The sequence below is a fragment of the Panicum virgatum genome, chromosome 5K, assembly GCF_016808335.1.
Source record: "Panicum virgatum strain AP13 chromosome 5K, P.virgatum_v5, whole genome shotgun sequence".
Classification (NCBI taxonomy): domain Eukaryota; kingdom Viridiplantae; phylum Streptophyta; class Magnoliopsida; order Poales; family Poaceae; genus Panicum; species Panicum virgatum.
In genome coordinates, this window is record NC_053140.1 from 15,104,629 (window position 1) to 15,244,787 (window position 140,159).

The following is a 140,159-nucleotide window of genomic DNA, read 5'->3' on the forward strand; positions in this document are numbered from 1 at the left end:
GCGACCCCGCGGCCGGCAATCATGCCCGCAGGTCCTGTAAAATGGCCCCGCCATGTGGCACCAATCGTGAGCCGGCGGCGCACAGCACCCACTTTCCCCATTCGAGTCTAGCTCTTCTTCTTCCCCCCGAATTCCCCAATCAGGCTCTCCTCTCCTTGCCGGGGCCTTGTTTGGTTAGTAGGTGAACTAAAATTGATGTAAAGTTTTCTACATGTTTGGTTAGAAACAAACACATGCAAACTCAACAATTGATACATGCACACACCTATGTGTACCCAAAACCATGAAATTAATAATTTCACACGCACATGTCCCAAACATTCAAACACATCATACATAACTTGTTCCGACCGCAACAACAAAATTGTCCACTAACACAAATATGCCTCAATCAACTATGTTGGCACAATGTACACAATATCTCAAATTACACAGGCCAAACATAATGTCCGAAAACAAATAGTTACACTGATACAATCTTATTCTGCACACCACACATGTCCAAAACAATACAGGGATGTCAACGCCACCTTTGTGCCAAAAAACATGCATATGCAATTTCATCGTGAATCGCATTCATGTTCACATCGTCTTCAACTTCATCGGCCTCACGCGTGTTCACCTCATCCTCATCTTCATCGAGCATTGGCAACCCGCCTAATGCCGCAAACTAGACAAATTAAAGTCCACATCGTCCTCATTATTTTCCAAAATTAAATTGTGTAGCTCACAACATGCCAGAATGATTTGTGCTTGTGTACGCTCATTATATTTTGGGATCCCGTAATATAGAATTCTCCATTTCATCTTCAAGATCCCAAATGGCTGCTCTATGACCGACCTAAGTGAAGAATGCATTGTTATATACCTCTTGTGTACCCGAAGGTCCCGGTCCCTATCTCCGTGCCCGCTGATGGTACTTGACCCCCCCTATAAGGTGCTAGATATCCTGGCCTGTGATGGTATCCCGCATCAACCAGATAAAACTTTCCTGCATTGACAACGCAACAATCAACCAACATGGTTTACATATTCATTGCAACATACAACAATGCTTACTTTCAAAAAGTTTACCTGCGGGTGGATGGAGAAAATTGGGGATGGCTTCTTGCAGCACAGTCCAATTATGCGCTGATCCAAGAATCCCCGCGGCAACAAATGTGAAGCGACGATCAAAGTCACATATGGCCTGTACATTCTGAGTTTTTTCATTTCTCCTATCGATATATTGGCCAACCTTACTGAAAGGAATGATAACTTTGACTTATGTTCCATCTAGTGCCCCTACTGCATTGTTGAAGGTAGGAGCAGACCTATGCTTTGCTACCTTGTTGTGGGCAGAACTGAAAGTGGGGTCTTTGGGGCAAATTATATCTTTGGCTAGCTTCACGACACAAGATAAGACATGGTGAAATTTGCGTCAAACAGTCTCCATGGACCTCTCAAACCTATTCTCAGCTTGCCTAACAGGTTGTGGGGGTCCAACCATGTAAAGGAACAATCCTAAAGCCTCTCTAGATGACATCCTCGTAGTAGACTTCAACCCATATGTGCCAACCAACCGCTAATGTAACCTCTCCCACACATGCGGCTGCATCCTAAACATGTCGTAGCAACTATTTGCATTTCTCAATGTCCACTCGACCCCTTGAATTCCTGACTTCACTGGCACTCCATAAGGTTGTTTGCACAAGTGTCATGGTACATACCTAAAAGTATAGCCTTCTTCATAAGTTTCTGCCTCCTCCTTGTACTCTCTATGGCAATCTTAATGCCCTGCAAAACCGGATTTTCTTTGCCAAACAACTCCTCTAGATCCTTGTAGCGGTCCTCATTTGCCTCATCACTTGAGTTACCTTCACTCTCCGAACTCGAGTCGCCTTTACAATTGATGCCCTCCAAATCAGATCCTGAGGAGTCCCCGTCGAGTACCTCTTCTTGCACAGACGGACCCGTTCCAATAAGTTCTGCATTGTCCCCTCCACTGGAAGCTTGCATAGCAAAGACATAAATCTTAGTTAGTTCATGTAATATGGGAGAAGAAAATAAACATGGCATTTTGTGTAAATGAATTACAACTCAATAAAGACATAACATGCCATAAGTATTAGCAAATCATAGTATATAAATTGCTCATGCATGCCCACCTCGATACATAGTACAAATCAAATTAAACAGCCCAGTGCAGCGGTTCCATCAAATTACACACCATTACATAAATAGTTCCTAGGCCAACAAACTCACTACAGCACGACATCACATCAATAGTGCAATACAACATACTACAATGTGCACGGTAATGGGAACGACTGTAAGCATCTAGGCCCTCTAGGTATGTTTCGGTGATTAATGACAACCATTATTCTGACTAATGAGTTTGTGCAGCTTAATGAAACATTATCGCTCATTTGGTCATATGTTAAAGAGGCCCCTCAATTTCATTATTCAAAAAGGCGATCTCGGTATTCAACTCAAATGTATATCAAGACTAAGGATCTTTCTAGTCCTAAGTGTTGTAAGGTTGAGAAGGACACTTAGGTTAGTATAGGTTTTATAGTTTTCTAGAGGTCGCACTATTAAGAGGGGTTAAGGCTAAGTAACTTGAGCATGGACATGGTCAATCAAAAATGGATGCACACTATGGTCACTCAGGTTCTAAAGAAGTTCAAAATAAGTGGTTTTCAACTTATATCTCAAGAATATTTGGATTTCATTCAAGACTCAAATAAAAAAAGGCAAAATCAGAAAAAATCTATACACCGGTTTAACCGACGACTCCATTTTTCTATACGTCGGTTAAACGCAGTTATCAGAGTCTGGACAAGTATATACATCAGTTAAACCGATGATATGAAAATTAACGTCGGTGCAGTTGTCCAGAACGTTGGTTTTTCAGGGTGTTTCAAGGTTACATTCACCGGTTAAACTGACGATGTTTGAAATTAACGTCGGTGCAATTGTCCAGTGAGTTGGTTTTTCCAGGAATTTCAGAAGTTATACTCACCGGTTAAACCGACGATGGATTTGAGTTAACGTTGGTGCAGTTGTCCAGAGAATTGGTTTTTTAGTTTATCAGTGGACAACTACACTCACTGGTTAAACCGATGATACGTCGGTTAATCTGCCCAAGTTGTAACGGCTAGTTTTCCAAATGGGCAGTTTACATTCATCGGTTAAACCGACAATGAAAATTGGAGGACCGTCGGATTAACAGGCATTGCGTACTTTTCTGGCAGCTTTCCTCCAACGGCTCTATTCGTGTGAGCTGCCTATATATACCCCTCCAATGGGTCATTTTACTCTCTCTTGACACCAGGCAACATTCATACACTCATACTATTGTTGAGAGCCACCTTGAGCTTCATCTTCCACACATTTGTTCATTCAATCTTTCAAGAAGCAAGACTAAGGACTTGAGTAGAGAGAAGCTTGTGTGCATCCGTTCTTGGTGATCGGTTCTTGCTCAAGTGAAGGCCCTAACTTGTTACTCTTAGTGATTGGCAGCATCTAGGCGATCTTGGTGATTGAAGGTGTTTCTTCCGGAGCTTGCCAAGGATTGTGGGAGCCCGAAGAAGTTTGTACGTGACTTGAGCTCCACCACGCCGGGATGGTGAACGGAGACTCTTAGTGAGCGCCCACGTCTCGGTGACATGGGAGGTGACAAGACTCTTAGTGAGTGTCACAACGTGGATTAGGGGTGTGTGCCAACACATCGACACCACGGGAAAAAATCCGGTTGTCTCTTGCCCTCTCTTTACTTTCAAGCACTTACTTTCATGCAATTATTCATGTGCTTGACCTTAGAGATCATAACTTAGCTCTACCTTGCTTACTTCCATATCTTGTTGTATCTTTGATAGCTTGTGTAGTTTGCTTAGTTAGCCGGTTGGTGAATTGAGCCTTACTAGTATTGCATAGGTTAAGGTTGCTTTAATTTGTTTTAGAAATTTGAAAAAGGCCCAATTCACCCCCCCTCTTGGTCCATCGATCGTTACAATTGGTATCAGAGCCTTGTTGCTCATTTGGATCATTAGGCTTCACCGCCTAGAGCTATGGCCAAGATGGGTGGTTCGCCACCTCACTTTGAGGGCAAGAACTTCGCTTATTGGAAAGTTCGCATGGCCGCATATCTTGATGCGATTGCCCCCGAAGTGTGGTTAGCGACTAAGACCGGGTTCACCGGAAATCCCACTCCCGAACAATTGAAGTGGAATGCTAAGGCTAAAAATGCAATTTTCGAAGCTATTAGTGAGGAAGTCTTTGCTAGAGTTAATGGCATGGACTTGACAAGTGATATTTGGAAAGAGCTCATTGAAATTCATGAAGGCTCCACAAAAGTTCGTGAGCAAAAATATCACTTGTTTAGAGCTAAGTATGATTCTTTTAAAATGCTAGCTCATGAAAATTACAATGATATGTATTCTCGCTTGAATGTCATTGTCAAGGACATTAATGCTCTTGAAGTATCTAAAATTGACAGTCGCTCCATCAACCGCAAGATTCTCATGCTCCTTCCAAAGCCCAAATACAATATCATCAATGATATGCTTCAAAAGGAGAATCTTGATACGATGGAAGTGGGAGAGCTTGTGGGCGAAATTTGCGCTCATGAAATGGGTATCCTTGGTATGTCCGAAGAGCCAACTACAAGCAAAACAATCGCTCTCAAAACCAAGGCTAACAAGCACCGCAAGCTCAAGATGATCAAGCAAGAATCAAGCTCAAGCAATGATAAAGAAGATCATCATGAAAGCTCATCCGATGATGAAGAAGATGGAGAACTTGCTCTCATGATGAGAAAGTTCACACGCTTGAGCGACAAGATAAATAAGAAGGGTTACAACTTTGACCCCAAAAAAAGAATGTTCCGGCCAAGGGAAGATGTCAAGAACAAAACATGCTACAATTGTGGAGAAAAATATCACATCTCTCCCGATTGCCCCAAGCCGGACAAAAGAAGGACAACAAGAGCAAGCATCGCCATGATTCAAGCGATGATGATGAAGATGAAAAGAAGAACAAGAAGCTTGGGAAGAAGAAGAGGCATGACAAGAAAACCAAGCTCTTCCCAAAGAAGAAAGGCCACACTAAGAGAAGATTCTTGGTGGAAAAACAAGAATGGGTGACCGATGTCTCATCAAGTGAAGATTCAAGTGATGAAGAAGATATTGTCACCATTGCTCTCACTAATGAAGAACCATCGCTACCTCCACCTCCCATATGCCTCATGGCCAAAGGTAACTCTAAGGTATGTGAGAATGAAGATGATAGTGATGATGAGCTTGACCCTTATGAGTTTACTAACCTCATTAATGAGTATACATCCGTTATCAAGAGGGAAAAGGGTAAAGTCAAGATTCTTGAGAACACTCATGCCAAGTTAGAGCTTGCCCACTCCGATTTGCTTGGCAAGTACAATGACTTGCTCAAAAAGCACAATGAGTCACTTGTACTTGCTAAGCAAGTTGAAGAGAGCAACAAAAATCTTAAACAAGAGAATAGGGAGTTGGTTCACAAATATCAAGAACTTGAATTTGCCTATGAAGCAATTGACCCGAGTCTTGAGAACTCTATCAATGAAAATGTTGAAAAGGTCAATGCTTCTACTTCATGTGATGACCTACTCATTAATGAAGATGCTACTAATGTTTTGCCCAAGCTTACACCTTCTAGGGAAAAGGAATTGATGAATCAAGTGGCAAGCCTAAAGAGTATTGTGGAGAAACTCTCAAGAGGAGAATACATCCACAAGGAAATTCTCTTCAACAATGCTCGTGACTATGGCAAGAGAGGTCTTGGTTCATTTCCGGAGCCAAATCAAGGCACTACTCCTTCTCCGGAGATCAAGACTAGCTTCATCAAGGAAGTTGGTTCATATTGCCAACATTGCCAAGTCACCGGGCACCACACTAGGGAGTGCACCTTACCATCATGCCATCTTCCCACTTTACCAAAGAATTACTCATCAATGTTTCAAAATAATCATTTTCTTTTGAGTAAAGTGAAGGGCAAGGTGAAGGCCAAATTCATTGGCAAAATCACTGAGGAATCAAAGAAGAAGCTCCCCAAGCAACTTTGGGTCCCAAAAGCTCTTGTCACACATGTGCAAGGCCCAAAGCTTGTTTGGGTTCCAAAAACTCAAAAGTGAAATTCTCATGTGTGTAGGTGAACTACAAAGCCGGTGGAAAACATTGGGAACTTAATAATGGTTGCTCTCAACACATGACCGGCAATGATAGCATGTTCACCTCTCTTGAAGACCCCGGCAATCATGAACATGTCACCTATAGTGATAACTCAAGGGGGGAAGTCTTAGATTTGGGTAGAATAGCAATTTCTAAAGATTTATCTATTTCTAATGTCTTGTTTGTAGAAGCACTTAGTTTTAATCTTATTTCTATTGCTCAATTATATGATCTTGGACTAACGTGTACCTTTGACAAGAATGATGTTGTATTAACTCTTGAAGAAGACAAGTCATTGCTATTCACGGGGTTTAGGCATGGCAACATTTACTTGATGGATTTCTCTTCAAAGCAAACAAGCTCCATGACATGCCTCTTCACCAAGTCGTCTCTTGGGTGGCTTTGGCATAGAAGAATTGCTCATATTGGCATGAGCAACCTCAAGAAAGCCCACAAGAGAGGGATGACCACCGGCTTGAAGGATGTCACCTTTGACAAGAACAAATTATGTAAAGCATGTCAAGCTGGAAAGCAAGTTGCAACACATCATCCCATCAAGACGATGTTGTCTACCTCCAAGCCGCTCGAGCTACTACACATGGATCTTTTTGGTCCAACTACATACAAGAGTATTGGTGGTAACCTCTATTGCCTAGTAATAGTTGATGATTTTTCACGTTATACTTGGGTCATATTTCTAGGCGATAAGGGTGAAACTCCGGAAGTCTTCAAGACATTTGCAAGAAGAGCTCAAAGGGAGTACAACTCCCCAATTGTGAAGATCCGGAGTGACAACGGCACCGAGTTCAAGAATATGAAGATTGAAGAATGGTGCGATGAAGAAGGCATCAAGCATGAGTTCTCCGCCACCTACATGCCTCAACAAAATGGAGTGGTGGAAAGAAAGAACAAGACATTAATCACTCTAACAAGAGCAATGTTGGATGATTATGGCACGTCCGAGAAGTTTTGGGCAGAAGCAATCAATACGGCTTGCCATGCATCCAACCGAGTGTATCCCCACCGACTCCTCAAGAAAATGTCATATGAGGTCATCACCGGGAAGAAACCAAATATATCCTACTTTCGAGTCTTTGGTTGCAAATGCTTCATTTATAAGAAGAAAATGCTCGATAAGTTTGAGAGTAGATGTGATGAAGGATTCTTTCTTGGTTATGCATCAAACTCCAAAGCATATAGAGTATTCAATCAAATCTCCGGGTTAGTTGAAGAAACATGTGATGTGGAGTTTGATGAATCTAATGGCTCCCAAGAGGAGGTTGTTGGCTATGACAATGTAGGTGACGAGGAGATTGATGAAGCTTTGAAGAAGATGTCCATTGGGGATATCAACCCGGAAGAGGTGCATGAAGGCAATGATCAAGGGGGAGGACCTTCCTCGTCTACACCAAGCACCTCCATGGCACCCCAAGTGGATGAAGATCGAGAAAAAGATGATCCACAATCTCAAGAAAATGTGCCAACGCCAACACCCCAAGTCCAAGAACAAGAAGAGCAAAATATTCCACCACAAGCACAAGTCACCCATGATCCACCTCAACAAACATCCACGCATGAACCGCTAGTGAAGCATGGTCGCATCTCCAAGGATCATCCAATTGGTCAAATCATTGGTAGTCCTTTCAAGGAAGTAAGAACTCGCTCTAAGCATGCTTTATTTTGCGAACATTACTCGTTTGTTTCTTGTATTGAACCCACTAGCATAGAGGAAGCGCTTGAGGACTCGGATTGGGTGATGGCCATACAAGAAGAATTGAACAACTTCACCCGCAATGAAGTTTGGGTCCTCGAAGCTCCTCCGAAAAACAAGAACACCATCGGCACCAAGTGGGTCTTCCGAAACAAGCAAGATGAACATGGGGTGGTGATACGCAATAAAGCAAGACTTGTGGCAAAAGGGTTCTCTCAAGTCGAAGGTTTGGATTTTGGTGAAACTTTTGCTCCGGTCGCAAGACTTGAAGCTATCCGCATCCTTCTTGCTTACTCTTCACATCATAATATCAAGTTATATTAAATGGATGTGAAAAGTGCATTCTTAAATGGCGTTATTAACGAACTTGTTTATGTTGAGCAACCTCCCGGGTTTGAAAATCCGAGGAATCCTAACCATGTTTATAGGTTGCACAAGGTACTCTATGGGCTCAAACAAGCTCCAAGGGCTTGGTATCGGCTTCGTGACTTCCTAATCATGCAAGGCTTCAAGATCGGGAGGGTGGACACCACATTGTTCACAAAAGACGTCAACGGGGATCTTTTCATTTGTCAAATTTATGTTGATGATATTATCTTTGGCTCAACTAATGACTTACTAAGCCATGAGTTCGCTACCATGATGTCTAGAGAATTCGAGATGTCCATGATCGACGAATTGACCTTCTTCCTTGGTTTTCAAGTCAAACAATTGAAGGAAGGGACATTCATCCATCAAGAAAAGTATACTAAAGATATCTTGAAGAAGTTCAAGATGGATGAATGCAAGCCGATCAAGACACCCATGGCAACCAATGGGCATCTCGACTTGGATGTGGATGGTAAACCGGTTGATCAATCCCTCTGTCGTTCTATGATAGGGTCTTTTCTTTACCTTACCGCATCTAGGCCCGATATAATGTTTAGTGTGTGCTTGTGTGCCCGCTTTCAAGCAAACCCAAAGGAATCACACCTCTCGGCTGTGAATAGGATCCTTCGGTATCTCAAGCACACCCCAAGCATAGGCTTGTGGTACCCCAAAGGCGCTAGCTCCCAAAGGAATCACACCTCTCGGCTGTGAATAGGATCCTTCGGTATCTCAAGCACACCCCAAGCATAGGCTTGTGGTACCCCAAAGGTGCTAGCTTAGATCTCTTGGGATACTCGGATTCGGATTTTGCCGGAAGCCGTGTGGATCGCAAGAGTACATCCGGGGGTTGCCACTTGCTTGGGCGTTCTCTAGTTTCTTGGTCGAGTAAGAAGCAAAATTCCGTGGCTTTGTCCACCGCAGAAGCGGAATATATAGCGGCCGGTGCATGTTGTGCCCAAATCCTATATATGAAGCAAACCCTTTTGGACTTTGGTGTGAAACTAGATAGGATACCACTCTTTTGTGACAATGAAAGTGCCGTAAAAATTGCCAAAAATCCGGTTCAACACTCTCGCACAAAGCACATTGATATTCGCCATCACTTCTTGCGTGATCACGAAGCTAAAGGAGACATATCTCTTCAAGGTGTGAGATCCGAGGAGCAATTGGCGGATATATTCACAAAACCATTAGATGAGAGTACTTTTGTTAGGCTAAGAAATGAGCTTAATGTATTAGATGCGGCAAACGTCATGTAAGTTGCCATGTCATATAGAAAAATGCATACATATAGAACACTTGTCTAACCATGGTAAGATAGTGTTGAGCATGGGTTTAGCTAGAGGTGGTGGTCCACTTGTTTTCCTCTAGGCTTGTAGAAAGGCTCATCATGAAGAAGCTTCCCGTGGGTTCAAACTTGACAAGTAGAACTTAAATTCTTGTTATGCATTTTCTTGTCATATAGATGTGCACTTCATATTTACTCTTCTTTCGCATGTGGTTTTAGCTTGCACCATCATTGCATGCGTAAGGGTCACAAAGGAGATCACTTGATGAAAATGAGACTTGTTTCATATGCAAGATCTTAATTCATGAAAAGTGAAAAGAGCAAAGTGTTAGGTGCGTTATTGCCTAGTGAGTCATGTCATGATGAGTTTGAAGCTCTCTATCTTCAATATTCCTATGACAAGGCTCATACATTTTATTTGGCGCTTTGTCTCGCTTTGCGGCTTTTCCTTGTATTCGAAAAGAAAAACTTTAAGCTAGTGAGCTATCCTAAGTATTTTGAGGGGTAAAGTCGCCTATGCAAGTCCATTAACTTGAGTTTAGTTGAATTTTATAAGTTTATTGGACTTAGCATAGAAGAGTGAGCTGAGTGAAGGTTTTTCGGGTTCACCGGTTAAACCGACGCTTAATAGAACAACATCATCGGTTTAACCGGCGTTACTAAGTTTTGTCTCAGCTCAGTCAAAACCAGTTGTTCAACCGGTGTTTGCAATTGTCAGAGCATCGGATCAACCGGTGAACGTAACTCAGATCTGACCTAACAATCAACCGGTGATAGCAGCGTTCAAGCGAGTTCAAAATGCACATCATCGGTTCAACCGGCGTTCAGATGAGTTTTTGCTGGAGTCTCGGGTGAACTGAACCAATGCAATCAACTGGCGTTCTAAACCTAAGCATCGGTTTAACCGGCGTTAAGGAAAAACGCGGGGCTCACTTGTCATATATGTCTCTTGCGCGCGCCGCCGGTTTCTCTTCCTTCTCTGTTTCACCCGTCTTCTCCCGACTCGAGCCGCCGCCATCGCCGATCCACGCCGCCGCCGCACACTCCATGCGCCGCCCGCCTGAACGCTGCCGGCCCAAGCCGCCGCCACGCGCAGCCTGCGCCACCGCCACTCACACTCCGCCCGCGCGCACCCACACCGCTCACGCGCACCCACTGCCGCCCACGTGCGCCACCGCCTGCACTTGCTGCTCGCCGCCGCCGCCACTTGCCACTCCGCGCCGCCGCCACGCGCTCTGAGCCGCCGCTCACACACCTCGCGCTGCCCACGCAGCAACGCCTGCACGCCATTCACGCCGCAGCCGCTCAGTGCTCGTAGGGTGCTCGACGAATTGCCCAAGCCGCTTTTTACACTGCTTTCGCGCCGTGTTCGCGTTCCCGCACTCCCGCGCCACGATCTAGCCACCGCCAGTCGAGATGGGTCGCGAGAAGAGTAAGGGGAAGGAGGTTGTTGTCGAGAAGCCCATTCTCAAGTGGACCCGCGCAGAGAGAGAGGCCGAGAGGGCCGAGATGGTGGCCAAGGCCGCCGAGGAGCAGGCGTCAGGCTGTGCTCGTCCGTTCGCAATTCGGGAGCAGCCAGCCAGGGGCAGGGCCAGAGGCAGAGGTATGGGCAGGGCCCGTGGTGCCAGGGCCACCAGGGCCACTACACAGCAGACAGAGGGAGATTCGTCTGAGGGGGAGCCGGTAGCTATAGAGTCAGATCGCTCAGATTCAGAGGCAGCACAGTCGGAGTAGTCCCAGGGAGAGAGTGCTCAGGGGTCACCGACTCTACGACGTTCTGGCTGCACTCGGCAGATGTCCCCAGGAGCAGGTTCTTCACAAGCGACCGAGCGTCGCACTGGACCGAGGAGGCGAGGAGGTCACCAGCCACAGGAGCCTCGCAGGTCCACAGCAGCAGTAGCAGCAGCTCGCAGAGCCGAGGCCCTAGAGGCCGAGCACGCAGTGTTCCGTATGGACACTGTTGTGCGTCTAGAGCCAGGTGTGCTGCTCCAGAACTTGACCAAGGCCAATGCGGCGAAGGTCAAGAGGCTCAGGTGGAGTGTAGCAGAGGAGGACTGGTTCACCATGACCCGTGACAGCAGGGTCGACCATAGGTTCTGGACACTTCTTCAGGCCAGCTTCTACGAGACCTACCAGAGGCTAGGGCACAGGATCTTCCCACACAGAGTGCTAGACTGGGTCTCTCTGAGGACAGCCGCAGGGGGAGCAGACGTCAGAGAGCACTTTGCACACTTCAGAGGTCTGCCCAGGCTACTTCAGATGGAGCAGAACAGATATATTGAGGACTGGGTCAGAATGTTCTATGCCACAGCCTGGATAGCTCCCGAGCGCAGAGCCGTGCACTTCGTGTTTGGAGGCCAGGTCTTTGGTTTGTCGAGGGTGACCATTGCAGGGATCCTTGGAATTGACTTGGTCAATGTCTCCCTGCATGAGAGAGTATACGGAGATGCAGATCCACCACGCAGGGCGATGATTGGCGGGATTGCACCTTCTCACGAGGCGATCTCTCAGTGCTTCCGCCAGCCGTTTCCAGCCTCGTATGCCAGAGTCCCCAGCTTGCTGACCCCAGAGGCATACGCAGTTCACATGGCCCTCCAGAGGACTCTGTTACCGAGGAGTGGCTACCCAGAGGGGTTCACATGCCTGCAGCAGCTGCTACTACTTCACATCCTCACGAGCCGTTTGATATAGTGCACTTTATTCTAGCTGAGATCAAGAATGTGATCACTGATGGGATGGGTGTTGTACGTCAGTTTCCTTATGCTCACTGGATCAGTTATATCTGCTCTATGATCGTGCCAGCTGAGTCACCCGTCAGTGCAGTTTAGCGTCAGGATGAGACCCCCAGGTTCCCAGTCTACCGTCCCACAGCACCACAGGACAGGAGGAGGGGCAGACATGCAGACAGAGCTGCTATGGCACGACTGTCACCTGAGGTGCAGGCCCGAGTGGCACAGGGGGACGAGGCACTACTAGCAGCAGAGGCACAGCTGCCCGGAGGAGATGATGAGATTCACTGGTCTGAGCTTGAGTCAGACTCCTCCGAGGATGACGAGTACTTTCCTGCAGCACCAGCCAGTCATGACCACGAGGCAGGAGGGTCTAGAGAGCCAGCTCCTTCATCACCAGCAGCTGCTACTGTCTCAGAGTCCCAGGTGACTCAGCCGCCCGAGCTCACCTCTCTCCTTCAGCAGCTTGTCACTCAGCAGAGAGAGGATTGGATCGCACAGGAGGAGGCCAGGAGAGCCCATGTGGCTCAGCTTGCAGCCATTCAGAGGGAGGCTGCCCGAGAGCGTGCTGCAGCCGAGGAGCGTTTTGTCGGGCTCATTGACCGAGTATCACAGAGGACAGACGCTCAGTTCTAGCAGATGCAGCAGGGCATGATGGCAATGTTCGGGATGATCACACAGCTTTACACTCACACTGGACTCGCCCCGCATCAGCCAGAACTTCAGGGTGTTGGAGCACCTCAGCTTGCAGTCACTCCACCTCCATTCCCTACTGCAGCCCTAGCTACTTCGGCGACACCAGAGACCACGTTCTCGATGTCCGCACTCCTTGGGTCTGCCGGTCGTCCGCTCTTCTCGCCACTGCCAACGACTACGCTCTTTCAGGACTCACCGTCAGCGGTTTAGTCAGTCGCCCTCCCCATCGTACCACAGACACTACCTTCAGGGGGGAGGAGAGGAGTCTATACTTCCGCAGACGACACAGCCGGCAGCCTCGGCAGTCACGACTTCAGATATTGACACTTCTTCTGCTGACCCGGTTACCACTTCTACGGGCCCTCTCCTAGGCAGTGCTAGCACGAGAGCCTCCACGACAGCTACACCCCTAGTCAGCTCAGAACAGCAGCTCCCATCCATCACCGAGGGCTCTCCGTCTAACAACGACGACGACGATCCGGACCGCTTCCTCGCCGTACCGCGACAGCCGGACCCGTAGCTCGCCTTTTTGGTGCTTTGATGCCAAAGGGGGAGAGAGTTGGAGTCAGGGGGAGGGTAGAGCTAGAGAGAGCTCGTAGTTACAGGACTTGATGTTTTATATCTCATTTGATGTTAGTTCATGGATATGTACATTTGACTTTTGAGTATGCTGTGCTTTGAGACATATTTATGGATTCCGTTTGAGCCGTTGAGCTCTTTGCTTCTTTTTCGAGTTTGCTTGAGTTTCTCCGGTTTACCTTTCTCGCTCTCTCATTTAAGTTATTGCTTGTGTTGTCATCAATCACCAAAAAGGAGGAGATTGTAAGCATCTAGGCCCTCTAGGTATGTTTCGGTGATTAATGACAACCATTATTCTGACTAATGAGTTTGTGCAGCTTAATGAAACATTATCGCTCATTTGGTCATATGTTAAAGAGGCCCCTCAATTTCATTATTCAAAAAGGCGATCTCGGAATTCAACTCAAATGTATATCAAGACTAAGGATCTTTCTAGTCCTAAGTGTCGTAAGGTTGAGAAGGACACTTAGGTTAGTATAGGTTTTATAGTTTTGTAGAGGTCGCACTATTAAGAGGGGTTAAGGCTAAGTAACTTGAGCATGGACATGGTCAATCAAAAATGGATGCACACTATGGTCACTCAGGTTCTAAAGAAGTTCAAATAAGTGGTTTTCAACTTATATCTCAAGAATATTTGGATTTCATTCAAGACTCAAATCAGAAAAGGCAAAATCAGAAAAAGTCTATACACCGGTTTAACCGACGACTCCATTTTTCTATACATCGGTTAAACGCAGTTATCAGAGTCTGGACAAGTATATACATCGGTTAAACCGACGATATGAAAATTAACGTCGGTGCAGTTGTCCAGAACGTTGGTTTTTCAGGGTGTTTCAAGGTTACATTCACCGGTTAAACCGACGATGTTTGAAATTAACGTCAGTGCAATTGTGCAGTGAGTTGGTTTTTCCAGGGATTTCAGAAGTTATACTCACCGGTTAAACCGACGATGGTTTTGAGTTAACGTCGGTGCAGTTGTCCAGAGAATTGGTTTTTCAGTTGATCAGTGGACAACTACACTCACCGGTTAAACCGATGATACGTCGGTTAATCTGCCCAAGTTGTAACGGCTAGTTTTCCAAATGGGCAGTTTACATTCATCGGTTAAACCGACGATGAAAATTGGAGGACCGTCGGATTAACCGGTGTTGCGTACTTTTCTGGCAGCTTTCCTCCAACGGCTCTATTCGTGTGAGCTGCCTATATATACCCCTCCAATGGGTCATTTTGCTCTCTCTTGACACCAGGCAACATTCATACACTCATACTATTGTTGAGAGCCACCTTGAGCTTCATCTTCCACACATTTGTTCATTCAATCATTCAAGAAGCAAGACTAAGGACTTGAGTAGAGAGAAGCTTGTGTGCATCCGTTCTTGGTGATCGGTTCTTGCTCAAGTGAAGACCCTAATTTGTTACTCTTGGTGATTGGCAGCACCTAGGCGATCTTGGTGATTGAAGGTGTTTCTTCCGAAGCTTGCCAAGGATTGTGGGAGCCCGAAGAAGTTTGCACGTGACTTGAGCTCCACCACGCCGGGATGGTGAACGGAGACTCTTAGTGATCGCCCACGTCTCGGTGACATGGGAGGTGACAAGACTCTTAGTGAGTGTCACAATGTGAATTAGGGGTGTGTGCCAACACATCGACACCATGGGAAAAAATCCGGTTGTCTCTTGCGCGAATTTCGCCCACAAGTTCTCCCACTTCCATTGTGTCAAGATTCTCCTTTTGAAGCATAGCATTGATGATGTTATACTTGGGCTTCGGGAGGAGCATGAGAATCTTGCGATTGATGGAGGCACTGTCAATTTTGGATATTTCAAGTGCATTAATGTCCTTGACAATGACATTCAAGCGAGAATACATATCATTGCAATTTTCATGAGCTAGCATTTTAAAGGAATCATACTTAGCTCTAAACAAGTGATATTTTTGCTCACGAACTTTAGTGGAGCCTTCATGAATTTCAATGAGCTCTTTCCAAATATCACTTGCTAAGTCCATGTCATTAACTCTAGCAAAGACTTCCTCACTAATGGCTTCGAAAATTGCATTTCTAGCCTTGGCATTCCATTTTAATTGTTCGGTGGTGGGAGTTCCGGTGAACCCGGTCTTAGTTGCCAACCACACTTCGGGAGCAATCGCATCAAGGTATGCGGCCATGCGAACTTTCAGATAAGCAAAGTTCTTGCCCTCGAAGTGAGACGGCGAACCACCCATCTTGGTCATAGCTCTAGGCGGTGAAGCCTAATGATCCAAATGAGCAACGAGGCTCTGATACCAATTGAAAGGATCGATGGACCAAGAGGGGGGGTGAATTGGGCCTTTTTCAATTTCTAAAACACAATTAAGCAACCTTAACCTATGCAATGCTAGTAAGGCACCAATTCACCAACCGGATAACTAAGCTACCTACACAAGCTATGAGAGATAAAACGAGAAGTAAAGCCTAGCAAGGTAGAGCTAAGTTATGATCTCTAAGTCAAGCACATGAATAAATTGCATGAAAGAAAATGCTTGAATAAAGAGAGTGGACAAGAGACGACCGGATTTTTTCTCGTGGTATCGATGTGTTGGCACACACCCCTAATCCACGTTGTGACACTCACAAAGAGTCTTGTCACCTCCCAAGTCACCGAGACGAGGGCGCTCAGTAAGAGTCTCCGTTCACCATCCCGGCGTGGTGGAGATCAAGCCACGTACAATCTTCTTCTCTGGGCTCCCACAATCCTTGGCAAGCTCCACGAGAAACACCTCGATCACCAAGATCGCCTAGGTGATGCCAATCACCAAGAGTAACAAGCTAAGGCCTTCACTTGAGCAAGAACCGATCACCAAGAACGGATGCACACAAGTTTCTCTCTACTCAAGTCCTTAATCTTGCTTCTTGATTGATTGGATGAACAAGTATGTGAAAGATGAAGCTCAAGGTGGCTCTTGACTATAGTATGAGTGTTTGGATGTTGCCTGGTGTCAAGAGTGGCAAAATGACCCATTGGAGGGGTATATATAGGCAGCTCACACGAATAGAGCCGTTGGAGAAAAGCTGCCAGAAAACTGCATAGCGCCGGTTAATCCGACGATCCTCCAATAGCCATCGTCGGTTTACCCGATGAATGTAAACTGCCCCTTCTGAAAACTAGCCGTTACAACTTGGGCAGATTAACCGACGTATCATCGGTTTAACCGGTGAGTGTAGTTGTCCACTGATCAACTGAAAAACCAAGTCTCTGGACAACTGCACCGATGTTAACTCAAAACCATCGTCGGTTTAACCGGTGAGTACAACTTCAAAAATCCATGGAAAAACCATCTCACTGGTCAATTGCACCGACGTCACATTTCAAATAGCGTCGGTTTAACCGGTGTATAGAACTTGAATTACCCTGGAAAAACCAACTCTGGACTAATGCACCGACGTTAAATTCAAACACGTCGGTTTAACCGGTGTATTGACTTGTCCAGACTCTGCTGACTTTGTTTAACCGACGTATAGAAAATTGGAGTCGTCGGTTAAACCGGTGTATGGACTTTTTCCTGATTTTGCCTTTTCTGATTTGAGTCTTGAATGAAATCCAAATATTCTTGAGATATAAGTTGAGAACCACTTATTTGAACTTCTGAAAACCTAAGTGACCATAGTGTGCATCCATTTTTGATTGACCATGTCCATGCTCAAGTTACTTGACCTTAACCCCTCTTAATAGTGCGATCACTACAAAACTATAAAACCTATACTAACCTAAGTGTCCTTCTCAACCTTATGACACTTAGGACTAGAAAGATCCTTAGTCTTGACATATAATTGAGTTGAATACCGAGATCGCCTTTTTTGAATAATGAAATTGAGGGGCCTCTTTTGACATATGACCAAATGAGCGATAATGATCTATTAAGCTGCACAAACTCATTAGTCACAATAATGGTTGTCATTAATCACCGAAACATACCTTGAGGGCCTAGATGCTTACAACTGGGCTGTCCTCAGAATCACGCTCTTCTGTGTTTCGTTCGAACGCTGTTCCAAGCATGGAGCACCAGTTAATGGCAACGTCAGAGAACATGTCCGGAAGCATGGAAGCCCACTTTGGCTCCTCGAACTTCAAGCGCTCCACCTCCTTCAGCTTCTGTTCAAGTAATAGAGACAACAATTAGATTCCATAGCATGACATGTAGTGCCATTAGACTTGAAGCATACGGAATCAAGGTATTGTGAACCAAATGCATACTTGAGTGAAGTGATCCCAAATATGTTTGCGGGCCACGTAGCCCCCCTGCTCGGCCTCCACCTGTTTGGCTTTTCAATACGGTCAAACATGTATGGAAGATTTTTAGCTGCCGTTACCTGTGGAGCAACTGATTTTGATCTAGGTACCAGCCCATTTTTTCTTTGAAATGCTTAATCAGGTTCCTCCACCCTAAAGGAGACATTTTACCCTCTGGACAGTTTCCAAGCTTCATTTGTTCAATCCACAGTGCACACAATGTTTCCATTCGAAAATCATTCCAGTTGGCTCTACGGATCTCGTTCTACGTAAACAAATGATTGAAGAAGTGTCAAGTAATCCGGCATACGGCAAAGCATGGGAGTACAACAAATTTGCACTACATAAACATGGTACAAAAGGGTATGCCAATTTCCAGTATATAAATATAGCTGCAATAAGTTTGCAACTTGCAAGTGACACCAGACAACAATATGGCAGTCAGGAATGTGAATCTGCAATGCAATGTGCTAGGGTAAATGTAGCCACATGTCAATGCCTAACTACGATGATTATAATGCCATGCAGCATATCAATGCTAGCTTACATGCAACCATAGGCAGTTCATTGTTCAAGCATAAAACAGAAAATAGTCTACATGCACCAAGAACAAACATGATTGTTGATGTCAAATGTGCTGTATGTTTTTTTCAACTATTCAGAGAACATTCTTTGCTGTTTATGGACAGGGATAAGCAAAATATAAGTCCAATCAGTGAGTGAACCAGTAAAAGCAAAACAGAATAGAACATCTTATGCAAAGGAACAAATAAATAAGAACAGTCTGCTTATCCCTGGTGAAAATAAAGAACAAAAGCTAATGCTAAAGCCAATGCAAACAATTATTAATACAACTGAAAGAACATAAGAACAAATATTAATATATCTTAAATAGTAATTTTCTGAACAAAAGAATAAAGAAGTGACACAAACTACCAAGGCTAGAAAGAACAAAAGAATAAAGAAAAGCTAAAGCCAAACAAATATCAGTTGGTGAACATTATTCTGCAATTGGAAATAGTAATTGGAAGTAGTAATTTACTGAAGACTAACCACAAAACTTTGTTTTTCTCACTCCATTTCTGTTAGATGCTAATATCTGAAATCACAAACTAAAAAATGTATTTCTTACCGAGGACAATCCGGCGTTAGCATCCTCGAACAGATTTGACTCTTCGTTGCTTGACGGAATAGGAACGTTGGACACGTCCTCCCGGCGTGTTTGGCTTCAGGTGATCTGACGTCCGGGAGCTAATGAAGCAGAGATATCATCCTCCATAGGGACCGAAGGCCATGATTGGTGCAAAGATGGCATGTCCGCACGGGCAGACCGGCCACTGGCCTGGTGTAACCTCCTGCACGTACCAAACAAAGGACATGTTACAAAGTACTATACATATAGAATGACGGTACGAGTGATAGTCGGCCCTCACCGTATGCGCTATGAATTGGAGGCATTGGCATCGTCGAGACGGATGCAGAGGGGCCACCATGCCACGGCGCCGTGGATGAGGTGGAATGCCTTGCGGGTTCTGCAAGGGAGTGTGCGCCGGCAGGAGGTGCGCATTAGTAGTACAGATGCGCCGGCCCAGCCATGGCGCCAAGTATGGGTACCCAAAGTAAGGAAAGGCCGGCACATTGAGCCCTCCGCTACCCGGCAGTGCGCTATTGAAACCGGAGAACCCATGCGCGGCGGTGGCATGTCTCCGGCGGTCGGTGCTTGGCTCGACGACGAGCCGGAGTAGGGGTTGAAGCCGGTCGAGAACCAGGGGTCTGGCTATGGGTAGTTGCCGAAGCCGTCGTCCCCTTGGTCGGCCATGGCAACACACTGCCAAGGGGGAGGAGTTGCGGGACGAAAGCAGGAGTGGAGGGCGTGCGGCGCAAGAGGTTTAAGCCAGCATGGGGGAGCCTGCTGGGTGGCGCACAAGGACGGGAAGGGCACCGGGGGAGAGCAGGAAATGGGGTGGCATGGCGGAAGTGGGCGGACGGCCGTCGCGGCAAGGAAGGACGGCGGACGGGAAATAGGTGTGGTCGCGACCGCAATGGGGGAGTGATGCATGGCGGGATGCTGGATCTCGCAGAAGGCAGGTGCGGACCGTGCAGCGGGGGAAGGCAGGCGGCCGGGCGGCGCAACGGATCAAGGCAGGCGGTGGTGGTGGCTGAAAATGGGGGCACGAACCTTGGGCGGCGGAGGTCTTCCACGGGAGGGGGCGGTGCCGCAACCGAGAAGGACGACGATTGGAGGAGGACGGTGGCGGATCCGGCGGCCGCCAATCCGGCCCCGAACTTGAGGTGCTGCTCATGCGCCTCCTACGGCGGCGGTTCGTCCACCGACCGCAGATCCGGTGTGTTGTGGGTGCCGGCCACCGGATCTGTGGAATGGGCGGCAATACAGCGGCCAACGGCGGCGGATTGCAGCGGCGCGTCGAGGGGAAGCGGCACCGCAAGAGGGAGGAGGCGGAAGAGGCTTGCGGGGGGGGGGGAGGGGAGGCGAGCGCATCGTTGCGCTGGGGCAGGCGACGGGGGGCGCCTAACGCAAGCTGTCGTGGGCCCTACCTACGGCCCCATCCCCTGGGCCCAAATTCCCCACTGTTGCAACCAAACCCATGGATTTCAGAACTGGGAATTTTTCCCCTCCCCCAACCTAACAAGCCCTTTATTTGAAATTGGCCAAGGCCAGGGAGGAGTTGGCCTTTAAAGTTTGCGTTAAATTTGGATAAAAGTATTTTTTTTCTTTTTGACGACGATGAACTATTCTGGGAGACAAAAAAAAAGTCCATATGTTCTTCCACCGTTTCGGTTACCAATCAGCAGCCCAAGTACATCACATCGTTGCTTTCATTAAAAAAAATCAAGGCCGTACCACAAACAAGAAGTCCAGAATTGCCCCCCATAAGAGAGCAAATGAACAAAACTATGCGCATACAGCCAAAAATAAAAATAAAAATAAAAAACTGTCTAGACCTACCCGCTAATATGATATGTCTTCATGTATAGTGGAATCATGATTTGCATACACTCTGCTTGACTGAACCAGTGAACCAAGAGATTGCTGAAAAGATACTAGTGCAAAAAGCTTCACATCACATCACAAAACATGATTCCACTACCACTAAGCCTTCAAACAAACATCACAATTTCAACACAAGCATAAACCAGAAACCACACATAACCATTAACTGAACCATTCGATAATTGTTTAACATTTGCTGACGATTCTTAAGTTTTAAGTATACTGATCAAAGCAAAGAGCAGAAAATAGGACCGAAACAAAATGGTATCATCAGAACGATGATACGCAGTAGCAGTAGCAGCATCTCCAGAGAGACAAAAGAAAAGGGGAGCAGCAGAAGCAGCCGCCGCAGCAGGGAGCCTCGGCTCAGACTGACAGTAGCTTCTTGGCAGGCGAGTAGAGCGAGACAGCGCCGAGCTTGGGGTTGGAGTACTTCCTGTAGACCGCCTTCTGCTTGCTCTCCGGCGCTAGGGCGTGGAAGCTCATCAGGCGCCTCGCGCAGTCTCTGTGGTGTTTTCACAAACAGACAAGAATTAATCTCCCAGTCATGAGCCAAAATAAAGAACAGTGCACACGCCTATCATGGTAGTGGAGAACTTCTAGTAAATCACTGAAAGAAAACAACACTGTCCCACCATCCCAAACAGACAAAGAATTAAACCCCCACGGTCATGAGCCAAAAGAAAGAACATTACACTCCAATACTTTTAGAAACATTCAGTATGACTGGCAATGGAGAACTTCTAGTGAATCACTGAAAGGAACACAAACAGATTGGAAGCTGGTGAGTGGGCTGCTGGTTACTGTAACAGATGCTCTTATTCTAATGATCACCACCATCTTTTAGCGTGAACAATTCAGTAAAGAGCAATGAATTTGGACATTTGGTTAACATGTCATAATCATAGTTCAAACTTCTGAGGCTGCCCAATCAACTCAACTTACCAATCTGTGCTTCAGATGATCAGATTAGGATCAAATTTTGATGCCAAGTTTAAGTCATGAAGATGACATAAAAGCTGAAGGGGCAACAGAACCAGAAGCGTGCAAAACTGAACAATGAACTTAACGGGCTTATTTTGTACAATGTGAAATCATTACTTACTAAGTTTATGTCAGAATAGCATGTTAATCAAATTTCAGACTTCAACTGAAATGCAATCTACTCAAACTTACTAATCTTATGATTCAAACAAGAATCAGATTTCAATGGCAAGTTCAAGTCATGAGGAGGACATACAGTAGTTGTGGCTCAGTTAAGCCAGTGTGATACTCCAGAATATCAGTCCATAGTGGATTCATTACAAGAGTACTTCTAGCAGCATAGACAACAGCAGCTGCAGTCACTGATGGAGGGTAAATCAGCATCGTGTACTGAACCAATGCAAGCTCGGAGTAGAAGAAGGCCATCTTTTCAAGCTGCACCGGACATAGAAAAAAGAAATTGCTAACTACATATATCAATGTGTAAATAAATGTGGTGCTAAAAACATTATTAAGAGTGGATAATTATACCGTTTTGTCACCCCTAGCAGCTTTTAGATACCGAACAATGAACATGTACATTGTTGGAACTGTCAAGTTCCAGTGGAGCTTGTTCAGGATTGCCTTCTCCTTGGTCAGAACCTGGTCTCTGCTGAAGGCATTGTCGCATAGGCATAATAAATCCTTAACCTGTAAACATTGTTGCATCGTGTAAGTTATACAAAGAATGGAAGTTGCATGTTTGGAAGCACAAACAGACAACATCAATGTTAAGAGCCCTACCAGTGGAGCCCATATTTCCTCATACTTGCACGCTATCAGCATGGAACTTATGCCCACAAGCTGTAGCTCCTTTCTTGGCACATTCTCCATGGATAAGTACTGATCGATGATGTACACAGTCAAGTAAAGTGTCTCTGGCATTAGTGTAAGCCTGTGTTGTACTTCAATGATCCAATCAACAAGGATAGCTCTCATCCTTTCATTGATCTCGGCCTGCGAGCTCATGTAGGTACTGAGGGGCAGGCAGGTACCCTGAAGATGCAATAATGCCGCAAAAGAATAATGATCAGAAGTGGTCATATCAATGATCCAGTAATGAAGCAAGAAAATCATTGTTGCTTCAGTTTTCTTATAAGGCAAAAACAAGATCACCTCAGTACTCTTGTAGAATCTGTAGATGTCCTCAACATATTCAACCACAGCAAGCTCATTGGTAGCATCAGGGGCATCAATGTCAAATGCCTGTACATTCTTCGAGCTGGAGATTACCCCATCAGAAACCTGTGTTCAGATAAAAAGTTAGATATTCGTGTTGGAAAAGAAATGAAGAAAGAAGATCTTAAGCTTAGAATTCAGCTCGTGTTCATACCCTGCTGCAAGTTGTCAGGATATGAGTAAGGGTTGGTACCCTCCTTGCAATTCTCTGGCCTCCTGAGACTTTGGTTTTCTTCTCCTTCTCGGAATCTGAACTTAACACAATGACTTCGGGCTTCACTTTACTCCGCTCCTTCAGCTTGACTGCTTTTCCATTCCTGTCAGATGCAGCAACCAGTGGCTTCTGACGATTTGCAGGAGCCGGACATCGATTGATAAGATTGCCGACATCAGCAAGCCGGCTTCTTGCTGCTACCTGAGGGATTGCTTTCCTACAGTTCTTAACTGGTACAACGACTTGCTTCTGATGGTTTGCAAGAGCAGGTTGGCCATTCATAAGGTTGCCGACGTCGGCAAGCACCTTTCGGCTTCTTGCCACAGCTTGTTGTGGAACGGCCGCCATTGGCCTCCTCCTCACGAGCCTGGCCGCATCTGATCAAACAAGAAGTGAATTAGCAGAGAGGATCATAGCACCAAAAATATACGAGGGACAAAGCAACGCAAGACTACACCATTGTTATAGTGCTATGAAGTGACAATCTGAAGGAAAAGTATATAAAATCTAGCAAAAAGAAAATCCTCCCTTTTCCTATTTACAACTATTCAGTATTCACCAATCACCATCACCACAGAATTATAGATAGAATTGACTGCTAAGATCCTCGCCCACTATGCATGTTCAGATCAAGATCACATTATAAAGTCTTCCAATACAGTACTAGTTAAGATTGAAATCAACAAAGGGAAATTTGGAATAGACGTGTATATATGAACTAAATGGTTGAAAAGAAGAAATCTTTATTGCGCAAACAGGACAAGAATCCTAACGTGTCAATTCCAGAACAATCCACACGAACAATTTAAGAAATCCTACAGCGAAAACCCAAATCCGGACCTTCTAATTGCGGATCAAGGAGTTCAATCCGTCAGGTAAAAGCGAAAACATCTTTCCCCAAAAAGGGCGCTCCCTTTACGGCGAAATAAGAACAGGATCCCCAAACAGAACAGAACCATACAAAAAGAACTAGATAACAGAGCAGCGCCGTGACAGCATAATCGCCCAAGAACATCCACTCATCTCCTATGCCACGGAGACAAAGAAAGAACCGATGATTATCGCCATGCGCCAATCGAACCCACACGAGAGATTCAAGAAACGTACAGGTTCATCAGCATCCAAGAACCCCATCCTGCTCCTGCTACGGTGCAACCCCTATCCCTATCCCCCAACCATGGCCGTTGAATCACCGAACCAACCAGCGAAAGAATCACCCAAACAAGACGGCGGAACCCGCCGAGGGATCGCGTCGTCGGGAAACTCACCGATCTTCTGTTCCTGAGCGGGAACAGGGGGCCCCCGCCCCACCTGCCTCTTGGACGCCATGGCCGTCGTCCTCGAGGAGCAATCCAGCAACCCGCTTGCGCCACCGCCTCCTCCCCCCTTCGAATCCTCCTCTCTCTCTCTCTCTCTCTCTCTCTCTCTCTCTCTCTCTCTCTCTCTCTCTCTCTCTCTCTCTCTCTCTCTCCCCTCCCTCCCTCTCTGATCTCACGTTCTTGAGGGTTTCGTCGAACACGAGGTGTGGCATAGAAGGAAGCAGGAGGCAATGAGGCGCCGTAACTTCGTATGCGTTGGGTTTGGGCGGCGGGGGGGGGGATTTCTCCCCAACGGTCGAATTTTTATTAATGGAAATCGGCCCCGCGATGGCGCTCGGATCGGTGATGGACGGCCGGGATTGGCTGCTCCGAATTTTTTAGCCGTTTGGATGGAAAGATGAGGGGTCGAACACGTAAAAGATATTTTGTGTGTCTGCCTTCGATTTCTCCCGGTCTTTTTTTTTAGATCAGATTTCTCCTAGTCGAACACAATGCTTTTAGTAGAAATGAAATAGGGACATGTAATATTGAAATATGCAAGGAAATTACTTTATTTTGCATTGTACACAACTACAGAAGAAAGAATTCATGTTACAAATCGTTCGAGAATCTCCGTGTAACCAGCCATTTTATCGTACCATAATAGAAATACCTTTTTATTAAATGCTCCGTGGAAACATTTTCCCCCATACGGTTGCTTTGAAATTCCTCATCATTTTATATTTCATTCTAAAATCTTTCTAATAAATACTTTTTCTCACGATATGCTCTTTGATGCCCACATTCCACATAGGTATAACTTTAGACACTTTACGACACTGTCGAGGCGCATCCACTAGTACCATCATATTGTGGAGGCATTAGCTAGCATAATAAGGGAATCATCATGGGTTACGCACACATGACACCCGGTGATACGACTGTATGAATGTGTGAGTTTTTGTGTGATACATCACTAGTTCACTTCAAAAAGGTCGACAAAACCGTGTCCAAGTTGATGCTCCAAACATACATGGTGGCTTTTGCAAATATTGTGAAAACTTAATTGTTTCATGTTACGTTACTTCTTAGCAGGTAAATTGACTTCTTCACACAAAAAAAAGATGGCAAATTGACTAATCTTTTGGTGCTCGACATATATTAATAAGTAAAACTAAGCCAGGTATTAGGTATAGAGCATCAATCAAAAAGTTAAAAATTCGTAAAAATATAGATTCCTCACATGACCACAATGGATCCAAATTGCTTCATACCATAATTTCACAACATGCTGATCGACTCGTTGCACTTCCCCCAAAGTTGTTGCCAACTCTACGAAATGTAGAGCATCACATCGAACTTAAACCACCCAACTACTTTTTTTTCTTTTTTTTGGTTTTGCAGGAGCTCTGCAGAGGTTTTTCGTAGTCCTATGGTGGGGGGAGAGATTCACCAGCCTCCATACCATCAGACCACTGTGAACATGTTCCCAAACCATACCACATACCACCACACGGAAAGTGTAGTAGAACGGAAGCGCGACGCAGCAGGCTCTCACACGCCGTATCCGAGGCAGACCAGGAGACCCGGGCGGTAAGACACGCCGTCCTTCCGACGCGGCCACAGGGCCTTGGGCGCCATGGCGGCGCCGGTCATGACCACCGCCCGGCACAGCAGGTGCCTGACGCCCCGCCTCGCCCGCCTCGCCGCGACGGCCGCGGCCGCCTTCTTCAGCGCCGCCGCGGCGGGTGCCGGGCGCGAGCAGCTGCAGCTCTTCGTGCGCGCGGAGGAGGGCGCGCCGGCGGCCGCCGCGCGGAGCGGCGAGAGCGACCTCGCGCGCCTGGGCTCGGCGCCGTCCCGGCGCACCTTCTCGAGCGCCGCGGCGAAGGGGTCGAAGCCCCGGTGCTTCCTGCCGCCGGCGTGGTGCGTGGGCGACGTCGCGGCCGAGGCGCCCGCGGAGTAGCAGGCCGGGCGCTGCAGGCGCGGGGGCAGGCTCAGCGGGAGCAGCGCGCCGGCGCGGAGCAGCTCGTCCGCGAAGGCCGCCGCCGACACGTCGCTGGCGCACGCCCGCAGCGCCGCCGCGCCGCCGGCGTCGCTCCTGGCCATCGTGGCGAACTCGAAGCCGTCGTCGTGGAGTGGGACCGGCGGCGGCGCCAGCCCGTGCTTGCCGGGGAAGACGGCGGAGAGGTCGTAGAGCAGGTAGAGCGGCGCGCTGTGCGAGTGCGGTATCAGCGAGGCGGCGAGGTCTTCCATGTCCGCAGCCGCGATGGATGGATGCAACAATGGCGCCGCGCCCCGGATGTGCCGGAATTGGAATGATTGGATGGATGGCTGATGCCTCCTCTCTTGCGAGCGCGCCGTATATATAGGACCAGCGGCAGGAAATGATGGGGAGCCGCCTCGTTTCCGGGGCAAAGAAACTGGGATTTTTGACCACGAACCCTTTGCAATCGCAAGGCTAAATTCATGCACCCAATGATTGATTGCTACTCCCTCCGTCTCAAAATACTAGTCATTCTAGCACTCAAATTTTGTCTCAAAAAACATGTCATTCTACCATATTTAGAAAGTGCATGTGCATGCAAGAATCAATTAGTATCAAATATGGATAATAAATAAGAGTAAACATGGTCATTTTATCTTCTTATTAATTTGTCCTAGAATTCCTAGGATTATTTGTATTTTGGGATGGAGGGAGTAGTTAGTAGCAGCAGCAAGCTCCGGGGCTCTGACCAGTGAACGCAGCGGCAGTGAGGTTCTTGCGAGCTACTCGACTTGCTGCTCGGGCAAGCTCCGCCATCGGGGCCGTGTACGTGTATGAATCTCGACGGGGCGCCGCCGGAACACGATGGCCAGGTTCGTGTAGCGTTATCCGGATGAGGAAGATGGTCTTTTTTGTTGCATATATAATATATATAATATGTGTGTGTGTCGTGAGTGCTGGCGGTCGCGCGCGCATGTTTGCCGGGCAGTGAAGCGAGGAGGGGGGTGGCAGGGGATTGAAGCGTTTGTCTGCGGGCCAAGAAATGGGGCTCGAATTCTGGGAAGGGGTGAGGTTTTCTATTGCGGCAGCCGCATTTCTTTCCGGTTTGAATAATCCCGGCTGCCTCTTCCACCCCCATCTTGTTTTTGGCGGGCGAGCAGCGTGTCGCCTGCTTTCTTTGAACGAACGCACGCGGTGACAGAGAGAGACGTCACCGAGCAATCATGTGACGCTCACTACCCAGCCACGAAATACTAATCTACAAGCATAGCTACATTCGTGCCGAAAAATGGTTTATTTGCACATACTCCGCCTCCTATAAATACTATTCGTTTAAAAAAATTTAGATATATTACTAATATTGAAAAATAATTATTTTACCTCTAATTAATGTGATGGAAAGCCGCAATGTTTATTTGGTTCCCTAGATCCTCAATATTGCAATCGAAAAATAACATCTACTTAAGTATTTGATTTGCTCCATATGTCCCTCTCTATGCAATTATTTCTTGCTATTTGACATTGGTGAACTTTACTACAATCTAAATAAAAAATCTTTGTGAGATAAAATCTAAGGCTAGATGAACAATTTTTTGTGTGACAGAGAGTATGCATTATACTATTAATAAGAAAAATATGAGTCCAAGGTGTACATGCCCGAAACAACACTCTTTCTTTGGTGGACTGATGGGGACTACATACAAAGGTGCATTAAGAGATCAAAATCAGGACCATAGAGATCAATGCCACCATACCAGGAGCAGGAAACGAGGAGTAAAACATGAGCAAGGAACTAATGTCATTGATCACAAAGCAACCTCAAAACAACACAATTGCTGATGCAGGCCAATTCATATGAAAAAAAAAACAAGAGCTCAAATTCATCTCTATAAAAAAATAAGGTGACAGTACCGCCTCCGAGCTTAGTCTCAAGACCACAAAAATAAAACAACGCAAAGTATATAACAATATAGAAACAAGAGGGATTCATAATAATACAAGATCACAATTGATCTACCTGTCGAGAAATCAACAGAAACTTCACAGCTACTTCTACGTCGTCATTTTATCAGGATAGGATGTCGGAACAGCTTCGTTACTACAACCAACATGGATCTTCAAGGGTCTAGTGTCTTAGACCGAGAACTTCAGGCCCCGCGATCCAACACCATGACTTCCTCGTAACTGTCCTCTTATCTCTTTCTTTGATCCTTTTGTACAAAAACACCTTTACTCAGTTCAATGCCACAGCGCCTGTGTCTCTTAGGCACGTGGATTTCCTAAAAAAAGATGATACAACTGTGACACGCTGGACAGTTAACTGCCTCCCTTCTGCTTGAGGGTGATCTTGTCCCCTAAGCTGAGCGCAATTCCCTGGGTCTTGCTCCTTATTCTGATGTAACCACTGAGCTTGCCATCTAGCTGCTTCTCAATGCTGATGTTCACCAAAGCATCCTCCCCAAACACACTCTTTGCATAAAGATTAGCAGCGAGGAAACCACATTCTCCATCAAGCGCAGACCTGATGTTCAAGTTATCAATTATAAAGGTGGGTCACTCCAGTAGTAATGGGTTAGCAAATTCAGTGAATGAACAGAAATATGCAGTCTCTCAAAACTGAAACACATGACTTATACAATATTCAGCTAACCAAATTAATTCATACCTAATTGTACTGTGCAAAGTCAATATGTTGCTAATTTGGATAACGGAAGCATATCCCTTTCTGGGAAGTATAGTTGAACGGTTGAGTACAAACTATGAAAAAAGATGGCATATCTCCTACTGAAGTTAAGATACTTCTCCAAGGTTTATAGATTAGCCTCCTTTAGGCACAGTGATTGAAGAAACTAAGCTATGAAAAGTTTCTTATGCATTATCTGCCATGCCTGCAGTAACACCATCATATTTTATGGCTAAGAGTTTATAAATCAAATGTCCTATGTATGTAGAATTGCAGACATATATTGAAGAAAAAATTATTCTTGTCTGCAGGTCAACATGAGAAGTCAATTTCCTCAAATACTTACGGTGGTGTCAAACATTTCATGTTCGTTGACTTGATTATGTGATTCAAGAACTCCTTCTCATCCTGAATAACAGTGTTCACTGCCACCTGATATAGACAAGAACAATAGTCTTAGCAAAAGAAGTGAAACTAATCAGGAAGAACGTGTTCCTGGACTCAACGGAAAGGAGCATGGCATACAAAGTTTAATGGGTCCAAGATAAAAAAAAAAGGGGCAGGCCTCCAACCCCCCCCCCCCCCCCCCCACCCAAAAAAAAAAGATAAATCAAATCAATTATTACCAATGTACAAAAGGATATAAGCACCCACAATAGGTACCTGCTCAATATCTGTCTAATACAGTTTCTTATGCAAAAATAGATAAAAAGAAAAGAGAAAATTAATAATATTGTTTCCTTCACACCCACTGAATAAAATAACCTCATGATGTATCTATCGCCATGAAAAAAGGGGTAGATGATTCTGAAGCTGAAAGACTGTAGTATGATATTGCCGCAATAAACTCTGCAAGTTATTATAGGTAGCAATAGACTAGTATTGAAATACTATAGAACAAGTTTAAGCTGACTTCTGTATTGATCTATGGCCCCATGGGGATAGTGCAATAATTTTAGAAACTTAGGAATTGGGTTCACGTTCAAGAATAGAGAACATCTTGCAGAAACAAATGATTCACAATTTCAATGTACAGGGAAGCATGTTACCTTATTTTCCCATTCAAATTCTGCCCACATGTTCCGGAAAGTAACATCAGCACATGTAGCAGGTGAGATGTAATCCATGATGTCAATGTGAATATCATTTAGGACAACCACTGATCGTTCCATCACATTAGAAGTCTCATATACTATGTTGCCAAATATGACTCCAGTTTCTGTGGAAGAAACCTTGATATTTGCACGGATCTGTTTGCTAGTCTCAGGAGCCAAGGTGTAGTTCTGAGGGCGGTCAACAAGTTTGAGGTCTCCCATTGTAGCCAACTCCAAGCACAAGTTCTGAAGTGTCTCCTTTGTGCGGTTAATGACTGTAACATCAAGCACAATGTCATAATGGTGAACCGTCACAAATGCTTCAGCATACACAGGATCACTGAACCCGGTCAATTGCAGAATGCGGTTGAGCTTGTTTGCATCATCTGCATCCTTGGTAAATCCACCAGTTGCAGCTTTCAAATCATCATGGACCTCATCTTCCAACTCAAGCTGGCTCATGCCCTAAGATAAAAAATGGCATGCTTCAGTAACTGAAGGACAAATTTGAAAGGCAACATCAATAGTGGCAAGCTTACCATCCAAACCAATACACCACCAAACTTACTGCATGCCCTAGCATATTGACTACCAAAAACAGACCTTGATCACACATCAACATTTGTGATCAGCTCATACTCCTACCCTTCAAATGCATTTTCTATTATACATACATCTGTGTGCATCAATCTTGACATGCTTGCAGTATTGTTTAAATAATTATTTGCCTTTACCTCTAACAAAGCAGGAAGTGATTTTCCTTATCCTTAACAAAGTTTACTAGCTTATTAGCTCCTTAAGGATGAAGATGGCTTCAAGTGTGGACCAAAAGCTCAAATCAAATTTATTATATTTTATAACTATACAATACATTGTCAGGCTCTAACAAGACCATGAATTAAATGGAACTACAGCTGAAAGTTCAAACATACATCAGATATAAACACGCACACCATTGCACTACAAAATCACAGAAGCATGAGAAAGATTGCAGAAGATTGTTTACAAACCAAATTATTGCATGAGATGCTAGTGGAAGTAAAGAGACAGAACTTGCTTGCCACCCATGAGAAAGCAGTTCAAGGCGAGGAGAAAATTCAGACAAGTCATTGTTAAGTTGAGGTATTTTTAAGGACCAGGAAGTATTAACAGCTTGTGTAAGACAATGGAGATCACATACTGCAAATGTTGGATGTTGAATAAAAAATTGTTTGTGAAGCGAATGAAAAAAGCAGTTCATCAGCTCTCGATGCAACATAGAGTATCAATGTATATCTTTGATCTATGCAGCACGGATACGGATACGTGTATCGGTATCGGAAGGATACGGATACGCGGATACGGCAATTTTCTAAAAAACCCGATACACGGATACGTTTTACTATTTTCTTTAAATAAATAAATAATGGTACATATTAAATTTGTGAAAGTAGTAAAATAGTAAATTACCTTGCAATAGCAATTACTAGCCAAAGCAAAGACCAGAAGCAAAATCGACCGAAAATAGAAATAGAAGATCGCCTCAGTTAATAGACCGAGCCCAAATAAACCTATATGAGCCCTACTCAGAACAACTATATAAAAAGAAAACTCTACTCTCTCTTTCTCCACACCGTCCACCGCCCCTTCCCTCCTCATCCTCCTGCTCCCACCCCCGCCGCCCCTCCCCTCCTGCTCCGGCCCTCCTGCCCCTCCCGCTCCCGCTCCCGCCCCCGCCCCGACCGAAAATAGAAATAGAAGATCGCCTCAGTTAATAGACCGAGCCCAAATAAACCTATATGAGCCCTACTCAGAACAACTATATAAAAAGAAAACTCTACTCTCTCTTTCTCCACACCGTCCACCGCCCCTTCCCTCCTCATCCTCCTGCTCCCACCCCCGCCGCCCCTCCCCTCCTGCTCCGGCCCTCCTGCCCCTCCCGCTCCCGCTCCCGCCCCCGCCCCTCCCCTCCTGCTCCGGCCGCCGCGCGGGGCCAGTCCGCTCCGGATCCGGCGGCGGCGCGGCTCCTCTCCCTCTCCCTCGAGTGATGGCGGCAGCTCCTCCCTCTCCTCTCCCTCGAGCTCGGGCGGATCCGGCGGCGCGCGGCTCCTCTCCCTCTCCCTCGAGTGACGGCAGCGGCGGCTCCTCTCCCTTGAGCTCGAGCTCGGCCGGCGCTCGGGGAGGCTGGATCCAGCCCCGGCGCGGGCGGATCCGGCGGCGGAGCGGGGCCGCAGCGGAGCGGGGCCGCAGCGGTGCGGGGACGCGGTGGCAACGGCGGAGCGAGGCCGCAGCGGTGCGGGGACGCGGCAGAGCGGCGGAGTGATGGTGCTCGCGTGCTGGTGACAGGTCGCATCTTCTTGGTGAGCATCGGCACGCAGCAATCCGTCCCTCCCCGTGGCTCTCTCTGCCGGCCAGCGCGGCGCCCTCCTCGCCGGCCCGCCCACCCCTCCTCGCATCCGGCCGCCGCCACCCTTCTGCCCCGTCCACCTCGGGTTCGACCACCGCCGCCCGTCTACCCCCCCCCCCCTCTCTCCGGTGGGCCGCGGCGCCCTCCTCTCTCGCAGGCCGTATCCAATAATAGGCTGAGACGTTTCCAATCGTGAGTTTCAGGCCCAATCAAACTGGGATACGCGGACACGGCGTGGATACGTATCCTGGCCGTATCCCGCGCGTATCCGTATCGGATACGTATCCAATACGGGATACGCATGCCCCCTGACGTATCCGTGTTTTAGAGTCTTTGATAACAGCATTTACTTCTGACTACATCAACAAATTGCCAAAATGACTAAATCAATCATCATTTTTTCGTTGGCATTTTAACAAGTGAAAATGCAATGAGGTAAGTAGTGTTTTTCTTACCCTCCTGCTCTTCAGGTGGTAGAAATCAATAAGATCGTCTGGCTGGGCATGAGAGATCTGTGACTTTGCCTTCATCTCCTCTGTCTCCCTGAACTGCTTCTCAGCGAGCATTTTAGCAAAGCTCTGTCTGCATGACTGCAACCAGATCTTCCTGACATCATCACCAGTATTGCAAAGCAACCTCACACATAGAACAATCCTATCATATGAATCATTATCAATCGGGTGGGGAAGGTAGGAGGACTGGCCCAGCTGCAGAATGGACGTCATGATCAGCAATGCTCCAGTGCAAGCTTTGTTTGATTCAACCTTCGATGGCTGCACTTCCTCGAGCCTCAGTACAAGCTTTGTCAGGGTACATGCAACAACAGCAGCCAGGAAGAAATCGCCTGACAGAATGAGTGATCTGAGGTTCAGGGTTGAAGCTAAGGACCCAGGAGCAACTGATGGAGTTGAAATGATCTCAGTAGCAGCACTCTGTGTGGCATAAGTGCCATCTGCAAGAACAACGGGTCGCCTGGAAGATACAGTAACAGAGTTCACCACCGGCTGGGCTGGCTTGGCAGAATCATTTGCCTCCCCCTCATCAGAGACAGTGTAGAATGGTAGGTCCCCAAGGCATTGCTTAATGGTGGCAATGGCGCTTTCAACCTCTGATTGAGAGAGGGAGTACTCTCCAAGGATCCAGAGAGCGCATGAGCAGACACGGGAAGCACGGATCTGATAGAATGTATCAATCAGCCTCTGGATCATGGAAACACGCAGCTTCGGATTTGTCTCAATGATCTCACGCACAAACAGCACAACATCAACCGCCGCAGCAACATTGGTGTCGCCAAGAAAATCCATGAGGAGGTGCACCACAGATCCAGCCACCTCTGGGTACTCAACAGCGCAGGCATGGATGGCCTGCACCAACATCTGGCGGTACTCACCACCCTTCTCGAGGTCTCCGGCCTGTGTCTTGACAACCTCCTTCTTGAGGTAAAGAACGACCTCTTCGACATTACGCGGGGTGAGCAGATCAAGCACCAAATCGAGCACCTTCCTCTTGACATCCAAGTTGGGGCTGGCCAGCGCGCGAAGCACATCCATCACCACCCCGACCATGACATCCCGGTGCGTGGTGCGAAGCTCATTGAGTCGATCCAGGAGAATGAGCTTCACATTGTTGTCACTCTGCGACGAGAGCAGCTGGCAGTAGGTGTTGGCGGCAGCTCGCACGGCCGTGGGTGCCGACGAGAGTGACACCAGCGCGCCAGCACATTCATAAACAACTGCCGTGCTGGGCGCAGAGAGCAGCGAGGTAATGATGGTGATATACCTGCCCTTGTTGGCGCGGTTCTGGGATCGGCAGACCTTGCGAATGAGATCCAGGACGGCCATCTGCAGCAGATCAGGCCACTCGGCTACGCGGTCCGCATTGGAGAGCAGGTAGGCAACGGCGCGCTCCTGCGCGCAGGCACAGAGCATGAGGAATGCGTTCCTCCGCGCGGATGCATCCTGCTCAGAGGCGAGCAACCGCTCGACGAGCTCCGGCGCGTCGGGGATGAGCTGGTCCCCGTGCGGGAGGCGGTAGATCGCGGACACGGCGGAGACGGCGTGCCTCCGGATGAAGTGGTGCCTGTGCTCGAGGTTGGCAAGCACGGACGGGACGAGCGGCTCGAGCACCTCGGGCTCGGAGAGCCTGCAGAGGAAGCGCAGGGTGACGCCGCGGATGTACTCGTTGGGGCTCTGGAGGTTGTTGCGGAGGTTCTGGCAGATGAGGATCATCTCCGGCAGCGCGCGGCCGGCGGGGTCGCGGCGGTCGATGATCTCGAGGTAGAGGAGGAGGAGCTTCTGCACGGTGTGGTCCTCGGAGGGGAGCACGTAGCGGACGATGGTGATGAAGAGCTGCGGGAGCGTCTCGCCGTTGAGGAGGAGGGAGATGGCGCGGCGCATGGCGTCGGCCTTGGCGGGGCCGTCGCCGCCCTCCAGATCCGCCTTGATCTCGTTGGCCATCGCGGCCGAGCCCTTGTCGAAGTGGACCAGGAGGGAGCATGGCTTCTCCATGGCGGCGGAGGCGGCGCGGCGGCCGGTGCGGGGGTGGCGGTGGTGGCTGGATCTGGCCGGGGGCCGTAGGAGGCGGCGGCGGATCGGGATCTGGGGATGGGTGGGAGCGGAGGGGGAGGAGGGGTGGAAGAGAGTGATGAGCGATCAGATGTCGGTCGTCTCTTTCCGTCGGTTTTAAGGTTTGGTGCGCTTTGCGGCTCGTTGGCCAAGTGGGTGGTGTTGGGCCGCCAAATGGGTTTGAGCCTCGGCCCAAGTACAATGTTCGGCCGCTCAACAATTGGACTGTTTAATCACGATGATGTCATCCATGTGTATGTAAATTTGAAACTTAAAAAGCTACAAGTATTAAACCGAACATCTAAATTAAATTCAGATTGCATCATTGTTTTTATTATGATAAAATCTTTAAAATAAGATCATACTTACCCATATTTTCATAATATTTTTTAAAAAATATTTTCTTTTAAACTGAATAATTATTTTCAAATTCTGGGAACAAATAATTTAACAGAACGAACAAATAATTAAATTGATGAACAAAAAATTAAACATAACGAACAAATAATATTGTGCAACGAACAAAATACTAAACATCGCGAACAAATGGATAAACATCACGGAACAATTTTATTCTACCGAACAAATAGATTAACGTCATGGGACATTTGATTGTATTTGAGCTTTAGAATAAAAAAGAGAGAAAGAGGAAAATAATAAATAATAAATACAAAATTGGAAAAAGAAATGAAAAACAAAATTAATTAATGTGAGATGAGAGACGAATGGGAGATGAGAGACGAAGCTACCGTTGGTTGCCCAATGAGCTCCACTGGCGGACTCAGCGCTCGTGCTATGCTGGTTGTGCAGCAAATTAATTAATGGGCCGAGCAAATTACTTAATGGGCCGAATTATTCGCACCATTAGCCCACAAGTATTCCTTCAGGCGATAGCATCGCACACGCGATATATAGCTATCGCGCTTCTCTTTCCTTATAAAACGGTTAGATGTTGGTTCAGCCCACTATAAAACCTGTCATCATATGAGAGTTCTTCATCCATCGCGCACCAAAAGGAACATGGCCCACCGTTTGCTTTGCAGCCCAACATTGGCCCTGTAGCCACACGAACGTTGGCTCATTTGGAGTTTAGCAAGTTAAACTTAAGAATTCTATAAATTTTCCAGAAGATTTTTTTCTTCCTAACTTTTCAATGTTTAAGATTTGTGCGAACAACTGCAGCTTTTGAATCCATTCCAAACCCTAGTTTTTTCTTTCTCCCCACATTCTCTCTTCCGGTCGCCGCCTACTCCACCGCCTGCTTCGCACCACCTTCGCCGCCGCGGCCGCCGCGCCATTGCTTGTGCGCTGCGCCGTCGCGGCGTTGCCCGCGCCCCGCACCACCTCCAGCTGTGCTAGCCCCCGCATCACCGCCGCTGCCGTCAGTGTCAGATAAGAACTACCAAATGGGTCTTAGTGGACCAGAAGTTTCAACTTCTACCTATCTTCCACAAGATAGATAGGAGCCACAGTCCACTGTCCGTACAAGTGAAGCTGTGATCACACTCACACCACAGTGTATTCGTTAATTCAAAAGAAATTAATGCAATTTAAACATGATTGAATCATAAGTAAAGAAAAACTGATGAACACTAGCTTGAATACAATATTCGACCAATTTGAGTGTCAATCGCAAAAAAAGAAAAGACAAGTATCAATCTATTCCTTCATCACAACAGTATAAATGGATTCCAATGTCTGCAAATATTTACGGTTTTTTCTTAGTTGACCTCTACTGAGGTAACCTCACTTAATTAAAGGCCTTCGATCTGATTTATATTTTGTAATTCTCTTAACCTTTTCCATACATTGTTTGTAAAAGTAGATCACGCCGTGACTTATACGACTGAACAGAACCAAAAGAAACTAGGGGTGCAAATTGATAATGCTTAGATGCACTTACAACTCTTGTTAGTTCAAATATTTGTGCTACTTCTTCAAAATTGGATTTTATTTTTTTTCAAAAAAAAATAGCACAAATGGACGAACACTTATACTCTATTAATACACGTACGCAACCCTACTCTTATGAATACATCCGAGAGACTGAGCCGGCAAATCTTCGAAATTGAGTAAGTCGCCACTAGTGCCTCGCTATCGACAGGCACGTCGCCTACCATTGAAAGAATAGTGCCAGTTAAACCCTAAAATAGTTGCAAGAAAATGTGAGCATAAGTGGCGACTCGAGGGCTCGATTCTTGGTGGGTATGTTTCGCCACAAGAACGGGGTCCTAGATAAATGCAGATACATGTTTACATTTTCATTCGACTCTTTTGTTGCGACATCAGAAGAAATCACCCCGTCTCTTTGGCACCCATTTCTTGCTGCAGTAGCAGAACTCTACGAAAAGACGACTTGCTCGATCCAAAGAATGGAATTATTATTATTATCATTATCAAACCCCGTACAAATCAAAGAAATGGCACAATATACAAGTGAAAGCGTTTCACTAATAACTAAAACATGTCACCTGTAGAAACCCCCTTCTACTTTGACTATATAGTAAACACTAAACAAATCACAACAACAAATCTCATACCTCAGGCGTCGTCACTAACACGAGAAACTAACCTACTAGTACACTGCAAAGAGCACGGTGGCGACCAGCGTTGTCAGGGCCAGACCGGAGCCGATCCCGGCCAGAGTCCGGCCGGCGCCCGAGGTGTCATCATCGCCGCCGCTCAGGTCGCGGTCGTCGTCCGACGCGCTGGGCGTGGTGACGTTCTTGGGGTGGCTGAAGTCGAGCGCGGCGGCGCCGTCGGCGGGCCCGGCGGAGGGCGCGGGAGCGTCGGCGGCGGGCGGCCTGAGGTCCGGTGGCAGGCCCTGGCCGTGCGCGACGTCGATGGCGAAGCGCTGGCCGCTCTCGCACTGCTCGCCGTCGTAGTTGCCCGAGAAGAAGTAGGTGCGGCCTTCCTTGAGGAGCGGCACGGCGACGGTGACGGCGTCCTTGCTGAACTCCGGCGCGGCGGCGGACCACTCGAGGGTGTCGTCGGGGCCCGAGTCGTTGTAGTCGCAGCTCTTGTACAGCGTCCCGTTCCGCGTCTGCACCACCGAGTGGTTCTTGTCCGTGTTGAAGACTGATTAAAGGAACAACAAAGAAATCGTAGCATTAGTTAAGTTGCTTCATCAATCTATGCAGCTGGACAACTAAGCAGATTTGTGACTGATAATTGCAGTGACGTGGTGAGTTCAACAACCAGGCCAGTTAGTCAGTCAGTCGGGTACTCAGGTAGATGAGAGTTCAATGGCTGCTGTTGCGACGTTCTTGTCGCTGGCCCGTGAAGTCCATCATCAGGACACACAATGCAAACAGATTTGGGATCCCAGTGAGTTGACTGGCAGTAACGTTGGTCACGTTATCCAGCCGAACAGAGTGGGCACTGGCAGGGCATTCAGATAATCAGATTCCAGCACCAGCAGAGACCATGCCGGTACCGTACCTTCAGGCCATGTTCTTGTAACGTGAAACGACAGCATGTAAAGCAGCAGTACCATGCGCTAGCAACCGGAACCACATGCATGGGAGCTGGAACGGTGATTGACAGTAAGGTGGTGATTAGCAGTTCAAAACCTTGGTCAGACAACTAATCGGGATCGGACATTTTCTTTTTCTGTTCCTGATGGCAACTGATGAGCGGCGACCTGAGAATGGAGTGGCGTCAGGGAGGGGCGTGTTGCGCCTTTCCCCCACAGGCCATGTGCAATCAGGGAAAGAGGCTCATGGGTTCCCAGGCTGATTCATCGGCCGTGGCAAAGCTGAACTGGGCATGAAAGAGGCTCATGGGTCGCCTCGCTGCCGTGCTACTACCTACTCATGTGTTTAAGTTCAAAAAAAAAAACTACTCATGTGCGGGCCGAGTAGCACATGCAAATCAGACAGTACAGTAAAAAGAAAAAAAGGCATCTGACTGAGGTCGGTAGCCCAAAGAGGCAAAGACAGTAACTACCAATGATTAACCACTTGATGGCTTGTCTGCAGATCGATCAAGACCATCAGCAAAAGCAGAGAGCAGGCGCAAGCTGATCAGCAGGTTACTCACTGAGGAAGTCCCCGAGGCTGAAGTTCTTGACGCCGTCGGCCCACTCCTGGTAGTCGACCCCGGGCAGGGTGAGGCCGTCGTACCAGCCCTTGTCGCCGCCGACGGTGTAGTTCCGGTACGCCTCCGCCCCCCGCGGGGCGGCGGCCAGCGCGGCCACCGCCGCCGCCACGGCGAGCCACGGTCGCAGGGCCATGCTCCGGCGGCCGCCGCCGGAGAGCAGCATCTCCGCAGCTAGCTTGGTAGTAGGTTGCCTCTCGAGGAAGGGACGAACAGATTCTGCTCCTCCTCTGAGCTAGCTAGTGATGGATGACGATGGTGTCCTCTGGCCTCTGGGGGAGTTGGGGAGCTTGGGCTTAAAAGGGAGAGAGCGGCGAGGTAGCAATGTAGCATATCCTCTCGCGGCGGCGTCGCGCAAGCCGCCACGGAGTTCTGCCGTATTGCAGGAGTGCCACTGCTTGTTCACCCAAGAAGACGTCGTGCTGGCATGGCATTGGCATGGCACGGCGGTGAAGTGTGTCGGCAGGCGAGCGATAGGGTTTTTATCTGCACGAGGTCAGCAGGCCGGTGGCCGTGACTGTGAGCAGGCGACGGCGTGGCTCCGTTTCGGTTGCCGCGTCCCGTCATCGGATCTGCCGCGCCGCGCCCCTTATCCCGGCCCCTCCCTTTTAACTGGTCACAGCTGCATGTATTGGTAGTACGTAGTAGTACAAACAGATGCGATGCAATCAGCACGTATTCAGAGGAGGAATCTGCTGGTATATCTTCAGAGTAGTACACAACAATCCGTCTGGATGTTGTGATAGATGACAATAAAATGTGTGTCGAATTCGAATCCTCCATCCCCAAATCCAAATTTATATGTATCACGAACCAAGCTGCCGTGCCATGGCATTTGTGCTGTCAGAAGGACTATACAAAATTATTAAGGTAATCAAAGCTCAGGGTTTTTTACTTTACGTTCAAAAAAAGTTCAGGGTAGTATTTGGTTAAAATAAGGATGGATGCTGGTGTATAAGCGGCCGTACATCACCACTTGTCTCACTGAATCCAGGACCGACCAAATTAAAGGGCGTCCGGCCACATGGTAGGGATAACAGATAACGGAATATAAAAGGCATTGAAGATATTATGCAGCAGCCATGGCGGCACATATGTGACCTGTCCCTGGTGTACTTCGTCAGTACCCGCTGAATGCTGCGGCAGCTGCGAACTCCACCTTGCTTGCCTGCTCTAAACAAACTAGCTGGGGGCTTGTTCGCTTGTTCTTATTTTACGAGCACCAAATCATTGCAGGTTGTTGCAGGTGTTCTATGCCGATTATTCCACTGCACAGGCTGCCACCACTATGCTCATGCTTTTTCTTGTGAAGAAGAAGAAAAGAAAGGGGGACGACAAAGACGGCTTACCTTGAACCTGAACTTTGACCTGTGGTTCTCTGCGTTTGTCGAGCATCAGCTGCTTCTGTCGATGCAGCACTGACAGGCAGGCCGATGCTGATAGGCAGACCGATGCTCGTTGGCCTGATAAAAAAAAATGAGTTTAAGAAAAGTGAAATGGTCATCAGCAGCTCAGTTTGCAGTGAACCCATGGCTTCTTCTAATAAAGTTCTAGCACAGTTTCACCTTGATCAACCAAAAATGATTCCTCAAAAAAAAACCGATGATGACTCAGAAGAGGATGAAGATGATAATACCAGAGACACTGAGCTGGAGTGGGAGAAGATGAAAAGACAGTTTGAAGCCAAGGAAAAAAGCTCTCACCTGGAAAAACAGTCTGGGGGCAGCAGCTACAAAGGCAAAACCCAACAATTGGCCGAAACCCAGCTAGGCAACAAACTGAATGGGGACACTCCAAGCTTAGAAATCATACAAATCAACATCCCAGAACATAGAGCTCTAACTTCTTTGCCAAGTACTGGGGGGAGGAATTGGACTCTCAAGACTCAATGCTGCTGATGGGAGACCACCTCTCATAGCTAAGTCAGACAGAGTCCCTTGAAGATGCTCCTACCACACAACTGAATGAGATGCTAGACCCTACCAAAATCATGGTTCACACTGTTGAAGGGGTGACTCTCATGGACAAAGACAAATGGCCTAAGCTGGTTTTTGACCCAAGCACTATGGAGGTTCAGGCTACACAAGAGGACCTACCTGTTGGGGAGGTAGTAAACACTCAAGACAGTGTGGCGCTGTCTAAATCTGAGGGGAGAGAGGAGGAAGAGGACTGGATAACCTGCACAAGCTCAAGGAGGAAAGCTGCGAGGAAGCGCTACCCAGCTGTGGCAGTCAGGAAGAGCTCCAGGGTGAAGCACAATGAGAAGAAAGGGGTCACACCTGCCAAATTCCGACGTGCGCATGCTGATGTTCTCAATTCCTTTTCTGTTCTAAATGTAATGTCAAATGATGATCTGCTTGAAATTGCGAGGGAAAGTGATGTCATTTTGGGGGGAGACATAATTGAATCCACTAACACCATTAGTGCCATAAGGGCAGAAGAGGAAGCTAGAGCGGCTTTGGCTGAAGCCAATTACAAAGCTCATCTAGCTGAAAGACAAACTGACCTCCACTCCCTTGAGCATGAAAACTTAGAACTAGGCTGTATTTCAAACTCACATCGGGGGTATGCTATGAAAAAAACAGGGGTGAAAATTTAGAAAAGGGGGAGCAGTAAGCTGAGTCGGGAACTCAAACGAATCAGTACCCAATGAAGATTCTTTTTTCGAATATTCGGGGGATGGGTAATGTTTCTAGGGTAGGGATCCTTAAAGATGTCCTCGCCAAAGAAAATTTAGACAGAGTGGGGATCCAGGAGACTATAAAACAGTCTTTCACTGACTGGGAACTCATGGCCCTCATTCCGGGGCATTCTTATTAATGGAATTGGCTTCCTGCTAAGGGCCATTCCGGAAGGATTCTAGTAGGCGTGAAGAACTACTTCACTGAAGTTGAGGGTTGGAATTTGGGTGAACATTTCTTGGGAGTGGACATTATGCAAAGGAACAACAATTTCAGGTGGAGACTCCTGGTGGTCTATGGTCTAGCAAACCATGAGCTTTCTAGGGGGTTCTTGACAGAGTTGGATAGCACCATCAAAGCCTCCCCACTTCCTTGCCTAGTTGGAGGTGACTTAATCTTATTAGATACCTGTCCGACAACAGCAACAATAGGGGTGATAGAAACCTTATAGGGGCTTTCAATCACTTTATTAATGACAATGACCTGTGAGAGCTTTACAAGGGGGGACAAATATACCTAGACTAACAAACAGGCCAACCCTATTAGGAGCAATATTGACGGTCCTTATGTCTACTAATTGGGAGCAGAAATTTCCTCTAGTTCATCTTACTAGCCTCACGAGGCTGGGCTCTGATCACTGTCCTCTACTTTTGGACACCGGAGAACAATATAAGAAAAAGACCAGACAGTTCTATTTCGAAAAGCTGTGTCTAAAGGAAGAGAATTTTCTAGAAAAAATAGCTGAGAAATGGAGCCACGGCAAAGATAAATGCCATGATTCAGCATACTCCCTCGACAAGTGGCACAGCCTACTAGTCGGCTTGAGGAAGTTCCTGAAAGGGTGGGGAAATAACCTGAGGGGTGATTTCAGATGGAGGAAAGATGAGCTTATTAATAAAATTAAGGATATAGATGCTTTAGAGAGGGCAAGTGCAGAGCAGACCTTGAGTCTGAGCTAGAAACTTTAATAGAAAAGGAAAAACTATATTGGCAACAAAGGGGGGCTGAGAAATAGATCCTCGAGGGGGATGCCAATACTGCCTTCTTTCATCTCTCAGCCAATAGTTGAAGAAGGAAGAAATCTATCCTGTCTCTAGAAGAAGAGGGCACCCTACTCACTAACCAGCAACAAATAAGAATGGTGATTGAGAAGTTCTACAAAAAATTGTTTGGCAAGCAAAATCCTAATTCTGTCTCCCTAGATAATGATGCTTGGGCTACTAAGGGAAGACTGTCAGCTGAAGAAGACGAGCTCCTTAATAGTCCTTTTAGCAAGGAAGAGGTCAGGAAAGTCATCTTTGACATGAAAGAAAACTCAGCTCCTGGCCCAGATGGTTTTTGGGTGAGTTTTTACAAGAGCTGTTGGGAGATAATCAAAAACGAGTTCATGGAACTTGTCAACGACTTCCACAAAGGGGACTTGGACCTGACTAGACTAAATTATGGGGTCATCACCCTTGTCCCAAAAGTGAAAGAGGCAAACAACGTGAAGCAATTTAGGCCCATATGCCTCCTAAACGTCAATTTCAAAATCTTCACTAAACTCTTGATGGGGAGACTTACCATGGTTGCGGACAAATTAATTGGACAAGCTCAGACGGCCTTCATAAAGGGGAGGTATATCCACGATGGAGCAGTTCTATTCCACGAAATCATGCATGAGCTCCGTGTATCAAAAAAGCAAGGGGTGGTGTTTAAGATTGACTTTGAAAAAGCTTATGATAGTGTAAATTGGAACTTTGTCGAGGAAGTTCTAACTAAGAAAGGCTTTGGGGAGAAAAGCCGTCATTGGATTATGAGCACGATCCGCGAAGGGAAAGTTTGTGTGAACATCAACGGGGAAAATGGGAATTACTTCAAGACTCATAGGGGACTGAGGCAGGGAGACCCGCTATCCCCCCTCCTGTTCAACCTAGCCGCAGATGCATTGGATCACATTCTGACCAAGGCCAGAATAAAAGGGCGAATAAGGGGAGTAGCATTAAACCTGGTGGAAGGAGGCATTACACACCTACAGTATGCTGACGACACTATGATCCTGATGGACAATGACAGCCAGACCCTGTCCAATATGAAATTCTTATTGTATTGTTTTGAATGGCTGACAGGACTGAGAATAAATTATTTAATAGTGAAGTTGTTACCTTTGGAATAGACCCTGGACAACAACAACAGCAAATTGCCAACTTCATGAACTGTAAGGTGGGAAAATTGCCAATGATCTACCTAGGCCTACCCATTAGTGACAAACATTTAGGTGCCAAAGCTTTTATAGCTATGGAAACTAAAATGCGGAGCAAGCTCTCAAACTGGAAAGGGAAAATGCTTTCAGCTGGGGGAAAATGATTCTTACCAATTCCACTCTGAGTAGCATCCCTACCTACACCATGGGGGTGTACAAACTGGGAGAGGAGGTCCACCAAAAAATGGATTCCATCAGATCTCAGTTCTTTTGGAGAGGGGCTGGGGATAAGTTCAGGTATCATATGGTCAAATGGGAACAAATGTGCCTTCCAAAAGACTTTGGTGGCTTGGGAATAATTAACACTAGGATCTTCAACGATACTCTCCTCTTGAAGTGGGTGTGGAGACTTTGAGAGACTGTCAGTGTTTTACCGTCGGGTTCTCCGAGGGGTATCCCGAGGAGAGTGGTTATGAGTAGGGACTCGCCGAGATCAGAACGCGATGGTGCAAGGAACACAAAGATTTAGACAGGTTCAGGCCGCCGAAGCGTAATACCCTACGTCCTGTGTGGTGGTTTGTACTCCCTCTAGTATTGTTCGATGTTTTTGGAGGGGTCCCTGTCCGCCCTTATATGATCCGGGGGAACAGGGTTACATGGAAAGTCCTAGTTGAGTTCTGCTAGGATCCTAGTCCGAGGAGTTCGGCTAGTTCACGAGTGTGTCGACTAGTTCTACTCCTATTCGGGTAGATACAAAAGAGGTAGGGCATATTCATGTGCTACTCCCTACTCTAGAATATTTCGTGCCCGTGGGTAGTCCCGTTGTCGCGGGTCTGACAAGCCCCCGAGCTCTTCGTAGTCAAGTCCTGCAGGCGTAGAGTGCTTCTGAAGATATCCATTGGGTAGTTCGAGAACTTAAGGACTTCTGCCTGTGTAATCGAGTGCTTTGGGTGCTTCTGGAGCAGGTTGTCCATCCTCGGAGTCCGTTGAGTGCTTTGAGTAGTCTTTCGAGTGCTTCTCCAACTGCGTCGAGGCTATGAGGTGCTCAAGCCTCGAATCTGTCTTGATATATAGTGCTGTAGCGAAAATGGCCTCTCATGCCATATTTCAATATAATGTTTTGGCGATTGATGACACACGCAACACTTGAACTAATGTGTTTGCTTAGATGATATACTCAGGCTTTTAGGTTCAAGTGATGACAAAGAGAAGAGAGGCGAAGCTAGGCCCGAAGGGCCGCCCCTACGGGGGTTCCGCCAAGCAAATTACACACGTCGGTGCATTGACTTGAGCACGTCTGGGAGTTTTAGTATCACCGGTTAAACCGACGTAAGGCAAAATGTACTCATCGGTGCAATGACAGAGATGGCCTGCGGGCTAGGGTTTGGCACCGGATGAACCGACGATAGGAAGTTTGAATACGTCGGTGCAATGGCAGAAGCAGACCAAGAAAAATGCATACATCGGATGAACCGATGATGCACCGGTTAATGGCGTCGGTGCAGTTGTCCAGAGAGTTTGTTTTTCAAGGATCAGAGGACAGTTGCACTCACCGGTTAAACCGACGCTAATATTACATACACCGGTCGATTGCGTCGGTTGATTGCCCGTACACGTAACGGCTAGTTTTCAGTGGGCAGTTCAGTATCACCGGTTAAACCGACGATGGCGATTTGGGGAGCATCGGATTAACCGGTGTTAAGCACATTTCTGGCAGCTTTTCTCCAACGGCTATATTTGCTTGTGCTGCCTATATATACCCCCAAGGCCGCACCATTTGAGTGTGCTGGAGTTCAAGGAAGTATACAAGAGCTAAAGATCATCTCCAACCACCATAGAGCTTCATTGTACATCATATAGGCTTAAGCACACTTGTGAGAGTGCTTAGTGCTTGTTTAGGCTTAGTTCTTGAGAGAACTAGCTTGAGAGAAAGTCTTGCTGCGGCAAGCAACTTGTGTACTCGTCGTGTGACCCTCCGACTTGGTGTGGAGTGGCAACGACACTTTGTGCGGGGAAGGAGGCCCCTACTTGGTGTTAAAGCTCCAAGATAGTGAAGACGGTGCCGTGGTGACGCTTCGAGATAGACGGTGGCGGTGACCTCGTCTTTGTGACTTGGCGTCACTTAGCCTTTGCTTGTCGGGAGCCTTGGAGGCGTGGCAAGACGGTGATCAAGCGAAGAGACTCGGCATCCCACTTGTTCTTTGTGAGCAAGTGGCCGTGGACGTAGGGAGGGACTTTGGTGTCCTAACCGAACCACGTTAAATCGTGTGTCTTGGTGTCTTCACGGGAGTTTGCATATCCTCTCCCTTACCGCTTTACTTACCGCATTACGTTTCCGCATTTACTCTTTCTTGCTTACCTTTACTTTCCTAGTTAGTTTGATTAGGATTGGCTAGGTTGCAAGTCTTTTGGGGTAAGTAGAGGGTAGCATAGATAAACCTTAGTCATAACTAGCATGTGTAGGACATGTTAGGTTTATCTTATGCAATTAGATTGAGCCCTAGGATAGAAAAGCGATTAGCGACCCTATTCACCCCCTCCCCCTCTAGGGTCGGACACCCCGGTGATCCTTACAAGTGCGCGATGTACTCGCGCTCCATATGGAGTAGCCCCCGAGCCTTAGATTGATTTGATGAATCAGGCTGAGGATCAACTCAGTCTTCTGGGTCCTTCGATCTTCCGTTTGAAGTTTGGTACTTGTTCAAAAAAAGTTGCCATTTATGACGCGTATCACGCAGCCCTTGAGCCTTGAATTCAAAACTTCAATTTGGGGTTAAGGGTCTAGGAGATCGTGTTACGTCCTCTTGTGATCTTTCTGAAACCATCAATACTGCAACGAACCTTCTAAAAAGGTGTCAATGCGGTGTATTGCTTGCCCGTGGGTTCACGTGGTGAGTACTGCTGCAGAATCTTTCTGTCTTGCCCGTGAGCTTCCCTATCCTTGGATGTCACGAGCTGAGCTGCAGCTATGCTGCTTCTTCTATTTAAGCAGGGTCTACTATGCTTGAATCTTCATTCTTGCAGTTGTAGTCATGGGTTCCAAGTGGAGTTCTTTACTGGAGAGTACTCAACCTCCTGATGGGAGTACTCGATTCATCTTTTTAGGTGCTAGAAGAGTGTTTGCGAGCAGCACAAACACTTTCTATCTCTCAGGCCGCCACCTTTGCTTCTCACATCGCAGCCATCCTGGTCGTCTTGTACCTGGTGGGTTGATGGTGGAAGCCGTGTCAGAAGCCTTTGCGGTCTGTTAGAGCCATTCTCTGGGTTTTAGTGGCTTCTGGAGAGATGGCATTATTTTTGCTGCAAAACCTATCAGGGAGAAGAGCAGATGCAATAAGAGGATTTGCGATGTTCCTGATCATGCATATCTTCTTACAATAAGCTTTTTCCTCCCTGGATGTATCTGGATTACTCCCTTCTGGGAGTATCAAGATTTGTATCTCTGTATCAGCCCATTGGGATGTCCTCTTTGTAGTTGAGATCGAGTGGTTTCGAGTGGTGAAACCGTTGAGATCTGTGTATTTTCTTCTATTGGGATGTAATCCTTGTAGTCAGATTTCCTTTTCTGAGTTGATTTCATTTCCTTTGGAGTGAAACCTGGAGTTTTTGGCTGAAATAACTCTAAGAACTTGATTCGGGACCTTTGGACTTCTTGTTATTTACCGTACTGCCATTGGCTCTGTTTATTTAACTGTTGTTTAGCGCGCTTCCTTTTCCTTCTCCGCTGCCGCAAACTCATCTGCTCTCGCCTCCGAGTGCCGCGAGAAACTAGCCACCGCTAGCTCCCGAGCGTGAAGTAAGAGAGAATCATTTTTCCTTGTTTCCATGGCTCCCAAGAGGTCTGCCGGGAGGGGGAAGGCGGGCGAAGCTGCCGGGGATGATGCGGAAGTCTATGGGTGGAGGTCGAGTAAGTGTACCGATTCTCATCTTTTGAATCTGGTAGAGAGTCATCTTCTTCAATCTCGGAGCGTGATTCATTGGCGTAGATCCGAGGGGGAGTCTTTTCCTCATGAGGAGGAAAATGAATCTGTTGTTTTCCTGCCTTATGTTCTTCGGAGCCTCGGTTTTCCCGTTTCCGATTTCTTCAGGGGCCTCCTTTTCCATTGGGGGGTTCAAGTGCATCACTTGACCCCTAACTCCACTCTCCACATCTCTATTTTTATCCATCTCTGCGAGGCTTTCTTGGAGATTGAGCCCCACTTCGATTTGTTTCAGTATTTCTTCCATCTGAAACCCCATCCCAAAGAATCTAAGGTAGATGTAGTCGGGGGAGCTGGGTTGCAATTTCGTCAGGGGAAGAAGACCAAGTACATCCCTTACGAGTTGAGTGACAAGGTCATCGACTGGAAGGAGATGTGGTTCTATGTTAGGAATCATTCTTCTTTCCTTCCTCTTCGTACTTCTGGTCCCCCTGTGAAGAGACCGAGTTGGAATTCTAAGGGAGGCAGGGCGGACCAGGTGAACTTTCTCCTTGGGGAGATTGAAGTTTTGAAGATGGAGCACCAGATTACTGATGCCTCCATGGTAGCGCACTGGACCATCCGTAGGGTTCAGCCTCTTCAGCGGCGGGTTCACCTTGCCTTCGAGTATACGAGTGAGGAAGATCCCACTCGATATGCTCGGGAGAAGATTTCCGAGGACGATCTGGAGAATCGAGTGGCAGCGCTCTTGAAGAACATAAACTAAAGGCCTAGTCTTTCTGGGGCCTTCAGAGCTGACAGGCGTCCTCTGGAGGTACTGCTTCGAGTAGTCGATAGTTGTGTAATTCGAGTACTTTTGTCTAGTAGTCGAGTTGATTTGGTATCTTTCGTGCAGATTAATCCCGAAAATTATCAGAGTAGGCCTCCGCTACCTGAAGATGTGCCTCTGGCGCATACTGACTCAAGTGTGAACCTGACTATCTTTTCCTTGCTCTTTGGTTTGATTGAGCTTGTTGGATTTTTGACTGATGATGGTTGTGTTTTGTGTAGGTCCGTCAGTCAGTCGAACGGCGTCGGATGTCCAGGACCGGGTAGCGGACGAGCCGGCCGTTGATTCTACAAGGACTCGAAAGTGGGGGGGGGGCGCTTCTGCTGGTAGCAGTGATAGGTGAGTGCGAGCTGGTACTTTTCTAAAGTCTTGCGTTTATTTTTGATGGGTTTTCTTCTTCCTAGGCCTCCTTCTCCTTCCAAGAGGCGGGCGGTGAGCTCTGTTGTGAGCTCAGCCGTCACCACTCCCGCTGCGCCAACCGAGTCCGGTTGGAGTGGTTCCGCTAGGGGGCAAAGTGCTTCGGGGCTTAGCGGAGTCCCGAAGTTTACCAAGCCGAAGAAGTTCGTGCTAAAGCAATCTTCTCAGTAAGTGTAGCTGTTGATTGGTTGCTTGTTTTTGCTTTCTTTGTTTTCGTACTAAGGTATCGAGTACTTCCTCTATTTTCTAGCAACCCTAATGCTCTTGGGGTTGATGAGTCAGAGAAGGGGATCTTCTTTTCTCTTAAGAGCATTGCTCAATTGCCCTCCAGTCCGCCGAGGAATGAGGATCGGTTGGGCGATTCTGCTGCTGGTGCGGTGGAAAGTCATGCGGCTGATGAGGTGGGTAAGGAGTCTTCTGTCGCTGGCACTGGTGAGTGTCTTGATGTGGTCGATTGGTTTTTTCCATCGAGCTTTTGCTAATGTCTTTGTATTTTTCAGATAAGCAGACCAGGGGTCAATCGAAGAGTCCTCCGTCTACCGCCAATGTTGATCTGATTCCGCTGGAGACGCCGTGGCAGGAGGCGGAGAAGCCGGTCGGGGAGTCGACTGCTGTCGTCCGAGGAATTCTGGACTGCCATTCTGCTCTTGTTGTGAGTGACTTCTTGTGCTCGAGTTGAGTTGTCGAGTACTTTGTCTTGACTGTGCTTTGTTGACAGGGTCTGGCCAAACAAGTCGTTGAGCAGGCCGAGTTCCTTCGGCGGACTGGGGAGGATCTCCAATTGACTGCCGATCGGGCGCTGCAGCTTGAGAAGATGGCTGCTCTTGAGAAGTCGTTAAGCAGGCCGAGTTCCTTCGGCGGACTGGGGAGGATCTCTAGTTGACGGCCGATCGGGCGCTGCAGCTTGAGAAAATGGCTGCTTTTGAGAAGTCTTCTCGAGAGCAGTCAGAAAAGGTCAGGCTTCTGGAGGCCCGAGTTGAAACTTTGGAGTAGGACAACTCCGCTCTGAAAGATAAGGCCTCCAAGCTGCAAGAGAAGGCCAAGGCTGCTGCCAAGGAGAAGAAAGGTATTCTTTTCCTTCTTTTGCGTCCTTCGAGTAGTTTTCTTTTTTGTTCATATTTTGCTTACTTTGGCAGAGCTTAAAAGCTTGTTGTTGAAACGAGATGAACTGGTGTCTGATCTTAAAAATATTATGTATCATCACGCAGATGCTGTGGAGAAGCTGACCAAGATCAAGACCGATGCTGACAAGCAAATGATCAGTGATATGAAGTAGATCAAGGAGTTGGCGGCTGATCATGATCAGAAGGCCCAGCAGCTGGCTGATCTTGAGGCGGCGGCTCAAGTAGTCATCGGGACGGTCGAGGAGGAAGACGCTGGTGACAAGAGTTTGTTGTAGCGTCTTTGTGAAGCCCCCCAGCGGCTTGGTAGTTTCTTCTCCGAGACGTCTAGAGAGTACTTAGCTCATACCTTAGGGTTAGTCAAATCCTTTCTCCCTACTGCGAACTTGTCCCTTATTGGTGATGGGGTGGCCGTTGGCTGCTCGGAGGAGAGATTCTCTGAATACGTCGCAGAAATAAAGCCCATCGCTGATAAGGTTATCAGTGGCTTGGAGCCGGCGCCGGAAGCTTGAACAACTGCTGTAAAGTTCTTTTGTGTGGATGTGTGTCCACTGCAGTACTTTTGAACATTGAGATGTATAGTACTTTTTTTCAGTTGATGGCCGATCGGCTGGTTGCTTTTTTGTGAAGCTGTCTTGAGTTGTTTCTTCGAGTGTCGCGGTAATCGAATTGTCTTTCGTCTCGTGGACGAAAAGTTCCTTGTTTGGACGTGAGGAGATTGTTCGAGTACCGGAGTACTCGATTAGTCTCTGTCTTTGTGAATGATAATTCCGTCTTGGAAAATAGAGATCTTATCTCTTCATAGGTCGAGTACTGTGGTAGTCGACGGGTTGTCATTTTGTGGACGAGGAATTCCTTTTAGGAATTAGAAATCTTGTATCTTCTCAAAGTCGAGTGCGTAGCAGTCGATGAATTGTCACCTCATGGATGATTAAGTCTTTCTTGGAGATAGGGGACCTTGTCCCTCCAAAGGTCGAGTACCGAAGTAGTTGAATTAATCATTGTCTCATGGACGAGAAAATCTTTTTAGGAGATAGGGAATTTGTCCCTCCAAAGGTCGAGTACCGAAGTAGTCGGATTAATCGTCGTCTCATGGATGAGAAAATCTTCTTAGGAGAAAGGGAACTTGTCCCTCCAAAAGGTCGAGTACCGAAGTAGTCGAATTAATCGTCGTCTCATGGACGAAAAAATCTTCTAAAGAGATAGGGAACTTGTCCCTCCAAAGGTCGAGTACCGAAGTAGTCGAATAAGTCGTCGTCTCATGGACGAGAAAATCCTCTTGGGAGATAGGGAGCTTGTCCCTCCGAAGATCGAGTACCAAAGTAGTCGAATAAGTCGTCGTCTCATGGACGAGAAAGTCCTATTGGGAGATAAGGAGCTTGTCCCATCCAAAGGTCGAGTACCGAAGTAGTCGAATAAGTTGTCGTCTCATGGACGAGAAAGTCCTCTTGGGAGATAGGGAGCTTGTCCCATCCGAAGGTTGAGTACCGAAGTAGTCGAATAATTCGTCGTCTCATGGACGAGAATGTAGAGAGCTTGTCTCTAGGGCCGCGAAGCTTATGTCCCTTAGCCCCGACTACTCGATTAGCCGTGCCTTTGACTTTGAGTAAGCAAAGAAAGATTGGTATTCGAGGTAGCCGATGGAGTTATGACTCCTGAAGAAAGTAGAGAACTTGTCTCTAGGGCTGCAAGGCTTATGTCCCTTAGCCCCAGTTACTCGATTCGCCGTGCCTTTTACCTTGAGTAAACAAAGAAAGGTTGGTATTCGAAGTAACTGATGGAGTGACGACTCCTGAAGAAAGTAGAGAGTTTGTCTCTAGGGTCTTTGTCGACAAAGTTTTCTCCTTCATCCAATTTTGAAGCACTTGATTTCTTCTTTGTATTGGAATCTTGCTCGGGCGGACCCATTCTAGCCTTTATTGGGTGTAAGACCGGGGGTTGGCCCTGAGGGATTCGACTTGAGTATTTGTCTTCTGCCAACACGAGTAGTTTGGGAACTGAGTCAGAGCTCGGGCGAACCCATCCTAGTCTTTATTGGGTGTAAGACCGGGGGTAAGCCCAATAGATGACTCGAGTCAGAGCTCGGGCGAACCCATCCTAGTCTTTATTGGGTGTAAGACCAGTGGTAATTCCTATAGATGACTCATTTTAGTATTTGCCTTATGTCAACACGAGTAGTGAACTGAGTCAGAGCTCGGGCGAACCCATCCTAGTCTTTATTGGGTATAAGACCAAGGGTAAGCCCTATAGATGACTCGATTGCCAGTGCGAGTAATTTTGGGGTTGAGTCAGAGCTCGGGCGAACCCATCCTAGTCTTTATTGGGTGTAAGACCGGGGATAAGCCCAATAGATGACTCGAGTCAGAGCTCGGGCAAACCCATCCTAGCCTTTATTAGGTGTAAGACCGGGGGTAAGCCCTATAGATGACTCAATGGAGTAACTGGCACACTTAACTCCTTCTCATTTGGTTGTTAGAGAGGGTTTTGCTCGTGTTGGCTACCTTTTTTGTTGTCCTTGTTGGCAGAAAGTGGAGGTGCTCCGAGTGCTTTGCGAAGGATGATGCATTGGAAACTCGAATGCTTTCCTTTGGGGTGCAGGAAGCATTTTGAATGAATTTTCTGGTGAGTAGAATCAATCGTCGACTGCTTTGGTTGAGAAGGGGGTGTTGCTTTGTTGCGGCGCCGTTTTCGCGAGTTGTACCCGTAGTTATCAGGTATCCGGTAATTAGACGTCGGACTGTAAGCTTCAACCTCCTCATGATCTTCCCCTTTGTTGATGATGACTGTTTTCGCATTGCGACCAATGTTGATAACATTGTGTAAGTCGCTGTTGGAGTAGTCGAACGAGTCGCCAAGTTGTTGATGGTGCTCAGTTTTGAGAATCATCTTCGGGTTGTTGTTTAGGTGGACGGTGACTATGATTCCTGGTGGAGGATTTTCGTAGCTAGCTGCTGCTGCTTCACTTATCTTCGGTTCAGAAAGGAATTCATCATAGTCCAAGTCTTCCAGTGCTGTAGAATTAGCTTTTTGGTTTGTAGCATCTGACAGGAAAGCCATAAAAATTTCACGATTGTGGCCGCGAATTTTTGAATTGATGTTGTCTTCTTTGAGAGGAAGGCCCTGTTGGAACGGTAGTTCTTCATCTTCTGAGAATTGCTGCCTCTTCCTTGATTTGAGGACTGCGGTTCTCCTTTTGTAGTGTCTGTTGAAGTCGACTCCTTGTCGGATTCAATCTTCTTGTCCGAATCGGGTTGTATCACGGATTGGTTAGTGGCTCGATCCGAATCATTTATGAATTGGTTGTACTTGTCCAAATTGTCACGTTCTTCTGAAGAAAATAGCTGCGCTGTGTGGTGATTTTCTTGCGGAGTAGGTGAGTTTGGAGTTTGAACGATGTTGCACCAGCGACTCATGTAATCTTCAATTGAAATAGAGTCTTCTGTAGGTTGAGTGTTGGTTAGGTACTGATCCAATTGAGTCAATGACTTGTTTTGTGAATCGTCCCACAGTTTTTTCACTTAGGATTGCTCCCAGAGAGGTTCAAGGTTGTCGGGGTTGGTTAATCCTTCCATAAACAAGTCGATGTCGTGTGACCATTCGGCTAGTTCATCTTCAGAGATTGGTTCATCCAATTCTTCGAGATATCTAATGAAAGCTTGATTTTGTTCCAGCTCTGCAGAGTTGAGAGCCCACTGGTTGGAGAATTCTTCGCGAGAAGAGTTGGTGTTGAACGTGTCTTCGGCTAACTGGAGACAGTGCTCGATCTTTTCATTGATATTATTGATGTTTGAAAAAGTGTCCTTTGCCGGCTTCTTATTGCGAGTAGTTTTCTTGAAGCTAGTCTTTGACTTTTTCTTCCGAAGACTTGGTTCAGTGGCATGGATGTAATTGGGAAGTAGAGCCTTTCCGTCCATGGAAGTTTCTTGCTTGGAATCTTTCGGTAGTTTTTCCAAATCCTCTTCCAACTCGGAGAGTATTTTGGTTCTGATTGCGTCGAATTCGGGTTGAATCCGGATTTCATTGTTGAGGTCCGAAAATCCGATTTCTTCGAGTTGATCAATGAATTCGTCGAATTCGTGGCATTTTGCAACTTCTGAAGCTTTTGGAGGATCTTGGTCAATTGAGCAGCTTTCAAAGCCGCCTGGTCCGTTGGCGACGAAGATACAGGAGCCGACGCGGAATGAGGTGCCTTTTTCGAGCACTGGATTATCATCGAGAGAAGCCATCGGGTTCTTCTGACGATCATTGGCGAGAGGCCCCACGGTGGGCGCCAGCTGTCAGTGTTTTACCATCGGTTTCTCCGAGGGGTATCCCGAGGAGAGTGGTTATGAGTAGGGACTCGCCGATATCAGAACACGATGGTGCAAGGAACACAAGGATTTAGACAGGTTCAGGCCGCCGGAGCGTAATGCCTTACATCCTGTGTGGTGGTTTGTATTCCCTCTGGTATTGTTCGATGTTTTTGGAGGGGTTCCTGTCCGCCCTTATATGATCCGGGGGAACAGTGTTACATGGAAAGTCCTAGTCGAGTTCTGTTAGGATCCTAGTCCGAGGAGTTCGGCTAGTTCCTGAGTGTGTCGACTAGTTCTACTCTTATTCGGGTAGATACAGAAGAGGTAGGGCATATCCATGTGCTACTCCCTACTCTAGAATATTCCGTGCCCGTGGGCAGTCCCGCTGTCCCGGGTCTGACAGAGACAAAGAGGGAGATTTGTGATGTCAGCTTCTCAAAGCAAAATACTACAAAAACAAACCATTTGCAAAATGTAGAGATGAGATTGGATCATAGTTCTGGAAAGGGATCCAAAAAATCAGACACAAGATCAATTTTGGCATCAAGAAAGTAGTGCTTAATGGAGAATCCACTCTATTCTGGGAGGACGTATGGCTGGGAGAAATTCCCCTACGATTGGAGTTCCCCAAGCTCTTCCAATTCTGCTCCAAACAAGGAGCTGCGATCTCTGAGTTCTAGGAGAATGGAGAGTGGAACATCACCTTTCGACGCTTATCCGGGGCTGCAGAGATAGCTGACTGGGAGTCTTTGATGGGGAAACTCCAAGAAGTCAGCCTACAAAGGGGCAAAGATATACCAATCTGGGTGCTCGAAAACTCTGGTCAGTATACGTCGAGATCGATGTATCGCTTTCTCTCTTACGGGGTAGTGGTGAATAAAAGGATGGAGAAACTCTGGCACACGAAACTACCTCTTAAACTCAAAATCTTCATGTGGCTGGCTATACAGGGGAGAATACAGACTGGGGCTGTTCTAAAACAAAAGAAATGGAAGGGCGACGAAAACTAGAGCTTGTGTAACTCCTTAGAATCTGTTGATCACGTCCTTTTCCAGTGTGTTATGGCCCGTTTTGTTTGGGCAAGTTTCAAAGAAGCCTTGGGGTGGGACAGGGCCCCAAATAGCCTTACTGACCTTTTTGATCACTGGATCACCCTAGGGTGCAAAGATTATGAACCGCATCTTTTCCACTTCGTCATTGTTGCTTGGGGGATTTGGGTGACTAGGAACAAAATTAGAATACAAAACTGGTTCCCTCGATCACCAATCACTGTCCTTTATAAGGTACAATTCTTTTCGCAGAAATGGTCAATGCTGCTGCGGGGATCTGAACGGGAGGAGCTGGCGCCGCTATACTCAACCATGAAGCGGTGGCTGAAAGATTATGAAGAGTCAAGGACTCCCTACACTAAAGACTGGTGGCTCTAGTGCCTTTTTATTGTCCCTCTTTTGCACCTGGCCGGAGGCGTTGTGTAAAAGCTTTCTGTTATCATGTTTTTCAAATTGGGAGAGCTTTGGACTCTAGGCTAGCAGTTATATTTCTGTGCGTCTCGTGAACGTTGGTATCCCCAACAAAGTCTGTATTCAAACTTTATTCGCTTTCTATAAAAGCAGATAATCTCTTAAAAAAAACAGTTTCACCTTGATTCTTTTTAGATGTACCATAATTTTTTTTTTCAAAATATTTGGAGTTGATTGCACTCCGTGTAGTTAACGGGCCTCTAGTTGAATTGGTTAGGTGGCTCTAATAGCACTCCTCAACTCCCCATGCGAGCAAATTTCAGGTTGGAGTCAAAAAATCCCCCTCACTAGCGTGTCCAGGGTTCGGAAGGTTTTCTGAAAGCCGGTTGCTTTCTTTTAATGAAATATGGTGAGACTATTGTACCCCTCCAATCGTACATATACATATAATATATTTTTTAATCAATACTGCAGCATGTTTCTCTCTTATTTTCAGGGATGGTGGTTAGAATTAGACGACGTCCCCGTGCCGCTGTCCGTCCCTGTTATCAACAGTGTGGTAGCATAGCAGTGCAATGACCTCCTGCTCTTGCTGCACGCAGAGGATCCAGATCGGGAGATATTCTCGCAGTCCCGGTCGCCATGAGAGACCCATGCGTAGGACTACAGATAACAGAACATGTACTGCAATCTTTCCTGGTGGGTGGTCCGTGGTCCGTTTACATCATTGCCATTGGTGCCAGCTTCTGCACGGGACAACAGGCTGTTCGACCAGCATGCATCAGGCAAGCTCAAACTGAACATCCATGCTGCACGTCGGCGCGTGGGTTCAATCCCTGCGGTTAAACCTGTGAGACGTTGGCCAAATATTTGTGGCCCTTTTTTATTGCATGCATTATTGTACTCCGTATTTTGATAATTTTGATCTCATTTTCATTTTTGTTCTTGTCATTTCTGAGGAAGAAAATGAGGTTCGTTTTTAGGAATTTTTTTATCATGCATGATCGTTTTCACGCCCTAATAGGTGCAAAAGGTGAGTGGTGGAGGTCACCGTCTGTCCATATAGCATATATTGTCAGTATTATAGTGGCACACACATGCAGATATTATACAGGATAAATACACAGGTGACCAATCTTTCTCTGCTGTATTTTTTCAATATTTTGCATTTGAGGAAGAGGAAGCTGCAAATTTAGAATTATCAGGGCAAGCAAGTGGATAGAACGAAGATATGTCGTCGGAGAATGAAATTTTAGCGAAAATTTAAATAGTCTTCTCTCTTCGATTCAAATGAACATTATTGCAGCTCAACAATGCTGGTCATGTCCGTTTGATCCCTGTTATCCCCAAAGATGTTATTGGCTTATTGGAGCAAGAAACTGGATCCATAGGTAATTCTTGATCATTACCAATTAAATCTTTTTTTTTGAAATGAACCAGGCAGGAGAGCTGCCGATTATATTGAAAAGAATTAAATCCTTTGAAAACCTAAATATTTCTTGAGGAGAGTATAAAATGTAGCTTTATTTGTGTTGCTCATATCCTATATCTATATGCATGTCGTGTTGCAGTACGATAAGGGCCGCGTCCACGGTCCATCCTGCATTCCTGCGTAACCATGACCCAATAACGATGCCGGCAAGAAGCACGCTCTGGGGCAACGCTGTGCTGTGCAAGAATATATGGGCCGAGGATGATACGGAGAGTATACTGCACGTACTATCTCATATCTTCTAGGAAAAAGTCTACTTTACCTCCCCTAACTTTCACGAAAGTCTAATTTTCCTCCTCCAACTACAAAACCACACATCTCGCCTCGTACAAGTTATCAAAACCGGACAACTTTCCTCCCTGCGTGGTTTGAGGTTGACATGGCAGCAGTTTTGACAAAAAATTTTAATAGTTTTCATAGGTGCAACTTTAGATGTACTAGAATTCTAAAAATCATGACATGTCATAGAATTCTAGTACATAGAGCATGGATCACAATACAATTGGATGCAAGATTTTATTGAATGGATTTTGCATTATTTAATTTCAAAAGGAGCCAAAATCAATTTTTTCATAAATTTTTAGGGTACCTAAATGCCTGCTAAAAATTTGGTAACATTATATTTGTTTGTCCTTTTGAACATTGTATGTGTGGTTTTACACATGTTATATGTAATATATTTGAGTTTCTTCACAAATGTGAAGTTTAAGCAAGATTTCAATAATCACAATGAATTTTCTACCATAGCTAACCTACTTCAAAGTTTACCAAACATTCACTGCGATAATTCGAAATCTTGCTTAGACTTCACATTTGCGAAGCAACTAAAATATCCATGCTCTAAAGTTGCACATATGAAAATTTAAAAAAATTCAAAATAGTTGCCACCTCAGTCTCAAACCACTCAGCGAAGAAAGTTGACTGGTTTTGATGAGCAGGAGGAGGCCTTATGTCTGGTTTTAAAGTTGGAGGAGGAAAATTAGACTCCCGTGAAAGTTGGGGGAGGCGAAGTAGATGTTTTCCTACATTCTATAACATGAAGCCATATTTTTGTCCTTTGGCATATAGGGTAGCTGCTTGATGAAAAGTATCTATAAACAATATGGCAAAGATTACGCAAGTTCTGAGTTTACTGATGGCATTTTTTTTGCGAGGATACTGATGGCATATTTAATTACCAATAAAAACTTTGGCCGCATCTTACTACCGTGCAGAGATGCCCTTGGTTGCCTCGTTGAAGGATGTAATCACGTAAGCCATGAGGGTGCTTTTTCTGGCGTTGTAAATGCACCAAACATTTGCAAATGGTACAAATGCACTACAGAAGCCATCTAGAAGTTGTCAGACATTTTTAAACTTTGTAAGCCTGTAGATAATGATATGTTTTCTGCATTCGCAAAAAAACTTAGATCTGAATTCGATTTGGTTTCAAAGATACAAAAATGACAGATGGACTGCTAAATTTTTTTATTCTTTCCATTTTTTTAGAATATTCTTTCCATCTTTTAAACTAGAGCTAATTGTTGGTGCACGCAGGCGGGCTCTACTGGGCCGAAGTGAACTACGGAACCTAGAAAGACTGAATGAAAACGGATCCTCTGCAAATTTGCTTCGTGGCCCGCTCACTCGCCGACACCCACTAAAATAAATTGCCCGCCGGCCTCCACCTCGAGGCCATCGATCAAGCCGGCAGCCCCGCCCAGACCTGCCCCTGCAATGGCGAGCTCCTTGCTGCTACCCTCCGCCTGCCTCGCGCTGCTGCTGCTGCCGCTGCCGCTATCGTCGTCCACCCGCGGCCGACTCTCGGAGGAGGCAGTGCTGACGCTGGACGCCGGCAACTTCTTGGAGGCGGTCGCGGCGCACCAGTTCATCGTCGTCAATTTCTACGCGCCCTGGTAAATTTGTACCACGCCTATGCTATTCCCGTATGAGTTCTCAATCTGAAAAGAAAAATCGTGCGGACCACTATGCCTTCCACACTGACCACATTTGATCTCTGTAATCCACAGGTGTTACTGGAGCAAGAAACTAGCCCCCGAGGTAACTCTTGGCCATAAAATCCTCTGAAATTAAGTCTGAATCCTTCCTGGGGAGAACCAAGAATGCTGTGCCAGTGTTCCTCATGGTCCTGTGTCATCCTGTGCTTATCATATTTGCAGTACGAGAAGGCCGCGTCCATCCTGCGCAGTCATGACCCACCGATCGTTCTCGCCAAGATTGACGCCAGTGACAGGAAAAATCAGGATTTCACACAGAAGTACGGCGTTGTTGGGTACCCAACTATCAAGCTCCTGGGAAACAAAGGGAGCACTGTGCAAGAATATTTAGGTGCGAGGGATGCAGAGAGCATAGTGGAGTATCTGAAGAAACAAGTCGGTACTGCATCTACTGAAATCAAGTCGGGAGAGTATTCTCCAAGTTCCTTAGCTGATAACAATGACGGGGGCAAGGCTACAGTAAGTTCTGCGGCTGTTGACCACTCCTCGGCATCCCAAGCCCTCCTAGGCGGTTTCTAGACCTCCATTTTGGCTCATATAGATATAGTACTGCCCTCAAATTTGAGCTGAGTCATGAACTGATGTTAGAATCTTGTTGGGCAGGCAATTCTTTTCCTGAGGTCCGGTGATGATAGATTTCGAGACTTCAAGGATCAATTTTTAAAAGCTTTAAAGCAATATAGTCAAAAGAACATAGGTTTTACAATGGTGGATGTTTCCGGCCCACAAGTTGCTCTCCAGGTTTTCAAAAAAAAACTTGAACTATCTATTCTTGTCTTCCTACAGTTACTCATCTAGCTACTTTCTTAATTCAAAAAATGATCCAATTAATGTATGGTGCAAATATTGTAGTATTTTAAGCTTAAGGAAAGTGAAGTGCCCCTCATTTTCATGGAAGCATCTACCGCAACATACATGAAACCAAATGTTGAGCCTGATCAAATCTTACCCTGGTTCAAACAGTATATGGTAAGACCTAGTCCTTAAATGATTGTGTGCCCACTATCTGTTATTTATCATCGTTTCTGTAGAGGATCAAAAGTAATTACTCCATGTTGAAATTTTACTGACCTTGACATGTGCCCCCTTTTTTTATGTAGGATGGTACCTTAGAACCTTATCATAAGTCAGCTCCAGTTCCAGAAGTTAGCGACCAACCTGTTGAGAAAGTGGCTGCCAGCAATCTTAATGACGTTATTTTCAATTCTGCTAAGAAAGGTTCGCTCCTTATACTACATTTTTTTGTTTAAAGAAATTTTAGTCTCACACAAGCTAGTCTTCTAATATATGCATGATGCTTGTTTTGTTGCTTTCTCAATTCTGAGGATAAGTTCATGAACACATAGTATTCTATTGCAGTTCTGCTTGAGTTAAGGGAAACGATGGAATGGGCATGCCAGACCCTGGTAGCAACGATTGTGGAGATCTTTACCAAGCATGGGTGAAATCTACTAACAGGCCTTGTGTTGTATCTATTTTCCCATCGTGTTTGCTTTCACTTATTTGAGCCATCTGTTGGCACCTTTTTCTACAGTCTATTGCTGAATGTTGTAGTAATGAATGATTGACTGCATGCTTCATGAAAAGGCCTGAAGAAAAAAACTTTATTTATGTTAAAAAAGTTCTGCTTGAGTCCTATATACACAATCGTCTTGTGTCTATTGCTCACTCCAATCTTAGACAAAGCTGCAACTTCGTTGCAAAATGATGAATGTGTGATCACAGCAAATATGGTATAGTTTTACTTTATGAAGGCAATTCACAAATTACAGTAAGCATGCAGTGAATTGTGCTCTGCCGTTCATATTCTACAACCAGCCTGAAAGGCTTCAGTCGATATCAAATAAGCTTGGTGTGCAATCATAAGGGTCAATAGTATACAAATGTGTTTCTTTATGTGCAAGATTTTGACAAACATGCACTAGATAAGTTTTTCAGAGCCTGTGGACGCCCTTGGACACTTGTGCCACGAATAAGTATCTCATACTGCAAGAATGCAGCTATCAAAGTAACATTCAGATATTCACATAATTACATATCGCATTTATATAACCATTTCTATCATATTAAAGGAATTGAAATTCCTCTAATTTTTACTCTGTACGAATGTTTGATTATTCTTTAACATATGAGTGTTTTTTTCTGTTATTTTTTTTCAGAGCTCAGAAATGTGTGTACTTCTGTTATCTGTAAGGGATCATTCTTTTACGAATCTGACTACTTTAACTATGTTGGCGTGGGTGCTTTCCAGGGTTAAAAAAACGTTAACTATCTTGTCTTATAGCTTCCTAGATTATTGAACTAATCTTTTTCTGTTGCAATTGTAAGGAAAATGAAAAAAAAATGAAGGCAAAACAATAACGACTCCGCTGGGGATCGAACCCAGAATCTCTGGTTCCGTAGACCAGCGCCTTATCCATTGGGCCACGGAGTCAGCTGTTTGTTCCATTTACCAGGGCATGCTATTTGAAATCAGGTCCATAACCAGGATAGGAGACCCTTGGGCATGTGGCAGTACTTTTGCCATGTCGCGCTCACTATCTGACGGAACCTTTGGGCGCGGACATCAACGAATGCAGGTAACAATGTGTGTCTTTTCTTTCATTATAACAAAGCAAATTACATGCTAAGTTTTTGCTACAGTGTTTGCACCGTTGTAGTTGAAACTGTTTGGGTTTTCCAACTATTGTCATTTTGTAGTGGAGATTTTTGCTTTTACATCTTACTAGCAAAGATGCTCCAATTAACACTACATCCCAGAATTAGCTATCACAATGTCAAATTGAACTTCAAGGTCATCACTCCAGTAACAGATAACATCGCATCCCAAAATTAGCTATCGCAATGCCAAATACTTGAATTGAGCTTCATGGTCATTGCTCGAGTAAACTAACAAACTGATACACAATGACAAATAAACGACATTGACCTTAGTTGTTGTATGTAAATAATTGTGACGTTGTATAAGTGTAACAATAGACCCGGTTCTTGTATACTCTCTCCGTTTCAAATTATAATTCGTTTGACTTTTTTGACTCCAAGTTTTATGGTTCATCTTATTTAAAAATTTGCGCAAAATATAATTTCTTTTGTTGTGACTTGTTTTATTAATAAATTTTTTTAATAATAATTAAAATTTGACTATGTTTGCATCCCAAAATTAGGATATTATTATGCTCCTTCAGACTTGGTATCAATTTAATTAGGATAAAAATAGGCCAAGACCAATTAAATGTACAGAAAGTGAACGATTGAAGCAATATGTGTCTTGATAATTACATGAGACTGATTGGAGCATCTTTTAAGATTTGTTTGATTCTACCTCAAAGAGATTACTTATTAGAATCCACTGCTTTTCATTTATTTCTGAGAAGTTTTTTTTCGGTATTTTGATAATTCAGATTTGATATCCTGCCGTTCTCACAATAGAAATGGGATTTTGAAAATAGAATTTGGAACTCGGAATCACTAATACGCTTGCTCAGGCTCACACGAAACACAGACATACCGGAATACGCCTCACCGACGTGACGGAACCGCCGCGCATTCGCGTTCCCCGCCGTCACCGTCTTGAACGCAGGAGTGGAGTTCGACCCGGATTTGAATCCGAGCGAGAGCGAGGCCCCGATATAGTTGTATCCCCCCAACCCCAACCTTCCCTTGTCTCCCACAGCCCCACTCTCCCGCCATCCCGGTAAACCCTCGCGCCGCGTCGCGTCCACTGCACTCGTGATCCCCCTCCGACCTTGATCCCGCCGCCGAGCCGACGGATGGCCGCCGACGGGACCCCGCTCCTGCCCGCGAGCGCCTTCGCCTTCACAATCGACGGCGCCTTCGCCGTCTTGGCGGCGTACGACGGCCCCGCGGAGGAGCTGGCGGGCCGGCGCGGCGGGGGCCTGGCCGTGGCCGGGCCGGAGGAGGCCGACGCGGCGCGCGGGTGGTCGTCCGCGGTCGTGGAGCGCGGCCTCGCCCTGCGCCGCCGGCGAGGCCCCGCGTCCTGCTCCCTCCGCCCCCGCGGCGGCTTGGTCGTGGGCGAAGAGGCCGCCGCGCCTGGTGCGGCGCTCGGAGCCGGAGGAGCGAAAGCCGCTGTGGCGGCCGCGACGCCGCTGGTTGATCCGGGGGTCGCGTTCTTCTGCCTGGCCGTGCTCTAGTCAGGCTGAGTGTCACTCGGTTGCAGAGATTCTAAGTTCTGACTCTTTGACTTTTAGAAGATTTATTGAGTCAGATTATGGGCGAGTGATTCATACTTGTGTATTTGTAGGTTCGCCTTTGTCTACTTGAAATTGAGTTGTTGTAAACTTGTAATCGGTTCGTGCGACAGATAAATCAAAGCAACTGAGCTAAGTTTATAGTATATTTCAGATGTGATCTTGTCTAATGTTACTGCAATGTCGGAATTTAGTTTTGCAAACCATGAATTTGTAGATGGAACATGCATGAGAAATCACCTATTGCAACATCTGCAAATTACTACCGATATGATGCATGTTTGTCCATAATTCTGATCAGAACCGCACGTACCTTTATTTACTGACTAATGTCAAAAGTTCTTCAAAATCTATAAAGTCAAGATGCTGTATGTTTTGAAATAAAAAAAATGGTGTTTTATACCGTATGCACTATGCAGTATCAGGGAAGCAACTTAGTAACAAAGCTGCGTAATGATGCTGTTTCGATGCATGTATCTATGCATCAAAACCAGATCGCTGGAAATCTGTAGTGACTATGTAGTCCAGGAATGCAGGTACAAGATTCGTAGTGAAAGAGAAAGAACAGGTTTTAGTTCTTGAGTCAGGGTATCACTCCACTCTCAAGGCGCGCATAGATTTGTAGCAAGGCAATGTGCAATCGAGAGCTGTCCATAAGGCGCAACGGCGGCCTGCCATTACTGTGACCATTGTTTATGCAGCCAGGAGATAATCAAGATCTGGCAGGTGCCAACGATGGGATTGGTCCGGCCGGTACTGTCCGGGCACAAGCTCCATACCTGTTCTTGATTATCGATGCCGACAGGTGCTCATGGATTTCTAATTGAGAGTGCGTTCTCAAGACAATTCCGCAAGGAATGGGAAGACCCATCACACAAACAAGTAGATACAATAATAATCCAATACTCCACCCATATAAGCGATGGCATATCAAGCAGTGCAGGCGAACATGTCTTTCTGGTGGCGAAAGAGGACAAGCGGGTAGCATGCAGCATGCTACCACTTAAGTACTTACTACATACTCAACATAACATACGCGAATGACAATAACCAAACATAGGCAAGCTCCAGCTTAAAGCAAACCAGGATCTGGGGGTACAACATGGGACTGTCCAGACCACCTTACTCGTCCTGGATTGCCTCCTCCTCATCCTCATAGTCATCCTCCTCGTCGGCAGTGGCATCCTGGTACTGCTGGTACTCGGACACCAGGTCGTTCATGTTGCTCTCAGCCTCAGTGAACTCCATCTCGTCCATGCCCTCACCAGTGTACCAATGCAGGAAAGCCTTCCTCCTGAACATAGCAGTGAACTGCTCACTCACACGGCGGAACATCTCCTGGATGGAGGTGGAGTTGCCGATGAAAGTGGAAGCCATGGAGAGGCCGCGTGGCGGGATGTCACAAACACTGGACTTGACATTGTTGGGGATCCACTCCACGAAGTAGGATGAGTTCTTGTTCTGGACGTTGATCATTTGCTCGTCCACCTCCTTGGTGCTCATCTTGCCACGGAACATGGCAGAGGCTGTGAGGTAGCGGCCATGGCGCGGGTCAGCAGCGCACATCATGTTCTTGGCATCCCACATCTGCTGGGTCAGCTCAGGGACAGTGAGGGCACGGTACTGCTGCGAGCCACGCGAGGTGAGTGGCGCAAAGCCAACCATGAAAAAGTGGAGACGAGGGAAGGGAATCAAGTTGACTGCAAGCTTGCGAAGGTCAGAGTTCAGCTGTCCTGGGAACCGGAGGCAGCAAGTGACACCACTCATTGTTGCGCTGATCAAGTGATTCAGGTCTCCAACTGTTCAGAAACAAAGCAAGTCAGTAAAGGAAAAAACAACAAAACAGCTAATATATGTTCCAAAAAGACCAGAATGACTCTTGACAGGCACAATTATAGTGGCAAGTATCTAAACAAAGACATATTATCTGATAAGCACCATTAACTATATACTTAAGATCATTTTCTATTAGTATAGAAACACTGTTAGATTAAATTGTATTGTTGCCATGCGTACTACCTATAATTAGAACAAGTACATGATTTCTTTGTACATTGGCAACATTAGACTTAACCAGCTCAGTAGCAAAGAAATCAAGATGAAGTAATGAGTTGGCTTGGTTGATGCACATAGGACAAGTGCAAGACACATTAACTGAACATCAACTTTTCTTTGCATGGGCAGCCATATTTATCAATCTGCTAATCAGGCACATACCACAGTAACATCAACAGATTTACCATTACAAAATAAAGAACTAATTTGAGTTACCGAGTACAGCTACATCAAAAGCATAAATCTATCTGACAAGGCTCGCGCATTTCAGATCAGGATAATTAAGCTTGAGTATAAATCAACTTACAGCTAGGAGTGGTTAGCTTCAGAGTGCGGAAGCAAATGTCATAAAGAGCCTCATTATCAAGAACCATGCACTCATCCGCATTCTCCACCAACTGATGCACGGACAGTGTTGCATTGTATGGCTCAACAACAGTATCTGACACCTTAGGCGAAGGGAAGACAGAAAATGTGAGCATCATCCGATCAGGGTACTCCTCCCTGATCTTCGAGATAAGAAGAGTGCCCATTCCAGATCCAGTGCCTCCTCCAAGGGAATGGCAAACCTGGAAGCCTGATCACAGCAAATCAAAGAAATCCATGAGTTGCTTCCTTCGCAGTCTAGATGCAAACAAACTACATAATCAAGATGCAAACAAACTACATAATCAAGATGCAAACAAACTAAAACTCTAGATGCAAATATAGTTATACTGAATATAGTTATACTGAAGGCTACAGACTATCTTGAAAGATATCATTGCATGGTAAGAACTTTGTGCACAAACCAGATGCAGGCAATCAAATTTTAGCTTTTTTTATCTCAAAGAAGAGGAATGTGTGGTACAATATCAATCAAGAGAATTATATACTGCAGACACCAATCACCCATATCTAAACCATTAGACAGTCTTTAAAATATGAAAGAAAGCAAACCACAAAACATCAGTAAAACCACACCAAGTAATATGTATATAAAAACACTAGGCAGACACCATGCTACTTCTTGTAACTTCACTTAATTTTGCAGTTAAAGCCCAAAATTATTGTTAAGGAAGAGGCTCGTGTGATTGCACTTAACAGTACTAGACTATATCAATTATGGGTAACAGTAAAAATAGATCCGGCAACACATAAGGTGAATCCTAGATGTTCCATACTTTACAATACAGAGACAAGAGGCATGTAAACAATTAGAAAACATTATAGAATACTAAAGCTCATCAGATGCAAACAGGCACTAGGCAATAAAAAAGAATCTACATTAATAGAAAGCAAGAATACTTAAAAGCTAAATGATCACATAATCACGCCTTCCAAAAGGTGCTCCCATCAGATCCAACAAGCATCAATGCAATAAAACAGGCATCATTAACAGTGAGCTTTCAGGTCAAACGGTTGGTAAGCACTCCACTATGCTGAAAAGAGATCAACCTTGGAGACAGTCGCAGTTCTCAGCCTCCTTTCTCACGACGTCAAGCACAGAGTCGATGAGCTCGGCACCCTCAGTGTAGTGGCCCTTGGCCCAGTTGTTCCCAGCGCCTGACTGGCCGAAGACGAAGTTGTCGGGGCGGAAGATCTGGCCGTAGGGCCCGGTGCGGACGCTGTCCATGGTACCGGGCTCGAGGTCCATGAGCACGGCGCGCGGCACGAAGCGGCCGCATGACGCCTCATTGTAGTAGACGTTGACGCGCTCGAGCTGGAGGTCGGAGGTGCCGACGTAGCGGCCGGTGGGGTCGATGCCGTGCTCGTCGCACACCACCTCCCAGAACTTGGAGCCGATCTGGTTGCCGCACTGGCCGCCCTGGATGTGGAGGATCTCCCTCATGGTTGGATCTCAAGTTTGGTAGCTGCAGGTGGGAGGGGAGCAGAGGGATATGTGGTTAGTGGCGAGAAAACGATGGAGATTACTTCGAAATGAGACTTGAGGACCAGATCTTAAGACCAATCACTAGCTCGAGCACCAAATCAAACAGATCCGGCGACGAAATTGCAAAAAAAAAATAGAAGAAAAAACCTTGGGACGCAGAAACTCCAAATCCTTGGCGATAGCATCTCAGAGCAAGTGAAGAGCAGACTTAGATCTATCAGAAATTTCAAGGGAATATCTCGGCGAAGTACCTCCCTATGAGCAAAGCCGCAACCCCGCTCCCCTCCCTTAAAAAAAATCCCAAGTACGAACCGAGAACTGAAATCCCCATTCGAGAGATATATGATTTGAAAATCAAACGTCAGAACAAATCTGGTGCGCTGCAGATCTATGCGAAAGTAGCCGCTCCAGCAGTGAAGCCAACCGCAAAATCCACCAAAATCCAGCCCCCAAATTCAAACCCGCACCATAATGGAAACTACAGAAATCCCCAAATCTGCTACCACCAGCCAGAAAACCCCACGGGAACACTGACAACAACCCGATATCTCACAAAAAACAGGCGGTCGGATGAAAAAATGGGACAAAGATTTCCCAGCATTTACCTCACAGAAGCGAGGGGCCGTCCGGATGAGGGAGAGCGGGAGAGGGGCGAGGAGGTGTGGTAAATGAAATGGATGGGCTGGTGCCCTAGAAAGGGTGCGGTTTTATAGTGGGCGCGGGGGCTAGGGCGGCGGATCGGACGGCTCAGCCGCGTTCCCTCCAAAGCCGCGCCTCGGGCGCGCGGGGCCGTCCGATCGCTTCCATCAACGGCCGGCCGCGTCGGGTTCGAAAACGACCCGTTGGGCGCTTGGAGTTTGAAAATTTTCGAGTGTCCGCTTGCGGGCCGGTGAAAATGACGCGGTTGCCCCCGGGGACGGAACGGAGGTTGCCCCCGGGCGTATCGGCGTTTGTTTGTTTTTTGAGCCCCTGTTTGCCCTACGAGAGAAATTTCAATGCATAAAAGTACTAAACGAAATTCATTTGTAAAATTTTTTACGGATGGGTGTAACTTTTCGCGATGAATCTAATAATGATAATTAATTGATGATTAGCTACAGTAACTATCCTCTAATCGTGTGGTCAAAGGCCTCATTAGATTCGTCTCGGGAAATAGCGCAGGAGTTGTGAAGTTAATTTTGTAAAATACCTTCATTTAGTACCTCTAATTATTGATCAAAGTTTGCTACAATAACTTACGCTACACAAACCAAACCGGTTTGAATTTTCGGCGTCCATCCAGGATTGCACCAAACCGGTTTGAATTTTCGGCGTCCATCTAGGATTGCACCGCTTCGAATGGTAGAGTTTTGCTACGGGCACAAAGAATGGTAGACTGTGTGTTTCTGATTTGAAATGGCTTGTATCAATCATTTCAAATTATGTCAAGTTTGATATTGAAAATAATATGAATTGAGGAGTCTTGAAATAAAGTTAAGTAAAAATATGCTTTGTTTTGTTTAAAAAATAATAAAAAATACTAGTGCTTATATTTTGGATACCATACCAATGTTTATGAGTATATTTTATCTTATTGACATTTGGTAATCTGACTACATTTTTATCACCACTGCACTGATGCCAATTTCCTAATAATGTACCGAGTTCCATATCTTAGCTTACTTTTTAGCTAAAAATCAACCATATTAAGGGAAAACTTTAATTAGAAATTTATTGCATGCTAATATACATATAAATTTTAGAGTGTTAACTCCATAAACAACTAGACCTAAAAGAAAGTCCAAAAAACAACTATTTGAACTACAATATAATACATATTGTCTCGTACATTGAGACACAAACACTTTCACTTATTTACATAAATGAACAGTAAGTATATTCTAATGGATATAAATGAACGATAGTTTTGGGTAGTTAAGTAGTGGCCAAATATGAAGGGCCTTGATGGAACAACTGGAGGAGATGGCCATAACTACGTAGTAGAGGCAAAAACATAATTGGGGGGGGGGGGGGGGGGTAGGTAGGAATAAGAGGGGACGTGAAAAGAAAACCCAATCCTCATGCAAATTTGTGTATTAGGTTGTATAAAAAAATAGGAAGGAAAAAATGGCACATTCATTTTAGCACAAAAAGGGTTTTCATAAGATGTTTTGTTGTAGTTGTATCAAGACCTCAACATGCATTGTACATACTGTTCATAAAAAAGATGCATTGTACATACATAGAGTATATGCAGTGGGTAGTGATGTCAACTAAGCAAGGAGGCAAAAAGCATAGAAACACATGATCCTCGTTGTTGAGAGGGGTGTTCGATGGTGCCACGTCCATGTTGCCTAGCACAAAGGTTGTTTCTAATCAATCAAGCATTAGTGCGAAAAGGAGTTGGTTGGATTGTATATAGGTAGAGCGCATGAGGTTGTTAGAACTCGTTTCTCTTCCTCTCATGTGTACCAGCATAATAGGCATGAACATTGTAAGGAAAAAAACATAATAGGTATATCTCCAATTTTTTTGGGGTGTAATAAACAAAAACTTTGACTTAGTATTTTTAAAAAAAAACTAGACTCGATATTTTTTTTAGCAGACAAAGGTTGCTAGGAGCATTCCGTGCGGCCAAGAGCAAGCGAAAGGTGGCGCAGGGGGTAGATTGGTCATCCCGCAGCGAAGTGACAAGCGTGGCGATGGATACGGAGCAGCAGGCGGGGAGCGTCCATTTGGCATAATCATTGTAGTCAAGCAGCGGGTTTGACCTTTGGCGCGGGGCAGATGAGCTTCCTCCCCGAGGGGTTTTTAATTTATTACCGCAGTATTTATATTTATTTATCCGCCGGCCGGCGACGCACTAGCACTGCCGGGTGCCGAGACTGATGACACGGTCACTCCCCTCCCGTAGCCCGCACCCCACCGCGCCCGCACATGGCAACGGGCGCGCTCTGTCCTACCACGTACCAGTAGTCCAGTACTAACCAACATGTGCAGGAAAGGCCAGGCAGGAACAGGATCCCGATCGCATCGTCCTTCCAGCCGCTAGTCCCTCGACACGAAAAGGGAGGAAAAAAAACTTTTTGTGCTGGAGCTGGAGTGGCATGAGACAAAACACTGTTGGCTGGTTGGTGGCTGGAAACTGTTGTTGGAGTGGTGTGAGAGGAAAATACTGTTGACTAGTACTGGAGCAAAACAGCAACAGGATAATTGTATGGTAATTCCTCGCCTCTCGCTCAATCATTGCAGGTTCACCGTCCTGGTCGCAAAAATAGAGGATTGCTGTGAGCGTGAGATGGGACGCCGCCGGATTATTCCTCCACCGGCTGATCCAGATCAGAAACGTGAGGTTATTCCCACCCCCACCGTAATAATGCAATACTAGTGTTTAGATCAGTGCTGAGCTCGCTCACAGTCTCTCACTCCACACGGTCGGTCGCACTCCCAGTCGCAGGCATCACAGGCCATCCCTGCTGGCGCTGTCGTGCCAGCGAGCATCGCTGGCCCACGGGTGACGGCCGCCCGGTCCCGGTCTCGGTCCGCCCCCCACGAGCCGTGGATCGGTGCGCCCGCCGCGCTGCGCCTTTGCGTGCTGCCCAGTCCACCGCGCACCTCCTCTCCTGTGACCCAGAATGCCCAGCCGGGTAGGGGGGCCTGCACGCTCTTGTTTATCCGCGCCGCAGCATGCACCATGCAGCCTTTCGGCCGGAGAGATATTTGCCACCACCAAAAGGGCCTACGAGAGCCTCTCCCGTGACCGTGAGGCGGTGAGGGGGAGAACGAAATGGTTCCCCGTGACGGGCGGCGGCGGCGGCAGGCCACGAGCGGGTCACATGGCGCGGACCGGCAGCGGCCGCAGCTACTGTTTGGTTGCCGCGGTCTCGCTACTGTGCCCCGCTCGCGCCGTGAATGCTCGCCATCGCCTCTGCTTGTCGCCGCCGCACGGCCGGTACGGGGACGCAGCGTGCGGCGCTGCGCCGGGCGGTAGATACGTATCGTGTGGCAGTACTGGCGCGTGTGATCCTGTACGACGCGCCGTGTCGCCTCTACAGTACATGTACATGCACCGATCGGGACGCGCCGTGCTCTACGCCTCTACCCAGCCGTAGCCCGGGTGCCTGCCTGCCGCCGCCACGGCGCCTGCACGGGAAAAGGCGCCCCACGCCGTCCCGTCCGCCCGGAGCGTCCTGCCACGCATGTGGCTCGGGTCATCATGGCACTGCGCACGTACGGCCAGGGTCCGGCCGCGCGCTGCCACTGCTCCGGTCGCGCTCACGGCCACGGCTCTCTCGGGCAGCAAACAAACCCGCCGGATGGCGACGCGCCCGTCCGCCGGCGGAACTGCCCCTGGAGTCGGGAGGGCATGCACCGTGGTGTGGTTGGCTAGAAAAAAAATGCGGCCGGGGGGGGGCCTCAACGGACCATCTCCCGACCGCGGAAAAACTCTCGAATCCTGGTCTATGTCGAAGAGAGCTAAATCTTGTGGCGAGCACAGCGAGAAATTTTCTTTTATCCCACAAATCGGAAATTCGCTCCAGAGAATCGAACACCGGCCGCGGGGGTGCCACTAGACACCCTCGACCAACCGAGCTAGCGACCTTAGGCGTGGTTGGCTAGAAAGATCGAAGCGGCACCCAAATGCGTTGCGCGATGTGGATCGAGTTGACAGGGGCGAGCCACCAACCGGCGTCGCGTGGGGCATGCATCCCTGAAGAATAAACTGCAGCCGGAAATTAAGCCCGGCGTAAAGGCGTTGCCTGCCGACAACCCCTTTCGTGGCCGACTCCTTTGCATGCCAAACTAGATTAGCCCAAATCAATCTGTTTTGCTGAGTGTTTTTTCAGCCAGTCAACAGTATTTTTTCTCGCACCAACTGCCAATGTAATTTTTTCTACAACAAACCAGCACAGTGCGGGCGACCCCAGCGCCAATTTTCGCTAGTGGCAGTGTTTAGATCCACCAAAACCCCCCCAAAAAACACCACTTTCCATCACATCTCCATCACATCAAAACATTAAATGTAGCAAATAACCCATGCATGGAGTACTAAATGTAGGTAAATAAAAAAAACTAATTGCATAGTTTTGATGTACATTGCGAGACGAATCTTTTGAGCCTAGTTAGGTCATGGTAGGACAATATCTACCACAAACAAACGAAAAGTGTTACAATGTACTACAATATTTTTTCCTGACAGTAAAATTCAAGGGAACTAAACACAGTGTTGATCCCAGGCTACCTGGCGCCAGCGGCGAGCTAGAGATCGGTCGTCGGATGCATGATGAGCATTTTCACCATGGCCCTGTTTAGTTTCCTCAAAAACCCCCACAAAAACATCACATCTCCATCACATCTATATTACATCAAAACATTAAATATAGCAAATGACCCATACATGGAGTACTAAATGTAGATAAATAAAAAAAACTAATTTCATAATTTTGATGTATATTGCGAAACGAATTTTTTGAGCCTAGTTAGATCATGGTAGAATAATATCTACTACACTACAATATTTTTTTCACGCTGCTACAGTAGATTTCGGGGAACTAAACACAGCCCATGTCGCGAGCACATGGGCGCCCGGCTGAACACCTGCACCCGGTGCTGTGTCCGTGTGGTGTTCCCATCATCCAAAGGACAGGACAAGCGCCCCCCTCCTGCCCCCAAGCGCCCAGCGTCTCGATGTTAGGGTGTGTTTACTTCCAACCCGTAAACGCAAAAAAATCATAAACGCATTAAAGTGAAAATGAATCTTACTAATTTGAAGTACTAAATGAAGTCTATTTATAAAAATTTTTACATGGATGGGCTGTAAATCACGAGACGAATCTAATGAGTCTACCTAATCCATGATTTGCAACAGTAATGCTACAGTAACCATTTGCTAATTATTGATTAATCATGGATTAATTAGCATCATTAGATTCGTCTCGCGATTTACAACCCATCTGTGCAAAAAGTTTTGTAAATAGACTTCATTTAGTGCTTCAAATTGGGAAGATTCGAAACGCAAGATTTTTTTGCGTTTACACCCTACCGAACTAAACACGGCCCTAATCTAATCTAAACAATATGGAGCGGTGGGGGCGATTAAGAATAAGAACTCGCTGATGGGGATTTTTCTCGCTCCCTGATGGCACCGTTCGGTAGACCTAATTAGTTGCCTTGTCCTTTTTCCCTGAAGAAGATGAGACCGACAGATCCTTTTTCTTGCTGGCGGAAAAACAACCCCTCACCGGCCGTCGCAAAAGGGACCTGCGTTCAACAATTTGCATCACCAGGGAGAACCCCAAACCGAGTGCGTGATGCCGGCGTTGCATACTTGCATGGGGTACTTCAGCATTTATAATAAGGTGATCAAAGAGGCTTCAGCATTTATAATAGGGTGATCAAAGAGGCATCGGAAAGCATCGCTGGTTGGTTTCCGATGGTCCTGACTCATATGTTGTTAGACAGTCGAGAGAGGGGGCCCCTATATATACTACATCTCGGCGATGCTCCGATGGAAATCCGGGATCCGGATGCACCGGGGTGGACGGAAGCACATGTCCCCGGTGCCTGCTTGCTTTTGCTTATACCCTGCGTGTGTGGGTTGGGACTTGAGATGCCACCTAACCTAACACGAGCTGATGCAAAGAAGCGGGCAAGCAGGCCAAGGATTGGCCGGCCACCTGAATGCTGATTGCTGAACATGCAAGATTGAACTGCAAACTGTTGCTCCATCCCTTCAGAGTTCATGCCAACTTGGAGCCAGGCACCACACCACACTCAGGATGCCGGCATCCCGACCTGAAAGGATACTATTTTACGCCGCCGCATGCCCTGCCATGCCATGCCATGCGAAGGTGCGGCGGCGCATCCAGGGCAATCCGCGCGTCATTTTCCTGGGGGGGGGGGGGGGGGGTTCCGTTCTGTCGCAGCTGCATCCTTTGCTTGCGCTCAAAGTTGGATCCCCACCGCACCCTGTTCAAGTGGGAGGAAGAGGAAATCGTGCGGCGTCAAGCTCTGGTTGGGAAACCTCCTCCTCAGCGCGCACCTGCAGACCTGCTATTGCATAGTAATCGTCTCTGGTTCTTCTACGATCAATCTGCCAGAATCGCTCAGCCACTTTCCATCTGGGTTTTCTTTCTTTCTTTGCGCTGCGGATGTTGCTTCTACCAGTGAAAATGTGCGCGCACCAAAGCCACCAACCGCATCTGCCGCGGTTTCTTCAGACACGCACTTTCTACATCTCTGTCCCGTAGAAAAGACGCACCAAGGATCCAGTCAGTGGCTCAGGGCAGGGCACATAACTAGACACTTCTTCAAGTCCACTCGTGTTGTTTTCGATGAGGCATAAGGCATTGACGCGGTGTGGAGCATCTGATGAACGGCAGTGCAAACCATGCTGTGCTGGCTGAAGAAAATTGATCATGCAGGCCATGGCCTGGTTTTGTTGGGTGCTGCTCAATCTTACATTCTAGTGACCAACTGCGTTCTGCAGCTGTTTTCGATCTAGTATAGAAGAACATGACAATCTGCTCTGGTTCTATACTCCGATCCTCATAGTCTAGGAACAGGGCAACGCAACGCTGTAACAACCACGAAGGCACCAACACATTTCTAAACAAGTAAGCCTGCATTTGCCGACAGGCGACACTGCACAAGGGGGAGAACGACACGGAGGCTTTGGTAAGAGGCATGATGCTCATGACAAGACTTGTGCACAGCTGATTAGAACTACATACCGTAGATATAAATGAAAAAAAAAAGAAAATGCAATCCCTGGGTGCAGGAGTTGCATACCACGATATTCATTACTAATCAATAATGTTACGGTAGTCAAAATAAAGGCCAGCAACTGTCTGCCTAGACAATACGGTTAATAAAAACCCATAACTCTTCATTTCTTCAAGGTTACTCTCCATCCAGACGAGCATACATAAACCACAACTTGTTTGAACCATCAGAATCACAATTCACAAGACAACCTCTTCCACGGCAGAACCCTCAATGCTCAGCTTGATTCAGCGGCTTGGCTGCTTCATTTGTAGGCATGCACTAATTCTTTGTAGATTACAGAGATAGAGTACTTAATGACCTTATTCTTATATTTATTTGAATCTAACTTCATCTTTGAAAACTCATCCGATGAAAACATCTGGAAGGAACACAGATACAAAACTTTCAGTCCTGACAAGTGAAGATAATAAAGCAGTAAGTCAAAACACACTGGCAAAATAGTATCATGTTTAACCTGAGGTAGGATCTCAAGATATCTTCTTCAGGGCAGTTGCTAGCTTCATAGGACTCCATCCTGAACTGTTGAAGCCAGATAACTCCATAAGACGGCCCGACATAGCAAGAAAAGAAAAACAGAAAACATTGCACGACAAGTACAGGATAGGATGTGAATAGAACTCACCATCTCTGGCTTGACATCAAATTTATGACGGTGCAGGACCATTTCCATTCCTTTACTCATTGGAAGGCACTCCTCCTTGGTCAGCACCTTTAGTTCTTGAGGCACTAAACTGTGCATGGGATTCTTTATGCCCCACATCATTTCCATCACAGCACCATCACACTGAAAAGACCATAGTGAAAAAGTTGATCAATACACATGAAATTGACGAGGGAGTGAATACTATTCAAGTATACATGAATTTGACGAGGGAGACTGCACAAATTAACTACCAGCTCCTGATCTGCTTCGATTATTACTTTATATTCACGGCTACCAAGCGCTGGCTTCTCCGACGGCGGCAGACTTGTCCTCAAACAGTCAAACTCTTCAAACTGTTTCAACCAGACGACCTGATAAAAAATGCACAAAGAACGAGACAGTTGAACCGTCAATGTATCTCAATTGTGGCCTCTATAAGCAAGAGACACAGATGAAACTAAGAGATAGCTCAACCATCATGCAGTGCATCTCAGCTGTGACAAGAGAGAACAAATCAGTAAGTGTCTTTTAAGTTTTTTAAAATTCTTGCAGCAGACCTCCAAATTGATTCATATGTCATGGTAATGCTCTGTATTTTGGTAACAAACCATTGTAGTGCCATGTTAGGCCTCCCCCATCCCTCTAGCATCAGATGTCGACCCATGGTCAATTGCTAGCATATCTCAGGTTTTTAAAAAAATGAATACTGTAGCAGAATCAAAATTAATAGTGGTGGTCGCGTCTCCCTATAGCTAAGTTATCACAATTATTAAGTTTAACAATCCCAACTAGTGTCATTTCGACAAATCTCCCCTTACGAAGTTGCGATCGTAAAAAAGATCAATAAGAAAACAAGGTGGCATTACTTGGCACAATCAACTCCTAGCCAGGCTTCCCAGAGCCAACAAACGCGTGTTTGGTTACCTGTTTAAGTCCTTTAGCCTGGCTTCATCTGTGCAAGGAGAGGTCTTGGCTTGGGAACGTGGGGGAGGACCGTCTCCACAGAGCCAGGCTCCGTGTGCACAAATGCTGGAGTAACCGGCTATTCGCAACATGTGATCGTAGGAGGTCCGGCTAGAGGCAAGGAGCAACAAGAAGGCATGGCAAGTTTGGGGAAGACAAGATGGTACAACCGCATGGCGGAGGGATGATTGAATGCGAAACATGATGCCTACTCATCAAATTGATGCAACCATAGGAGGCAAAACATCAGATCGACGGAATCATTGGAAGGCAACAACACAAGCTGCTCCTTAGTCATTTTTCCCATTGGCCAAGCCAGTTTACCGGCCCAGTAGCTAGTTAGCAAGTTAATCCAGCTCAGAATTAAATATAGGGCTAATTTCAGCCCAAAATACACATTAACAGCACATATTGAGTACTGATAATATAGATGGTTCTTAACAAATTCTTCAACATATAGATAATAGATGTACTAAATGATCAGCATTTCAAAGTGGGAACATCTGAAATAAATAGAGGATAAAATTTTAAAACAACAAATGGCATTGATAAGGTCATAAGGATGCTCACAAATCCATAACTACATAAGTAATCACAAATTGCAAATTGCAAAGACATATTCACCAACTATAGCAAAATTCGTGAATCCTCACCTTGGTTCACTTCACAGGGCCCTGGCTGGCTTCATGCTCTGCGCGAGTGCGCGTGCGCGGCGGCCCTGGCGCCCTGCGCAGCAGTAGAGTATGACGGCGGCGCCCCTCGGCCATTGCCCCCGGTCCCTGCGCGGGCTGCGCCCTGCGCCTGCACAGCTGCGTGGCGCGGCGGCAGGGGCGGCCAGAGACGGGCGCACGGCTGCACGGCAGCGGCTAGGCGGGAGGCGGCGCCTCTGCTCGGCTGCGCGGTGCGGCAGGCGGCCGAAGCAGGGCGGCAGGGCCCTGCGCGAGACCTGCGGCCGGGGCGGCGGGCGGCGGGGGCGCGGTGCGACAGCAGCGGGCAGCAGTCAGCAGTCAGCAGGCCGGTAGGACGGGCGGCGGCTAGGGCGTCGGGCGAGACGGCGGCGCGGGGGGAATCGGGAGAGCAGACGGGTGGCCGGGAGGGTGGGGAACGTCCGGTGGATCAATGAATTTGGGCCGTCTGTGGGCCGGCGGCGGGGGAGGGGAGGTGGGCTGCTCAAGTTTGTTAGCCTAAAAGAGAGATTGTGTCTTCCTCAAAGAAAGAAAGAAGAGAGATTGTGTAGGGATGAAAACGGGAATCAGAAAATCCCGTACCGTCCGAAACCGTATTCTGAATATACCGCCCATATCCTGAATTGGCGGAAAAACAAGAACAGGAAGTGGTTGAGGTGTTTTCCCGCCCGTATTTTCAGTTTCCCGTATAAAGCTGGGAAAATTCCCGCGGGAATTCCCGTACCCCTACCACATTTTGGCCCATTTCTTCCAATCTCAGTAGCCCAGCCCAATTTGGCGCCCCGCGCACAGCGCACACCAAAATTTGGCAGCGCGCCCCGCTCTCCCGCTCCCCAAACCCTAAAGGCGCCTAATTTTTCCCCTTTCCCTCCCCATATCAGCCGCCGCCGCCGCACACTCTCTCTGAGTCTCAGTTTCTCTCTCTCCCACAGACCGCAGTCTCGCACTCTCGCTCGGCGCTCGCCCCGCTCGCCCGCTCCACCCTCCGACAGACCTCCCGCCGTCCCCTCGGCCCCTCCGACCGGCGACCGGTGCCGCGCCGCCCGCTCACCCTGCTCGCCCGCTCCGCCCTCCAGCAGTCCCTCCCGCCGTCCCCCTCCGACCGGCACTGCGCCGCCCGCCGACCGGCGAGCGACGGCGAGGGCCGCACCCCGGCAGCCCCCAGGACGCGGCGCCCGTGCTCTCTTCCGTCCTCCGGTTCTCAGGCCCGCCGCCGCCACCAAGGATGTCGCGTCAAGGAGGTCCTGGTACTGCCTCATCGGCATCCAAGCGCCGGCTCATCCTCGAGCCACCACGGCCGCCGGTGGTGGTGCACAGCACCACTCTTCCTCCAACGTCAACCACAGGTAATTTTCAAAATCAATGTGTATGTAGTTCACTAGTTCATGCTGCTACTATAGTTCTCGATAGATCTGTCATCTGTACATGAGTAGAGAGTAGAGTAGATCCTCCTGCTGCATTTTATTAGTTTAGTATAGAGTAGTAAATTGATTTGTAGTTGCGTAGTTCCTAGTTTTCGTACTGATTCAATGAAGCTTATTATCTAAAAATGGGTGTATGTCTTTGATTTTTTTTCTCTTGGTAGGATCTAAGAGGTCAAGCTCATCAAATGGAAGCTCAAGTCCTGTTCCAACTCAAGATCTTGGTCTCTGTCTATCCAGTGAAACTCCTACATCAAGATCTAGCCCAGGAAGTGGTGCAGCTGGTGGAGGTTCAACTGATGCAGCTGTTGGACTGTCAAGTGGGGGTGTTAGTGATGTAGCTGGTGGAGGTTCTGGTGATTCTTTGCCAAGTGGTGCTGTCACTCCTCTCAGTGGTGCTGTTGGTGATGCTTCTGGTGGTACTGCTGCTGTAAATCTTGGTGGTGCTACTGGTGGACAGGGAGGAGAAGGAACAGATGCTAGAAATGACATCATTGTTGAAGGTGATGATCCTGCTGTCCAAGATGGAGATGGAAATGGACAAAGTGGAAAGAGGCAGAAGAGGTGCACGTCTCGTGTGTGGGACCACTTCACCAAGAAGGACCTGGTCATTGAGGATAACGGGAAGATATATACATAGAAGTGGGCTTACTTGTCGGGGACCACGATTAGGGGCACCCTAATCGGAGTACTAAAATCACCCTAAAAACGTAAACACATATTAGGCAACTGAGCCCACGAAGGCCTACGGCCTCCTTCCAAATGTAAGCAAGCCTACCCTCGGGGAGGCGAATCGTCTCCGCCTCTCTCGAGGGTAGCGAACCTACCCTCGAGCGGGGCGAATCGTCTCCGTCTCGCTCGAGGCCACCCCTCGACGAGAAGGACAAACGGCCCTTCCGCTCACTCGCCCGTCGTACAGAGGCATTAAATGCCAACCACTCCTCCACAGCGCCCAGGTCAGACGGCGTCAGGCCGCCATTCCCCATAGTTGCTGTGACCGGAGTCCCGTCCGCCAACTCCGGTCACTGCTCCGCCATCCCGGACGCCGTGGCAACACTGTGGGAACCTGCGACGCGGTACGAGACGTGCTCGGCATAGCTCCCGTTACTATTCTACCAACTCCTGCTGTCCGGACTCCACCTCACCAGACCAACGGCCCCGGACCGTCCCCTGCTCGGGAAGGGATCCGGCGTCGCCACGTGTCCCCCAAGGAGGGATGCTCAGCACTAGCAACCGGAGGCCCGGACCTCCCCCCTCGAGGGGTCCGGGACCTCCACGTGACTCCCGGACCCCCTTAGCGCACGCGCTAGCACTCCACCCAGGGGGGGCCCGGGACCGCCACGTGCCCCACTACCGCTGGCGCACATATATATGCAAGACCCTGGCCTGCAGGGCCCACGGAACGCCGCCACGCCACACCTGGAAGACGGTACACCCTATAGCGACGACCACGCCGCCTGCTGGGGCTGTCAGGATGCCGGCGCGATCTCCGCAAGGCCGAGGATGATGCCCAGGACGACTACCACGCCCGACGCCATGCCCCACAGTATACTTCCCACAGTGCTCGACCACTGCACCCCCGCGATTCGGGGAAAAGACGACGACTTCCACGATCCCCTGCGCATGTACACCGTCCCTCCTTGTGTCTATAAAAGGAGGAGGCGGGCTTCCTTTAAGGGGGTCACGGTCGGACCCATTCGATAGAACGCAACACTCAGCACCACCGAGCCTCCGATATTGTCACACGCCTCAATCAACTCCTCCTCTAGTAGAGACCTGGGAGCTTCCCTCCCTCTCTCGCCTCGCTTGTACCCCCTACTACAGGCACGCCCGGTGCAAAGATAATACAGTGCCCTCGCACACCCCTTGCTGGACGTACGGCCCCGCGGCCGGAACCAGGATAAACCCGTGCGTTACTGTGTTGCCTCTTGCATCAACATCTGGGACGAGGAAACACGCAGCAGCATTACTAGTTGGGTCCGGACCGCCGGGTCAGGACACCGACATTACTGCAATCACCCAAAATGCAGATTCAAGGGTAGATGTGAGACCAATTATGGAACAATAGGGTTCTGGACTCATATGAAGGTAGCACATTGTGTAGTGAAGAATCAGCCGCAGCTAACAGTTGCAAAAGATGTTAAAGCTGTGATACCATACAGGTATGATGAAGAGGCAAGCTTGAGAAAGTTTTACTTGGCAATAGTCATGCATGAGTATCAGTTAGTTATTTACTGATTTATGCCTTGCTTGCTGATTTATGGCTTGCTTGCTGATTTATGGCTTGTTTGATTTTCAGAGAAGAAGGTTGGTTCCATTGTTGGTGACCTTGAAGTGATTGAGGCCCTTGTTTCGAAGCTTCATCTTGAGGTATAAGAATTATAACCTGCTGTACATAATTTTGTGCTTCTCAAAAATTAATTTTCAAATCTGCTGTACATAATCTGTTAACCGTCCTCTTGTATTGTAGGATGACGATGTTGCAGACAGTGATGGAGAAATGAATGGGCAAGCCGATGATTTCTAGAGTTTGGAAGTTGCGAAATTAGACTTGTTTGGTGAATGGTTAATTGGTCATGATACTGCTGCCCATTGTGGCATTTATCTTTAAATTTGGACTTGTGAACTGCTGCCCGTCGTGGCATTTATCTTTAAATTTGGACTTGTGAACTGCTGCCCATGGTGTTGTGGCATTCATTTTTAAACTTGGACTAGTTGCGAGTTGCATGTTGTTGGTTGCCTGCTGTACTCCTGTGCTGTGCTCGCTACTCGGTGCTCCTGTTGCCTGATGTACGCCTTACTGCCTATACTTATGTTGATGGTAGTTGGTAGCCGCCAGCGGCCAGCCGTATGCTAGATTGCTGTGTGCATACTGCATAGTTGCTAGTTGGAAGTTGGAACTATCTTCTCGAGCTTAATATTTTAAGGGGTTACATATATATTCCTGTCTTGAGTTCCCGGTTCCCGACCGTAACCGGCATATTCCCGATCGAACTCTTCCGTTCCCGATGTCCCGTATTACCGATTTCATTTTTCCGCCCGACGTTCCTGTTCCCGATCCCGGTCAAAAAATATGGTGACAGGAATGGTTTGAGGGTTTTCCCGCTCGTTCCCGACCGTTTTCATCCCTAAGATTGTGTTTCTCAAAACAAAACAAAAAAAGAGATTATGATTTTAAAGACCCGTTTTGTTAAGTTATTTTTATTTTTTTGACTCATATACATAGTACAGGCTACATTTACAATTTTTTTGTCAAAAATAATGGGTACCTTGAATTCAATGAGACCGGTCCCTGCTGAGAGCTCCCACTGGCTCCACCACTAAGAGAAGAGGGGATCTACTAACAAATTGTACTATATAGTCCTTGAAGCTGCATGAGTACAAACAAGAACCCACTAACAAGTAAGTAAAATCAAAGGCTCGATCATGATCTTGATTGATGGGGCTGGAATTGAGTAGGGTGCGATGAAAACCGGTCCGCAGCGAAACCCGCGGGGCTAGAAAAAACCCACCCGCGACAAATCCGCGGGTTTGAAATATTATATTTTTATTTATCTTGTTTGGAATATTTTTATTTTGTCTGAAATATATTATTACTAGTATAGTGCCCGTGCGTTGCTACGGGTAATATAGTAGACCTATGTAATACCATCAACTTCACTTAATGCACTCAGGCCGTGCCATGGTTGAGCGAGATAATAATTGTTCGTGTTCCGATTGTGATTCCGATTGATTTGTCTGGACTCTGATTAGAATTCTGATTGACGGACAAAAAAAATATTGCTTGGTTTAGCAATAGTAGAGAAGAGATATAGGTACAGGTATAGATATGGGCAATAAGAAACATATAGTCCAATTTTATAAAAAAATATTAATGCAAAGGTAAACACCAAGATTCTATATTGATATGTATTTTTTTAAGATAAGAAAAATATTAATACAAAGGTAAACACCAAGACAATACTGTCATAACTTTGGAAGCAAACATACATGAATGGCAATATGAATTCCTCAAATGCAAAGGTAAACATAGAAAAATATTAATACAAAGGTAAACACCAAGACAGTACTGTCATAACTTTGGAAGCAAACATGAATGGCAATATGAATTCCTCAAATTACCTTCCTCAAACATAGAAAGCAAAATGCATGTTACTGGGAGTAAGACCAAAGCAGCTATAGATCAGAAAGATCTAAAGCAGCAAATGTCCAATTCTCATAAGAGGCAAAACTTGCAACAGAGAGATCTAAATTAATTTAGATATTTTATTTAAGTTAGCGAATCTATAAACTTCTCAATCTCGATCTCTCCCTTCTCTCTCAAATCTCTTCACAGCATCTTCCCTACAAATAAAGCTCGCCCACGTCCAAGGGCTCGCGTACCGGGAAGTCCGTGGTGGCCGCGACCGAACCTCGCATCAGGCAGTCTGCATGGCAGCTGCGTCCAGACCTCATAGCAGCGGATGAGGCACGCAACCTCGCAGCCGCGTTGCTGACAATAATCTTGTCGCCACTGTTATGACGCGGGGCTGCCGGCTACCGGCCTCTGTCAAGAGGTCCACCACTTCTAGTTCCAGCTCGTTCGATACTTTTTTGCAAGAAAAACTCCTCAATAATATGCGCAGGCCTCGAAGTCCAGAACGGAACCGAGTCCTCTCCTCCGTATTTCATGCCCATATATATCTACCTCGTCTCTCGCCGCCTCGATCGCACGCAACGCAACTCCCGTCGTCCGTCGTCCACCGATCGCGCGACATGGCGCCGCTCGCTCCCCGTCTCGCAAGCAACCGCCGACCACACGGCATGGCTCTGCCGGCGTTGCTGAGGGATCTCGTGGAAGAGATCCTCCTCCGCATCCCGCCGGACGAGCCGGCGCACCTCATCCGCGCCGCCCTCGTCTGCAAGGACTGGTGTCGCATCATCTCCGACGGCGTGTTTCGCCGCCGCTACCGCCGGTTCCACCGAACGCCTCCCCTGCTGGGCTACCTCAACAAGGATTACCAGACAGCCCCCAAATTCGTCGCAACCACTAGTTTCTCGCCGCCGCCGCTGCCTGCCGGCAAATGCTCCGATCAGGTCCTTGACTGCCGCCACGGCCGCGTGCTGATCGACACTGGCGGCGACCCGCCAGGCTTGACCGTCTGGGACCTCATCGCCGGCACCGGGCAGCGCCTGAGCGTCCCCGCTTATCACCCGCACCTGCGCCTGTGCAGTTTCACTGGGGCTGTGCTATGCGCCCGCCATGGCTGCGACCACCTCGACTGCCACGACGGTCCGTTCCTCGTGGTCTTTGTGGGGGGGTACGACGACGATATAGACGACGGCACGGACAATGAAACGCACACATCGGGCGTGTACTCGTCAGAGACGGGAGCATGGAGCGCCCAAACCCCCAGTATTTACGACGATCTTGGGGCGTGCGGACCCTGCCTTCTCATAGGAGACGCGCTCTACGTCACCCTTGAGTATTGTTATGAAAAGATCCTCAAGTATGACTTGGGGGAGCATGGGCTGTCTGTGGTCGACACACCGCGAATGTTTGGCGCGGCTGTTCCCATGGATATCGATGGAGGGTTAGGGTTCGTCGGACACCATCACGGCTGGATTTATACGTGGTCACGGCAAGCGGATGTTGCGAATGGGGTTGGAGGATGGGTGCGACACGATGTTGCGGAGCTCGAGATGGATCGATGGTTCTCCCTACGGTGCCTTCACCCTAGCCAACGTGACATGATTTGCTTCGCAGAGGGAACAAATACTATTTTGTTCAATTTAAATAATTATATAGAACAGGGAGTCTTCACACTCGACCTCACGTCAAGGCAGGTGAGGAAGGTCGGCGAAACATGTGGCTATTGCATCGACATCTTACCTTATACGAGCTTCTACACTCCAGGTACCACTTGTGCTTTTCTGTATGCAACTTCTGCACCTTGCACATGCATTTACATAATTACAACAACAATACAAGTAACACTTCATTTAGTAGCTAGTAGCATAAATGTATGAGCGATGGCACCCATCTGCTCGATCTTGAGCCAACACCCAATGGGATTGGGCAACTAAAACCTTGCAGTTTCATATATATGCACCAAGTTATTACTCACACAAATCTTTAATCCTAGAGGCCTACACTGTACCGCACCACTTCTATATGTTTTGATTAGCTAGCCATGATCCATGAATGTTCAATCAGATGAGCAAACAAAATGTGATAATCATGCATGATTTTTTAAGCAAGAGGATTAATATATGTAATGGAAAGCTTGTGATATCATATAAGAGAGCCAATTAAGATAACTATATCATCGAAAGCTCTTGGATATATATATATATATATATGGCATAACCCAATTGATGTTTGCATATGTTTGAGATATGTACTTCTGGCTGACTTTAAGAACTAGCTTGGTGTAATTTTCTGCCACGGCTGTAATTTTCTGCATTTTGTCTTTGCAGATCTTGCTAAGGGCAAACTGTCACCGCAATGAAGATGCAACAATCTATCCCTTAGTGTGCTATTGTTGGCTTCTTAATGATTAGAGTGTTTTGCCTCAGATATGTTAAAAGAGTAGGTCATCATGGTCAATATGTTTTGTTTTAAGTTTTCCTGTTTAAATAAGAAAAGAGTTGGCCATGTGTGTGATCATACTCATCTTAGTGTTTAACCAGGCAGTTTTTAAGTATCAATCTGGCAGGTATCAAGATCAATTAGTATGTTTCTTCTTTCAATCTTTTCACGGCCATGTCTGAGAACTATGTGTCCGTTTTACATATTTGTGTGAAGGCTCATTTCATGTTTGTGAAGACTACGGGCCCACATGGAATTGATAGGCTGAATCTTCTGTTATCTTGAACGACAAATCTTTAGTCCAATCCCTATTTGCAATAATGAATCTTCTCTTGTGGGAATTGATAATCATTCAAAATCAGAACCCGCCCTATTTGCACCAAATTCAATCTTTCAACATTATCCCATTTTCTCAAAAAATGGTGCAAATCCTTGAACCAGTCACTTTCTTAATAGTAGTTTCAGCTTGTTCTGGCACGTTGCATGATTGGAACTGAATACATTTGAATTTTAGTTCAGTTGTTGTGAACCTTTTAGTAAACACGCTTCTCCCTATGATGTATAAACTTAAACTGACTAGTAAGGTGCCCGTGCTAACGCCACGGATAAATATAGATTTAGTAGACTAATTTTTTTAAACCAAAACCATACAGGTCAAAGTATTTAGCACTGCTAATTTCCTAGATAATGGAGCTAGAGCAAGTAGATCAACTTTAGAGCCATTTCTATCCCAGCGGCTACCATGTAAGGGAGCAAAAGCAATGCTCCAATGCAACCTTCTCCATGTAAAGCAGCGGCACCAATTTTCTACGGGGTCGGACGAGGCGGGGCCCTCCCACTGGTGTCAGGCGACGCGGAGCCCCCGTGGGGGTTGAGCGAGGCGGAAACCCCTCCCGCGGGGGTCGGGGGTCGGGCGAGGCAGAAATCCCTCCCGCGGGGTCAGGTGCCCGTGCTAATGCTACGAATACATTTCGAAAGTAAAGAAAACAACATACTGAGTCTCATGCATCCTTATGCCTCAAATATACAGTTACAAAATGTTGTACTATCGCCAAGTGTCTAGAAACATCAATTCTTTTTCATGTTTTTAGGCTTTAAAAACATATTTGTAAAAATGAATTTATAAAAGAAGGCATTGTTTTCATAAATATTATAGCTCTATATGTGCATTTCAGTTAGTGGAGCAATCTTGAAGAGTAATTTCAGTTAATGAAACAATCAGTTATCGATGTGGGGTCCCCCGCGGGGGGAACGTAATCGGCGTTGGTCCCGATCCCTTGTTCCGGGTAAGTGGACCGCGGGGGTCGGGCGAGGCGGAGCGGCGATCGAGGTGGGGTCCCCGCAGGGGTCGGGCGAGGTGTTGGTGACGATCCCATGCTCCTGCTCGCTCCAGGTAGGTGGACCGCGGGGGTCGGACGAGGCGGAGCTCTCCGCAGGGGTCGGGAGAGGTGGGGCCCTCCCACGAGGGTCGGGCGAGCGAGGTGGGGTCCCCCGCGGGGGGAACACAATCGACGTTGGTCCCGATCCCCCGCTCCTGCTCGCTTTGGGTAGGTGGACCGCGGAGGTCGGGTGAGGCGGAGCCCTCTAGCGGGGGTCGGGCGAGGCGTTGGTGATGATCCCCCGCTCCTGCTCGCTCCGGGGAGGTGGACCGTCAGGAATTTGTTAACTTTCTTGGATAAGGGCTGTCATTGCCGTCAGGAAAACATTCCTGTAGGCCACCGTCAGGAATTTGATGTTTTTTGGTAGTGGTGACTTGTATGATTGGACGCTAGATTGAGTTACCGTCCTGGGTCTCAGTCGTTCTTGCTTGTTGCCTGCAGTGGCGGATGTAGGATGGGGGACAAGGGGGGCTAAAACAATAGAGATATTGATTTGCATGAAGATCTAATGGTGATTTTAGGATCTTGCTACAGTAATTTAGTGTTTATTAGCTGCTCTAGGGGGGCTGGAGCCCCCCGCCCGGCCGTTGGATCCGCCACTGGTTGCTTGAGGCTGCTGTTGGAGTCACGGCCATAAAATTGCAGGGCCGATTGCCAGGTATCCAATCTAATATGAAATTGCTTCTTCATCCCATAAGTTTTGGTTTCTACAATCGAGAAAATTGGTTGCATTGCATCATAGTTGTACTTGTCGGTGTACATTTCTGTGCCCAAGGTTGGTAGTAGCAAAAGTACGCAACAAAGACAATTCTATTTATTCTTGCTTAACCCCCTATGTTTGAAGTAGATGGAAAAAGGCTAAGCTATTCACTTGTGCGATGCAAATAGATTAATGTGGCTATAAGGTGCTTGGAATTATTTCTTGATCGACTTCTTTCACACAGTTTCTCTTCATTCTGCAAGAACCTCATTTTTGTTTCGGGGATTGCTACTGACCGCCAATCGGTGTATTGCTTTTGTGTTGTGTTAACTAATATGTTTGGATATTCTAGAAAGTATATTGGTTTTGAGATCAATATGGGCATCCTATATGTAAGATTTGCTTTGTGCTAACATCAAGAAAGTTATAGTGGTTCCTCGCAAAAAAGAAAAAGAAAGTTATAGTGGTTCCACTACATCGGTTCAGTGATGTGCATGCATACGAGGCAACAGACATTAATAAAAAGTACAATTAGATCTCAAGAATACACTACGACAACACGAACTCACGAAGACTCTGAGTGGGAAATCGTCCCAACTATATGTTTGCTAACTTTCACCTTTTGCATTTGCACATATGCTGCTTGGTATTTCAGTGCTTGGTTTTATATGCTCATACAAAACAAGCAAAACATCATGTACATCAGAGACAATGAACCGTATTCAATTTTAGCTACCACAATGTCGAGGAGTATCACTTGTCAGCTGTACGACGTAGCACCGATCGAGAGAACATTCTAAACCTAGAAACTTCCTCCTCTGGTGAGTCCTCATCAGGCTCACGAGGCGTACCTGCAGAGAGAGGGGGATAGAAACTCATGATGGGCAGCACATCTCCGTTGGCTTTCGGCAGCTTGTCCCACTTGAAAGTCTCCATGTTCATGCAGATGGTTCCCTCATCCTTCGTGCCCAAAATCAAACAAGGAGGTTCCTCCACGAAACCTGCTATTTGGATGCATGGCACTGGAAGAACGAACTGCTCCAGTCGGATCCACTGCGGGGCTCCATCTGAATCAATAAGCAGCTCCCGCAATCGGACCCTCTCGTCGTTGCGTTTTCGGAGTGCTGCAAATTGGAGCCTGCCACCTGCCGGAACAAGCACCGCGCCTCTAGCGTCGTAGTTGGGGAGCTCGATGAATGATAGGCGCTCGGCCGCCGACCCGTCGAACTGGTATCGGATGATGCTTGTTCCTCTTGTTCTGAAGTAGATGCAGCCACCCACCACAGTGCTAGGCCTGATGGAGATGACGTCACCGCGGTGGCAGCGCTCCTGGGCACTCGCGTCAAGGACTGCTGTGGCGGTCCAGGCGAGGGTGACAGAGCTGTAGACGAACCCGTAAGTGTACTTGACGTCGTATGTCGTGCCGACCAGCACGATGTTGTAGGGGCCGCCGCCGCAGTCGATGTGGTCGCAGTCCGGAGCGTTGCAGAGGATGCAGGCGCTCCAGTCGTGGACGGAGAACTTCTCGGGTGCAGAGAACATCTCGGGTAGGCGCACCTCTTGCTTCTTGCCGGCGACGGCGTCCCATACCAGCAGGGAGCACTTGTTCTCCCAGGGCGACTTGTTCTCCCAGGGCCTCTTCTTCCGGAACAGAACTCGCCCGTGACGGCTGTCGAGGGCGCAGAGGTTGCGGCCTCCACCGGGCAGGCGTCGCACGCTCGGGGTGATCGATGCGGGAGTGACCGGCGTGAAGGCGGCGGCGTCGGCGAAGTTGAACACATAGCCAAACATGGGGCGCGCGTCGCCGTGGAGCTTGCGGAAGCGGCGGCAGAAATTGGCGTCGGTGATCAGTCGGCGCCATCCCTGGCAGACCGCAGTGCATCGGAACAACAGCTCCGGCTGGTCCGCGGGAAGACGCAGCAGCACCTCCTCTTGGATGTCGTCGTTGAGGACACCCTGCCGAGCACGGGTGGCGCGCGGCAAAATCTGTAGAGTCCGATCTGCGTGCAAAACAGCAGTAATAATTAAAGGTGGTGCTAGTCTTATCAAATCGAACACTCCTATGTTACCGAACCGGGTCAGCAATTGCAAATGGTAGTAAGATCAGAGACATGAATTTCCCTCAAAAACAAAAATCAGAGGCATGAGTCAGAATCTGGGCAAGAGGGTAACAGTAGTAACAGAATTTTGACCAACATCAAGTGCAAAAGTTCAGAGTAGTTCTAATCTGCACAAGCAAGCAGGATTGAATTAAACTGCACAGTAGTAAATGGTAACAGTACTACAGTACTAGTAGCTGTTGAGTACGTGTGGACTAGTACCATCTTCAGTTTAATTCAATCCTAAGCACACTGCGCAGTTACAATTTCGACTGCAAATAACAGAGTAGTAATATCTTGGAATGGTGATCTGTATATGCAATCTTCAGACAAAATCCAGAACTTACAGAAAAGAATATTAATCAATGTAACTTCAGTTCTCATAATCTACACGAGGCACCCTTTTGTAATGGTTAATTGGGTTTGGGTCAGACTGTGAGCACATATATTTTCAGAGAAGTCAGCACACACTGAAAATGATCTAGCAGACTCTGAGCAATCCAGCGTGTATACGTACGTACCAGGTTCGGGCGGCACCCAGGCCTCGACGAAGCGGGAGGACAGGAATCCCTCCATCTCAGCAGGATCGCCAATGACGCATTCGTCGCAGGCCACGACCCGCCTCGCGCGCACATCCAAGCCGAAGAGCCGCATGCCCTCGAAGAAGTAGACGACGCCGTAGTTGTCGGGGTCGACGAGGGCGAGGTTGGGCACCTTGTCCCGCGGCAGGCGGGCGGCGACGTAGCTTTCGTGGGCCCAGATCTCGGCGAAGGGCGCCTCGTACTCGAACTCCCAGTTCCAGGTGTTGCGGTCGCGGACGAGCGTCCACATCGTGACGGTGGGGTTGATCGGGGGCTCGGCGGCGGCGGCGGCCGTGTGGTAGTCGAAGCCGCGGATCTCGACGTATCGAAGCTTGCCCTCGCTGGGCCTGATGAAGCGGCGCTGGTCGAGGAACTCGCGGGTTTGTCGCGAGCCATTGGACTTTCGCTCCATCTCCACGCCCTGCAGTGCGCAGCCATCCGGCAGCGGGACGAGGCGCAGGTGTGGGGCGTCGTCGAAGGGGTTGCAGACGACCATCCCGTAGGCGACGTCGACCCACCAGAGGAGCCCGTCGTGGGCGAGGACGCCGTGGCCGCTCCAGCGCTTGTGCTCCGGGGCGGAGGCTAGCTGCTTGGTCGCCCAGCGGCGCGTGGCGGTGGAGTAGAAGAGGATGGAGTCGTGGCGGGTGGTGTCGATGGGGTGAAGCTGGGCGATCATGAAGTGGCCGGTGTGGTCCGGGTCGGCGATGAGGCCGATGCGGCGCCGCGGGTAGAGGTCGAGGCCGCCGAGCTCGGAGGAGGGCACATCGGGGAGGCGCTCGGCGGTACGGGCGCGGGAGTCGCAGAGGAAGTACTCGGGGCGGTTGGTGCGGTCGCTGACCCCCTTGACGAGGAGGCGGGCGGAGGAGGAGTCGGCGGCGAAGATGGCGGGGTAGGATTCCGTGAGGTTGGCGCGCAGCACCAGGGTGGAGGCGCGCGGCGGGTCGTCGAGGTAGAGCAGGAGGTCGCGGCCGCTGAGGATGCAGCGGTGCCGCTCGTCCCCGACGCGGTGCGGCCCGCCTGGGAGGGTGCCGAGGGCCACCCACCGGCAGCGCTGGGGCGCGTCGTCGGACGTCTCCTCCGGCTGCTGGCGGGCGCGCGAGGACTCCGCGGCGTCGGGCGGCGCCGACATGGCTGGCCTTGGGAGGGTGGTGGCGAGTGGGTTGGTTCGGTTCGAATTGAAATTTTGAATTGATCCGCGTGTTGCTGGCCGCTAGAGGAAGGGGATGGATTTATATAGAAAGGAAGGCAGGCGTGAGGAGAAAATTGGTGTGGCGTGCGTGCGTCGTCGACGTGCAGCCGGGCTGGCGACGGGGGGCTCCGCTCCGCTCCGCCGCTTCCCGCTTGGCTTGCCAGCTGTGATTCGGTGGGGTCCAGTGATGCCACCCAAACAAGACACGCAACGCAACGGAATGCGAGCAAGCGAGAGGGGAGTGCATGCCTCATGTCATGGGCCCAATAGACCAATAGTCCGGCAGGTCGTTCGAGAAACCTGGCCCGTGCAGAGGGCAGCCTGCCTAGTGCCTACGATGCCTCCAGGTTCAGAAGTTAATTTGTGCCCAATTCCTCGTGCTATCACACGGAACCGTTGTAACAATTTTGGGTCCCTTTGGTTGGCTACCAAAATGTACCTTGCTAAAATATGAGCACGATTAAACTTTGGCACTTATCCAAAAAGTAGATAACCTTTTAGCACTTTCTAAAGTTGCCAAGATTTTGGTAAAAAGAATTGGCACGCCTACATTTTAACATATCCACATTCTAGCCTGTCAAATTTCATATTTGCTCCTCTTCAATCGATTGAGATTTTGTCTTTCTCTCAATCGACGATGTGATACGTTGGATCTGATATCCACGGTCGTGAGTGATTCATGTATAAATGTGGAATCGGGTCCGCCTCTCTCTATTTGGTGTACCCGTTTGACTAATATCATGCTACCCGGACTACATTGTTTCGTGTTTCCGTCCCCTTCACTTCTCTCCCTTTCTTCTCCATCCAGCAAGTTCAGCGCAGCGGCGGGGATCTCCCATGGCGCGGCTGCGCCGGCGTCGCCACATCAGGTTGTGCGGGCTGCATCTAGGTCCTTCCTCTTTTCTCCCTGGGCTGTGATGAGGTCAGCTTGCACCGTGCTGGATGAACCAACTAGGAGGTCGCACGGGCTTCGCTCTTCACCAAATGCTCACAGCATTGAGCCGGCTCATGACCCATGCTCCTCGAGCTCGTCGCTGTGAGGGGTGTTCTCCGCTAGTACTATTTTCTCCATTTCCCGTTGGTTTGTGTGTGAGATGGGTTTTACTAGGTTTGATATTTGTATTTGGTTGTCTGTTGATTTGCAGCTATAGGCCTCCAGCTCCTGGCCGGCAGCCCACTCACCGCCTCTTTAGATCCAGGCTGGGTGCTGTGTCCTTTGCAGGTGAGCATTTCTAGTTCCCTCCTCTCTGTATCTGGTTCACCCCATATGGATTCCATGATTGCATTGCATTATATTCCCCCTCCATTTCATGGAGTAAGCATTGCCAACTATGCTCCTGGATCTCGATTTCTGTTGGTCTGGAGCTTCTGTACTTGTTTTCCCCGATAGATGTGTAGTGTGTCTCGATTTGTGCTATTCTAGGATTTCCTCTTGTGTTTATCTGTGATTTGCACCTGCGCTATATATATAATTAGGCTTCTGAATAGGTAATAATGGCATCCGATGATATTGCAATAGAATCCTCACTTCAAATTTCGTTTAAGTGTAATTTGTGCATAGGACAACTATAAGAATCTTAATCTCTATATTTCACAATATTTTATAGTGTCATTTTTCTTCATGTATGTAATTCTAAAGATAATGCATGTGCCCCTTTATCACTGTGTGTCCTTTATATGGCCCCTTTGCCTTGTGTTTCTACTTTCCTGATTCTTTTTGTGTTGGGGCCAGAAGGGTGTTAGTTTATTCCTGCCAATTCTAAATATAATAATTACATATGAGTCCAAATGGAGCAAAAAAAATTACTCTACCTCCACTGCAAGGGGTCAGGATCCTTCTTTTGCAAGCAAGGTATTTTTCAAGTTTCTTTCCCTATTATAGTTTAAATATGTTATAGTTACAGAGAACGATTTTGTTGTATCTTATGTTCTTGCTGGATGTAATTTTTTAGTTTGAGGGGTATAATCAGTCCTCTTTTATTCAATATTTAGTAGCATCTGTTCATATATGCATCTTTGTGGATTTTATTTTTGGTGTATCAACTCGTGCCTATTCTGTTAAGATGTGCTGCTACTTTCTTGGAACATTTATCATTTTTTTTGTGTGACACTACATTCTGGTAGTTGAACTTCCTCTTTTATTTCAACTAGAGTTGCCTAATACTATACTTACACCCCCAAATTTTGGTGCATCTTGTGTGTATGGCCACTATAATTTAAAAAATATGTGTGCAACTTACATTAATCATTTATTTTATTCATTCTGCAGCAACCATGTCTTGCTACTATCCATTTCTATTGCCACTTCTATGTGGTTTTTCTTTTATGTCTGTTTTCAGATGCCACATTGTGCCAACTCTGGATATTTTTAAAATACTCTGGATATGATGTAAATTGATTTAATTCTGAATTTCTATTTTCTCCATGTGTTGAATTGATTAACTTGAACTCTTGTTTTTGCTAGAACAACAATAGTCTGGTACTTAACTTTGTATGGCAAATGATGGTCATTTATAAAGCTATTTACTATATAAAGCTCATATTACCCAGCTAGGAATATTTTTGAACTACTAATGTCAGTTTCAGTTAATAAAGCTATTAGAACAATTTTTTTTACTTCTCTAGTTTCTGGCATATCTAACAGTCTAGACCAGTAACTGAGCTGTCTCTAAAACCTTTGTATGAACTTTTATGCATCAGGTTTCCACCGGTTTCCACCCTACGTTGATTGGCACCAGAAAGAGTAGCTTTCTGATAGTCAGTACTTTGTCAAGCAGTGGGTCTCATGATGGCACTTAAAAGGCTCCATATACACGGATCTCGCTTTTTACAGGAGGTATGATCTCGGATTCTTTGGCGATGGCATATGTTGTTCAGTGTTTAACAGTATAAACGCGAGCATATGCCAATCTCCTGGTGCAGCTTTCTTCTTATGTTGTTTAGTGTTACATCTATCAGGTTACAGGGTTGTTGATTGATGGTTGTATCTTGCATGGCCCATTTAGAAAACAATATTATGTAATTTCATTGACCTTTGGCATTATCAATTTATTATTAAATCATTTTTCATAGTCGACTTAGCTGTTTTGATTAGGTATGTTATACCTATCGTCCATGGGGCTACTTTAAGGAATTGCTTTCCCCCCACTTTGTTCAACCTAGAATGACCACTATGTTTCATACAGATAGCCAATTTAGTGGCTGGAATATCATTTCATTTACTGTTCTCCCTTTCCCTTGTGCATTCCTCATGAATGCCTATTTTTTACTTTCATATTCTAACATTCCTCGATTTACTAATTTCACATGATCCTAATGTCTTTTCATTTTGTTACAACTGTTTTGGCAACCAATATTATTATTATTATTACCCTTGGAGGTTGTTAAGTTCTATCTTACAAGGTGCATACTTAATCCTCTCATTGTACATTGTCTTAACAAAACTAAGATTCAAACCTTCTACTTCTAGCAACTAATGTCTTTTCTTGCATTCTGTTGGAAGAAAATATTTATACATAGGTGTTCTTCACACATCCCTTGTTTAACCTTATTTTGTTTGTGTTGTTTTTTAAGATAAACATGGACTTGTCTTGTGACGACTATGGATGTCTAGGCTTTGCTGATATATATCTATCATTTTTAAGTAGTTAAGTTATTAAATTTTGGAATACAAGAACTATAATTATTAACATGGACCTGTCTTGTTTTTTCAGGCCAAAATTTTCTGATTTTCGTTATTCATATGTGTTTTTTTTTCTTGTTATCAGCCCAAAAATTGTACCTCTAAACCTCTATTTTTAAGCTGTTTTTTTCTTGTCATCATCCAAAAATTTGCACTGTAAATGTGTGTTTTTTCAGATGTATTTTTTTCTTGTTATCAGACTAGAAATTGTACCAGTAAGTGTGTATTTTCTTCTTTAGATCTGTGGGTTTTTGCTTGTTATATCAGCTTAGAAATTGTACCTATAAATGTCTGAGTAAATATAACTTTATTATCAGCTAAAAATTGTACATAGGAAATGAAAGCTTGGAGTCTGAGCAGCAGGATCACCGGTCACATATAATCTGAGCTGAGGGGTGTGTGTGTTACAGAGCTTCTTTCCTCGAAGCTCTATAAGTGGCCACTTTTGCTTAATTTTTAACTCATTTTGCTGCGTTTTTTGGATTGCGACACTGATGATGAATGTCTTCTGATTTTATTTCATTTTGTATCTTACTGAGCATGTGGAGCGAGATGTTTTTCTCCTTTGCTTGAGACATTAAGCCGAGATTTTCTGAAAGTGACTCCAAGCCTGAGGTATGGTTACACAGAGGCTTGTGTTTTACTAGCATGTGCAATTTATTTATTCTGTTCAGAATTTAAAATATATCTATTGTTCGTAGGATCGAGTATCAATATTAGTCATTTGACAAGATCAAGGTGCCATGACCTCTTCATCTAAGAAATCTGCTTTGCTGTGGCTCATGAGGAACTAATAGTCTTCATTATCCTAATCAATATATATTGGGAAATGGAGAATAAAATAACTCAACACGCTTGAATATATATTTTTATAGCTGTAAATTTCTGTTGTGTAGAAACACAGGCATGCAGCAAGAGGAACAGATGGAGGACCTTTAGTATATAGTAGTAGATGTTAGCTGCATGTGATTGTGTGATATGAGTCTTATTATATGCAAATTACATGGATTTTGGTAATTGTGATTTTTTTAGCAAAATTATAATTGTAACTTTGTTGTTGCTGAAATTTTTTGCCTGTAACTTTTTATTTTCTTGTTATATTTTTGGGTCTTTATGTTGTACTTGAGCTGCCAATAGAAAATAGAAGCCTCAAACAAACATGTAGCTTAGTTCTGTTATGGCTGTGTGGCCACTACAGATTAGACACTTTTTTATAACATGCTTTTACTTGCTAGTATTCTTATGGGCGATATTTTCTTCTATGTATATGTTGTGTACACTCATGTCGAACAACAATGAGTTGGGCTTTTAACAATTAAAAGCTTAAATCTTTAACCAATGACTAGTTAATAACAAAGACCCGTTAGAAGCAACTGGCAACTGTGCTTTGACAGAACAAGAAAGCAGGAGCAGCTCTGCCTATATCAACGCTAACGGGTTGAAACGAAAAATAGGTGAACCCGACAACACACTTAGTGCAGGAAAGCTGACGGACAGCAGGCAGCCCGCTGGATGATGATGCAACAGTTAAAACCGGTGATTGATGGATACCGCAAATATCAATCGATTGACATCTAGACAGATCCGTCAAATTTTAGTAGCAAACCAAACAGGTCCTTAGTGTAAAAAAAATTGGCATGATCTAAAATTGTACAAGTCAAATAAATGTAATCCCCTCCTAAAATTGAAATACTTTTTATTCATCTTACCGCATACAAAAGGGAGGCCAAGGAACACAGTAGAAATACTCCTCAAGAAGAAAAACGAATCAAAATTACCATCACCACCCAACTCAACGGGTAAACATACTTGCATGCGCATGGCGCACCAACGCATATCGTTAGCGTCTAGTTTAATTGGCCGGAGATGCATGGAAGGGAAAGGTGATACTCTATCTATCTGGTCCAAGTTGAATGGATGCGGGTACTAGTAGTTGTTAAAACCAAATAACTGGTACCGAATCCAAACAAAATTCAGTCCACCGGAAATGATCGTCTTGGATAAGCGGAGCCGTATCCGGCCTGTAGTACCTTCATCTCGACATCAATCGATGGTGCTGGACTACATGCCATGTCCACTCGCCGTGTGACACTACGTTTCACTGTTTCAAAGAAAATTCCCTAGCTATTTGACACCACTAAAATGAACGTTTCCTTCCTTAACTCTCGTTTTCCCGAAATTCGTTATTTTTGTCAGCAAAATTTACTTTCATCCCTAAAATAACACTTCCATCAGTTTTAAGCATGCAGTACTGTACATGTTGTGCACTATTTTCGCACTTGCATTTCAGTTGACACATACATCAATACATCATGGAGACTGAGAACCAAGGAGCTGAACAAGCGTGACGCACGCGGGGGTGCCGAAGAGGTGGGCACCTCGGCGCGTGCGCGGCCAGGGGAGGGGACCCCACGGGCGCGGCGCCGGCCGAAATCATTCGACGGTTTCTCGCTCGGCCGCAGGCTCTGCGTCCGCGAGAGGAGCGCGCAAAAGACCACGACATGACGATGCTGCTGCAACCTCCGGGAAGCACACGATTGTTGCATCGCCAGACAAATCCTCTCCCTCCCTGGTAGGTCAGGTCCCGATCGAAAGGAATTCTGCTCGCGCCGGCTGGTGCAGGGGATGGGAACCAACATGTGTTTCACCTTTAAGAAATCCCCAGAAAAAGAAATCGTTATCCAAAAAAAAGAAATCCCCGGGAGGATAGGTAGTACTGCCACCACCATGAACTCGTCGGTAGCAAATACTAGCTGCTTCGGACGACAGGTGGCTCAGACGACATGGCTCTCTCGCTGCAGCTCGCGGCCGCCGCCCTTCTCCTCCTCCTCGCCGTCTTCATCCTGCTGCCGCTCTCCTACCTCCTCCATGCCGTCAAAAAGCCTGCCTCTGCAGCCTCTCCGCAGCGTCACGGTGGACGACCACGGAGGCCGCCGTCGCCGCCAGGCCTCCCGCTGCTCGGCCACCTCCACCTCCTCGGCTCGCTGCCGCACCGCGCCCAGGAGCGCCATGGCGCGGGCGCACGGGCCCGTCATGCTGCTCCGGCTCGGCCGCGTGCCCGCCGCCGTCGTGTCCTCCGCCGCGAGCGCCGAGGAGGTGATGCGGGCGCGCGACCTGGCCTTCGCAAGCCGCCCCAGGAGTGCCATGGCCGACCGCATCATGTACGGCCGCCGCGACGTCGCCTTCGCGCCCTACGGCGACTACTGGCGCCAGGTGCGGCGCATCTGCGTCGTGCACCTCCTCAGCGCGAGCCGCACCCGGCCGGTCCTTCCGCCGCGTCTGGGAGCAGGAAGCCGCTGCGCTGGTCGAGCGCGTCCGAGCCAAGGCCGGAGCTGGCGCGGCCACCGTCGGCCTGAGCGAGTTCTTCGCCGAGTACGCCAACACCGTCGTGTGTCGCGCCGCTTTCGGCGACGAGAGCGCTCGCGGCCTGTTCGATCCTGGTAGGCACCGAAATCAAGGAGGACGAACTTGATCTGAGGGCCAGTAGCTGATGATCAATCAATCTCTGTCGTCTTCGTGTACCGTTCGTGCACGGTCGCTGGCAGGACATGTACGCTGCAGGCACGGACACCACCGGCAAGGTGATGCAATGGGCCATGGCGGAGCTCGTGACCCACCCGGTCGCTACGCGCAAGCTCCAGGACGAGATCCGCGCGGCGGTCGGCTCCGCGTCCACCGGCGGCTGCGTCGTCGACGAGGGCCATGTCGCGCAGCTGCACTCCCTCAAGGCCGTGGTGAAGGTGACGCTCCGGCTGCACGCGCCGATCCCGCTGCTGGTGCCCCGGGAGCCGCCGGCGGACGCCGAGATCCTGGGCTACCACGTGCCGGCGCGCACGCGCGTGGTGGTGAACGCCTGGGCCGTCGGCCGGGACCCCGCGGCGTGGGAGGACGCCGAGGAGTTCGTGCCGGAGAGGTTCTCGGGCAGCGCCATAGACTTGAAGGGGCAGCACGGTGCCGTTCGGCGCCGGCAGGAGGGGGTGCCCCGGGGTCGGGTTCGCCGAGGCAAGTATCGGGATGGCGCTGGCGAGCTTGCTGTATCACTTCGATTGGGAGGCTGCCGAGGGGAAAGGATGCCGGACATGGGCATCGTCGCTGGACCTGGACATGAGCGAGATGAACGGGCTGTCTGTGCACATCAAGTCCGGCCTGCCGCTCGTTGCAAAGCCGTGGATCATCCCTTGATACATGAGTTTTATTTATTCAGGTTGTGTTGGCGTTGTAGTATTGTACATAGTACTACGCTGGGGGGCGCAGGGACGTACCGAACCTTGGTGCTCGCCGAGTCCGCCATGTCGCACAGGAGGAAGCCGCTCTCGAACATGACCCAGTAAAGGAACCGGTCGCCGAGAGGGATGATGGTGTCGGTGCCGCACCGCTGCCGGAGCCCGGAGCTGCTCGACGCCGCCTTTGTTATTGCCACCGTCCCTACTGGGGCGAGCCGCGGCGGAGCAGACAGAACTCAGCCGTGTCCCGCCGCGCGTCGAGGTCGAGCTCGACCAGCAGGACGTCGCCGTCGCCTCGCCGGAGAAGGGCTGTGGTCCCGCTGTGCACGATGGGGCGGATCGGGCGCGACACGTAGGGTGCGTAGACTTGCTCGGCCTTGGTGAGGAAGTCTCGATCGGCAGACTTGGTGAGGCAAGGCGGGGTGGAGGTGGAGGCGGGGACTGGCGGCGCGGCGTGTGTGCGTGTGTGTGGCCACCAGATCGAGCTCCCCTCTTCCCGTCTTAACTTTCTTCTTCCACTCCGGGGAACTCCACCGCCGACGACCTCGCCATCCGGCAAGCTTCTCCGCGTCACGGTGTGCGCGGTCGAATGCTGGGTCCCCCAGTGCCCTCCGTTTCCCCTCGCGTGGAGTGCTGCCTCCGGAAAATATGTTCATCAGAGCTCCAGCCGTCCAGCGAGATACTTCGGCAGTGAAATTCGCCGCCGTTGGTGACATTGGGCGGCCACGCCTTCTTTCAATCTCTTCCCTGGCGGCCTGGCCTGTTTGGATGCGACCCTGGACTAGGCAGCTGCTGCCAGCCAGCGATCCTAGTCCCAGCCTCCCAGGCCGACGAAATCGATCGACCGCCTGGATGCACTGCCTGGCATAGGCAGGTTTCCCAGGGCGCCATCCAAACATGCCCGACTCCGATCCGCCGCCCGAGTCCAAGTGCGAGCACCGCCTCACCATCCGGGCCGCCGCCTGCTGTTCATCCCCGACCGCCTCCCCGAGGACCAACCCCGCTCCGCCGGCGACATAATGGAGCTGCTCGAGTCCGTGCGCACAGCCGGCGCCGGGCGTACCAAGCCGTTTGCCACCGTGACGTGTGTCGTGGCCGATGGCCGATGGCATCATGCCGTTCGTCGTCGGCGTCGCCGAGAAGATGGGCGCGCGTCCCGGCGTTCCGCACGGACAAGGAGAGCACGGGAGCGCGGCCTCCTGGTGTACCTTCCGTGCCCAGGCTCCTGGAGCTCGGAGAGACCCCCGTCCCTTCCGACGAGCAGGTGCGCGGCGTCCCGGGGATGGAGGGGATCCTACGGCGGCGAGACCTCCCACACGTGTAGTGCCACAAGAGCGAAGTCCCCGACCCCGACCTCGTTCTGCTGTCAGACTATGGCATTGCCATTCAGTTTCGTCAGAACACGTTGATGGGTGGGAAGCAGCGGGTGGAAGTCGGCAGGAGAATGGGCGAGTTGGCTTCGACCCGGAATCGCCGCGTCCATGGAATGCCCGGCGGTGGCGCGCATGCCGCCGCGGATGCGCGGCCACGTCTTCGCTGTGAGCCCGCTCCACGCGATGCCCGCCGTGGCACAACGCGCGGGTCGGCGGCGCGAGGACGACGACGACGGCTGCGCGGCGTGGCTGGACGGACACGAGGACCTGTCCGTGTGTACATGAACCTAGGGAGAGGGAGGGAGAGCCTCACGGCCACGCCGCCGCTGGGTACGCTTTCCTGTGCGTGCTCCGCCCGGAAATGGTTCGCCAGACGTCCGAGGTCCTCGAGGAGGCGGGCGACGCGGTAGCCGGAGCCGGCGAGCGCCGAGCGGGCGGTGGGCGTTGGAGTGTGCGGTGCACCGGGACGTCCACTGCGTGCTTCGGCACCGCGCGGTGACCGGGGTGCTTCCTGGCGCGCCGGGTGAAACTAACTCGATGGTGGAGGGGTCGCCGTGGAGGGCGTGCCGGTGGCGTGGCAGACGGTGAGCCGCTTCGTGGGGGCTCCACTGATCACTGAGTACTAGCAAGTAGTGCCTGAGATTTTTCTGATCTTTAATTTTTTTGCGGGATTTTTTATCTTTAATTTCGATCGTGTCATGTTAGGCATGCATGCTTGTATTAATCTATGAAGATAATAGATTAATTCCACGGCCTCCAGCGTGGACAGCCATATCCTCACCTTCCCCATCGGCCGGGAGCGCAGCGCCCGCCGCGGCGGCGGAGTCCTTCCTGCCACGTGCCACCGTCTGACGGCTGCGCCAGCGGTGGGTCCTCGAACACGCCAACGCCCCACGGAGAGCACGGTGCGGGATCGTCCACCCGGCCACGTGTTCCAGCCTTCCAGGCCGGGTCGAAGCCGTCGGCGATGGACTTGGGGCAGTACTACATGGCGACGGTGTACGCGTCCGTGCAGCCCTTGCCGTCGGCGGCGCGCATGGGCAGGAGGCCCTTGCAGCCGACGATGCCCAGCTCAACCCAACGCCAAAGGGGCGGTGGCCGGAGCGGCCGTGCCAGCGGCCGCAAGTCGCTCCACGTCGCCACGGCTCGTCGGCGACGTACGTTGTAGGCTTGTAGCTGCCGTCGAGGCACACGACACTGGCGTCATGCGCGTCTTGCTTGAGCGCCAGGAAGCTAAGCCCAGCCCTCGAGCTTGAACCGCTGAGGCCTGTCCGTGTCCGGCGCGTCGGGTGGTGTGGGTGTCGACGCAGAGGCCGGCTTCCGAGGAAATGGCGATTGCCGATCAGCGGCGGACACGTCGGCGTCGGGCGCGAGCGGTTGCGATGCACCCGCGATGGCTCCGCGGCTCCGCGATTGGTGCTAACGACACGGGCTACTCTAACGTGGCCACTGGAGGTGTGGTTACTAGCGGGAGTCAGAGATGACATAGAAAAGTCAACAAGATGCTCCCCAGTGATCTCACTTCACTTCACACGTGCGGCTTGTGCAGGAGCGCAATTGACAACACGAATCTGCGACGCATCGGCCAAGATTCCCACGAATTCGACCGACTCGACGCGGCGACACGTTCCCAAGACGAACCCAACTATGGGCGCGTTCGTCGCGCTGCCGCCGCCGCCGCCGCCGCCCTCGGCGTGACGCTAACCCCTCGGTCTCGGTGTGGGGCGCGCTGCACCCGAGCTCGCGGAGCACGTCGACGTGGCCCGGCGCGGCCCCCGCGCGGAGAAGCGCGTGGTGCGCCGGCGCACCACGCGCGTGAGGTGCCCGGAGAACAGGTCGGAGGGAGCCGGCGGCTCCTTTAACCATTTATGTTTAAGCCCTCGTATATACTATAAATAGAGCCGCATTTCTATTATGGAATTGATGGTCATTCGAAATCAGAACCCTATTTGCAACAATTTTTCAATCTTTCAACGTCATCCCATTTTCTCCATATACTTCCTGAAAAAAAATGGTGGACATCCTTGAACCAGTCGGTTTCTTATTAGTAGTTGCAGCTTGTTCTGGCATATATTATATTGAAAAGGGCGCACTATTATTCCAAATTTGATAGAATTTAATTTGGTCGACCACATTTACGAGCTATTTCTTTTAGGCCCCACCGACACCCTAAGCTGTTACCGTCATGTATGTATGTCCCCTTATAATAATTACTAGACAATGCAATTATGCCCGGGCGTTGGTACGGATAAAATTGGTATACATATCAGATATGTATTGATGCCTATATACGTTAATTTGTAAGGATTACATGATCGAATATTGGATGGAGGGAGTTGGTCTCACTCCCATACATGATGAATTAAGGCTCACCTGTCAATAAAATGAAATTGATTAAATCAAAAATTTAGATAGAAATCTTACTCGTTTTAGAAATATAATATATATATATATAATATATATATTGTTATGGTATAATACACCTGTAATTGTTCTAGTTGCAATTGGATGAGTCCGAGTTGCAACCAAATCTGTCCGAGTTGCAACCAAATGTGTCCGAGTTGCAACCGGTTTGTGTCCAGTTGCAATTAGTTCCGTCTAGTTGCAGTTGGTCTATTCTTCTTGTTTCAATTGATGTAGTCTCTCAGTTGCAATTGCAGGGTATAAGTGCATTTTATACACAGAATGCACTTTGTTGCAACGTTCACTAACTAGACTTGCAACTAGATTGTAACTAGTTGAAACCAGTAGCAAATTGTGCAAAAACAAGGTTCTAAGTGGTCGTAACTAGTGCTAACTACGCTACACCCAAGTTGCAATTGTAATGTAGCTATGATAGCAACTCATAGTATCGTGATGTTGTAATTACATACTTGAAAAAAAAGGTTCATCAAATATAGTCTTCATATATCTCGTTTTGTTAAGCACATTTTTTCCAACAACCTGATGCAAATAAATCTGAAATCGGAGCTACGGTTTAAGAGATATTGTATTTTTTAATTCAAATCAATAAAAGATTCTCTGCATGCAGCTTTCTGGTGGGTGGCGGGATTAAGCTGTGGTTGGTTGGCGAGTGGGTGCACCTTATTGTATTTTAGTCTTGTCGTGTGTATATATATATATATTAGGTCCATTGGATACACGTATATGGAATAAGGTACCCGAGCCGACCCTACCCTCGGGCGCGCACGCGCAGTCCGGTCGTCCCCTACCGCGACGGTTTTCTGCGGCTCTCTCCTCTCCAAACAGTTCAGCTCCTTCCTCCCAATCGGTTTCACTTCCAGATGCCGACGCCGCACCTACGCCGCTCCCTCCTCTGCCGCACCCTCCCCTCGACGCCGCTCCCCCCTTCCGGCGCACCCTCCCCCGACGCCGCTCCCTCCTCCCGATGGTGCTCCCCTCCTGCGACGCAGCTCCCTCATCCCGACGGCCCCTCCATCCTCCCGACGCCGCTCCCATCCTCCCAATGCCGCTCCCCTCCTGTGACGCCGCTCTCCCATCCCTGCGCCGCCGTTCCCCGATCCCTCCTTCGCTCCACCATCCCGACAACCCTTGATCCTCCCGACGGTGCCCCAAAATTGTCCCCCCCCCCCAGCTCGCAATCCGTTTTCCGAACCCGCTTCGCCGTTCCTCACGTCGCCGATTCAGGGACTGGGACGCCCTGGTGCCGCCCGCCGCAAGCTACTGGCCAGCCCCTCCGTCGATCCCACGATTCAAGATTGTGGCCTCCTAGGTCATTAACCTCCGTCCAGATCTGCTTCGCCCGTTCCTAGCTCCCTCCGGGCTCCGGCCACCGCCCGTCCTTCTGTCGCCGCCGCCCCTCGCTTTTCTCCGTGCAAGTCAACGCCCAGCCAGATGCCGCAACAGCCCGCCGGCGCAAGGGGGCCGTCCGATTCGCCGTGCCCCGAAACAGCTTACGATGTTCTCCACTGTGGTTTGTCTTCCATTCACTGTTCCGTCTCCATCCGGCGTTACTGCCGCTGCACACACAAGTTGAGGTTAAGGATGGATATGGCAGGTGGGTCGCAAACAGAGGTGCCTGCGGCGTGATGACTAGGAATGCGGCCATAATGCGTCATGTTGAGGATTTTGGCAGAGGATGCCGGCTGGACCTCTCGCCTCTTTCTGGGCCAAGCCAGCATCGCTGTGAAGTCACTGTGACCTAAGGCAGCTGGGGTGATCCCCTGGAACTCACATCCCATGGAGAAGCAGTGATGAATGGACATGGCTAGTTATTGATGGAATTGCAGGTATTAGTAGGGAAATTCCCCTAATTAAATTGATTTTGCAATTGATTATAATGTTCTTGTGGATGATTAGTTGATTCCACCCCGTGTAGATCGGGTGTCTGGAGGTTGACTGGATCGACCCTAGTGCTGATGCCAATTTCCAATCAACGAGTTGTGGCAATGAGCATACTTGCAGCAACGTGCCATGGTGCCCCCAATCTCTGCTGCCTTCAACTCGAACAGGCCCTGCAGAGCATCTTCTGTCCAGGTGCTTGCCGCCAGGAGCCCATGACCATCATCTTGCGAAACATCAGGTGCTGGTTCATTTTCTTTTCCAACTATCGTCGGTTTGTTCTTCTGCTCTTGATTATTTTGTTTTCGCTATTGCATTAGATGGTTACTGCAAACTGCATTCTTCTTGATATTTATATGTTTTTAATTACTAGCTCAAGTTATGCAGTAAAGGCTAGATCAGAGCATCGATTCCATGATTTTTTTTACTGAACTACCTTGATTAGTTTTCTAAAATCTTTTCAGTATCTCTTATTAGATTGCACCTATTAGACTTTAGGCATAATGTAGTAGTAATATATCTATTGAACTATCTGTGGTTAGTTTTATGAAATCCTGCCAATATCTCTTCTTAGATTGCACCTATTAGACTTTAGGCATATTGTGGTACCACTTTATCTATATGTAGGTGTTGATATTTGAGATTTGAGGTTTCTGATTGTTACAGTATATGGTTGTCTTAGTACAAATTCTTGTGGAACAAATTGGTGCTCATATGTTCATAAATCCCACATCTGGTTGACTTTTTTTTTTTTGAGAACCACATCTGGTTGACTTTGGTGTCCATATGCATGCTTATGTATTCTGAAATTTCAGTATCTGATTATGCATGTCACTTTGGACCGGTTCAGTCTTTCTTTGAGCTATGAAGCTAGCTATCTTGTTAGCTGACTATTTACTGACAATAAGAGAACAAGCATGCTATCTTAGTTCAGTTCAGGCCCTCCTAGTAAAAAACAAAAATAGTTCGTGTAACTTTTTTATTCGTTGCCCATTTTACCTTTTGAACGATATTATTTTGAAGCTTTAGTCTTATGGCACTAGACTTCCTAGTAAGAAATAAAATAGTCCGCACCTTCTGTTTTGCAGGCATCACCCAGCTTGGGATTAGGTCGGTTTAGCTCCTCCCATTGCCGGTGCTCCTCCGGCGCTCCGTGATGCCGCTCCATCCTCCCATCGCTCCTAGGAGAGTACCTTCTGATGGTGCAGGATCATGCGATTAGATCCTAGAGAAGCAAGCGCAGCACCCTTATAACGAGTTTAAAATTATGTTTGATTCAAATTTCTTTTAGGGGTTCATGTCGCTGCGGGATTTCGATTCTTTTGTTCCATTGGTCAAGGGGTGTCGTGGCTGACTCCTGGTTCCTACTTCAAGGAGGTTCTGTTAGGGCTGCTACTGTGGTGGATGGATTGCTCGATTCATACGCCTCTCATATGAATTCAGGTGATAGTTTGCCTATTTTTTATCTTGTATATGTCTGAGTCTGGGTCATGCTTGCTATCGCCATGGAGTTTTATTAAGGAAACTTTTTTCGTTCTCTATTTTTCATATGGACGGATAGGTGCTGCTGCAATTGAGACCGAGTACATGTTGTATGGACGATTGAGCAACCACATTGCAATCCATTTCGGTCGATGGTGTCCCAATCCATGGGGATCCTGTCCATCCTGCATCAACAGACACAAGGTATTCAGGATCCCTCCAATCGTCATCAATTTTTTTATGAGTCATCTCATAGCCTGGACACCTCTGAAAACAACCATGGGCGTGGAATTGTAAGCTCGATGTGAGCAAAACTTCTGCAAGCTCCTCCTTAGTCACAAATAGTTTATGCTGATTAAAAAAATAAATCAGTAACTTAATTTATCCTGTGCAGCACACAATCAACTGAACAACCATGTGCAAGTGTTTTCTAGCATATGAATATGAACGAAGTTCATTTTTTCTTTTTTTTGCACTAGGTATTAATAATTCTGATTCCTGATGTATGATCAGGTCATACTGTTGGTTGTTGAAGGTGACATTGCGGTGAACTCTGTTCTGTCCACTGTGCCAGCTTGCTAGCTATGCTCTTTCAACCTGCGTCCACACTTTAGTCTAGTGATCATATTAGTTCTAATAGTTAAACTTGGTTTATTTGCTTTCTTTAAATTTTCAAGGACATTAAAATTGGATTCCTATTTGGTTCAAGAAGGTTCTCCGAAATAAATTCTACATTTTTTTGCTAGATAAAATAGTGGTGTTTACAATCGTGGCAGTCAATAAATGATACTATTCCAACCGTGCACGGTATTATTGAACAGCTATCCATATGCATGCTTATGTATTCTGAAATTTCAGTATCCAATTATGCATGCCACTTTGCTTGCTACAAGAACATTTATATATTGCTCAGATGCTTATCTTTGAATACGAACATCATTGTATCTTTTGTCAATTTGATGCACGCCTCATTATTGCAATTTTCTGCCATATCTTGTCAATTTGATAACTCACTGTCCAACATTTTGACCATGCACTAATGTCCAGCCCACTGCCTTATCTATGTTCGTGTAAACCCTAGCATGCAAGGTATGCATGAAGCCTCATCAGCCATGACACTATTTTTGGTTGGTAATCTGACATGTTCTGTATCTTTGGGTTGCTGTGAGATGGATTCCCCCCCCCCCCCCCCTTCAAAATGCACTCCTGTATCCATGAAAGCAAAGAATTCGAACCTAAAGCTGCTTGTTTCTTCCAATTCCAATTCGGGATGCTTGCTTCTTCACATCTTTAGTCTCATTTCAGGATGATTGCTGGTGGGGTCTCTATATCTTAATTGATATATATATGGAAAGAACAAGTTCTTTATTAATTAATTAGCTTAACCATGCGTATCAAGTGTGAACGACATTTTTTTCTTACACTTCTCCTGCTGATTTGGACTGAATAATTTGTTGACAAATTCCTAATCTGCAGCCAGTTCGTGCACCTGAGTGTATCCTGTCTATGAGGTTTGTTGCAACACAATTCGAATCTACTCCTTAATATTTGTTTTGCTCTTATATAATGTGTATAGGCTCTCTTTAACCTGCATATACTAATAATTCTTAGCTCTTATGCAGATTGCAATATGCATGCTGGTTACCTGCACGTGAGATGGTTAATTGGCATTTTCATATTTGTTTTGTGATAAGAGAACTAATTTGGGGCTAGTTTGCATAGAATTGAAATTTTTATGATCCCACATGGTTCAGCGACAAGTCTTTGATTGATAGAAAATGGTTACGGTCTTACTCAATGACCTGAACAATCATCCCAACTGGAATTAATATATTTTCCTTCTCTAGAATGAGAATATCAGTTTTGACAAAAAATATCGTGCCAACAAAAATTTGTACACCAGTTATTCAACCTAAACACAAACAGTGAATAATTCCTCAGAAAGTATTGGAATCGTCGTGTCCCTGCACTTGCACTGGCGTACAGATCTTAGCAGGCGATTCTTTTTCTCACGCACGAGAAGCAACGAGATGGACATGGACATGTGCATGTACCTGCGGGGGAAAACCGGACGCTAGCCTCTCGGCACGCGGACGTAATGGTTGGCTCGGGTAAGGGTATGGAATAGCTCTGTTCTTTCTATATATATATATATATATATATATATATATATATATATATATATATATATATATATATATATATATATATATATATATATATATATATATATATATATATATATATAGAAAAAAACTAATAATTGAACAATGCAACATGTGCTAGCTTCCAAATATATGCTCTAGGATAGAACTTTTCATACACATTGCCGGCGAGGCCTTCCTTTCCGTGGGTGCCCCAAAGTCCGGAACCGAACCGACTCCAACAATCCTATCCAGCCTATTTTACGCCCAGCAACGCACGGTCCGATCCAGCAGTGCATATCTTGTCCCAGTACCCATGCAACCCGACAGATCGTGCGACATGGCGGCGGCTCTGCCGGCGTTGACGGAGGAGCTCGTGGAAGAGATCCTCCTCCGCATCCCGCCGGACGAGCCGTCGCTCCTCATCCGTGCCGCCCTCGTCTGCAAGGATTGGCGCCGCATCCTCTCCGACGGCGGATTCCGCCGCCGCTACTGCCGGTTCCACCGATCGCCTCCCCTGCTGGGCTACATCAACAACCAATACTTCCGCACGGCCTTTGTCCCGACCACCAGCTTCTCCCCGACGCAGCTGCCTGCCGGCATCTACTCCTACCTGGCCGCCCTTGACTGCCGCCACGGCCGCGTGCTGATCCGCGCCACTAAATCTTGTTCCCCATCCGCAGGCTTGCTCATCGTCTGGGACCCCATCACCGGCGACCAGCAGCACCTGAGCTTGCCCGCTCACCCGCACCTTAACAACAGTAACCAGCTGCTGTGTTCTTTCACCGGGGCTGTGCTATGCGCCGTGGACGGCTGCGACCACCTCGACTGCCATGGCGGCCCGTTCCTCGTGGTCTTCGTGGGGACGCCGCCGCACCCTGCTGATGGCGCGGCTGGTGTTGTCACGCACGCGCGGGCGGCCGTGTACTCGTCGGAGACCGGAGCGTGGAGCGACGACCGGACCTCTAGCAGCGATGACAGTTACCACTACGTTAAAGCCACGAAACCTCTTCTTCTCGGCGACGCGCTCTACTTCACCCTTGTGTCGTCTAATGGTGTGATCAGGATCCTCAAGTACGACTTGGGTGGTCATGGGCTGTCCGTAGTCGATACACCGCCGCAAGTGTGTCGCAAGGTTGTTCCGACGGATGTGGATGGAGGGTTAGGGCTCGTCGAGTTTACCTACAAAAATTTCATCTACATGTGGTCACGGTCGTCACTGCAAGCTGATGATGCCGATGGTGGCATTGAAAGATGGGTGCGACACAATGTTGGGCACCTTGAGACGTTGATCCCGTGGCCCCCACATCATCGCTCAGTGTACCGACATCACCGATATGACTCGATTCACTTTGCAGAGGGAACAGATTTTATTTTCCTCAGCTTTGATAATTACATAGACACAGGAGTCTTCACACTCGATCTCAAGTCAAGGCAGCTGACAAGGGTTGCCGAAAGACCGGGCTGTGGCATCTTACCTTATATGAGCTTCTACACTCCAGGTCTTATTACTTGTGCCTTTCTTTAACTTCCACGCCTTATTACAGAGACAGCATATTTCGTGATCTGTTGTGATCTACATAAATTTATTCAAACATATGACATCATGTAATACTTGAGTTAATTAGTAGCTAGCATAAAATTGGAAGCTTGCAACATCTCATAAGAACCAATATAACTATATATATGTTTTTTTTCTAGGCTCAAATTGTCAACAACAATTCTTGATTTTTTTATTGGTAAAAAATATCTTGAAATGCGCTAGATCTATAGTAATTTAATGATATATTATCCTTTTACTCACTCCTTGTGCACAAATACCAAGCTTTTTCTTATAATCATCCATACGTACCCTCTTTAGTTCAAAGTTTTGTGACCCTTAGATACACCTCCAACCCTTTTTAGTTCAAAGTTTTGTTCTACTTTTTTAAAATTTGATTCCACTTTGAAGTAGTACAAAATTTTGAACTAAATAGGGTCGGAGGTGCACCTAATAAAGGACACCAATTTGCACCCCTACTATCTCGCGTATGTGCAAACATCTATTGATTGTAATTTTCTGTGTACGTTGCATCGTATCATCTTTGCAGATCTTGCTAAGGGCAAACTGTGTCACCGCGACAAAGATGCAATGGTCCATCATTCCATCAATCATAGTGGGAGTGCAGAAGGGAGACCACCAAGTCGGGAGTTCGACTCCCAATTCGCACAGAAAAAACTCTCGCTCGTCGCACGCTAAAGCACAGGACATGGTACGACCCATCTCACAGGGTCTTAGGGTTTAGCGCCGCTGTGTGTGTGTGGGGGGTGGGGGGGGGGGGGGGGGGGGGGGGTGGGGTTCAGGAGTTTTCTTGCACGGGTCCGGCAGGTCGAATTTTTGTGTGTGCTGATGTTGGTTTAGCTTCTTGATGATTAGAGTGTTTTATCTTGAGATATTTGGAGAGTTAAAGGAGTAGTTCATCATATGGTTAATTAATATATCTAGTTTTAAAGTCCTTTTTAAGTAAGAAAAGAATCGGTAATTGTGATAGTATTCTCTCTATTATTTTAATTAACCAGGCAGATTAAATATCGAACTGGCAGATATCATGATCAATTAGTATATTTCTTTCTTGCAATATTTTCATGATCCATATTAATTATATTTGTGCTTACGAATGCTCATTTGTGTGCATCAAGGCGTTCCATGTGTTCGCAACGAAACGATGGTGTGGGCTGGACTCAAATTGAGCATCCCAGTACTCGTGTTCCTTGTCACCGCGTCAGTAGCGCTGCTTCGCTGCCCAGTTCACCCTGGATCCTAATATAAATTAGGGAAAATTCGATTCATGCCACCACAACTCCGTGAAATTGGGTTTCACGTTGAAAATCATGCCACTCAATGGCATCGATTTCAACATGAAATCCAACTTCGTGAAATTGTAGTGGCATGGATCCAACTGACCCTATAAATTAAAGTGGTTGACGGCTGTGCGCATCGACAGGGCTGGAGACGTTCATCATGTTGCTGCACTACGCGGCGGCGGCGTATCCTCTATTTCCTCCTAGAGGTGCATAGCACGGCTCACTGATTCTTCGCAAGCTGAAGCATGGCAGTGGTAGGCAGCCACGTATATATAGCTACCATGGTTCCAACCATGGAGACAAGATGTTCCACTACTAGAGAAACCCCATCAGCGCCGGTTCGCAACGGGAACCAGCGCTGAGAATCATTTTCACCGCGGCTCGACTCACAAGTCGCCGGTGATAATATTTTCAAAATTATCACATTTTAAAAATCACAATAAAAAATTATTGCCCAAGTGGCTCCCTCTTCGAACTTTTACTATTTTTTTGCACTTGTTTGCAATATACTAGCAGAGTGCATGTGCGACACACATGTGTTTTTAATAAATGTAGCAAACAAGAATTTATACTAATAAAAGTTTAGTAAATATAAAAAATTATATATATTTATAGAAAAGATGTATATGGGGTAAGGATATATTTTTGATAACCTAACAAATAAGAGTTTAAGATTCAGTAACCAACAATTTAACTTCACACCATAAAAAATATTCACTCTACCACAATTATTTTATCAGCATCTAGCTTCCGGAAAACAAATTAAATAAGACCCCAAATTGAACTAAATTCTTACTACCCATCCACAACACCCTTCTTTTCTCGATCCGCATCAAAGGTCGACCGTGTTGTCGACAGAAATGACTATTATAGAATGAGGCAGAAATAACTTTTATGGAACATAATTCAACAAATACATATTAGCATGAACAACAAACTCTTTTTTATGCCTATAAGCCCTTGGGCAGTCATGTTCTACCGGCAAGAAGCCACCAACGCTCAGTCCTCCAAATCGTCGCCTATGACCTCCATGACATCCATGAGTGTCCCTGCAGCCGTCTCCACCCAACCCCTATCGCTCCTCCCTCTCCCTCTGTTACGGGAACTACCATGCCTATCACCACTGAAGCCAGCATCTCTCCATTATTATCAGGTTTCTTCTTGGGTCCATCGATGACGAAGTTGTAGCCACCAAGGATAGCTCCATTCAGTTTATATGCTTTGAGTCAAGAAATTTGGGCCCTTGAAATCCATGTGTCCTGCAATACCAAGCGAAACCTCGGTAATCCATATGGGCCAAGATATGTATCCTAGGCTGGTCCGCTCCATGGATGGTAATATATCCTTTATTCCTAAAAACTAATATTGCTCCTACTATTAATATTAGCAAACATACCATTTTTTTAGATTTATCAATGATTTGTAATATGCAAGTTTGAGAGGCAATACCTTTTATTTGGAAATGGCAACAATGCCTCCTAAATCCACGCATCGAACACACTACATGCGACATAGGGGGAGCTGCCTCTCTCGTCTCGTCGTCACTTGTGGTGACCACTGACCACTGCGCGCTTTGTTAAAGCTGCTCTGCTAGCCTGTGCAGCGTCGCGTCGGACGGAGCCACCCGTCCCTCCTCGACAGCGTTCCTGCATGCAGCCTTCATCTCCTTGGCCTTCTCCCTCGCCTTCCTCCCCTCCTCGCCGCCGCCCATCAGCTCCTTCACCGCTCGCTCCAGCTCCGTGGCCTCGACGAAGTTATCCCGATTCCTGTAAACCTTCATCGCCACGGCGACGCCCATGGCGGCCACCGGGGTGAATGCGTCCATGTGCTGCTCTCGGGGGTGGAGTTCCACCGGCCGTGAGTGACGAAACTCCGCACGGTGGCGTGGGCGAGGATGTCCCTCTATGGCGCCCACGTCGGCCACACCAGGCTTCTGTCCTTGGTCCTCTCGACGAATCCGTCGGGGAGCAGCTCAGCGAGGTTCGCGTCCGTTGGGTGCGGCGCGCCGGGCGCCGGCGTGCCGCGCAGGACCCAGAGGAAGCGGTGGCCGCTGCGCTCCAGGCCGCGGGCAATCTCGTACGCCTGCGGAGCAGAGAAGAAGCCTTGGCTGCCAAAGCAGAGGAGCGCCACAGAGGCTGGGTCCGTGCGTCGAGCCACCGCACGCACTCGTGCGGCTGCTTAGGAGGCGGCTCGAACGAGATCATGGGGCCAATCAGATACACCATCGGGGGATCGATGAACTCCGAGCGTGCACCGTCCGTAGGCGATGACAGTAATCACCCTCCGCTCGAGTAGCAATCACCGTCCTCGATTAAATTTTATAGTATGAACGCGAAGTTTTAATTCCAGGGTCTGGCTTTTGACATGGGGTCCACGTATAGGTCTAGCCACACTACTTTGCACAGAGCAGCTGCCAGTCATACTAAGTCATCTCCAACAAATTTCGGTCATTTTCGATAAAATTTTTATAGTGTGAACGCGAGATTTTAATTCCAGGGTCCGGTTGTTGACATAAGACTTACATGCAGGTCTAGCCACACTGCTTTGCACAGAGTAGCTGCCAGTCATACTGAGTCATTTCCAATGAATTTCGGTCAATTTCAATAAAACTTAATAGTGTGAACATGAGGTTTTAATTTCAGAGTTCAGCTCTACACAAAGAATCATTTCAACCCAACCCAACCCAACCCAACCCAACCCAACCCAATCCAACCCCTATTTACATAGAACCTGCTCTATCCCACCTCATTAACTAATATAACACATTTCAACACATCCAAATACACTCCACATCAAAATCCAATCCATTAAACCCATTTAAACCCACACCGTTTGCAGGGTGAGGCACCCACCGCCTGTGCCCTCCTCCACAGACCTGCCGCAGCAGTTAATGGGCCAAAATGGATTTTAAAAAGGAAAAAGTCCGTTTGAGCCCCTAAAGTTACGTGCGAATTTGAAAACCCCCCTCAACTTCAAAACCAGAAATGGATGGTCCCCAAACTTCTAAAACCGGGCAAATAACCCCCCCGAACTTCCGAAACCGGGCAAGTAACCCCCTTGGATGGTTTTCACGGTGATTTTCACTGACGTGGCAGGTGGGCCCCACATGTCAGCCTCTCTCTCTCCCCTTCCCCCCTCCCGGCAGCGCCGCCGGCTTCATCTCTGCTCCGGCCGGCCACCCCCACCTCTGCCGCTACCACCCGCCGCCGCCGACCACCGCCCGCTGCCGCCCATCGCTGCCGCTGCAACCCTCGCCGCCAGCCGCCACCCATCCCCACCAGGCGCTGGGCCGCCAAGCCACACCGCCTCGCATGCCGCCCTCGAGCTCCGGCCATGGTGGCGGTGGAACAGAGGTGAGCGCGCACAGCGGCAGGACAAGGGAGGGAGGCGCGGTCCCGCGGCTCGCGGCGGAGAGGGCAGGGTAGGGCGGCGCGGTCCCGTGGCACGCGCAGCGGAGGGGGCAGCGGAGGGCGGTGCCGTCCACGGCGGAGGAAGCAGGGACGGCGGCGCAGCCCTGCGGCTCGCGGCGGAGGGGGCAGGGGAGTGCGGCGCCCGTGACAAAGGGAGCAGAGGAGGACGGCGCGGCCCCGCAGCGCGCGCGGCGGAGGGAGCAGGGGAGGGCGGCGCCGCCCCGCGGCGCACGCGGTGGAGGGAGGCTTCGGCGGCTCACCAGAGCAGGAGAGAGGAGATGAGAGAGGAAGGACTGACTTGTAGGGCCTACCGCCATGTCAGCGAAACCACTGCGAAAACCATCTAGGGGGTTATTTGCCCGGTTTTGAAAGTTCGGGGACCATCCATTTTTTATTTTGGAGTTGAGGGGTTTTTTTCAAACTCGCACATAACTTCAGGAGGGTCAAACTGATTTTTTCCTTTTAAAAATAGATGATTTATTTATCTTCCAAGGGACACGTAGAAACCCCAACCTCGACCCCTTTGGCGTCGTTGCCCTTCTAGAGCTCGATGACCCTGCGCAGCACAGCAGCCACACCCGGCGGTGCCGACCCCGCAGGAGGTCTTCCACTCCGGCGAATTCCAGAGCCCACCATCATCTCCCTACCGCTGTCATCATCATTTCATCATGACAATGCCGCCACACGCCAGGCACTACAGGCCCGTCTACTTGACTGTTCTGAACCTGAGCTCTCAGAGGATGGAGTTCAAGTGTACAACACATAGTCAGAAAGTTCGTTCCCGGCGGATCGATGAGTTAACAAGGAACCCGATCTAGAAACATGGCACAGCACACCTTGCGAGAGGTGCTCTGCAAGAGTTGAGGGCTTACGTGGGCCATCTCGATCAAACGTATAAACATTAGCTCTGGCAGGCAGGATGAGCACGCAGTAGTTCACATTCAGCAGAATCCAGTTAGCAAAAAGAAGTAGGGCCAATTGAAAATGTACTCATCTACTTATATGATGAATCATCACCGTTCATTCCTTTATGCCTCCACGAAGAATCTTCATTGAAGATCCAAGTTGTGATGTGCGAATTTGTTTTCATATGCAGCAATTGGCTTGGCGTGACCCGCCAACCTTGCCAAACCAAGCAAACCGTTCTTTCCGGCTCCAAAACAGTACAATCTTTACTGGACACTCTTAGCACCTAGGCTTATTCAGACATTCTAAGCTTAGCATCCTTAGACCACGAAGCAGAGAAATGGCATACTTGGGACAAGAACAGCACTGTCTTCAAGCATCACGTCGATAGTGACCCATGAACTTGTTCCCCTGGCCCTCTCGTATCTTTGGAGACCCATCTGAAAAGACAAAATTGGACCTGAATTATACTCAAACAATACTGAGTACAAATGATAATAAATATAGTGAAGACAATAGCAAATCAAGCAAAGAGATCTCTTGTTCGAAACACAGTTCATAATTCACCAAGCAAATTCAGTGTAACAGAGTTTTTCAAAAGAAAGGGCATATCGTCAGTTCATAGTTGACCAGTAGCACATCAATCAGTCATGATAAAAAACAATTGAGTCTGATGTGCACTAAACCATATAGAGCTGTGAACTGGCAAATCACTACTTGATCAATGCAGCATGAAAATCTCTGCTTCAAAACGCAGTTCATAGTTCATCAAGCAAATTCAATGTAGTGGAGTTTTTTTTTTCAAAAGAACAGGGCATATCGTTAGTTCATAGTTGATGAGTAGCACGCCAATCAGTCACGACCACAAACCAATTTGGTCAGACATTTCAGTTGGAGATCTCATTCAATAGTTAACTAAAACCTGACAAACAATTCATCCTGAAATGCAATACTGTGAACCTGACAGAGCACCTGAAGACCCGGTCTCCACTCACGCACTACTAACTCCTGAAGACCCGGTCTCCACTCGTACATGGGCCACACACTCATACGCACGAAGCGGCCGTCCTCCAAGCTGATCGCAAGCCGCCAGTTGCTCCACTATCTACGCATGCAACTAACACAACCTGAACACCGTGACGCACACACTTACACGGGCTGGACCTACAAGCCATGGACACACCACAGCACAACACAAGCTAACGGGCAGCCGGAACGTGAACACATCAACGATCTGGACACCCACACACCAATGCACACGCCACGGAACACACCATGTCGTGTTAACTCTAACAATCTCCCCCTAAACACGACATGCTGTTGCCGGAGTTGCTGCAGTTGTCGTCGTCTTCATCACCACCGGCCGCCGCTACGTCCTCCCGACCTGACGCGCCCACCTCTGCATGCCCCATCTCCATGTGAACACCGCGTGCTTGCCATCGCAGGTGTTGATGCCGCTGCTCCCATCGTCGTCGCCGCTACGGCCTCCACGCTCGACGCGAACCACGCAGCCCATGCATCTCGGCGTGAACGCCACGGTCTTCTTCTTCCTTTGGCGCCACACGCCATTGATGCCGTCGTGCCCGAACACGAACTGGGTTGACGCCTCCCCATCACTGCAAGAATCGCCACACGATCCCTTGCGGTGGAGCCACGCCACCACTGCCGGCACACTTGCGAACTTCGGGCGCCGAACGCCCTCCGGCGACACACGCCGCTGAGGCACCACGCCGAACATGGAGCCTTCATGACGCCTCCGCCTCACCAAGGCAGGATCGTCACACGATCCACTGCCACAGCGCCGCCACTGGCGACCACGCAAAGGCCGACACACGGCCCGACAACCTCGCCTCACCATGGCAATCTCAGCGCTGTGCACCTCCACGAGCCGACACACGGCATGGAGCTTCATCATGACGCAGCCGCCGGTGAACACCGGCACACCTCCGGCGAGCGGGACGACGCCCAAGATGACCAAGCTCTTGATACCAAATGTTGGAACCGAGGATCGACGAACAATCACAGGAACACGAGACATGGCGACGAACGCCCCGGCCACCGAACGGTCTGTATGTTGGTTTCTCTTATTCCACTCGGCTCAAACCGAACAGATAAGATTACATCACGCTTTATAGCTGCAGCGCCTAGCTAGCAACTGCCCCTGTGGTACTGGCGCACACACGCACTACTAGCTCCTCAAGACCCGGTCTCCACTCGTGCATGGGCCACACACTCATACGCAAGAAGCGGCCGTCCTCCGAGCTGATCGCAAGCCGCCAGTTGCTCCACTACCTACGCATGCAACTAACACAACCTGAACACCGTGACGCACACACTTACACGGATTGGACCTATAAGCCATGGACACACCACAGCACAACACAAGCTAACGAGCAGCCGGAATGTGAACACATCAACGATCTGGACACCCACACACCAATGCACACGCCACGGAACACACCATGTCGTGTTTAACTCTAACATCCGTGAGGATCGCCCGCCATCTGCTGCAGACGGCCGTGAAGCGGACAAGCAGCTTCCGCTCGTCAGCGGGGAGGCGGAGCACCTCGACATAGATGTCGTTGTGGAGCGGCTCCGGCAGCGGCGAGTTTGGCTGCGCCATGGTGGGCAAGCCGGAGAAGAGAGCGCGTTGCAAATGGCAAATGCCAGGGGGGCGGGGGATTTGGAGTGGGATTTGACCTTTGTAGAGGCTGCTGCGCCCGGCGCCGGCAGCATTTGGAGGGACCCACCCTTGCCGCAGTTCAAATTTCGTAAACGAATGTAATGATTACTACAGATTCTTATAATAAATGCAAGCAAAGCAATCGATTCACCGGTGGTTCTCGCGAAACTTCTGTGTCCTGGAATTATGCTCTGATTCGGTGAGTCGGTGGTGTGGGCCCCCACTTGGTACAGATGTAAAAAAAAAATACTGTATATACTCCAGTTACAATCAAAAGAATTACTCTAGTTATAGAAGAGGGCAAAATGAAAATTATTGTTGTGCGTGCTGTGTGCACTCGCCGGTGCCGCGGTGGCACCGGTGGGCCCCTTTGGTGGCCTTGTCTTGTGAGAAAAAAAAAATCAATGCAAGCTAGAGAGGTAAATAGATTGGAGTCTTTTTTTCCGAAGGGATATGGATTCATTTAAGAGTGATACCACATCCCCATATTACAACCAAAACCTAGAAAGAAAAGAAAATTACAACAAGGTGCCAGAAGGACTTGAATGTAAAAATCCTTTCTTCCAGGCTCTTCTCCCATCTTCCCGGCGATGCGCCGCATCTGCCGCTCACCGCCCACCGCCGCGCTTTCCAGCTGACCCCGACGATGAAGACCAACAAATGTAAAGCCGCAAGAGACAACGACCCACCATGAAGCCGTATGTAAACCACTGAAAGGACCTCGGCATCTTCGTCGCCAAGAATTCGCCGGAAGCGTCCGCCACCGCCGGAGCGAACCCCGACAGCCGGAATCCACATCCCACCATAGGGGATGACTGGAAGCTCACATCCCTTTACAGAGACGAAGCAGAACGACCCCATAGAGCCAACTCCGGCGACCACACCGACGCCGGATATTATTTGGGGGAAAGGTAAGCCTAACCTCGCTTCCTGTGCTCTGAAAGAGACAGCATCGACAATGTCTTCATCGGAGAGCACGAGGAGGAGCAAAAGACCCCAACAACCCTCACCGGAAATGGCATCGAAGCCGCCACCGCCGCCGGAGAAGCGCTGGAGAGATCAAACCCTAGACGGTGACCCGACTGCCACCGCCGGTAAAACAAGCTAGCAGACCTAATCTACAGCTATACAAGAACCATCCGCCAAGGAGTCGGGCTCCCCTTCCGCCGCCGTCGCCCAAGGAGGCGCCGGAGGGGAGGGGGCTGGCGGATCGACGGAGGGAGTGTCTTCTGGTCACGATTGTCTTAATAGCACCTCAGGTCATACTCCTTCTGACCCCGAATATTCTAGAAGTTAACGGTGATGTTGTGTTTCGTCATAGCATTCACGGTGATTTTGTCTATCTCGAGAATTTGCCACCTCAGTATTCGAAGATGCTCATAGAGATAAGTTTATGTGCGTGTGTTCATAAGGTACAGTGAGTGAGCGTGCGTTATGAGTGCTAAGTTGTACGATATAATCTAGAAAAATGCAAGCAAGGAGTTATACTAGCAAAATTGCCGGTGCGGCGAGTAGCATGTGATATATATAATAAATAACTTTCTACCAAAGTAATCATTACATCTCTATCCTTTTTTGAATTTTAGCAAGAGATCGAGTTATCGGAGACAACTGTAGTCACAACCATTAATTCTGCTAATCTCTGATCAGAGTCGGCGAAGACTTAGTTTTTCACACACATGGCCAAACCTGGCAAAGCATCACTACCGCCTGAGCTTAGCATTCAGATTTCAGACTCATGAGTCCCATTGGTCAGTCCACAAGTAGCACGTAGTGCATGGCGAGCTGGAGCTGACCCGTCTTGATGCTACTGCTGATTTACTCAGATGCAGAGTGCGGGAACCATACGCATCGAGGCCCCGCGTGCAAGGCGCGAGGATTATTAGGCATGGATGGATAACACTGACGGTAATACATTGCGACAACTAAAAGTCTAAAAACCTAAACGATCGCAGGTGGCTGGACATGGCGTCAAGCCCCGTCGCGTGCCATCGGCTCTGATCCCGCGCGTGCTGGCGTCAAGGCACGAGGATTAGGCATGGAAGCTGCTGGCACACGACCAACCATACTTGCCTCCAATGCTGCCATGTGTACCCGTATCCATTGAACCATATTTTAGGCATAGGGCAGTCATCGACGGAGTTGCCTACTTCTTGCTGCGTGTGTCCAGGAGCCCTGGTGAAATGGAGCCAGACAGCGTGGTCTTGTTCGACCTAGAGACAGAGGAGTGGAAGAATCCGGGATCCACTGAGCAGCCTCCTCACCTTGGCATCATCAAGTGACAAGGTTGTGTACAAGAGATTGGAGTTCCAGTTAACTGAGTTTAGTGGCAGCTTGGTCATGGTGTTAGATATCTAGGCAATTTTTGGTATATTTTAATTCCAAATATTAATATCAATTTCATGATATAGATGAATGATAATGTGTGTACAAGATATGTGCATGTGTTCATGTTATTCTCACTAATAAGTATGAACAAAAAATTAAACCAGAGTAGGTTTAGTAAGTATCCCAAGGCGGGAACAGTGCCGGAGGCACCGGTTGCGCCGTTACCAGCTGGAATAGACATGCTATTCGACTAGTCTTGCTCGAAGTAGCCGAACTATGTCGATACAGGAAGATGTTCGCAGTGCAGTCCCACGAACGGTTACGCCGGGAAGTAGACGAAGTAGTCGTTCGCACGAGCGGTTACGCCGGGAAGTAGACGAAGGAGTCGTTCAGGGAGCGAGCAGTCGCGTCAAGACGCTCCCCAAAAACCTAATTGCCCGCGTCCCGTGCAGGACCTTCAGCGAGCAGAGGTTCCGGAGGCCCTGCTCTCGCTAGACCTGTGCGCGCAGTGCTAGCGGTGGGGAAGGCAGAAAGCAGCTGAGGGAGAAGGGAGAGGTCTCCTGAAGAGGAGTACCTGGATGAGTGCTCGAGATGAGTGAGGATGAGAGGAGAGGGTGCTGGTTTATATAGGCACGATATGCCTCAGGTTCAACGAACCTGGACGTCATGAATGGCTTTGATGAGCGGCAGTTAATGTGCCTCAGGTTCAACAAACCTGGACGTCGTAAAGAGCCTTCAATGTCCGGTCATTAGTGACGACATTAACCCTCTGTTTTAATACTCTTTACTGCAAAACATCCTTCTCATCTCAGCACATCACGTCGCACCGCACCGGCACCTGCACGTCACGTCCGCACGCGCACGCGCACGCGCACGCGCACCGCCCGTCCGGCCGGCCGGCCGCGCCGCGCCTCGTCTCGGCCACGGCCCGGCCCGGCCCGGCCCGGCCCGGCGAGGCGAGCGAGCGCGCGCGCGTGTGGTTCACCGTCCTCCTCTTACCGGCTTCACAAGTAGTGTACACGAAGTCCACCTTTTAAGTCGGTTGAGATCCTCCTCAATTCCCGATACGGAATTAAGCATTGATTCCCTAGCATTAATAGTGGGCTTTAAATTCTTTTAATGCTTTAGAAGTAATGGGCCAAGCCCATTACTCCAACAATCCCCACCAAGAAATTCAAGCCACACTAGAAATACCCTCATTCCCTCATTGATATACCAGTATTCGACAGAGACTGTTAAGTTGAACTTCCATCTAGGACAAAGGCTACACTTATTCACAAATGTGCAATGGACTATGCCTTGAATTGCCAGTTTTGTGCAAACAAGTTTGACCAGAGCCCTACACTGGTACTAGGCTGCAAAAGCATCCCCGCGGTTTGGAGCTTATAAGTCATACTCCAGGCCCTTCATGAGTTTCTAGAGAATACCCAATTCTCATAGACCATGACCAGTGGTCAAACTCATATAGGTGTGTTCCTTTCAGATGTTCTGTAGGACAACATCTTTGTTTCAAGAAGACAACTCATTTGTTTAAAAGAAACCACCTGGCACACATTAAGGTATAGACCAACCTGCCATACAGATTAGAAGAGAAATGCACCTTATACATGGAATGAGCCCTTTTCACAAAGGTTCTCTTCTCATAGTCAGCCTTTAGTTTGTTTCACCATCCTAATTCACGGGATCTCCGATCACATAGGACAGGTTTCCACTATAGAATGACTCACGTGGGTCTCAAGCCCAATTCCATAGATGCATTGTCTATCACATTTCGTGGAAGACCCTTTGTAAACTGATCTGCCAGATTTTTAGCCGTCTGAACATAGTCCAGGGCTATAACTCCGGAGTTTCTCAATTTTCTGACAGATTTCAACCGCCTTTTCACATGTCTAGATGACTTCATGTTATCCTTTGAACTATTCACCTTGACAATTACCGTTTGATTGTCACAGTTCATTAGGATTGCCGGTAACGGTTTTTCAACTATCGACAAGTCCATAAGGAGCTCACGAAGCCACTCAGCCTCAACAGTGGCGGTATCTAATGCTGTGAGTTCTGCTTCCATAGTTGACCTCGTTAAGATGGTCTGCTTGCAAGACTTCCAGGAAACAGCTCCACCACCAAGTGTAAACACATATCCACTTGTGGCCTTTATCTCATCAGCATCAGAAATCCAATTTGAATCACTATACCCTTCTAGTACCCTTGGGTACCCGGTGTAGTGAATTCCATAGTTCATTGTCCCCTTCAGATAGCGCATTACTCTTTCAAGAGCCTTCCAATGATCATCTCCCGGGTTTGAAACAAACCGGCTCAGTTTGCTTACAGCAAACGAGATGTCAGGTCTTGTAGCGCTCGCTAAATACATTAATGAACCAATGATCTGAGAATATCTCAGCTGATCTCGCATTATCCTTTTGTTCTTTCTAAGAATTAAACTGGCATCATATGGTGTTGAGACAGGTTTATAGTCGCTATAACCAAAGCGACTTAACACCTTCTCCACATAGTGAGACTGTGTAAGAATCACCCCACCATTGATCTCTTTTACCAGTTTTATATTAAGGATAACATCAGCTTCTCCCAGATCCTTCATCTCAAAATTTTGAGATAAAAACTCATTGACTTCCTTAATCACATTAAGGCTAGTGCCAAAGATCAGTATGTCATCCACATACAAGCACAAAATCACTCCTTCAGCCCCCACCATAGCGATAGTACACACATCTGTCAGCTTCGTTCACAACAAAGCCGGCAGAGGTCAAAGTTCTATCAAACTTTTCATGCCACTGCTTAGGCGCTTGCTTGAGACCATATAAAGATTTTAACAACTTACAAACCATTCCTTCTTGACCCTTTGATACAAACCCATCCGGCTGATCTATATAGATCTCCTCTTCTATCTCTCCATTGAGGAAAGCTGTCTTAACGTCCATCTGATGAATGAGAAGACCATAAGAAGCTGCCAGGGAAAGTAATACTCGAATTGTGGTCAATCGGGCAACTGGTGAATAAGTGTCAAAGAAATCTTCTCCTTCTTTTTGGGTATAACCCTTGGCCACAAGCCTAGCCTTGTACTTTTCAATAGTACCATCTGGCCTAAGCTTTTTCTTGAACACCCACTTGCATCCAACCGGTTTACATCCATAAGGACGTTCAACGACCTCCCAGGTTCCATTAGACATAATAGAATCCATCTCACTCCTTACTGCTTCCTTCCAATAGTCAGCATCAGGAGATGAATATGCCTCTTCAATGGTTCTTGGTGTATCATCTATGAGATATACAATGAAATCATCACCAAAAGACTTTACAGTTCTTTGTCTCTTGCTCTTTCTCGGAGCATCATTGTTATCCTCCTCAGGATTTTCTACAAGTGTATGTTCATTGTGTTCTATCGGTTCAGCAGAGCCATCATCCTCGATGAACTCTTGCCTAGATGAACTTGTTTCATCTCTCATGGGAAAAATGTTTTCAAAAAATGTAGCATCTCTGGACTCCATTATAGTACCAACATGCATGTCAGGTACTCCAGATTTCACTATTAAAAATCTATATCCAACACTGTGAAAAGCATAACCTAGAAAGATACAATCCACAGTTTTAGGTCCAACCTTACGTTTCTTGGTTATTGGCACACTCACTTTTGCCAAACAACCCCATGTACGTAAATATGACAGTGTTCGCCTTTTCTTCTCCCATTCCTCGAATGGAGTTATCTCTTTATTCTTTGTAGGAACACGATTTAGGACATGACATGCAGTCAATATAGCCTCACCCCACCATTCCTTGGAAAGTCCCGTTGTATCTAACATGGCGTTAACCAAATCCGTTAGAGTGCGGTTCTTTCTTTCGGCAACCCCATTTGACTGAGGTGAATAGGGAGGCGTCCTTTCATGAATAATACCATGTTCCTCGCAGAATAAAGTAAATAAATTTGAGAAATACTCACCACCACGATCTGACCTAACTCTTTTGATCTTTCTCTCAAGTTGGTTTTCTACTTCAGCTTTATAGATTTTAAAGTAGTGTAAAGTTTTATCTTTTGACTTCAACAAATAGATGTAACAAAATCTAGTACTATCATCAATCAAAGTCATGAAATATTTTTTACCACCTTTTGTCAACACTCCATTCATTTCGCACAAATCGGAATGAATTAATTCTAAGGGTGCCAAGCTCCTTGCTTCCGCGGTCTTATGAGACTTACGAGTTTGTTTTGATTCAACACATATATGACACTTAGAATTTTTGACAAAAGTGAACTTTGGAATTAAGCTCAAATTAGCTAAGCGCATCATACAACCAAAATTAACGTGACAAAGCCTCGAATGCCAAACATTTGTTTCATCAACGTTAATAACATTGTATGCAATTTTATTACAAACATCTGACAAATAAAGACGGAACAAGCCTCCGCTTTCATAATCTTTTCCAACAAAAGTACCAAACTTAGACAAGATACATTTATTGGACTCAAAGACTAATTTGAAACCATCTCTACACAGTAGAGAGCCGCTGACTAAATTCTTCTTGATAGTGGGGACATGCTGCACGTTCTTCAGCTGCACGGTCTTCCCCGAAGTAAACTTCAGATTTACCGTACCAACACCAAGAACACGCGCATGTGATCCGTTCCCCATCAGCAAGGAGGAAGTCCCGCCGGTCTAGTAAGAAGAGAACAAAGAAGCATCAGCACAAATATGAATATTAGCACCAGTGTCAACCCACCACTCGGGTGAACCAAAGACTGAAAGAACAGTAGGTAATAAATTACTGTACCCCGAAGTTCCTCCAGGCTCGCTAATAACCATGTTGGCGGAGTCGTTGCCTTTGCGGTTCGGACACTTTGCAGCAAAGTGATCCGTACTAGCGCACACATAGCAAGTTCCCGTCTTCTTCTTCTTCTTAAAAGTGGTTGTCTTCTTAGTCTTTGGTTGGTTCTGCGGTGGCTTTTTCTTGTTCTTGTGGGAGTTGTTCTTCTGAACAAGATTGGCACTTGAAGCACCAACAACTCCTTTCCCACGTATGTCCTTTGCTCTCGCCTTCTCCTCAACATCAAGAGTCCCTATGAGTCCATCTATTGTGAACTCCTGTCTCTTGTGTTTTAGAGAAGTAGCAAAGTCCCTCCAAGAAGGTGGCAGCTTAGAGATTATACCTCCGGCCACAAACTTATTGGGTAACACACATGGGGACTCTTTGCTGCAATTTTTGAGATCTTTTGCCAGAGTATGTATTTCATGAGTCTGTTCCACTACAGAACGGTCTTCGACCATCCTGTACTCAAGGAACTGCTCCATGATATACAACTCACTCCCGGCGTTAGATACTCCATATTGAGCCTCAAGAGCATCCCACAATGCTTTGCCAGTTGGCAGCCGGATATAAGAATCCACCAGGTTATCACCGAGAACACTAATGATCAAGCCTCGAAAGAGGATATCAGCCTCATCGAACGCACTCCCTTCCTCTGGAGAGAATTGTTCAGGCTTACCCTCTTTTATATGGATCACTCTCGATAGTGTTAACCACAGTATAAGCCGCTCTTGCCAACGTTTGTAATTTGAACCGTCAAAAGGTGGTGGTTTGATTGATACAGCAAAGCTAGATACCGAAAGCCTATTAACACAGTTAGGTTTTTGGATTGTTAGATATCTAGGCAATTTTCGGTATATTTTAATTCCAAATATTAATATCAATTTCATGATATAGATGAGTGATAATGTGTGTACAAGATATGTGCATGTGTTCATGTTATTCTCACTAATAAGCATGAACAAAAAATTAAACCAGAGTAGGTTTAGTAAGTACCCCAAGGCGGGACCAGTGCCGGAGGCACCGGTTGCGCCGTTACCAGCTGGAATAGACATGTTATTCGACTGGTCTTGCTCGAAGTAGCCGAACTATGTCGATACAGAAAGATATTCGCAGTGCAGTCCCACGAACGGTTACGCCGGGAAGTAGACGAAGTAGTCGTTCGCACGAGCAGTTACGCCGGGAAGTAGACGAAGGAGTCGTTCAGGGAGCGAGCAGTCGCGTCAAGACGCTCCCCAAAAACCTAATTGCCCGCGTCCCGTGCAGGACCTTCAGCGAGCAGATGTTCCGGAGGCCCTGCTCTCGCTAGACCTGTGCGCGCAGTGCTAGCGGTGGGGAAGGCAGAAAGCAGCTGAGGGAGTTGAACCTGGACGTCGTAAAGAGCCTTCAATGTCCGGTCATTAGTGACGACATTAACCCTCTGTTTTAATACTCTTTACTGCAAAACATCCTTCTCATCTCAGCACATCACGTCGCACCGCACCGCACCGCACGCACGCACGTCCGACCGCGCCTCGGCCCGGCCCGGCCCGGCGAGCGAGCGCGCGCGTGTGGTTCACCGTCCTCCTCTTACCGGCTTCACAAGTGGTGTACACGAAGTCCACCTTTTAATTCGGTTGAGATCCTCCTCAATTCCCGATACGGAATTAAGCATTGATTCCCTAGCATTAATAGTGGGCTTTAAATTCTTTTAATGCTTTAGAAGTAATCGGCCAAGCCCATTACTCCAACACATGGTACATACCAAGTATAAAGAATAATGGTTAGTCAACTGAGTTGAGTTGTGTACAAGAGATTGCATATGGCTTTGGTGGGATGTTGTATTGTGTTTAGAGAAAATTTCTTATTGACACTGGAAAAAAACTACTGGTTTCTTTTTTGGCCCTCAATAAATTTCCGTCCCTATTTGACACCGACCTCAACCCGAGCTCAACTTTGGTTCTTTATATAACACTTTGTTGGATTTTTCATCCAACAACTATTAAATGCCATGTGAAAAGATGATTTTATCTTTATGGACCCCACCACCTTTCTCCCTCATCTCCTCCCCTTCACTTTTAAATTCCACAAATAAAGGGATACTCCCTCCGTATAGTTTTTAGCAGTCATTCTAGCGCCCACCGCGAGTTGAGAAAAGGAAGTTCACGAGAACTCAATCCGGCACCTTCTAGCCTCGGAACTAGCAGCGCAAACCAATTAAGCTGCGTACGTTTTGGTGGCTACAATGCACCCGCCACCCTATTTAATATGAGCAGACATGCACTCTGTTCGCTGTGCTGTGGCTGGTGGCTGGTGTTGATTTGTTGGGAGAGAAAAGTACTGCTGGTTGGCTGATGACTAGTGCTGGTTTGGTGTGAGAGGAAAATACTGTTGGCTAGTTGCAGCGAACAGAGTGATGAAAAACTAACACTTAGTTAATCACTCCTTGCTACGCATAACGGTGTCCTAAATGACCTCTAAATCCTATAAGAAGGGAAGGGAGTATAGTATTACTAGGAGACAACAAATACGACAACATATTACATAGGTTATATGATTATTAGTCATCTTAAGATGACATGTCATTGTAGGAGACCGGCTATTAGATCAGTCTCATTGGGTTTCATGATATTAAATATCATTAATTTTGCTGACGTGACAAGGAGATAAAATAATGGGATTTTATGAGATGTAAGAAGAGTTTCATCACCATAAAATCTATCTGACACAAACTGTACTCATAAAACTTCCATTGAGATGACAGCTCCAATGTATTCATCCTCAACCATTGTTAATTGTTGCTGGACCTTCCGAAAATTTCATCGGCCGGCTAGACTTTGACACAAATATAAACCGCAGCCAAAAGCCCACGTGAGCACATAGACGGTCGTAGTATTTTTTTTTAAAAAAATTACGACTAGTTTGGTGGATTATTTGAAAATAGTTAAAAAATCACGACTAAGACAGTCTTGACCAACCACGCAACTCGCTGCCGGCGCCGCCGCCTCTCTCCTCCTCTCCGGTCTCCCTCCGCCGCACCTTTTTCGCGGATTGCCCACCTCCTCCTGCTACGCCCCGCCGGCCGCTGCTTTCCGGCTACTAGGAAGCCGCGCTCCATACCTCAAGAAGCCAAGGTCCGCACTTTCCCTTTCCGACTTGCTCCATGTGGGGTTCTCTTACTGGCCACGAGCTGAGGACATCAAGAGGGGGAGAGACGAGATGGTGCTGTATATCGCCATGTTTGGATTGCGCTTGGGGAATTGGGATTTTGCCGTGCAGTGAACTTTTCTGTGAGAAGCAGATTCTACATCTCATGATTGTATCAAGTAATTAGACACCTAAGCACTGGAATTCGCAGTATGTTCAGAGGTTGCTGCTGGGACTGAATATGTGGAAGCGCCAGACCAAGGAACTCATGGAGATGGGTCAACTGGTTCACGTTGAGACCATTGTCAATGTGAATCGTGGGTGTCATCTTTTGGGGTTTCAGAGATTCAATTTAAAGCTATACTGGTAAATGGTAATACTGTTTAGAGTATTGGTAATCGTAGTTGTGCATTTATCAGTACACAGAATGGAAGTGCCTATGACTGAAGGTGCTTGCTGTACTGTGACACATTTTTCTCTTTGGTCTTTTACCAACTCAAACAAGATCGGCCATTAAGGTTGAAGTTATATACTGGTAGCAGACGAAGTTATATACTGGTAGCAGACATAGCTGTGCATCTATCACTAGGCTCAATTGAAGAGCCTATGACTATTAAGATGTTGCATTCCACTGCAACATGTTTTTGCTTTGGTCTTTTACCAACTCAAGCAAGATTGGCATACTTTATCATGTGCTAAGGTCCATATTATCATGTTCATTGCAATGTGATGAATTCAGGTGTTAGATTTTTCCACCTGCAATTCAGGTGGTGGTACCAGTAGACCTGCTGATATAAGATGCTAGTTCTTGAACTGTGTATTATGATGATTGTAAATTTGTCATGCCACGTCTGTTGAGAGTCGAGTTATCCATTGCTTTCTCATCCACTGCTTAGCTGTTCATGTACTTCGAGGATCTATGAAAATGCTTTGAAACATGTTTTTTTTTACAGGTTGATCTGATGTTGCAGAGTCATCATCAAAATGCTGGGCCCTTGCTATCAGACAATGAGGCTGTAATAGTTAATGTAGGCAATCTATCTCTCATCAAAGTTGAAATGCTTTTCTTCTTGGTATTGTCTACATGTCACGCAGTTATCCTATCCCTATCACAGAAAATTTCAGATACCTTTGTTATTCTGGTAGATGTTTCACTTCTCTGAAGTCTGAACTGTTGAGTTCTAGTTGTTGTTGAGGCTACCGGTAGCTAAGTTCAGCCAGACATTGTTTGTTTGTTATTCGATACATGCTATGTTAGTATGATAATTTGATGTGGCAATATCGAACTTACGTGCAGTCAGAGGTGACATAACAGCCGAGTGCCTTCTATCATGTATGACAGGAAGTGACTTTGAAATATGTTGATTTCTGCTTATGACGCCGAAGATGCTAAATACTAGTATTTTGTCATGGACATTCTGTATTCACTATCTGTAATTTCTGTTATTGCATCTTGGTATCCTAACCAGAAACCTTTCTTTGCCAAGGGCCCTGTTAATCCAGGTCGCATTACAGTAGAAGCTGTGAGTGCCCAGATCGACATGCTTGTGGGAATACAGATCTCTGCCCATGGAAGCTGTTTCACATGGTACTTATCTTCTGCTTTGTTTCTGTAGGAATACAGATTCCCGCTGTAATCATGCACTAATGGCTGTCTGAAGTTTGCATTCCTGATTCCTGTTGAAACAGCTTGTGTCTGCCTGCTGCTAGGGCTGGTCTGAATGTCTGAAACAGCATGAAGCCTGTGGGTCTGTGTGGAACCCGCAGCCTCTTCCCGGGCCAATTTTGTTTGTTGACGTGGTTTAATGTTGGGCTGAAACATAATGCTGGGCCTGGCCGAAATTAGACACACTGGGGCTCCCCAGTTTTCTGTGGAGCGAAGTTTTCTGTGGACCGGACCAGCTGCCTATGGCCTTGTTGGCAACGCTAGGATTCTAGCGCGCACAAATCCCGAAAAAAGAATCTCGCATGCATGAAGCACTAAATGAAGTCTATTTGCAAAACCTTTTTAGGAATGAGTGTAACTTTTCGCGACGAATCTAATGACGGTAATTAATCGATAATTAGCTACAGTGATGCTACAGTAACAATCCTCTAATCGCGCGGTCAAAGGTCTCATTAGATTCTTCAGGGTCACTAGCGCGGGGTTCTAAAGTTGGTTTTGTAAACTGACTTTGTTTGACACCGTAATTAACAGTCAAAGTTTACTGTTCCTAGCGCTAGGAACCATGCCAAACAAGGCCTATAAAATGGTGGGTGGACTCACACGGCCGCGTAGCACTCCGTCTCCAATTTCTCAAAAAAAAAAAGGAAAGAAAAAAGAGCACTCCGTCTCCGCCCCCAAACTACTCGGCCTCGCCGTTAACGCCATTCCCGCCGTTCGCCGGCGTTCAGCTCCGCCCCACCCGAATCGAGGTGAGTTTCCCTCCTGCATTCCCCTTGCCCCAACTCTGTGTTCTTCACCGTTTGATTCCCGATTCCGTGGCGCTGCTCTTGCTCTGCTCCTCGCCAGGGCGTGCGGGTTCCTGTCTTCTTGCCTTCTTGGTTGGTGGGTTTCTTGGTTACTGCTGCGCTGCGGCTTCTTCTCCGCTTCATTGGCTTTTCTTAGCTCATCCCTAGTCGGCGCACTTGCTCTTTTTCTTTGACATGGTAGTCGGTGCCGTTGCTTCGCGCGGTTCTTGATCCTCTCGGCCTCTCCAGACTTTAGGACGTGCAATTTCTATGTCTTCTTGGTGGATTTCCGTGTTGCGTCTCTGCTTCTTTCCGGTTTCCTGGTCGTCCTTGCCATAAGGTCTTGCTTGCATTGCTGATGGTATTTCTTGGATTTTTCCTGTACTGCGTCTACCCATCCTATCTTGCGTGCTGCTATTGATGCATTATTCTCTGCTTCTTTACCTTTGTTGGTTCTCCGCTTCATTGGCTTTCTTGGTTCATCCCTAGTCGGCGCAGTTTCTCTTTTTCCTTGACATCAGTCCGTGCAGTTGCTGCACGCGGTTCTTGATCCTCTCCAGCCTCCAGGATGTGCAATTTCTCGTCTTCTTGGTGGATTTCCTCTGCCGCGTCTCTGCTTCTTTGGCATTTCTTGGTCGTCCTCGTCATAAGGTCTTGCTTATGTTGCTGATGGCATTTCTTGGATTTTCCCTATACTGTTACTGCGTCTCCTCGTCCTTTGGCGTATCTCTTGCGTGCTGCTCTTGACGCATTCTTCTCAGCTGAACTTTCTTACGTTTCTTGGTTCTTTGGGTTTTCACGCGATTCTTGCTTGTGATTCCAGTCTACGCGATGGGGAAGGAGAAGGGAGCAAGGGCGGCAGGGATGGACAACAGCCTGGGCAAAGCCCCGCGCCTGGAGCCCACGGATCCTATACGCGGCGACGCGGAGGAGGGTGTGATCAGGGACGCTAGCGAAGAGTGCGAGCACTTCCACTTTGATACAATGGAGATGCATGAGTTCTTAAAAAAGATCAAGTCCTTGAAGCGCCACCCAGAGTGCATGGCTTGCAAGCTCGATACCACCGGTGGACAGCTGACGTTCAAGAAATCCGAGTCTCGTTTTGTGATGTGCTCGGGCTGCAGCCAGTATTTCTGTGCCGGATTAGTGACCAATGTGGATCGGCCCATGGGCCACGCACAGCACCACAGGTGTCACCAGCATCCGGTTGTTCTGTGGACAGATCAACCCGATGCTGCTTACTGCTTTCAGTGTCAAGGCAGCTTGGACCTCAATATGATTGCCTCAGCGGCACGTGCTCATGTGCCCTATATTGTCAGAGGGATACCAAATTATGGGAACACATGCTTTGTGAATGCCTTGGTGCAGTGCTTCCTTGCACTTGATAAGTTGCGGATGTTGATGTTTGAACCTAATGCTCTGGCGGGGTCTCTTGGTGTGGCACTGAAGGACTTCTTTGTGGAGACAATGGCTGGGAATGATGCAGGGGTAACACTGAACCCAGGTAGACTCTTGGGCAGTTTAGGCACATTGAAAAAGAAGTACAAAGACCGTACTCAGGACGACAGCCATGAATTGCTTATCTATCTGCGTGATGGTTTGAATGCTGAGGAGTTGCGGAAGAGGCCTCCTGACATGCCAAAGGGCGTTCCCACAGTTGTTGATTCCATTTTCCAGGGTCAGTTGTCTGAAACCTTGACTTGCAAATGTTGCTCGAAACAGTCGCCTAGGCCAGTAGAACCATTCTATGACCTCTCGTTGAAACTGCCACCAAAAGGGCATCCAACGAAAAGTATTGCACCACCAAGGAGGAGCAGAAGGGAAAGAAAAGATATTAAAGACCTATTTCAGCAAATTTGGAAGGGTAAGTTTACATGCTCCAGCACCTAAGTGATCGCTTACTCAAGTTGGTTAAGAGATCCACAAATCCACAGGGGCATCCCAGATCATAGCTCTATTGAGAGATGCATGCAAGAAACTGTGGAACACTCTTATACGGCAACTGCTATTGCCTTCCTTTTGCTGAAAACAAGGAAACATGCCATTTGTCAAAATTGAATTTCAACCACTATCTAAAAGTGAAACTTGTTAAAGGAGTAGGTTGCATGCATGGTTTGAAGAAATGTCACCAAAACTTCAGGATGGCTACATAAAACCATGCCGGATGTTTGAGCAGTCTGAACATGGCAAGCTGTTTCTTGTAGTGTGGTAGTTTGAATTTCTATTCGAACATAGCTCGGGGTGTTGAAGGCTTATCTTAATTTCACCGCAAATGATCTGTTAAATTAACAGTTTTGGGTATTCTCGGAGAATTACTGCTGATATGGAGGATTGAAATTCTGAAAATCTTGTAGACGTTGATAGTTTCTGGATGCATAATATTGTTTTTGCAGATGAACATAAGGTAGACTGTCTTCCATCAATTGAGGAGTGCATGGAATATTATTTTAGAAAAGAGGAGGTGATAAGGAACTGTGATAGCTGTATGAAGGATGGGGAGCCAAGCACCAGCCAAAGTAAAGATGGTGGGCAGATGGTGGCAAGCATCAATGAAAGCACATCAGTTGACTGGGACCAAACTGAACGTTACCATCATGGAAAAGCAGAGGAAAACCGCGATCTGTTCAGTGCCAATGATAACCAATATGCCAGCACACAACATCAGTACACAAGGATGCAAATAGAGCTGGAAAATACTGCACACCAAGTGGGACAATCCCCAAATAAGCAGAAAGGAAGACAAGCAGATAAAGCTATTGTTCTCAGCATGCTGCCACCTGTACTAACTCTCCATGTGGCGAGATTTGTGGACAAGGAAAAGAGACTAGGACATTTGAAATTTGAGGAAAATCTTGATGTAGGAGAATATGTGGACCCCAGGTACTAACAGTCTACACAGTAACAACTTAATACTTCTATGCAATTCAATGTTGCTGATTTGCATTAGTTTCTTTCGTTTCTAGTTTGTTCATAGTAGCTTTATGAAAACTTGAAGAAGGCATGGCATTTAGCTCAAGTTGTTGTTTAGACTCTTATGTCTCCAGAAGAGTTTCCACTTTCCAGTGGTCATTGCTTATCCTGGAGTAGTGATAGAAGTAAATTTATTTGATTCTTGGTGATTTTCTCACTTTATCCCATGCTACTCGTTTTTTTTGTTCTTTTTTCTTTGGTGTTTCTGCTGATTTTTGGCCTCTCCTGGTGACCCAATCATCTGAATGTAATCACAGTAGGATCTGCACAAAAATTGCATCAGTGTTTAGAAGTTTTGCAGAAGAAAAGAAAGATAACGCACAACAAATATTTCTATAAAACTTACATTTCCTATTTGAGAGTCAAACTGCATTATGGAAATTGGGGAAGGGCCACTTGCATTTTGGACTTCCACTATATGCTAGTTGGAAGTGTAAGCGAAACTAATTGTGTTTGAATGTTGATCTAAAAACTGGATTGTGTTTTAAGTTTGTTGAGGATATAAAAGATGACAGTTTGTTTTGGATCAAGACCATGCTATCGAGCAGTACTGATAGTCTTTAATTGGTTGAAAACTGCTTCAGCGCATTTTGATTTGATTTTGTTTGCATGAAAAAAAAATCTCCTATCATAGTCATACATATGGAACACTGTATCATAATTCACGAGCTGACCATTACAGCACTGTATCACCGAGCAGGGCATTCGATGCATCATTCCCCTCCCACCAATTTCCTGCTTTTTTGATTGCTTCGATACCTGGTGTATATTTCTTTTCCCACATTCAGTGGTGCATTCAAATGCCAAAACTGGAAACCCTTTTATATTAGACTTTTCTCTATGATGGCCAGTATTTTCTAATGTGATTTTGAAGTTGTTGTGGTGCCATTATATGTTGAAACTGGACTAATTACTGATTAGTCACTTGATATACATCAAAACTGTTCATGTGGTAGTTCTTGTTAATGTTGTTCACTTACATGTTGATAGCTTACCTAGCATTTCCTTTACATAAGTTTTGATTTTTTTTATATAATTATCTCTCAAATATTCAGGTCTGAGGACAAAAAAGATGCCAGATATCGTCTAGTTGGTGTCATTGAGCACATTGGGAACTCCTTGAAGAAGGGCCACTATGTCGCTTATGTGAGAGGAAGCAGGACTGGAAGTAAGCAGCAGAGCAGTGGGTCTTCCACATGGTTTCATGCAGACGACTCGATCATTAGGGAAGTCTCGCTAGCCAATGTTCTCATGTGCGAGGCCTACCTACTTTTCTACGAGAGGATAGAAGATTGAGACATGTATAGCAGTATGTCCAATTACTCAGAAGAGCAATCACAGGGGATTAGCGAACATGCTTTGGTTTGGCCAAGGATCCAGCCAGTCAGTTTGCACAGTATCATTGAGATTCTTGTTCAAGTTCATTCGTGTTGCTTTTGCTCTGAGGCATCGTGGTGCATCTGACCAACCCCAGCTTGTACCCCAGTTGGGGAGATTATAGCTCATCTGGTCATGCATATTGATAGTCGCCTTTTGTTCTTTTGTTAGTGGTGTAACTAGGAAGAGAGTAGGAATGCTGTGATAAACGAGCCTTGGGCTTCGTTTTGTTGGATGGTACTGAATCTTACATGCTGATGCTTCACATCTAGTGACGTGCGGAACCGCCTGTTCTTTATTTTGTGGCTCCAGCAAGCATCAGTTGATTGGTTGTGGAAGCTTTTCCCTGTTTTGTGTTTCTTGTGAATTGTTGCAGTGTTTTTTCTTCTTCTTTGTTGGCATTGTGATGTTCTCGATTGATCAAGATGGCTTTGATTTTTTGGTCGTGGCCCATGCTGTTGTCTGGGGCCATCAACAGTTTCTAGAATGCTAGAACTTGATTAGGAAAAATTAACTGCAGAAATTCAACTGTGGGATGCTATGTTTTTTTTGTGCTGAACCGGAGAATTCAATCAGTTTTTGCAGTGGAAGGATATGAATCAACTATGAATGGAAGCATCTGATGATATATATTAGGGAAATTTGTCCACAGGACACTGTGAAAGCATGATTTTGTGTAGAGCACACCGCCAAACTCGAATTTGTTCCCAGCACACCGCGAAAGGGTCATTTAGTCTACCACACACTACATCCAATAAACTACTCATTTTCAACTGAGAGGTCAGATAAAAAAACAGTTTTGCCCTTTGCCCTCTTCCTCCTCGCTTCTCTCTCCATGGCCGAGCCCTCCTGCTTCCTCCGCCGCTCCCTCTCTGCTTCGGCCGGTGGGCCGTCCCGCCCCCTCCCTGCGCCGGCCGGCGAGCCGCCCCGGCCCCTTCCCGCGCGGCACGGCCGGCGAGCCTGCGGCGGACGACTTGGCGGGGGCGGCCCGCACCCCTCTCTCTCCATGGCCACGCCCTCCTGCTCCTCCCGCCCGGCATGGCCGTCGTCCTCCCCCATTCCATGGCCGGCACGTCCCTCATCCTTCCTCCCTCGTCGCGGATTCAGCTCCATCCAACACCCTTCCATGGCCGGCGCAGGCGGAGCGGCTGGCGGCGGAGTTCGGGGAGCGCGCGCCTCGCCGGCATCGCGGCGTCCGTGCTGCTCGCGCCGGCCGAGGGGGAGATCCACGAGGGCCAGCTCCGCCGCGCGCGCAAGGCGCTCGCGGACCTCTCCGTGCTCCTCATCGACGACGCGGCCATCGGGGCCGGCCTGGCCGCGCCGGCCTACGCCATGGGTTGCCTGCTCCACCTCGCCGCGTGGGCGCTCGTCGCCGCCTTCCCCTGCCCGGACTGCGGCGGCGCGCTCCAGGCGAACCACCTCCCGGCCGCGCCGCCGCGCGCCGCGTTCCCCTGGGCGCCGCCGCTCCTCGCACTCCAAGAACGCCTCGCCGAGGAGGGCAAGCGCAAGGACCGGCGCAATTCGTGCGGCCTGCTCAGGGAAATCCACGCGCTGAAGAAGTGCGCGCAGAGGCTCGCCGAGGCAATTCGTGGGGGGTATTTTGGTCCTTTTACCCGGCCTTCTCTCACTTCCCAGGCTGTAAAAGATTTGTTTAAGGGGGCCAATGTGCAGCGCACAAAAACACAAATTTAGGATGTGCTGCAGACTATTTCAAGAAGTTCGGTGTGCAGCGCACAAATCATCGTTTTGAGAGTGTCCTGTGGACAAAAATCCCTATATATTATATATTGAAGAAGCAGAGAATATTGTAGCTAAAAAGACAAGCTGCAAGATTTTCTTTAATCAGAAAACTGTTGCAGTACATGTAAGGAAAACCAAATTCATGCAAATGCATCTTTACCTGAATTTGATCTGAATAAAAATGAAATGGATGAATTCCAAGTCATTCCCAATAAAGATTAAAAATCGCTGTTCCTTGATACTCTGACAGACAGGTGGGCCTCAACGCAACCTCCCTCCGCTCGACTGCTTTGCTTGTCTTCCCCGTCCATGGCTTTCGCCGCCGCCGCCACCGCCTCCCTCCCAGGGTTTTATTTCCCGACCGGTAACCGCCGGGCTCCGGTTCCGGTTTACCGGACCGGTTTGACCGGTTACCGGTCGGAACCGGTTGAATTCAAATCCAAATTCAAATAAATTCAAAAGCTCTCGTGCAACCGGTTCCGACCGGTTTACCGGCCGGTTTTACCGGTTTACCGGTCGGTTTGACCGGTTTGAATTCAAACCCAAATTCAAAAGCTCCCGTGCAACCGGTTTACAGGCCGGTTTGACCGGTTTACCGACCGGTTTACCGGGCGGTTTGACCGGTGGGCCTTAATGGGCCGGCCCATTTTTTTTCTTTTTCTTTTTTGATTTAACTTTAAATTCCCGCAAACTATACTAAATGAACAAATTTTTGAGAAAATTTGATACCATTAGATTCATCGCAACTTGAAGTATTTTTAGGAATTTTTTTTGAAAATTTTTCATTTTTTGAATTTAAATTTAAATTTTGAATTTTGGCCGGTTGGGTACCGGCCAAAACCGGAACCGGTCCGGACCGGTTTGACCGGTAACCGGTCAAACCGGACCGGTTACCACCGGTAAGGTTAACCCTGCTCCCCCTTCCCTTTCTCCGCCTCCGATTGCCCCACCAGGTTTGCTTGGGTTCCATGTTAAACCGGAATAGATGGCGAAATCGCAGGGCATGGGGAGTGGCAAGGAATCCAAATCATTGCTAGCGTGGGTGCCCTTCTCCGTTGGGATTACCCGTTTCAGATTTGCGATCAACGATGCAGTGTTGCATTTGTCATGCTTCCCCTGTTGCAACGAAATTTGTATTCCGGTCGTAGCATGTTTTTTGTTTTGATCCACAATTCGAGTGGTACAAAAGCTGCTGATATAGGCTACTAGTTCTTCAGCTATGTATTATGATAATCCAAACTTTATTTACAATGTCTGTTGCCTCTCTTTTTTCTTCCATCAGATATTTCTCATTAACTGTAATATCAACGAAAATGGTGTGATCAGGGTCTCGTCCTTGCGTGGTCACTTTATTCAGGTTAAACTGAGGTCGCAGGGTCATTAAAAACATCTCCAAGAGTGCCCAAAAAATAGAGTCCAAAAATTCTGGTTATGGGATCTTGCCAAAAGTTATTGGGAGCGAAAAAAATCACCTCTCCCAACAGTTCCCAAAAGTACTCTCCCAAAACAAATTTAAACGGTGACACATCATCATCAGGTGGGCCCAGATTTTTTTTTATTTATCTCACGGAAGATTTACAAACACTGCCTGCTCTCGCCGATTTTTGATAGAAAGGCTAATTATTTAGTTACATCAATCGATAGATCTAATAACAGGATCAATTTTCCTGCTCCAACAATGCATTGTTTTGTCACTTCAGAAACTAGGAGATAGTATTACAACTACTCACAATATATATCCTCTCTTCAATATCACAGGAAAATAAAAAATCTAGTAGAGCAAAACCAAATCATATAATCATTGCATATATCCGACCAACAAGGAATACTTGACGGAGTTGTTCTGTCAACAATGTCTACTACTCATCACTGAGAATGGAAGCAAATGCTGAAACAATGGAAGTTCAGCATCTAGCTAGCCACCGGATACAAATCGAAGCAAAACTTCATATCGTGCGTACAGGAACTGGCTCATTTTTTACCTAGAGCCGTCGGGGGAGGCAATCCAGAGAGAGCGTTACTGGGTGGAGGGGAGCCGCCGCCGTGGACAGAATGGATCCGCCGGCGGCCGGAAGGCTGCTTCGTCGATGCCGGAGATCCTGTAGTCTAGACGGAGGAGCGCCGTAGATAGATGGGACACGGCATTGCCTCACTGCTCGCCCAACATGCCCTGGAAGGTGCAATGGAGAGAGGCGGCGGCTGGATCGGCAAGGATGATGAAGCGCCGCTGCAGAAAAATGGCGCGACTGGGAGGGAAAACACACGGAGAGGCGCGGGAAGCGAGAAATGACGGGTATCGCGGGTAAATTTCGGGATTGGGAGCGACTAGCGTTGGCGGATATCTGGCTCAGCAGAGCGTTTGTTTTGGGCGAGCTAAAAAATTGGGCAAGAGATTGGGCCACTGTTGGAGGGTTGGTT

At 47.5% G+C, this 140,159-nt stretch overlaps 9 protein-coding genes, 5 long non-coding RNA genes, 1 other non-coding gene and 1 pseudogene across 21 annotated transcripts; 9 read left to right on the forward strand and 7 right to left on the reverse strand.

The window, feature by feature from the left end:
* Positions 1–17,536: 17,536 nt before the first annotated feature.
* LOC120710553 lies at positions 17,537–20,306 on the reverse strand. The gene is made up of 4 exons (XR_005689928.1): positions 19,257–20,306; positions 18,956–19,178; positions 17,788–18,088; positions 17,537–17,685 (listed from the first exon to the last, which is right to left on the reverse strand). It is a non-coding gene; the product is annotated as an uncharacterized LOC120710553 (long non-coding RNA).
* A 668-nt stretch (positions 20,307–20,974) lies between these two features.
* Positions 20,975–24,673, reverse strand: LOC120706581 (cyclin-B1-3-like). Its single transcript, XM_039991261.1, has 7 exons — positions 24,521–24,673; positions 23,193–23,629; positions 22,976–23,104; positions 22,604–22,855; positions 22,352–22,510; positions 22,077–22,255; positions 20,975–21,341 (listed from the first exon to the last, which is right to left on the reverse strand). The coding sequence occupies exons 1-7, from the start codon at positions 24,579–24,581 to the stop codon at positions 21,203–21,205; spliced, it is 1,356 nt and encodes a 451-aa protein (XP_039847195.1). The 5' UTR covers positions 24,582–24,673; the 3' UTR covers positions 20,975–21,202.
* Positions 24,674–28,389: 3,716 nt separating this feature from the next.
* LOC120706582 (coatomer subunit beta-2) lies at positions 28,390–35,346 on the reverse strand. Its single transcript, XM_039991262.1, has 4 exons — positions 33,153–35,346; positions 30,267–30,776; positions 29,564–29,649; positions 28,390–29,055 (listed from the first exon to the last, which is right to left on the reverse strand). Exons 1-4 carry the CDS (start codon positions 35,202–35,204, stop codon positions 28,851–28,853), a joined length of 2,853 nt encoding a protein of 950 aa, XP_039847196.1. The 5' UTR covers positions 35,205–35,346; the 3' UTR covers positions 28,390–28,850.
* A 2,271-nt stretch (positions 35,347–37,617) lies between these two features.
* Positions 37,618–39,805, reverse strand: LOC120706583 (blue copper protein-like). The gene is made up of 2 exons (XM_039991263.1): positions 39,303–39,805; positions 37,618–38,339 (listed from the first exon to the last, which is right to left on the reverse strand). Exons 1-2 carry the CDS (start codon positions 39,523–39,525, stop codon positions 37,837–37,839), a joined length of 726 nt encoding a protein of 241 aa, XP_039847197.1. The 5' UTR covers positions 39,526–39,805; the 3' UTR covers positions 37,618–37,836.
* A 19,664-nt stretch (positions 39,806–59,469) lies between these two features.
* LOC120709728 (protein disulfide isomerase-like 1-2) lies at positions 59,470–61,195 on the forward strand. Its single transcript, XM_039995389.1, has 5 exons — positions 59,470–59,648; positions 59,763–59,793; positions 59,913–60,209; positions 60,851–60,968; positions 61,110–61,195. The coding sequence occupies exons 1-5, from the start codon at positions 59,470–59,472 to the stop codon at positions 61,193–61,195; spliced, it is 711 nt and encodes a 236-aa protein (XP_039851323.1).
* A 916-nt stretch (positions 61,196–62,111) lies between these two features.
* Positions 62,112–62,184, reverse strand: TRNAR-ACG. The gene has a single exon. It is a non-coding gene; the product is annotated as a tRNA-Arg (tRNA).
* A 2,657-nt stretch (positions 62,185–64,841) lies between these two features.
* On the reverse strand, positions 64,842–68,648 carry LOC120706584 (tubulin beta-4 chain). Its single transcript, XM_039991264.1, has 4 exons — positions 68,492–68,648; positions 67,451–67,866; positions 66,321–66,590; positions 64,842–65,757 (listed from the first exon to the last, which is right to left on the reverse strand). Exons 2-4 carry the CDS (start codon positions 67,842–67,844, stop codon positions 65,081–65,083), a joined length of 1,341 nt encoding a protein of 446 aa, XP_039847198.1. The 5' UTR covers positions 67,845–67,866; positions 68,492–68,648; the 3' UTR covers positions 64,842–65,080.
* A 6,900-nt stretch (positions 68,649–75,548) lies between these two features.
* LOC120706585 lies at positions 75,549–78,396 on the reverse strand. 2 transcript variants are annotated; one of them, XR_005688362.1, is made up of 5 exons: positions 77,913–78,396; positions 76,548–76,667; positions 76,276–76,437; positions 76,108–76,172; positions 75,549–76,011 (listed from the first exon to the last, which is right to left on the reverse strand). It is a non-coding gene; the product is annotated as an uncharacterized LOC120706585 (long non-coding RNA). The 2 variants fall into 2 exon arrangements; XR_005688363.1 differs by lacking the exon at positions 77,913–78,396 and adding an exon at positions 77,221–77,890.
* A 774-nt stretch (positions 78,397–79,170) lies between these two features.
* LOC120709730 (spore wall protein 1-like) lies at positions 79,171–80,006 on the forward strand. Its single transcript, XM_039995390.1, has 2 exons — positions 79,171–79,291; positions 79,531–80,006. The coding sequence occupies exons 1-2, from the start codon at positions 79,171–79,173 to the stop codon at positions 80,004–80,006; spliced, it is 597 nt and encodes a 198-aa protein (XP_039851324.1).
* Positions 80,007–81,308: 1,302 nt separating this feature from the next.
* Positions 81,309–82,070, forward strand: LOC120710554. Its single transcript, XR_005689929.1, has 3 exons — positions 81,309–81,528; positions 81,668–81,736; positions 81,837–82,070. It is a non-coding gene; the product is annotated as an uncharacterized LOC120710554 (long non-coding RNA).
* Positions 82,071–84,169: 2,099 nt separating this feature from the next.
* LOC120709731 lies at positions 84,170–85,835 on the forward strand. Its single transcript, XM_039995391.1, has 2 exons — positions 84,170–84,855; positions 85,826–85,835. Exons 1-2 carry the CDS (start codon positions 84,170–84,172, stop codon positions 85,833–85,835), a joined length of 696 nt encoding a protein of 231 aa, XP_039851325.1.
* Positions 85,836–92,627: 6,792 nt separating this feature from the next.
* Positions 92,628–96,633, forward strand: LOC120706586. The gene is made up of 3 exons (XR_005688364.1): positions 92,628–93,107; positions 94,586–96,182; positions 96,269–96,633. It is a non-coding gene; the product is annotated as an uncharacterized LOC120706586 (long non-coding RNA).
* Positions 96,634–98,350: 1,717 nt separating this feature from the next.
* Positions 98,351–99,749, forward strand: LOC120709732 (annotated as a pseudogene).
* A 4,605-nt stretch (positions 99,750–104,354) lies between these two features.
* Positions 104,355–108,796, forward strand: LOC120706587. Of its 4 annotated transcripts, none has more exons than XR_005688366.1 (6): positions 104,355–105,097; positions 105,182–105,413; positions 105,503–105,706; positions 106,554–106,908; positions 107,027–108,458; positions 108,570–108,796. It is a non-coding gene; the product is annotated as an uncharacterized LOC120706587 (long non-coding RNA). The 4 variants fall into 4 exon arrangements; XR_005688367.1 differs by having other exon boundaries at positions 104,359–105,097; positions 107,027–107,151; positions 107,342–108,796; XR_005688368.1 differs by having other exon boundaries at positions 104,359–105,097; positions 107,027–107,151; positions 107,461–108,796.
* A 635-nt stretch (positions 108,797–109,431) lies between these two features.
* On the forward strand, positions 109,432–110,656 carry LOC120709733. The gene is made up of 2 exons (XM_039995393.1): positions 109,432–110,214; positions 110,639–110,656. The coding sequence occupies exons 1-2, from the start codon at positions 109,432–109,434 to the stop codon at positions 110,654–110,656; spliced, it is 801 nt and encodes a 266-aa protein (XP_039851327.1).
* An 18,358-nt stretch (positions 110,657–129,014) lies between these two features.
* LOC120706589 (ubiquitin carboxyl-terminal hydrolase 2-like) lies at positions 129,015–136,362 on the forward strand. Of its 3 annotated transcripts, none has more exons than XM_039991266.1 (8): positions 129,015–129,569; positions 130,157–130,231; positions 130,691–130,791; positions 130,893–131,107; positions 131,444–131,618; positions 132,478–133,518; positions 134,048–134,534; positions 135,680–136,362. In XM_039991266.1, the coding sequence occupies exons 4-8, from the start codon at positions 131,027–131,029 to the stop codon at positions 135,918–135,920; spliced, it is 2,025 nt and encodes a 674-aa protein (XP_039847200.1). In that variant the 5' UTR covers positions 129,015–129,569; positions 130,157–130,231; positions 130,691–130,791; positions 130,893–131,026; the 3' UTR covers positions 135,921–136,362. The 3 variants fall into 3 exon arrangements, with proteins under 3 accessions (XP_039847200.1, XP_039847201.1, XP_039847202.1); XM_039991267.1 differs by having other exon boundaries at positions 129,015–129,190; XM_039991268.1 differs by lacking the exon at positions 129,015–129,569 and having other exon boundaries at positions 129,633–130,791.
* Positions 136,363–140,159: the final 3,797 nt, after the last annotated feature.

Coding starts and splice junctions, on each gene's coding strand:
- LOC120706581 (XM_039991261.1), bottom strand. CDS start 24,581: ATGGCGTCCAAGAGGCAGGTGGGGCGGGGGCCCCCTGTTCCCGCTCAG. Junction 22,856..22,975: donor GATTCTACAAGAGTACTGAG/GTGATCTTGTTT, acceptor TTGCATCTTCAG/GGTACCTGCCTGCCCCTCAG. Junction 22,511..22,603: donor AGGAAATATGGGCTCCACTG/GTAGGGCTCTTA, acceptor CAATGTTTACAG/GTTAAGGATTTATTATGCCT.
- LOC120706582 (XM_039991262.1), bottom strand. CDS start 35,204: ATGGAGAAGCCATGCTCCCTCCTGGTCCACTTCGACAAGGGCTCGGCC. Junction 29,650..30,266: donor AATTTGAATGGGAAAATAAG/GTAACATGCTTC, acceptor TGTCTATATCAG/GTGGCAGTGAACACTGTTAT. Junction 29,056..29,563: donor ATGAAATGTTTGACACCACC/GTAAGTATTTGA, acceptor CTTGAACATCAG/GTCTGCGCTTGATGGAGAAT.
- LOC120706583 (XM_039991263.1), bottom strand. CDS start 39,525: ATGCTGCTCTCCGGCGGCGGCCGCCGGAGCATGGCCCTGCGACCGTGG. Junction 38,340..39,302: donor CAGCCTCGGGGACTTCCTCA/GTGAGTAACCTG, acceptor TCCTTTAATCAG/TCTTCAACACGGACAAGAAC.
- LOC120709728 (XM_039995389.1), top strand. CDS start 59,470: ATGGCGAGCTCCTTGCTGCTACCCTCCGCCTGCCTCGCGCTGCTGCTG. Junction 59,794..59,912: donor GCAAGAAACTAGCCCCCGAG/GTAACTCTTGGC, acceptor TCATATTTGCAG/TACGAGAAGGCCGCGTCCAT. Junction 60,969..61,109: donor TTTCAATTCTGCTAAGAAAG/GTTCGCTCCTTA, acceptor ATTCTATTGCAG/TTCTGCTTGAGTTAAGGGAA.
- LOC120706584 (XM_039991264.1), bottom strand. CDS start 67,844: ATGAGGGAGATCCTCCACATCCAGGGCGGCCAGTGCGGCAACCAGATC. Junction 66,591..67,450: donor GAACTGCGACTGTCTCCAAG/GTTGATCTCTTT, acceptor TGCTGTGATCAG/GCTTCCAGGTTTGCCATTCC. Junction 65,758..66,320: donor GAAGCTAACCACTCCTAGCT/GTAAGTTGATTT, acceptor GTTTCTGAACAG/TTGGAGACCTGAATCACTTG.
- LOC120709730 (XM_039995390.1), top strand. CDS start 79,171: ATGTCGCGTCAAGGAGGTCCTGGTACTGCCTCATCGGCATCCAAGCGC. Junction 79,292..79,530: donor TCCTCCAACGTCAACCACAG/GTAATTTTCAAA, acceptor TTCTCTTGGTAG/GATCTAAGAGGTCAAGCTCA.
- LOC120709731 (XM_039995391.1), top strand. CDS start 84,170: ATGGCTCTGCCGGCGTTGCTGAGGGATCTCGTGGAAGAGATCCTCCTC.
- LOC120709733 (XM_039995393.1), top strand. CDS start 109,432: ATGGCGGCGGCTCTGCCGGCGTTGACGGAGGAGCTCGTGGAAGAGATC.
- LOC120706589 (XM_039991266.1), top strand. CDS start 131,027: ATGCTGGGCCTGGCCGAAATTAGACACACTGGGGCTCCCCAGTTTTCT. Junction 131,619..132,477: donor TCCGCCCCACCCGAATCGAG/GTGAGTTTCCCT, acceptor TTGTGATTCCAG/TCTACGCGATGGGGAAGGAG. Junction 134,535..135,679: donor GGAGAATATGTGGACCCCAG/GTACTAACAGTC, acceptor TCAAATATTCAG/GTCTGAGGACAAAAAAGATG.